Genomic DNA, 139649 nt, shown 5'->3' on the forward strand with positions numbered 1-139649 from the left:
ATGAAGAAGCATGTAACTCAGATACACTCATGCCTCACCTCTTCCCTACCTCCAATCTCCTTTCCCCACACCTAAGACCACCTTGCTTCCTTATCCTGTAAGTATCTCAAGCCCCTTGCCTCTGGGGAGGTGGATTTGATATCATCACTTGGCTGCCTTGCAACCTCGGCATCTAAGCATTTGGCTTGCTGCATGACAAACGAGCCTGGTTCCAAACACCATGAGTCCCAAAGCCTGAAGGCAGGGAAGCGTCTATAAAACACATCCTGCTGAAGTAACTCCCAGAGACAGTTAGGATCAACCATGTGACAAAGTCCAGAAAACAAGGGCTCTGGGCTCGCCGTGGGAAGACAACCATCCCTGCAGAGCCCGCCACGTGCCTCCCCCACCACTCACTCAGGGCTACTGACTGCAGCAGCGGCCTTCTGGCTTTGCCCTCACCACCCCAAACTGTGCTCTAACGTGCTTCCAGAAAAACGGCCTGTTGAAGTAAAAGCAACATGGGCTGTCTGTAATATACTCTGCCACCAGTAAGGGCACCCTCACCCAACCGTGCTGGTACCCTGATCTCAGACTTCCAGCCTCCAGAACTGTGAGAAATACACGTTTATTGTTTACAAGCCACCTAAAATACCCAACTGGTGTTTTGTTACAGCGGCCCGGGTGGATTAAAACAATCAGCAACGGTGTTTAGGAAAAACTGGGATTTTAAATGAAAAAGAAAAGAAAAGCTCATTTACAACAGCGCCTCAGTACTTTTAAGTCTGGACCACGACCCTCTGACCCTTACACTAAATCCTGACCCTGGCCCTGGCCTGACCCCAACGCCAACCCTGAACCCTCATCCTCGCGCACTGCTGCCCCACAAGATATGATGCCATTACCCAATATCTTTTATTTAACATTTTCACGACATGGGGAAATCGTGCCAAAAAACTAACCAGACTCTCTCCAGACGCCTATGCTCTCATGTAGCCAGACTTTGTCTATTCCAACCTCCTGTGTTTAATCACATATCATGCCTCCCCTAGGTGTGCTAGAACGGTACAGAATTCAGCAATAATACAAAGAGTGAAAGAAAGCACATGATTCTAATTTTTGGAAAAAAAATGTAGCCAAGAATTTTAATTCCACACAGGAAACAGAAGCAATGCCAAGAAGGCTAAAGTGTCTTAACTACCTTTATTGGTATCTTTTGTATATCAGTTCATTAAAACCTTTGTTTCATATTTCTTGCATTAATCCCCTGAAAGTTCCAGATGGGCAAAAATATTTTTAAATAACACAGCTGATTTCTACATTATATACTTAATATTTATAAATGTGTTATTTGTTTTGCACATGTCTATGGCTGTACTACTTTCAAGTCGAAAGTCACATATAAAAATACAGACTAATCAAAACATAAAAGTCAGCCATTGTCTAGAATGTGGTTTACAATACAGAGCTTGCAGACAACACAGACTATATATATACAATTCATCTGTCTGAAAACAGAAAGTAGTGTCTCAGACTGACTCTGGAGAAAGATGCTGACACACAGGGAAACTCACTGATGATTCTCCTTTATGTTTATTAGATAGATCAATACCAAATTATTTCACATATATTATATTCAATATCTATATATATACTTTGTAACCAAATTCTGGTTTAAAAGTCACAAACCAACATGTAAATACAAAATGTTAGGAAAGGTTTAACATATATAGGGGAAAACACGTCTTATGCGTTGTAAAGAGTTTTTACAATCTAGCATAAAGACAAATGTGGTTGAAAAAAAAGGAAATCCATATACAATTACAGAAAAAAATTTAGTCAAGCCACCTAATAAAAAATATTTCAGATATCATGTCCAAAAATGTCCACGCGTTGCAGAGGTCTCTACAAATCAATTAGAATAACGTCAACAAGATCTGCAAACTGAAGTCTTAGCAAGTAAACGTGACTCATGCTTTTCTCTCTGAGAGAATGAGGCTTGACTTTCAGTTAAAGGCAGGTAAACACAACTATGAAGAAACCCTTCTTTACAATAGCTTAACTGTACCAATTTAGGGCAATATACACGCTTTCCCAGCTATGTGTGCACACAGTATTCTGTGATAAAATGATTCAGTTACTTAAAAAAAGCATAAATGGCAAAACAAAATAACCAGAACTCAGCGAAGCTGGTAAAACCACAAAGACATTGAAATCCAGCAACACCTGAGAGGCTAAGAGATAAAATTAATCATAAAATCTGGATGATTAATCCTCCATCCGCACTCTGATTTGGGGTTTAGTGTTAACATTTTATACTAGCCTTTGGTTAAAACTGAAAAGTCTGAAAAGAGCCAATGTTTTGGAAGAAGCAGTGTCGCTTGTAAACATCCTGCCACCTAACTAAAAGGACGGCCTCTTCTTCTAGACCCATGACTTGATAAGAGGGGGAAGCTCTCCACACACAGCGCTGGAGAAGACGGATTCCACGAGCCACTCTGAGCGCAACTGTTCAAATGCAATGTACTAAACACACGTTTGTTCTTAGGAAAAATTACAAAACTAACAAATATTTTTCTCCAGAATTATAAAAGATAAAATCTATCAATCAGTACTGTAATGTGATTACAGAAAAATAGCCAACTGGAAAAAAAAAAACAAAAAAACCAACCCACAGGCCGTCTACATCGTCCCCAATCCATTTCCTGCAGCCAGTACTTCCCACCTACTCGGAGGACTGAGCCTTAGACACCGTGACTGTATTTAAAGTTGAGTCAACAGTACTCTCTGTCTCTGGGGCAAAAGTAATGTAGCTCATTACTTAACACACAACACTTGTTTCATTCTTCAGGACTTTCTTTGAGGGGATTACTCAACGTTGGTTCTTTTAAAGGTAACAAAAGGTGTCAGAAAAAAATTCCTTGGAATTCTTTTGCAATTCCACAAAGACATCTGGCAATTTGATACGTTCATTCCTCTCCCCATCACAATTTTTCTTTTTTAAAATTACAATTGACAACTCACGTAAGATGTAATTAATTTACTTAAAATAAGAGAGGGCTTTTCAATCAAGTATCCACGTTCCAGATAACTAAAAGATTTAGTTAAATCTTTTTAATTAATCTTTTAAAAAATCTTTTAATTACTCAGTGCCAGTAATTAAGAGGTTGATACCGTAAAATTCAAACTTGCACATAGGCATGTCCCACTCAGAAAAGATTCTATACACTTACCAACTTGTGCTTTTTGTCTCACCTTTTGTAAGAAACACAGGTTAATTTCAACTTCAGTTCTCCTTTCTGATGCAGACATGTGTACCTTGTATAAGAAACGGTCTCCAGGCCACCTCCACGTGCAGACCTCAGCATTTCCCGAGAGTGTGAAGTCAACCCCTCCTCCAGGAGACACTCGCCCTTTTGAGACAACGTTCTCCCTTGCACCTTATGTTTGTCAGACTGTGTTTACAGAAATCAGACCGCTGGATGAAAGCTCCACAGGACAGTCAAGGACAGACGAGAAGACGAGATGCAGAGCGGGAGCCCCTTCCTCCTGCAGTGCAGCTGCTGCGGGCGGCCCTCCAGGAAGGCTTGGCCTCCCCCCCCCTGGACCACAGGCTTACTTTTCTCTGTAATAAAGCAGGTAGTACTTCAGGGGATCTGGCAGAGGGAGGCTCAGGACCTTCTCACGCAGGAAGTTCACCGGGGGCTCTGGCCTGGTGTCCGGCGGGGTCGTCGCCTCTTCTCCCCGCCGCTCCTCTTCCAGGTCTCCGCAGCTGGTGTCATCAGAGGGGTTGGAGATCCGACTGGCAAACACCTCTTTGTCCAAAAAGACAATCGTTTCCATTCGGCGGCGGCGAACTCTCCTTCGTTTAAACCTGGGAGTGTTCTTCAGTCCGTTCCCGTTTCTGTTCACAGCTTCCTGGTGGATGACCTTCTTAATGGCGCCCCGGATGGCAATGCGCGCCAGGTCCTGGAGGCTGCGAACCGCCAGGGGTGCTGTGCAGAGAGCGAGACCGTCAGCCTCACCCCCGTGACACCACAAGGCCTAGACGCCTGAGAAAATTCCCACCACATTTTCATTCACTGGCGTATTTACAAACACATTACAGGAATAGGACAGTGTTGGAGGCAAATGTTAATTATACTCTAATTTGCATTCATATGGTATTTTTCAAAAGATATTTTCAAACGCGCTGACCTTTAAATCAGATAAGAAAAGGAAGCAGTACTGCTTGGCTAATCAATCAATGGAAGAATAAGAACCAGGGTTACAGCGTTTGGTTCTTTGACAACCGGCTTCATTTCCCTATTTGCCGTGTTCAGTGATGCATTGTCTCATCCACTAGAAATACAGTGACCACATGGCTCTACAATTCTTTTATCTGTTTTAATATTTTCACAGTATTTCAGAAATTTAAGAATTTGTTCCTTTTTTATTAAAGTAGAGAAAAAGCAGTTCCAAAACATTTTTTAAGAACAAAAATCCCGAAGCACATCAAGGAAAAATAAAATCTGGCCATTAAAGCTCAATTTAGGCAAATGTGTAGGCAATGCACACGTGGCAACATCAGGGCTTTTCTGAGGGGAAGAGAGTCATCAGGCGTCATGTGTTTAAAGACATTACCCTGCAAGTCAGCATCACTCTTTACCCCCCGAACCTAACTTCTCCAAAAAATAACAACCCGAACTATACGGAGGGCTCCTCTGCTGCCCGCGTCTCTTACCAGCGTCACAGAGGCCCAAGCAGAATCTGCTCAGCGCCCCGCGCCCTGAAGGCGCCCCAGGCTCGCAGCACCCTCCCCGCCTCTGTCAGGACACGGGGCCCTGCACTCACCCGCTCCTCACGCCCCCACCACGGCGCCCACTTGCTGGTGCCCCCAGGATGCCTTCTCAGACCCCCCACGGCCAGCTCCGGCCTCTCCGGCTCACCCCGAGGTGCCATCAGTGGGGGCCACCTCATCCCCTGGCCCAAGTCTCCCCTGCTGCCTCTTCCTCTTCCACCCAGCCTGGCGAGCTCCTCTACTGCTTAGGCCTATTAATCCTTGCTTTGACATCCATCCCGTGGCTTCAAATAACACAGAGCAGCCAAAGGCTCCCCGGGTTCTAATCCAGTGCTGCTGGGGTCAGAGCCTCCTGCAGACCCGCCTCTATAACATGCCAGCCACCTCAGGCCCACATCCTTCCTCAGAAAGGCCCTACATGCCTCCGAAGCCCCTGCCACTGTAGAGCCCAGCGTCTTAGCTTCAGTCTTTGTCTCTTGCCTGGAAGATCCCAGCGGCCTCCTGACCACCTCCTGCCTGCAGCCTGGTCGCTCGCCCGTCCCCCGAGAGCCGACCCCATCCCCTGTGCAGCACACGGCCACGTGCTCAGGGCCTCGACGTGCACTGCCCTCATCAACATGACTCTACTCGTCTAAGCACCTCCGGTCCAGGAGACAAAATTACAAGTTCACTTCAGGAGCCCTAAATAGCATCGAAATTGTTTATTGTGCCACATTTGCTTTGAAGCCCTGGCCTCAAAACCCACATCTCGGGGTACCCTCCACGTCTTCAAGGTTCTTACCCAGGCATGATCAAGACACTTGTCGTAGATCCCACCTGTGACCTCACCTCCGGAAACTCTGCAGGGGCTCTGGAAGGCAGTGCCCTCCCCGCCCACGGGCAGTGCCTGCCTACCCATTCCGGTGGGATTTTCAGGGAGCACACATTTGACAAATTCATCCTCCCCTGACCACCAGGGAATCCAGAATACAGAGGTGCCACATCTTCTACTTAGAGTTTTTTGGGGGGGGTTTTTGTTTTTTATTTTTTGGCTGCGTTGGGTCTTCGTTGCTGCGCACGGGCTTTCTCTAGTTGCAGCGAGCAGAGAGGCTACTCTTCGTTGCGGTGCAGCGGGCTTCTCATTGCAGTGTCTTCTCTTATTACAGAGCACGGGCTCTAGGCGCGCGGGCTTCAGTAGTTGTGGCTCGCGGGTCCTAGAGTGCAGGCTCAGTAGTTGCGGCGCACGGGCTTAGTCGCTCCGCGGCATGTGGGATCTTCCCGGGCCAGGGCTCGAACCCGTGTCCCCTGCATTGGCAGGTGGATTCTTAACCACTGAGCCACCAGGGAAGTCCCCACATCTTCTATTTAAAACATGGAACGGACTCTACCACCTACATGATAAACTCGGGTCTAACCCACCTGCCCACCTCATGCTCCCACGACCCCCACTCTGGCGAGATCCTCTCCGCTTATGCCTATTAATCCTTGGTTTGACATCCATCCTGTGGCTTCAAATAACACAGAGCAGCCAAAGGCTGCTGACCCTAAGCCTAACCCTGGACGTCCCCGGCGTACGTGCCCCGCGCATCAGGGACGCCAGCTCACGGCCAACGCGCCTCTGCTCCGGCTTCTCTTCCCTTTTCTTTCTTTCTAGGGTCCTTTTCGTCCTTGAACATCAAGCACAAACATCCTAAAATAACCCAAAAGAGGCTAAAAGTAGACTATAATTTTTTGAGTGATTTTTTTTAAAAATCACTTGTAAAACTTTAAAGGCTTCAATGGGTGGAAAAGTGTTCTTTAACATTAAAATGTTTCTGATGAATTTTATTTCTCTTCAAATTCTAACGAGAGTAAAAAGATCTAAAAAGTAAGTAAGAATCTTCATACTTACGTAACTGGACAAGTCTTGATTTTCCCGACTCTGAGTGGCAGGGCTGGATCAGTGGCGCAAAAGAAACAGCCAGAATCTTTTTGGTTTCCCAAGCAGAAGGGCCAGTGCGAGTTATCTTAGTCAACTATCCCAAAGACAAAAACGAGAACATTCAAAAGATGTGACTACTGGTAGTATCTATTGAAATATAATCATTCCTATAAACAACCTAAAAAAACACAGACACTAATAATGAAAAGAACCTGACAATATGGGCCTCTAATGCGATGTGACAAGAATTACACATAACTTAATGATATTCTTGCAAATATACTCAAGCTTCTAGTACAGAAAATATATATAATAGGGAAAGAAGTTAACGGGTAACAAGAGGAAACAATCAGAGAAGGAATGTGGGGATTCTGATGAGACACCTTTCTTGGACTCTACAAAAAAAGTCAGTGTGGCAGGGGAAACGTAAGGAGATGGGGCGATTCTCAAGTACAAGTCGTTAGAGACCCACACAACCAGCTGCGATGCTTCAGCCTGGACTGAGTCCTGGGCTGTGGTTTCTGGAGGGTGGGAACCGGAAAAAGACCATCTTGCCCCCACTGAACAGCAGCAGGAACCTCTCTAAGGCAAATGACCTGATTTCTTCAACAAATAAATTGCAAGAAAGAAGGAAAACTTAAGAGATTAACAACACTGAAGAGATAATCCACCAAGTGCAGTGCACAGCCCTAAATGGAGCCTCATTCAAATAAGCTGTTCAATCTGATTTTGAGACAATCAGGAAAACCTGAACACTAGCTGGACATTTCAAGATATTAAGGAATTACTATTAATATTTTTAGGTTGATAATGGTTTCGTTATGAAGTTTAAAAACACACAGCCCTTATCTTTTGCAGATACAAACTGAAATACTGAAGAATATTTTCTTTTTTTTTTTTATTAAGGACATTCACTACAGTCTTTACATAACAGTAAGTAACAATAAAAACGACATACAACCTAATGTCTGATTATAGGAGCCAGGTAATTAACTGGTCAATGGTTCAACCGGCTACCACATAAGCACTAAAAAATGATGGTGTGGAATACTAAGTAACTTAAAATTATATTCACAAACTCTGTTAAGTAAAACACCTTAGTGTACAATAACCTTTTTGAAAGGATACAAACTAAGAGGAGAGGGCTACAAGAATCACAGGCTAACAGTCATCAGGGACTGGGAACAGTTTTTCTTAATGTTCGTATCTTCCGGATTTTCTAAAATAAATAATTACTTTTCACACAAAATGAATTTAATGCTAATATTTTAAGACTGAAGAAAATTTCACCAAAACGCACCATCTCCTAACATTTATCATTTCTGTTTTTCCTAGTTGTTTGTGACGGAGAGGTTGCTCATTTATTACAATCTGGTTTTCCCAATGAAACACAGTATCTAAAACATACAGAAACATGCATAGCCAAGTAGACTTGGACAAGATTCCCACTAAGCAAGGGATTCTGTAAAGTACCCACCACCATGGAATTTAACAATTAGACTAGCTACCAAAATAGAATTACTCTAATATTTTGTTTTATGTGTACAGTAACTCTAATACTAGAAAAAGCATAAAAGAATAGCTAAGGGTGGGCGGGGGGAGGAGGGGGAGAGGACAGAAAAGAGGAGGAGGAGAGAGAGGGAGGCAGGTCAGCCTTCCAGCGCAGGCTCTGGGGTGCCTGCCCAAGTCAGGACCTGCCCCACCTTGGCCGCCTCTACGGCCTGTCTCCTCATCCGTGGAATGGAGGGCACTGTTACAAGAGTTACGAAGGAAAGTGCATGTCAACTCCCCGGAACCGACCTTGGCAGACAGTTAAGTGTGCAAAACCGTCGGTTACGAGGGGACCTGACCTTCTCTTCCAGCGGCATGACCAGGACGCCCCCGACTTTGAGGAGGCTCTTCATGTACTCCTCGTGCTCTTTCTGCACGCCTGCCCCGCAGTACACCCGGTCATACTGAGAACAAGCTGGAGAAAGCTCCAGGCAATTGCCGGTAACGAAGCAGGGTTCACAGAAGTCAAACCTGAAGCAAAAAATGTTTTCCACAACTCAATATATCACGTTATAACAAGTCTACATGGTACATCTACGCTAAACACGGGTATGTTTTCATTACACAATCCCACAGCAACACAGCAAAATTAGAGGCAGAAGCTGGACGTCAGGCTTCAGAAAGAATTATGCTAGTAATAATCAGAACCCTAGAAATTCGAAACAAAATATTATGAAAGTCAATATCATAAGCGCAATCCAAGCTTAAATCACCCAAGCTCCAAGCATCACTATTTGCTATTTTTATTATCTTATTTTATTATCTTACATCTTTATTATCTCATTCAAGATCTACTAACCGAGTAAAAAGAGGGAAAATTATATTTGGTTTTTCTAAAAATTTTAATCCTTAAAATAAGAACTTTAATGCTTTGTTTTAAAATGCAAGAGCTAGCTACATGGTGCCATTTAAAGACAAATGTGGGACTTCCCTGGTGGTCCAGTGGTTAAGATTCCGTGCTCCCAACGCAGGGGACCCGGGTTTGATCCCTGGTCAGGGAACTAAGGTCCCACATACCGCAACTAAGCCCATGCACCACAACTACTGAGCCTGCGCTCTAAAGCCCGTGAGCCACAACTAATGAGCCCGCGTGCCACAACTTCTGAGCCCACGTGCCACACCTTCTGAAGCCGTGCGCCTAGAGCCCGTGCTCCACAAGAGAAGCCACCACAATGAGAAGCCCGCGCACCGCAACGAAGAGTAGCCCCTGCTCGCCGCAACTAGAGAAAGCCCGCGCACAGCAACGAAGGCCCAATGCAGCCATAAATAAATAAATAAATTTGTAAAAAAATAAAAATTAATGAATAAATAAAAAACTTAAGGCCCTTAAAAACACAAAATATTTTAAGAATAATTAGAACAGATACACACATATCCCTGACTCTCCTGCCACAGTTTAGTCATGTTTCCTGGAACACGAAGAGTAATAAACTGATTTCTTTCCTTTTAATCCAAAGTTTAAGTTATAACTGACACCCAGAACCACGGACAGATTTGATCTTACTTGTCGAAGCTGTCACTTGTCCTGATGAAAAAGTCCAGCTTCTGCTTCGCGTATTCTGTCACATCTGAATGGAGTTCCACCCCGTGGTTCACACCAAAAGGACCTAAAAGGTTTCAGGATAAGGAAACATGTAGAATTAGGGCGAGAACCCCTACTCTTTTATTTCTGTTTCATAGACTACAACACATTTGATTTGGCATGTATAATTACAGAAATACACGTTATTGGGCCTAAATCACCCAACCCAATATTTAAATATGCAGGCTGGCCTCTGCTCACCACATCATCAATACTCTTTCTCACAGCTTCCTAAAGCCTGGACCTCCCTGTCCTCAAACTTCTAAGGAATCATTTGAAAATGTGAAAACGCCAAGGCCTGTAACCAAGAGTTCAAAGTGCCACTAATGAATTAAAGAAGAAACATGTATTTGCAAATGAAAGTGGACACAGGCCTGTTTTCCATCAAAGGTCTCCCCAAACACTCAAATGTGGTGTTTAATTTCACAAAATAGGTTTTAATCATCATCAAAATAAAACTATAATTCCAAAATCAAAATGAAACTTTTTTTAATCAAAAGAAATGTATCAGTAACTGGAAATAAAGCTGTGAGAAAAGTGAGGAGCCCACTTGATGAAAGTGCTTCCCCCACATACAGATGCCTCTGGGTTAAATCTCGGTGAGAACTATTGACACAAACAGCTTCATTAAATCTCTGTGTTGTAAGAATCCATTGGTATGAAGGTCGGACTTCCCTGGTGGCGCAGTGGTTAAGAATCCACCTGCCAACGCAGGCAACACGGGTTCGAGCCCTGGTCCGGGAAGACCCCACGTGTCGCGGAGCAACTAAGCCCGTGCGCCACAACTACTGAGCCTGCGCTCTAGAGCCCACGAGCCACAACTACTTAGCCCGCGTGCATAGAGCCCATGCTCCGCAACAAGAGAAGCCACCGCAATGAGAAACCCGCGCACCCCAATGAAGAGCAGCCCCCGCTCGCCACAACTAGAGAAAGCCACGTGCAGCAACGAAGACCCATTGCAGCCAAAAACTTTAAAAAAATAAAAATAAAATAGGGCTTCCCTGGTGGCGCAGTGGTTGGGAGTCCACCTGCCAGTGCAGGGGACATGGGTTCGAGCCCTGATCCGGGAGGATCCCACATGCTGCAGAGCAGCTGGGCCCGTGTGCCACAGCTGCTGAGCCTGTGCTCTGGAGCCCGCGAGCCACGGGTGCTGAGCCCGCATGTCGCGACTGCTGGGGCCCGCGTGCCTAGAGCCCGTGCTCCGCAGCAGGACAGGCCACCCACCGCAGCTGGAGAGGGCCCTCGCGCAGGGGCGAAGACCCAATGCAGCCAAAAATAAATTTTTAAAAAAAAATGCAAAAAAGAAATTAAAAACTAAAATAAATTAAATTGAATTAAATTAAAATAAAAACATTTGTATGAAGGTCAAAACAGGTAACGCTCATCTGTGTGAGGGAGGTAGCCATCCTCCCCCTCCTGGAGGCGTGGGGTCCTGCTATGGGGCGGTGGCCATGAGAACCTCTGGGGCACAGACCCGACTCTGCATCTTGTTCTGGGTGGTGCTTACATGGAGGTGGATGTAAAAACTCACCAAGGTCCACGCTTCACACTTGTTACTTTACTACGGGTAAGTTATACCTCAATTTAAAAAAATCTGCATGGGAAAATGAACAGGGCACATAGGGCTTTATTTAAAAAGACATACAGGGACTTCCCTGGCGGTCCAGTGGTTAAGACTTCGCCTTCCAATGCAGGGGGTGAGGGTTCGATCCCTAGTTGGGGAGCTAAGATCCCACACGCCTCGTGGCCAAGAAACCAAAACATAGAAGCAATTCTGTAACAAGTTCAATAAAGACTTTAAAAATGGTCCACATCAAAAAAATCTTATAAAAAAAATAAAAGACACACATATAAAGTCATAGTGCAGCATTCAACCCTACAGTCCAACAGAAATACTGGTAAATGCAACCATCTGTGCACCCACAGCTTTGCATTCTGCCACTTGGTTCATCTGGCCCCTTCCTGGTGCAGCAGCCTGGCCCCAGGCCCAGGCCTCCCTGCCTCTGCTGGATGACTCATGCGCTCTCCTTTCTCGACACCTGTCACGTACAGAGCTGCTGCTAAAACATTCTCTCATCAAAACACAGCCTACGGGCGTCCTTGGTGGCTCAGTGGTTAAGAATCCGCCTGCCAATGCAGGTGACACGGGTTCGAGCCCTGGTCCGGGAAGATCCCACATACCGCAGAGCAACTAAGCCCGTGCACCACAACTACTCAGCCTGCGCTCTAGAGCTCGCGAGCCACAACTACTTATTAGCCCACGTGCCACACCTACTGAAGTCCACTCACCTAGAGCCCGTGCTCTGCAACAAGAGAAGCCACCGCAATGAGAAGTCCGCACACCGCAACAAAGAGTAGCCCTCGCTCGCCGCAACTAGAGAAAGCCCGTGCACGGCAAGACCCAACGCAGCCAAAAATAAATAAATAAAATAAATTAAAAATATATCATAAAAAAATAAACATACTTATAAAAAAAAAAACACAGCCTACTTGAGAAGTCACATTTCCAGTATTTATATCACATCCACATCATTCCGTTTCCATCCCCACTGCTCTCTTGGTCACTTGCCAGAGACCAAGAAAACTTGCCTTTTTTCCTCACTCATCATGTTCTCATTAGCCCCTCACCTTTGTTAGACACTTATTGAGGACACACTTCCTATTCCCAAGAAGCTCCACCCCAGAGTAAAAACACATAACCCACCCCAATAAGAAGAAAACTAAAAGGGGAGGGAGTACAGGGGGCAGGGGCGATCAGGATGGTGGCACCAAAGACACGAGCCTGAAACTAGTCCCACAAGGCCCCCCAAGCAGAGCATCAAACGACATCACACGACACTTTCAGGTTAAGCTGACAAGTGCTGCATCCTCCCCACCGCCAACTGGAACCTCCAGAAGGGAGCGCCCTCGGCGAAGGGGTGGAGCCACTGAATGAGCACAGGCATGTGGCAGAAAGGGGGCACGGTTCAGAGCCGGGCAAAAAGGCTGCGGTCAGAGAATAAGAACCCCTAAGTCGGATGAAACACTTCAAGCCTCACGTCTGCAGGCACTGGGAGGCCGGCAAGGTTTCACCTCTGCAGTGATCTGCACGAAGCACCGTCACGGCTGAATGAACCAGACAGGGAGGCCCGGGACACACAGCATCCAGACAGCGAACACGGTCCAGCGCACACAGCGTTCTCCCTGCAGATCCAAGATGTCTACCCGTGAGCGCAACCTCTCAAGTTACCTCCTTCAAATACATAAAAGCAGCACGCAGTGTCCACTGCAGCCGAAAACACAGCTTTCCTTCCTTCAGAACTCTCCTCCCCTAGTATCTAGTGAAATTCCCAAGAAGGAGGGGACTCAGAAAAGACAAACAACAACATCAATTGTAAGTCATTTCTTTATAACTTCTACACAACATCAAGTGCAGCAGGTCAGCTGAGGTTTACTTAAGTCATCTTTTCCTGAGCATTTCATTTCTTTTCAGTAGCATTTCTAATCTAATCAGTTTGATAACCTGACCACCTTATCCTTAGCCCCTCCAATTTTTCAGCTCCAGCAGAGGGAATTACAATTCACTAATTCCAGGATGATGAATAACCCGGGCTCCCTTTGCAAAGCAGTTTCAATCCAAGACAAGGTAAGTTCAAAAAGCATTTAGCTTAAAAAAAAAAGAAAAAAAAAAACCTTCACATTTAATAATCTGAGGGTAGCAATTTATAGCCTAAAGTCAGATGATGAGAATCTCAAAACTTCAGCAAATTCTAAAGTATATGAACTTATAAAGAAACCAAAAGTTTCATTCCATATCCACAAAAAGCAACTGTTGCTGCTAAGATTTTCTTAAGTGCCTGTAACAACCACAAAGAAACAATGTTGTGATGGACCGCTAATGATTTAAACATGACTTTAAAGCCGTTATTACTTGAAATCGCCAATATTCGGAATCTTACACGGACCTGGTAACGATGTTAAGATACTTAAAGCCGAAAGCTTTGATATTTAGCAAACCTGGGGAAACAGGCTAAATGGCTTCCAATGAGATAACTTGTGAAATCCTTCCCATCCCTGGAATATATTTAAAAATAAACAACTTACAAGTATTAACTTTTTTAGTATTAAAACAACAAAAACAAAAACTGCTTGGAAGAACTTTAACTTCCAGGGGACTTTAAAGTTAACTATTCCCAGCTTAGAGACCATGACAGGGCAGGCCGAGTGACTGTATCAATCGAGAAATGACCATAAGGTCCAGATTTACACAACCTCCAGGTCCTCCGTTGTCCAGAAGGAGGGTGTGCCGACCAGACGTTGGGGGTGCAGCTGGGGGGACGGGAAAGCGGCAGGAGGGCCCTTCTGCTCCTTACGGGGATTTCTCCATTGATACCATCACCCCCCACCCAGGCACCGTGTGGACACGACGGCCGGGAAGGCCGAGCGCAGTTACGACTCTGGTCCCCACAAAAGGACACGCTGCCGGCAGGCTCTCCCCCCCACACGCGGGACGGAGCCAGACTCACCGAGGATGAGCCCCACCATGGAGCTGAGGTAGCCAGTGCCGCTGCCCAGGTTCAGGAAGGAGAGGCCAGGCTGCAGGTCCAGGGCCTCCATCACCTCCGAGTAGATGCACGGGGCGGAGAGGTGGATGTTACCGTGCTTCCACGCCAAGTCTTTGTACGCGTTCTCTTTGAACTCCTCGAGGTAATAGTCGGCGCGGTCCACGGCCCGGAAGGCCCGCTCCACCAGCTCGGAGCGGATGTACTGCGCCTCCTTCAGGTTGTCTATCAGCTCGTCGTTGTCTTCACCGGCACTCACGGCGCCGCCCATCTTCGGGGTCACCTACGGAAAGCTGCCGTCTTAAAATGTTTAAGAGAGCAGTTCATACTAAAGGTTAGAGCAGAGCAATAAAAGTTCTAAACACATACCAACTTCAGATTCTGAATTCTGAAAGTAATACAGATGGACTATATTTAGTCAACACCCCACCCTACCTCCCCCACTCCCAAGAACGCCAGATTCGAAACAAAAAAAAGTTAAATTTGAAATTTAATTATATCCATCCAAAAGTAAGTCTGTAATTTATAATATCGACTGAATACAAATGAACATGCAGTACCTAAAACATAGTTGACGACTTAAAAACATCATTAAAGTATGAATTCAAAACTTTACTACAAGTCATCATTCTAGAAAGTCAAGCATTTAGAATTAAAATCATCTTGAATATACATCTATCTCTTTTTTTTTTAAGATTTTTTTTTTTTTTTGGTCGGGTCTTAGTTGCGGCACGCGGGCTTCTCTCTAGTTGTGGCATGTGGGTTTTCTCTCTCTAGTTGTGGCGCGCAGGCTCCGGGGCACGTGGGCTCTGTAGTTTGCAGCACTCAGGCTCTCTAGTTGAGGCACACGAGCTCAGTGGTTATGGTGCCGGGCTTAGTTGCCCCGCTGCATGTGGGATCTTAGTTCCCCGACCAGGGATCAAACCTGCGTGCCTTGCATTGTTAAGGCGGATTCTTTACCACTGGACCACCAGGGAAATCCCGAATATGTATCTATCTTAACAGGTATATATCCATATATGGAAAAATCATTGAATGTAAACATAAAAAGAGAGCAGATATGTCTACTACAAAATCATTCTAATATCAACCTCTCTGAATATTTCAAGTGCTGTAGATCCTTTTTTTTGTACGTAAATCTTCAAAAGCAAAAAAAAATTTTTTTTAATTCAGGTCAACAAATAGTAAAAAGTTATTCATTGTTCATTTGAAATTCAAATTTAACTGCTGTCTTATATTTTATCTAGCAACTCCACTTCCCACATACCCATAAACATCAAGTCAAGCGATCCATTCACTCTCTGATTTGGACGTTCTGATGTACAAATTTCAGGCAAAAACAACATCCACAAAACCCTCTTCCCCACGAAACATATTGTGACAAACACCTCACGGTAACAAACACAGGATCCGCCTCGAGGCTACAGCTCAGGAGCAAGAGGAGCTGCTACTAGAATTCCCTCAGCCCCTCCGAGGTACCAATACCTACCACACAGCCTCCCCAGCTCGTCAACAATGGAAAGTGCACTCTGCTCCCCTCCCGACTGCCTTCAAGAGGACAAAGTAACAGCCCGCGCTCCCCTCTGAGCCAGCTACCGAAGCACAACGGGCCCTCCTCTAGTTCACAGGGAAAACGCTTCTCCACCTGTAGAGGTTCTACTCTTCCTAAACAACTCCAATTTTACACTTACCCTAGGGACTTTTACTTCAAATAAAATGGTAATGTTTACAAAACATTTGATATAAATTGCTGGGAAAAAAGAAAACAGCACTGACTTCCCGGTGGTCCAGCAGGTAAGACTCTGCGCTCCCAACGCAGGGGGCCCGGGTTTGATCCCTGGTCGGGGAACTGGATCCCACATACATCCCGCAACTAAGAGTCCACATGCCACAACTAAGAGTTCCAAACACACACATCCCACACACAAAACTGGCAATTGCGGTGGGAGAGATTTCCCCAGGAATGAAAGCCACCGACCACACAGACTAATCTTCAGGTTCTCACAAGGACACAAAATGTGTGAAAGGTGGGACTTTTAATACAAACACTCTTCTATTTTATGGCGGGAACAGTCCATCTTCATCGTCAAGATTTTAGAGCTGAAGACTTCCCTGGTGGTGCAGTGATTAAGAATCTGCCTGCCAACGCAGGGGACGTGGGTTCGAGCCCTGAGCTGGGAAGATCCCACATGACACAGAGCAACTAAGCAACTACCGAGCCCATGCGCCACAACTACTGAGCCCATGTGCTGCAACTACTGAAGCCCACGCGCCCTAGGGTCCATGCCCCACAACAAGAGAAGCCACCACAATGAGAAGCCCGTGCACCACAACAAAGAGTAGCCCCCACTCACCACAACTAGAGAAAGCCCACGCACAGCAACGAAGACCCAACACAGCCAAAAATAAAAAAATTTTATTTAATTAAAAAAGTTAAAAATATATAAAATAAAAAAAAAAAAAAAAAAATATATAAAATAAAATAAAGATTTTAGAGCTGAATAATAGACTTCCAAATCACTGGGATCTTCCAATTATTAGATTCTCACCCCATTTTAAATGGTTTCAGAGCCCTTGCTGGTTACAGCCCACGGCCAGTTAACTTAGCCAGATGGGATAGAGTGCTAAGGAGGTCAAGTTTAATCCTGGATGAGCCACTTAGTTCTGAGGCTAAAGCTTATACCCCTAGGCGTGGACAGTCATCTTAAAATTTGGGTCACTAGTTAAAAGTTGAGTCATGTTTGCTTGCTTTAGGGAAATGTCTGGCACCCACACATCCTCCAGGGCAGATCTGAAAGCCACCTCTTCACCCAGAAGCCCGCAGAGTATAATGTTCTATCCTCAGAAAGCAAACACGAAGTGTATGTTGGGTATGTTTCGTTGTCTACTAAGTATTTACCCCTTATTTTCAACTTTGCCTCACTCTGAAAGTTTATTCCACGTGCAAAGGCTAGCTTTTTAGTAAAACTAGCAACTAACTACAACCTTTTTACAGGCACCACCTGCCAGTCACGACCTCATTTTGGCTTTACGACATTATTAGGCGTATTGGGACTGAGAAGTTATTTTGCTCATGGTCACACACCAGTGTGTGCCGTTCAGCCCCGGGCCTATGTTCTTTACCCCACACCAAGCACAGCTTTAAAAAATTCTCAAGGGAGCAAAATTCTTTACCAGTGAACACACTGGTAATCTCTATCCAAAATGACAGACTAAACAACTATGTGGTAACCCTATCTGCTGCCACTGGTAGGCTGCACGTGATAACCTGTGGGATCTGATATTTATTATTAACTTTCCCTGGCGATCTAACACTCACTCACACTGGAAACAATCACCGCTTATTACTGACCATCAATGTGACCAGTCCTAACGCCACCAAAAACACCAACAACAGGTCAAGAGATGTCCTTGCCAAACCAAATCTGGACCTACAAGCCACTCAAATTCAATTTTTCAAAGTAATGGCAAGTCATTTTTCGGATGCTGCACTCGATTATCCTCTGCGACCCTGAATTCACCGCTCCACAGTAACTGGGCACCACCCAACAAGAACGCCTTACTCTAATGCTGCTTCTTCCAAAACCAGCCATAAGGGCACAGGGAGGAGACGGCTGAGCAGGAGCCGGCATCGGAAGGTCTCAGACTGACAATCGAGGAGGCCGTGACAGCGGCCAGGTGAACACAGCATGCAGCGCTGATATCCGGGGCCAAGATTCAAGTCGACGCTGGGTTTATCAGGCTACTTATTAAGGGCAACATGGACAAAGTAATTCAGCTGGAAGATGAGCTGGGGAGAAGGAACCAAAACCACACCTCCTGCCGCAGGAATAATGGAAGAAATGGAGACTTTTTTCATTTTGAAAACCAAAACTCTTACAAGGAATGCAGAGGGATTTTTTTTTTCCCAAATACTTGAAAGGCTGCCATATACACACTATACATGAGCCTGATAAAAGCCAGACCAGTGGAACACGTGTTGGATGGAGATAATTTCTACTGAACACACAAGAAAAAGCTTTCTAAAACTGGAACTGAAAATACTGACACGTTGTCAGAACGAGGAGCCTCTCCCCGCCAGGGACGTCCCGTGCCAAGTACAAGCAGGGAGGGGGCCCAGGCGCTGGTCTCAGGAGCCGAAACCCACCATCTCCAAGGGCCCCTCCCACCCTAGCGTATGGCTCTATTTCCCCCAAGCAGAGCCACAAGTTCGGACTTGTTTATATAGGAACCTGCCGGTCTACCCAACACTGAGAATGCAGTTGTTTACTTCAGCCCCTCCTTGGCCAAAAAGAACGAAGAAAACGCTGACAGACACATGAGCAAAGGGGGGAGATAAAGGACTTCTCTGATGTGCAAACATCAACTTGGGAGACACAGGCCCTCGCAAACACAAACAAAACACACGCACCAAAGCCCGGCGAGCTCTCCTTTCCCAACCGAAAACCTCTTTCAGGTCTTGCCTGAAGCTAAGTCCCCAAGGCTTGAAGGGCCAATACTTCCTTAACAGACTCTGTCACCTTCTGAAAAGGTACAACCTGTTTCAAACCTTGGTAACTCTCCACTTGCCGTGCTAATTGCAAATGTTTCCTACTTAGTAAGTCAGGGACAAGCTACGCGTCTGGAGAGTTAAGTCAATGCAAGGGGTGTAAGCAATGCGCACCGGGAGAGACCTCGGGAACCCCCGGAACGCAGGCGGGCGGACACCCGGGGAGGGGGGAGGGGGGACGGGAGACGCCTGGGACGCGGAGGGGTGTTTATGCTTGGGGGCGGGGAACGAGGGGGCAGCGGAAGAGGACAGGAAGACGCGGGCCGGAGAGGGCGGCCCCGGGGGAGGGTCCGGCAGCCCGGGACCAGGGGAAGGGGAGGGGTGGAGAGGAGGGAGAGAGGGGGAGGGAGAGAGGGGGAGGGCGCCGAGGGGCCGCACCGCCCCCCACCCCCCGCTGCAGGCCGGGCCGAGGGCGGCGGCGGCGGCTCAGTACCTCCTGGCTCGGCGGGCCCGCGGGATCGGCCGCTGGGCCGCACCTGCAGTTCTTCTGGCGCCCCTCGCCAGTCCGCCTCCCACTACGCAGCCCCGACCTCCGCCGCCGTAAACATCCACCGCCCCACTGCGCCTGCGCGCCCGAACGCCCTACTGCGCGTGCGCCCGGGTCCAGCGCTTAAAGGGGCAACGGCGCAGCGGTGGGCCCCATCCAGACTTCCCGGCCGGCCATGCGCTCCGCTGGGAGGCGGAAGTCAAAGGGCATCCGCAGGTGAGCGTTGTCTCTTCCGCGCCCCACCGCGAGCCGGGACTCAGCTGTGACCACGACAGGCAGGGCTCACTCCTTGGAAGTGACGTTCCAGGAGGGGACCGACCGGTGAGGAAGAAATGAAAACACAGGGGATAGACAGCAACTGGCGGCGGCGGTGGCTGCGGTGGCTTGGGTGACACGGAAGGGACATGCAAGCGAAGATCTGCAGGACAGGAAGGATCCAGCTGTGCCAAGAGAGGGTCCAGTGGCTTCAGGCCAGGGAGAGCTGAAGTGGGCAGGAGCATGCCCACCCCTGCGAGGGGTCCACGCAGCCCCGACTTGCACGCCCACCCTCCCTGGCTTCACTGCCGCCTCCCACGCCGCATCCTGGTCAGCCCTTCCTGTGAGAGTTGTCGGGGCATCAGTCAGGATCATTCTGCGTCTCAGAAGTGGCCTGCCCCTGCGTCCTGGCCCACTGGCAGATCCTCGGTGTTACTTCCCCAGCCACCCACCGACGCGGGGGGCCTCCTGCCCCCTGATGCCACACATCCCTTGTGGCCCACCTGCCCGGCCTACCCAGTGAACTTTGTGAAATCTGCCCAAACCTCACATAGGTTTTCCAACTGAGTCTTGAGCAGCAGAACCCTTTCTTTAGACATAGTCCTATAAGGAACCCCTTATATTTAACAGCTGCAAGCATTGCTGCCTGGGTCCCTCCTGCCCCCACATTCCTCCCCAGACTTGAGCTCCACTTGGGGGCAGAGATTTCACCACTTTCCATGTTCCAGGGAAGGCTTGCTTCTCTTGGTGGTCCACAGCCCCGAATCAGTGGCCCTGTGGATGCCGCCAACCTAGTGACGGTCACACTGGCTCTCAGAGCCATTCCTACGTGATTGCCTGTGATAGTCTGTGACTGTTTCAAATTACAGAGGCCCTGGAGCCATCCTTGACCCTCTCCCTGCTGTGAGGGGATACGCCCTCCATCCACCCCACCCTGCCTTGGCCTTGCTTCCCTCATCTCTATGGGGCCAGGCTGTAGCCTCGCATCTCACCACCCCTCCCTCTGCTCTGCCGAGTGGTCTTCCTAATATAAATAATAGACAACATACCATCAGTATTGGTCTTTGTAGAGCATCATGCTAAGCACTTTACAGAGATTATTTCCTTGGAGTAGACATTAGCGTGCTCTCCAAGAAGAAGAGCAGCCCTGACGATGGGAGTTGGCCTGGGCTCACAGCAAGGTGGTCCCGTGGTTGTCCTGCTGGACACAGACATCTGGCAGAAGAGCTGCACTGTGACAAAGGCCACATCATAATTGTGTCCAGGCGGAGGCCAAAACCAGGTCTCTGACACCAGCGTGCCCTCTCCCAGCCCACAGCAATGAGGCCTGCTCCTCCGTCAGCACAGCTGAGCCTGCCTCTGCCCTCACAGGCGTCACTCATTTAGATACCCCTGCTTCCTGACTGCATCCAGCCCATGCAGAATTCGTCCATCTGTAAAAGAGATGTCCGTGCCCTGCCAAGGCCACCAGACACACTGTAGTTGGGTGATCTGGGATTATTCCTTGTCCCAGGGAGTGGGGGGCACACCATGGGGAGCTGTGGGGTGTCTCTAACAGGTATTGGGAAAGCTCACTGAAAGATGTAGGCCTGGGTTGGGTGATTTGTGGGCCACTCATCGTTGATGTATCTGGAGGAGGGGTCCCCAGGCACAGGGGTGGTCATGCATAGGCCTGAGGCAGGAGCATACCGGAGGCTGGAGCCACATGCGGGGTTGTGTTGTCATCTTCAAAGAACAGTACTAGGACTTCCCTTTGTTCAGGTAGCCCTTTTTTTTTAAGGTTTTTTTTGTGTGTGGTAATATATAGATAACATAAAATTTACCATTTTAACCATTTTTAAGTGAACAGTTCAGTGGCATCAAGTACATTCTCATTGTTGTGCAACCATCACCACTATCGATCTCCAGAATTTTTTCACAATTCCAAACTGAAACTCTGTACTAAGAAACTCTGAAGCTCTGACCAAGATGCAGTGACAGGAGTTGGACTTGCCCCCATTCATGAAACAACAAAGAAATGGACAAAATATGTGATGCAACAGTTCTCGGGACACTAAACATTATGCAACAAAGCTCAGAGAGATGAAGAACCAATGGGCTGAGCCCTGCAATTGCCCCCATCTTACCACTGTGAGAATCTCCAGGCTGCAGTGCAGAGAAAGGGAACCCAAGCAGAGCCAGAAGGACTCCCTGAGTCGAGGAGATAAAACTGAGAATTCAGGGAAGCCAAGGCAGCTAGAGGCCACAGCTGGTGAGGAGAAAGCAACATTGAGAAGGAACTTGGGGATCTGCAGGAGATCCCCCCACCAAATTTTCAGCAGAGAACTAATCAGCACATGCATGTCAGTAAACAACCCAAGTCTGGGAGAAGAACTGCCCAGAAGGATTCGAGGTAATGCCCCACACCGTAACAAGGCAGGAAGTAGTGCGGGTTCCCACCAGCCAGACTGGAAGACCTCTTGGTTCATTGGACATTGGGTAGAGGACGGAGAAGGCTCTTGCCTCAGTAGTGAGGAATAATTAGCCCCAGACTGGTCACTGCACAGACCCCACCTAACAAATCAAAGAAAGATTTGGAAGAATCAAACTATTTCCTTCTAACTGTATCCCAAAACAAAGCTCAAGAATATTTTTAAGAACAGAAAATATCCAAGCCTCAACAAGGTAAAATTCACAGTGTCTGGCATCCAATCTAAAATTGTCAGGTGCACAAAGGAGGAAAATACAACTCCTAATGAGGAGAAAAATCAAGCAATTGAAACTGGCCCAGAGTTGACATAGATCTTAGTATCAGTAGACAAAGACACTAACACGGGTGCTATAGGTGAATATCAAGTATTGAAAACAGTTAAGTAGAGACATAGAGGTTACAAAAAAAGACTCAAATATAACTTCTAGAAATGAAAATTATAATGTCTGAGTTGAAAAATACACGGATGTTATTAGCAGCAGATTAGACATTGCTGCAGAAAGGTTTGAAGAGATAGCAATAGGAACTGTCCCAAATAAAACATGGAGAGAAATGAGAATAAAAAGTTAACAGCCTCAGTGACAACTGTGGGACAACCTCAAGTGGCCTAATATACATGGAATTAGTGTCCCAGAAAGAAGGAAAGACAGGTTGGGAGAGAAAAAATTATCTGAAAAAACAAAGGCTGAAAATTTTCCAAATTTGATGAAAACTACAAACCTCAATGTACCTCAAGCCCAGAAACATGAAGGAAACTACACCAAGGTATAACACAATCGAGTTGCTCAACCAGTGATAAAGAGAAAAAAATTTTAAACTCCCAGAGAAAAAAACACATTATGTACAAAGGAATAAAAATAAGGCTGACAGCAGATTTCCTGATGGAAACAATACAAGCAAGAAGACAGTGAAGTAACATTTAAAATACCGAGGGCTTCCCTGGTGGCGCAGTGGTTGAGAATCTGCCTGCCAACGCAGGGGACACGGGTTCGAGCCCCGGTCCGGGAAGATCCCATATGCCGCGGAGCAACTAGGCCCGAGAGCCACAATTACTGAGCCTGCGCGTCTGGAGCTTGTGCTCCGCAACAAGACAGGCCACGATAATGAGAGGCCCGCGCACCGCGATGAAGAGTGGCCCCCGCTTGCTGCAACTAGAGAAAGCCCTCGCACAGAAACGAAGACCCAACACACCCATAAATAATAAATAAATAAATTTAAAAAAAAAAAAAATACCGAAAGGGAGAACAAAACCCTGCCACCCTAGAATTCTAACTTTCAAAAACAAAGGGGAGGGGCTTCCCCAGTGGTGCAATGGATAAGAATCCGCCTGCCAATGCAGGGGACACAGGTTTGATCCCTGCTCTGGGAAGATCCCACATGCCACGGAGCAGCTAAGCCCGTGCGCCACAACTGCTGAGCCCACATGCTGCAACTACTGAAGCCCACGCGCCTAGAGCCCATGCTCTGCAACAAGAGAAGCCACCACAAGGAGAAGCCTGCGCACCGCAAGGAAGAGTAGCCCCCACTCGCCACAACTAGAGAAAGCCTGTGCACAGCAACGAAGACCAAACACAGCCAAAAATAAATAAATTAAAAAACAAAAACAAAGGGGAGAAGGGTGTAGTGTAAGTGCCCGGCGTGAAGCTTTGATTACCGAGGCATCCGTGTCAGATGACATGGCTCGTGAATAAACATATCACCAGCTGTATGACACGACTACTAGCAAAACAATCAGGTAGGGAATTCCCCTCCCCCCTTGCATGGAGCTCCCGTTTCAGAAAACCCTGGGAGACCTGGAAAACTGAGCACCTGAATGACCCTGCCTACTCCCTAATTCCTGCCCTTATGCTCCAGGCTTGCCAATAATGCGTGACCCCATGATCCTAGGCACCCCACCCTCAGACCCTAATAAAGGCAAAGCCCCAGGCTCTCTTTCTCCCCCTCTGACCCTGCTGTGTGGCCCTGAGCTGTGCCATGTACCCTCCAGCACCTGTGAGTAATAAATCTTGTTCCTCAGAGTTCCCTCATGGTTTTTGCTAAAGTGCATCCAGTGATCGTAATAAGAACCACAAGGGCCAGTCCAGCCACAACATTGCCCCAGTAGCAGGGTTAGGGGGGATGTCCCCGGGGCTCACTACAAGTAATACAGGCCCAGAAAGTGCCTCAGGCGTTCCTAGCTGAGAGCATCACCATCAATAGGCTGGGACTGACACAGCAAACAGCAAATTACATCCAAAGTGAGCAGAAGAAAAGAAATAATAAAAATTAGAGCAGAAATCAATGAAACAGAAAACAAGAAATCAATAGGGGAAATGCGTGAAACCAGCAGGTGGTTCTCTGAAAAGATTGATAAAACTGATAAACCTCTAGCCAGGCTAACCAAGAAAAAAAGAAGATACAAATTATTAATTATCAGAAATGAAATAAGGGCCATCACTATGGATCCCATGAATATTAAAAGCATAATGAAAGAATATTGTGGGGACTTCCCTGCTGGCGCAGTGGTTAAGAATCCACCTGCCAATGCAGGGGACACAGGTGCGAGCCCTGGTCCTTGAAGATCCCACATGCTGCGGAGCAACGAAGCCTGTGTGCCACAACTACTGAGCCCATGTGCTGCACCTACTGAAGCCCACACGCCAAGAGCCCGTGCTCCACAACAAGAGAAACCACTGCAATGAGAAGCCCGCACACCACAGTGAAGAGTAGCCCGCACTCGCCACAACTAGAGAAAGCCTGCACACAGCAACGAAGACCCAGTGCAGCCAAATAAATAATTAATTTTTTAAAAAAAGAATATCGTGAACAACTCTAGCTCACAAATATGATAATCTAAAAAAATGAACCAGTTCCTTTTAAGACGCAAGTTACCAAACTCATACAAGGATATATAGATCATGTGAATAGTCCTACATCTATGAAAGAAATCAATAATTAATAACCTTCCAAAACAGAAAGCACCAGGCACAGATGGGTTTACTGGTGAATTTACCAAATACTTAAGGAAGAAATGATACCAGTTATCTGATCTCTTCCACGAAACAGAAGCTAGGGAACACTTCCTAACTCATTCTACGAGACCGGAATTTCCCTAATACCAAAACTAGACAAAGACATTACAAGAAAGGGAAAGTATTGGGTTGGCCAAAAGTTTCATTTGTTTTTTTCTGTAAGATTGCTCTAGTAGCACTTAGCTGTCTTTAACTTCATTCGAAGCAATTTTGTTAGATTGTATGTGACAGCTGTCATATCAGCATGCATTTAAAACAAGACATCAAAATCGGTGAATTTTTGTGTAACCATTTTAATATTGAAGATGGAAGGAAAAAAAGCAACATTTTCAGCATATTATGCTTTATTATTTCAAGAAAGGTAAAAATGCAATGAAACGCAAAAACAGATTTGTGCAGTGTATGGAGAAGGTGCTGTGACTAATTGACCATGTCAAAAGTGGTTTGTGAAGTTTCGCGCTGGAGATTTCTCACTGGACGATTCTCCACAGTCAGGTAGAGCAGTTGAAGTTGACAGGGATCAAATAGAGACATTGATTGAGAACAATCAATGTTATATCACGCGAGAGATAGCTGACATACTCAAAACATCCAAATCAAGCATTGAAAATCATTTCCACCAGCTTGGTTATGTTAATTGCTTTGATGTTTGGGTTCCACATAAGTTAAGTGAAAAAAAACCTTCTTGACCGTATTTCCGCATGCAATTCTCTGCTTAAACATAACAAAAACGTTCCATTTTAAAACAAATTGTGACGGGCGATGAAAAGTGGATACTGTACAATAACGTGGAACAGAAGAAACCGTGGGGCAAGCAAAATGAACCACCACCAACCACACGAAAGGCTGGTCTTCATCCAAAGAATGTGATGTTGTTTATATGGTAGGATTAGAAAGGAGTCCTCTATTCTGAGCTCCTTCCAGAAAACCAAACGATTAATTCCAACAAGTATTGCTCCCAATTAGACCAACTGAAAGCAGCACTCAACAAAAAGCGAAAAGCGTCCACAATTAGTCAACAGAAAATGCAAAATCTTCCATCAGGATAATGCAAGACCACATGTTTCTTTGATGACCAGGCAAAACTGTTACAGCTTGGCTGGGAAGTTCTGATTCATCTGCCATATTCCCCAGATATTGCACCTTTGGATTTCCATTTATTTAGGTCTTTACAAAATCTCTTAATGGAAAAAATTTCAATTCCCTGGAAGACTGTAAGAAGCACCTGGAACAGTTCTTTGCTCAAAAAGACAGAAAGTTTTGGGAAGATGGAATGATGAAGTTGCCTGAAAAATGGCAGAAGGTAGTGGAACAAAAGAGTGAATACATTGTTCAATAAAGGTCTTTGTGAAAATGAAAAATCTGTCTTTTATTTTTACTTAAAAACTGAAGGCACTTTTTGGCCAACCCAATACAAACCAATATCTCGCATGAGCATAGACACAAAAATCCAATATGTACAAATTGAATCCAATAATATATAGAATGAATTACACACCATGACCAAGTGCAGTTTATTTCAGGGAAGCATTTAACATTTCAAAGTAATCCATCACATCAACAGGCTAAAAAAATCTTATGATCATATCAATTTTGGATATGAAATTGGATTTTGTCAGATGCAGAAAAAGCTTCTGACAAAATCTAATACCCATTCATTATAAAAACTCTTAGCAAACTAGGATTAGAGGGGAACTTTCTCAATTTAGTAAAGAACATCTACAGAAAACCCACAGCAAACATCATACTGGATGAGAAAACAGATACTTTCCCATAAAATTGGGAATAAGGCAAGAATGTTCTCACCACTTCTCTTCAACATTGTACTAGAAGCTCTAGCTAATCCAATAAGACATGAAAAGGAGAGAAAAGGTATGCAGATTTGGAAGGAAGAAATAACTGTCTTTGTTCACAGATGACAAGATTGTCTACATAGAATATACCCCCAAAATCTATTAAAAATAAACAAACAAAAACCTCCTGAACTAATAAATGATTATAGAAAGGTTTCAGAATACAATGTTAATATACAAAAATCTATTGCTTTCCTATTTACCAGCAATGGACAATTGGAATTTGAAATAAAGAACACAACATTTACATTAGCACCAAAACAAACAAACAAACAAACAAACAAAAAAAAACCTTAGGTATAAATCTAACCCAAAAAAGTACAAGATGGATAAGAGGAAAACTACAATACTCTGATTAAAGAAATCAAAGAAAACCTAAATAAATGAATAGATATTCCATGTTCACAGATAGGAAGACTCAATGTTGTTAAAATGTCAGTTCATCCCACATTGATCTGTAGATTCAATGCAATCCAGTCAAAATCCCAGCAAGCTATTTTGTGGATATCAACAAACTGACTTAAAGTTTATGTGGAAAGGCCAAAAAAAAAAAAAAGAATATCCGACACAATATTGAAGGAGAAGAATAAAATTGGAGACTGACACTACTCGACTTCAAGATTTAATTTAAAGTTACAGTAATGAAGACAGTGTGGTATTGATGAAAGAATAGACGAATAGATCAACAGAACAGAATAGAGGGCCCGTAAAAAGACCTGCACAAATATAGTCAACTGTTCTTTGACAAAGGAGCAAATCAATTCAATGGAGAAAGGATAGTCTTTTCAACAAATGGTGCTAGAACTGGACATACAGATACACAAAAAAGGATCTAGACACAAACCTCACAATTATCACATAAAAGTTCTAGAAGGTGATACAGAGGAAAATCTGGGTGACCTTTGGCTTGGTGATGATGTTTTACATACAACATTAAAGACAGGATTCATGAAAGAAACAATTGGTAAGGTTGATTTCTTTCTTTTTTTTTTTTGGTTGCACTGGATCTTAGTTGAGGCAGGCGGGCTCTTTAGTTGTGTCTCGCCAGCTCCTTAGTTGTGGCATGCGAACTCTTAGTTGTGGCACGCATGTGGGATCTAGTTCCCAGACCAGGGATCAAACCCGGGCCCCCTGCATTGGGAGCGCGGAGTCTTAACCACTGCGCCACCAGGGAAGTCCCAGTAAGGTGGATTTCATTACAATTCAAAACTTCTGCTCTGTGAAAGACACTATTAAGAGAATGAAAGGATAAGCCAAAGACTGAGAGAGACTATTTGCAAAACACATAACTTATAAAGGACTCGTATCCAAAATATATAAAGAACTCTTAAAACTCAACAACAACAGAAGCCAAATAATCCAATTTTAAAATGGGCCAAAGACCTGAATAGATGCCTCAGCAAAAAAGACATACAGATGGCAAATAAGCATATAAAAGGATGTTCAACATCCTATGTCATCAGGGAAATGCAAATTAAAACAACGAGATACACTACACACCTGTTACAAATGGCTAAAACCCAAAACACTGACAACACCAAATGCTGGTAAGAATATGGAGTAACAGGAACTCTCATTCATTGCTTGTAGGAATGCAAAATTGTACAGCCACTTTGGAAAACACTTTGGCAGTTTCTTACAGAGCTAAACAGTCTTATTAGATACAGCAGTCTCCTTGGTATTTACCCAAAGGAGTTGAAAACTTATGTACACACAAAAACCTGCACATGAATGTTTATAGCAGCTTTATTCATAATTGCCAATTTTTGTGCACAACTGTGGTACATCCCAACTATGGAATATTATTTTTCAGCACTAAAAAGAAATGAGCTGTCAAGCCATGAAAAGACAGGGAGGAACCTTATGCTATTTCTAAATAAATGAAAGAAACCAGTCTCAAGAGGCTACAGACTGTGTGATTACGTACATACGGTATGATACGACATTTTGGAAAGGGCGAAACTGTAGAAATAGAAAGATTAGTGGTTGCCAGGGATGGGGTTGGGGGAAGGGGGGGATAAATAAACAAAGCACATGGGTTTTTAGGGCAGTGAAACTATTCTGTGTGATACTGTAATGGTGGCTATATGACATATGCATTGTCAAAACTCACAGAATGTACAACCCCAAGAGTGAACCCTAATGCTTATGGACTTTAATAGTGTGTCAATATTGGTACATCAGTTGTAACAATGTACCACATTAATGCAAGATGTTAATAACAGGGTAAACCGTGTGCAGGGGAGAGAGGGTATATGGGAAGTCTCTGTACTATCCCCTATTTTTCTGTAAACATAAAACTACTCGCAAAAAGTGAAGTATATTAATTTTTTTTAAAAAGGAGATGAAATTTTTTTCAGACATACAAAAGCTAGAAGCAGCAGCAGACCCACACGACATGTGTCAACAATAAATCGTCCCTTGCCATGGGCACTTGCCAGCTACCTCTACAAAGATTAAATCATGTGCTCTCCTGCAGCTGCAGCTGCTGACTTTCAACACCCCCTGGAAGGAGTTCAGGGTGGAGAGCAGAAATGAGGCGCTCTGTGCTCGGGGAAAAAGTGGCAGAACAGGTCTTCAGATAGTTAGATATTTTCAGGAGCCGATTTTATGAGCCCAATTCTTATATCTCCTCATATCTAGAAAAGCACTAAAATCCATCATGATGACAACAGCTCCTCGTGACTAGCAGAAACCTTCTGCAAAAAAATATGTGCTCGGGCTTCCCTGGTGGCGCAGTGGTTGAGAATCCGCCTGCCAATGCAGGGGACACGGGTTCGAGTCCTGGTCTGGGAAGATCCCACATGCCGCAGAGCAACTGGGCCCGTGAGCCACAATTACTGAGCCTGCGCATCTGGAGCCTGTGCTCCGCAAAAAGAGAGGCCGCAATAATGAGAGGCCCGCGCACCGCGATGAAGAGTGGCCCCCACTTGCCACAACTAGAGAAAGCCCTCGCAGAGAAACGAAGACCCAAAACACAGCCATAAATAAAATAAATAAATAAACAAATAAAAAAGGCATTCCTGCTTTACTGTGTTTTAAAAAAAAAAAAAAAATATGTGCTCGATTGCATGTACTCCCCCTTCACCAGAATCACGTATATACTGACCTTCCCCCCCACTTCTTTGGAGCGGTTTCTCAGAGATATCTGGGACACTGTCTCCCAGGCTGCAGTCCTCATTTTGCCCCAAATAAAACTTAACTCGCGGGCTTCCCTGGTGGCGCAGTGGTTGAGAATCCGCCTGCCAATGCAGGGGACACGGGTTCGAGCCCTGGTCTGGGACGATCCCACATGCCGCGGAGCAACTGGGCCCGTGAGCCACAACTGCTGAGCCTGCGCGTCTGGAGCCTGTGCTCCGCAACAAGAGAGGCCGCGACAGTGAGAGGCCCGCGCACCGCGATGAAGAGTGGCCCTCGGGCTTCCCTGATGGCGCAGTGGTTGAGAGTCTGCCTGCCAATGCAGGGGACACGGGTTCGAGCCCTGGTCTGGGAGGATCCCACGTGCCGCGGAGCGACTGGGCCCGTGAGCCACAACTGCTGAGCCTGCGCGTCTGGAGCCTGTGCCCCGCAATAAGAGAGGCTGCGATAGTGAGAGGCCCGCGCACCGCGACGAGGAGTGGCCTCGCGAGGACCCAACACAGCCATAAATAAATAAATAAATAAATAAATTTTAAAAAAAAAAAAAACTTAACTCGCAACTCTCACGTTGTGCATTTTTTTAAGTTGACACATGAAATGATAAAGTGAGTTTTTCATGCAGAAAGCAAATAATAACAGATGGAAATACAGATCTACACAAAAGAATGAAGAGCCCTGGAAATGATAACTCTGTGGGTAAATATATAAGATTATTTCTTAGTGTGCCTCAGTCCTGGACAAGGATGTCACTTCTCACTTTACCTACTTCAGTGCTGTTTTTACAATGGACAAGAATTGCTTTTGCAATTACAGTAACTAAAACATGCCTCCCCCACCCCACCCCACCCCCAGCCCTGCTTCCAACGTCTCCTCCAACGGAGGGGGCAGGGCTCACGTCCACTCTCCGCATCTGGGGCCTCGGAGTGAGATTACTGCCCACAGACGCATCAAACTCCACGGGGGGGTCAAGGAGGGGGCCTCAGCGCAAGTGAACGCTGTTAACACCTGCACCTTCTCTCCTGCCTCTGGCCATCTGTGAAGTGAGGCAGGACGGATCCTCATCCCAGGGCCAGGCCATGGCAATGACGAGACCCGATATTGACCACAAGGCGTCGCCGCTGCACTGCTGTGTTGAGAGCGCCCAAACTAGGTCATCTGAAAAGAGAAAAAAGTTTGTTCTTCTTCATTTTAAGCCATTTGTGGTGGAATTAACCACAGTTTCAGATATGAGTTGAGGCTTCTCTGCTATTTGTACTATATGGTGACTGCAGTTTGATGTTGATCTGAAAATATTGGTGAACTCAAACGTATTCATATAAGTAAAATGATTGGGAAGGGATTCTGAAAAATAACTTCTCATCTTAAAACAAACCACCTTAATAAAAGGTTAGCAATGCCTGGGCACAGGAATCTGCAATGATTACTTTTATGTGTCCACTTGACTAGGTTATGGTGCCCAGATATTTGGTCAAATACCAGTTAGGTGTTGCTGTGAGGGTATTTTTTAAACGTGGTTAACATTTACATCAGTAAACTTTGAATAAAGCAAATTACCCATCAGAATGGAGGAGGGCCTCAGCCATGTAGCTGAGGCCCTAAGAGCAAAGATGGAGATCCCACTCCCCACCCTCTCACCGCCACCCACCTCCAGACATCAACTCTTCCTGGGTCTCCAGGCTGTTGGCCTGCCCTACAGATTGCAGACTTACCCCCCCCACATTGTGTGAGCCAGTTCCAGAAAATAAACCGCTCTCCATATACAGATACAGATGTATGGGTATAGATAGATACACATGATATGGATATAGCTACGGATACGGATATGGATACGGATACAAATACAGATACAGATATAGATATAGATATAGCTGATATAGGTATCTCCTCTTGGTTCTGTTCCTCTGGAGAACCCTGGCTAATACAGGGTCCTGACACAGAAGTGGTGCCAGATCAGGGTCCAGAGGTCTGTCTACAGGACACCTGGGGTGGAAGCCCCGTGAGGGGCTGACATCCGCATTTCTTAGGATGCCGTTCCCGGGATTCGAGGGTCCCCTCCCCCTTAGCCAGCCCCTCAGCCAGCTCCCACTGTGTTTTATGACTTATGAGAGGGAAAGCTTGAGGGGAGAGCATAAGCGGGTAGCAGCCTTGGAGACATGGGGCCAGCCTGGGAAGAGCAAACTCCAGAACCTCTGGCTGCAGCTGTCAGTGGACAAGACCAGTTGCTAGTGCAGGTGGCAGCAGCAGCTGTGTTCACCCTGTGGGCACCAGGTGGGTGGCAGTTAGACTTTGCAGACAGGAGTGCCCTGGGGGGCGCCTCCAAACCCAGGGCTTAGCTGGCAGCTGTGGTCAGACATCAGGTGTCTGGTAACCCACCAGGGGCAGATCTTGGAGCCAGGAGTGATGGCTGGTGCTGATGGGGGCTGCAAGAAGGAGAGGCGGGCTAGAGGGTGTCCCCAGAGTGTCAGGGGTGGTTTGTGACCCCGGGGCCTGGGCTCCTGCTCGCTCCCTCCCACTCTCCTTCAGCAGCATGTGCTGTGGACCCCTTTACAGAGAAGGAAACTGAGGCACAGAGGCTGGAAGCGTCCTGCTCAAGGTTCCCAGGTATGAGACGGGCCTGGACTCAAGCCAGAGAGCTGGCACCTGTGCTAACGTGTCAGAAACCAGGAGCCCCCGTGAGGGGCGCCTCGTCCAGCACCCCTAACTCGGGCCCACTTGCTGCCCCGCACCACTGTCCAGACACACTTCCTGGGCCCTCCTCCAGCCCTACAAATCCCCCACCCTGCTGCGCACGGGTTCTGTGCTTGGCCGCCCACGGCCACACCAGTCTGACCCTCAGCCTCCGCCAGAGCAGCGTGGGGGCTCCAGGTGACGCTCCATCTAAAGGGTTTAGGTGACTGAACAACGTTTGAAGACCGCCAGTCCCGACGCAGGGCTCCAACGTGCAGGGCAGCTGCAGCATCTCTCCCCCACACCACTGGCCACCCAGGGGCGCATAAACCTGTTGGAGGTGCCCTAGGGCCCCTCCAGCATGAGTGCGGGGTGGGTGTGGATGGCCCCTGGGGCCGAGCTCTGTGGACGGGGGCGAGCCTTGAGGCCTGGAGCAGATCGCCACCACCATGAACCCCTCTCACAGATGCCTCTGATCTGGCTTCCCGGGGACATGCGATGGCAGGGGTGGGGCGTCCAGACGTCCCAGGGCAGCCTGGGCCCCACTGCAGTGCACGCACATGTCTCAGCGCGTATGCCCCCTGAACTGATGAGGAAACTGCCGCACAGAGAGGGTCGACCTGCCCAGGGCCTGGACCGCTCTGAGTGTTGTATTCACAGGACACGTGGAGACCGTGAGCTGGGAAGTGTCCCTGCCGCACTAAAGGATTCGGGGCGGGCTGTGGGCCAGGAAAAGATCCCCTCTGAACATGCACACATCGTTTCTCAATTTAAAGTTGTCTGGACTCTAAAAGGCCCCTAGACTCAGCACTTTAAGAAGGAAACGCGCTTGAGGGTCTGGTCGTGATCGCAGGCCCAAGCTTGGCAGGAATCATGTGGGACAGACCTTCCCCCACCCAGGGTCAGCACAGGGGATGAGGCCAGGAGGCTGCTGTAACCTCTGTGAACAGCATCAATGTGGAGGGGCCCCCAGGGAGGGTACAGTGTCGAGGTGGCTCCGGAATGATCAGGAAGGTTCTGGAAAACGTGGTCCCAGGGCAAGGACCATGTCTTACTCCTCTCTGCTTCTGACTGAAAACGTGTGCATCAGAGGAGGCCGCCTTTAGGCATCCAGAGAAGACATCTTGGACGAGCCTGGCCGCCCTTGTGGGACACCCACGGCTGCTCCAGTGGCAGTGAATCCCCACCAGACAACAACTGGAGAGGGGCCGCTCTGACAGCAGGTCTGGGCTGCCTGGTGGCCGCCACCATCCCCGGCTCACAGCGAAGGAGGACCCTCTCCAGGAGGATCCAGAAGGAGGAGATCAGAACACGTGGCTGGTCCGTCCTCCTCCCGTCAGAGGGCATGGACTCTGTGAGCCTGGAAATAAAGCTGAGGAGGGAATCTCCTGGGCCCGGTGGCCCCAGACCCCTTATGTCCAGGTGGGGCCCCCTGCGGCTACGTCACCCGCTTTGTCCAAGACACAGAGGCCAGCGTCCTCCTGGCTCCTCCCACACTGCACTGGGGCGTCAGGTACCTGGGGCCACACTACAGACAAGCTGATCTGCAAAGAGCCTTCTCCTCATTCTGGAAAAAAAAAAGACCCAGTCTGTAATCAGCCCGAGGTGAAGGGAGACAAACACTTTCTCTTTGTAGCCACTCCTTCCCGTTTTAAATCAAAGTTATTTATAAATCAGGAGCACTGATTGCTTTTCTCTCAGGAGCTTAGCGCCCTGGAAGGAGGGACCAGAACTCCTCTGGAGCTCACCGTGGGGCTCACCTGTCAGGAAGGGTTAGGCTCAGGGTCTCTCCCTTGACAGTCCAAGCAGGTCTGGGGACTTCTTAGCTCCTGGGGCTCCTGCCAGGCGTGGCTCCCACCTGTGGGTTGCTCCTAGCCCAGGTGTCCAGGGGCACAACTGGATCTTCCTAATTCACAGCCTGGGCCCTGGGCCCACCTCCTGCCCCGTGGAGCCACCCCTCTCCCCACTCTGGCCTGAGCTAGGGGGCGCCCTGCTCAGCCTTCCTGTGGCAGGTGGGACATCCAAGTGGAGACCCAGAAGGTGCTAGAACTGGGAAAGGCAGGCCTGGGGAACAGTGTGGGCATTCCCTGCACGTGGCACACTCTTGTAGGGATGGTGAGAAAGGGAGGGGAGAGGCCAGGAGGAGACCCAGGGCAGCTTCTGCGGGGCGCAAGGGGGACAGGTTGGAGGAGGGCACAGAGGGGGAGGGATGGAGGGAGTCATAAAAGGCGCTGGGAGGGTAGCGGCCAGGCTTCAGTGGCCCACACAGCCTAGACCAGAGGGGACAGGGAGAGGGGCAAGGCTGGCAGGGGCGGGGTCTGGGGGGCAGAAGGGACCGCAGGGGCCTGTCCCTAGGGTCAGCTGCCAGCACTGGTGGTGTGCCCACAATCGTGGATCCCCTGGCACCCCTGTGTGTTTTAACCTGACGGGCACTTGGCTGAGGTGGGGGCTGGGATTCTCTCGGAGAAGCCACCTCCTATTTCAAGGAGGAGCAAAGAGGAAGGCAGCGCCTATAACCCCTGCAGACCCGTACGGCAAGGTCTGGACCCGTATCGCCCAGTGTTAGGAAACACTCCACATCCACAGCTGTAACAGCCTCTACGGAGCCATGAGCCTCGGGGGTGCAGTGGCTCAGGGGAAAGTCTCTCCTGCAAACACGGGGTGGCGCCAACACAGCCTCCACACACAGCCCGATGCTCACCCACTTGGGGCGTTACCTGTGGGTCCAGGTAAGGAGGGCAGGTAGACACGCCTATCTACACCGGCACCCTCTCAAAACCTGGCTAAAGTGACAGTTTTTAAGGTATAAACTGGCAGGCAACAAACAGGTGAGAGGATGCTCAACATCATTAATCATTAGAGAAACGCAAATCAAAACCACAATGAGGTGTCACCTCACACCAGTCAGAACGGGCGTCATCGGAAAATCTACAAACAATAAATGCTGGGGAGGGTGTGGAGAAGAGGGAACCCTCTTGCCCTGTTGGTGGGAATGTAAATTGATACAGCCACTATGGAGAACAGTATGGAGGTTCCTTAAAAAACTAAAAATAGAACTACCATACGACCCAGCAATCCCACTACTGGGCATATACCCTGAGAAAACCATAATTCAAAAAGAGTCATGTACCACGATGTTCATGGCAGCTCTATTTACAATAGCCAGGACATGGAAGCAACCTAAGTGTCCATCGACAGATGAATGGATAAAGAAGATGTGGCACATATATACAACGGACTATTACTCAGCCATAGAAAGAAACGAAATTGAGTTATTTGTAGTGAGGTGGATGGACCCGGAGACTGTCATACAGAGTGAAGTAAGTCAGAAAGAGAAAAACAAATACCGCATGCTAACACATATATATGGAATCAAAAAATATATATGGTTCTGAAGAACCTAGGGGCAGGACAGGAATAAAGACGCAGACGTAGAGAAGGAACTTGAGGACACAGGGAGGGGGAAGGGTAAGCTTGGACGAAGTGAGAGAGTGGCATGGATATATATACACTACCAAATGTAAAATAGATAGCTAGTGGGAAGCAGCCTCATAGCACAGGGAGATCAGCTCGGTGCTTTGTGACCACCTAGAGGGGTGGGATAGGGAGGGTGGGAGGGAGACTCAAGAGGGAGGAGATATGGGGATATATGTATATGTATAGCTGAGTCACTTTGTTATACAGCAGCAACTAACACACCATTGTAAAGCAATTATATTCCAATAAAGATGTTTTTTAAAAAAAAAAGGTATAAACTGGCAGGAATGGGAAGATGGAAGAGGAGACAACAATGTGATTTAGAAGGCAGAAAAGACACAGATATGCAGTGCATGACTTAGCAGACCCCAAACCTGAATTACGGCCAGAGTGTGGGAAGCTCAGAACCAAGGCCGTCCACACCTCAGAACCCGGGTAACTGGCAGATTCAGGTGATGCTGGAGAAGGAAGGAAGGGCCCGTAACAAAGATGGCTGGTGGCAAGTGTCTCTGAGAGCTGGGGAACGCTCCCCTCCCTGGGGATAAAGCGTTGAGTTTTATTCTCTGCAGGGGGTAAAAGAAGGGTCTGCAGGCTGGGAGAGGAGGCCTGGCTGTGGATGAGGTCCCCACACCAAAAATAAATCCTAAGAGAGCATATGCCAATGACACCGAGACCCTCCCCCAACCCTGGACCCCAGGAGGCTGGTGGCTGGGGCAGACCCTCCAAGCAGGAGGTGGGAGCGGCTTTTGGGGGGTGAACAGCTAATGTCATCAGCAGACTGTGGGACCATGCAACCTTCTAGCATCACGGTGATGCTGCATCTGCTTGAAGCCAGAGGGGCTGCCGTGGTCCCTCTGCCCACAGCAACACCAGCAGGTAAATGCACAGCCCCATTCAAGCCCAGGTCTGCTGACCCCACAGTGGACAAAGCCTCAGAAGCGCAGGATATCATCGTGGATGGAAGCCGAGAGATACTGAGGACCCAGAACCCCGAGGCCAGGCTGCCTAGTACCTCCCAGAATCCTGGAGCCGGAGAACAGTTTGGAAAACCTACAGGTCTTATAGGAGCAAAGCAGCCGCCTCAGTGCTGTGGTTCTTCAACGTCAGGGTCCTATACGCCAGCATCCGTGCCCACGGTGCCCCCTCTCCTCCAATCCACCTGCCACATCCCGCACACGGCCTCTCTGAGAGGTCTTCCGAGATCCCACACTCCAGGGGCACGCCCTCGGCCCACCCGGCCAGCCATGGGCCTGAGCAGCCCTGAGGGCAAGGCTGAGTCCATCTCTGCTGGAGCCCAGGCCCAGGGCCAGTCCAGGGCTGGCTTGGAACTGACCTCTCCCCAGGCTCTCCTTTCGCTATGGCCCACCTGTCCCCCGACTATGCACAGAGGACTTCACTGAGATGCGGCTCATGGAGGGAGCCTCCAGCCTGCCCCTGTCCCCACCCTCCACAGCCCCTCTGTCCCCCCACATCTGCACACTCACCTGCTCTTGAGGCTGACCTCTGGGGCCCTCTTCCCAGCCATGTTGTCTTTGTGGTTCTTTGGACCAACCAGGTTCTGCAGGGCCCACAGGCAGAGCTTACCGCGACGAAGCCAGCTAGAGACCAGTGTGGCAAGTGCGCCGGCACCCAACCGTCATCTCCACGGGCACCAGTTCTTCTCACGTTGCTGGAGGCCTTGGAAATCTGTGCTGAGGCCGTGCCGTGTGGCGCTGGGGAGAGGTTCTGGCTGAACTGGTGCCAGGTGGGGGGGGCGGTAAGTTGGGTCCCCCGAAGCGCAATGTTTCAGAGTCAGGAGGCCAAGAGGCCCGCTAAACCCTCGGCAGGGAGCGGGCGAAGCCCTGGGAGAGGGTGGGAGCAGGATGTCACACGTGGGACGGACGTGGCCCTTCACCCGTTCTTCTGCAGTCCTGGCCTCTGCTCATCTCCTGCCAACTCTCATGCCTCCAGAATGCTGTCACCCCAGCATCTGCGTGCTGACACAGATGAGTACCAACCCGGACCACTGGTCCCCTGTGCCCCCCGGGGAGCCCCTCCTCAAGGCTGCACAGGTTCCATGCACTGCCACATGCTCTGGTCCCCACAGCCAGCAGCTGGAGCCCTCCAGACCCTCAACTGTCCAGCTGGGACAGGTCTTGGAAGTGAGGCCCAGAATTCCTAAGAATCTCCCTTTGTTCTCAAGTCAGGTGGGAGCTCCAGTTTGCCCTCAAGGGCCAGATTCCCAGTGAGGTCAAAGTGTGTTGACAGTTCAGGTTGAATGTGACCAGAAGCCCCAAACCTAAGTCTTACCTGGGAGAGCCCCACCTGACACAAAAGGGTAAAACAGTGAGGAGCCACTACAGCCATCGCCGCCTTCAGGTATGGCTGAATCCAGGAGCTCTGTCTGCCTCCCCCTCCCACCTCCACCTTTCTCTCTCCCCCTCCCAGCTCTGCCTCCCTCCTAAATGTCCAAACTCCCTCCTCTGCAGAGATGGCTCCCTCCTGCAGCCAGGAGAGGTGGCCTGGGGCAGCTCCCATTTCACACCCCGAGTCTAGCAACCCCAGCAGGAAGACTTCCTCTGACCCTAAGAGAAAACTCTGATTTACACATGCGGGTCTGTGACTCAAACCTTGGTGGGGGGGGGGGGCGGTTCCACAAAGGAGATGTGGGTTCCACGTGCAGCATCAAGGAGAGGCCTGAGATGGGACAGCCCACCCACCACCCACTCCCCAGGAAGGTGACCCCAGAGCTCTCGGGACAGAGACGGCACCCTCACCAGACACAGCTCCCACTCACAGTCAGAGTGGACTTTTATTAGGAAATCACCCTGCAGACACACTGAGAAGAGCTGTGCTGTGGGTTCAACGTTTCCTGAGGAAGGAGAATCACAGTATCAGAGCTGTCAGAGGGACGGGAGCCTAGAGCGGGCAGCACCCCTCGCAGCGACAGGACTCAACCATCAAGAACCGGCACACAGACGCGGCACAAGAAACACGCCAGAGCACACACGTCTGCACTACACTGAAATAAACGATAAACACAGAATTCCATCTGCTGTCGTCCGCGCCTGCAACAAAAGGAGCCAAAAGGGATGAAGAAAACCAAAAAGTCGTTCTTTCCATTGGACCGAGGGGGAAATATCCCCAAATTATCAAAATGCCTGTTACAAAATACTTTTTTAAAATTCCATTATTGAAAGAATAAATAACAAAATATATAAAAAATAACTCAGTTGCATTAAAATCATAACTAGGAGTTACAGCAAGATTTTTTGTGTGTGGCCTATCTCATAGTGAAATTGTTAATTTTGCTTTGATTTCATTTATTTCCCTCTCGTGTGTCCTGGTGTGGGGTCTAGGTAAAAGAGTATAAAATTAATAAATAAAAATGTTAAATAAATAGCAAACGTTAACATAAGAGGTTGTGAATATAAATACTTACATTCTGACAAAATTAAATAATTTACAGAATAATTAAACTAACTACTTTCTTATTTCTTCCAGGAAGTGCAATTTCTCTACTTTTAAATACTAACTTGGAATCGCAGTCACACTTGATTTGGACTCTATTTACATGTTAGGAACATTGTGTTTTTAACACAGTAAATCAAGATTTACCTTCTTTCGAATCTCGAATGGATCTAAAAAGAAGTGACACCTTGGTGGTCTCTAGTGAGGAATTTACCCCCTGACCTCGCTGACGCTGTCCCCACCTCGGTAAAGCTCAGCCATGACCCGGGTGATGGGCGGGTCACGGGCCATGTGGGCACACAGAGAGCCAGAGGCCCCGTGGGTCTAAAGGCCGCAGCCTGGAGGGAGCCAAACCCTGAGCGCAGGGTCTGCAGGCCCAGCCGGGGGTGCTTCCACGTGGAGCTGGCGCCGTCTTTCAGGGGGTCCCAGGCCAGCTTCCTCGAGGCTTACTCCTAACCTACCCTCTGGAACGCTGCTCTCGTCCACCCTTAACATACAAACTGAATTAAAGGACAACAGGAGACACACTCGCCACGCGGCCTCACCGCGCAGGCGCACTGGCCACTCCAGGCCGACTCGTCACACGCACCACCGCCCGGCCGGGCTGCCCTCTCGGCCTTGACAGACAAAGGAGTACTGAGGTTGCAGCTCCGAAACTTCCCTGAGAACCTTGTCCTTGAGTTTCCCCTGGAGACGTCGAGCTTTCAGAAGCAAAAATAAATCACTCTGTAACACTTCACGCCCCGCACTCGTGTGGAGAGGTCAAGGCCTCTGGCCCGGCGAGCGCATCGCATCGAGGGAGACACGCATTTCCAGGCACCCCTCTGGGTAAACCCCCCGAGGCCGCCCTGGGCTGCCAACTAGAAGTCACTGTGAGTTGGGAATCTCCACTGGGAGGGCAGGGCAAGGGAGGTAAAAGATGGAGGCAGGTCGGGGTACCCCAGGTGCCCCGGCTCAGCACGATGGCCCCTCGGATGAGGAGGACTACACCTGGATGCCCCTCACGGCCTGCTTGATGCTCTCGAGTAGGTCCTTGTTCTCGGGGTCCTGGTAGCACTCCTGGTTGGAGTACATGTCGGTGAGCGTGCTTACATAGGCATCAAAATTCTGTTCGCATATTGGCTCCTAGAGAACAGAACCAGTTTAGCGAGGCCCATCCGTGCAGGGGGCCCCAGGGTTTCCAGAAGCCAGGGAAATCGATGGGGGAAGTCTCAGACCCACATGCCCACGCCACCAGAGACAAGCCCACGGACCCACCACGGGCAGCACTCGGGCTGAGACAACCACGGCACAGGCTGCTCAGGATGCTACAGCCACCGTGGCCAGCTGTCTGCCCAGGCAGAATCCCCAGGTCGGGGCCCTTCCAGCAAGACCCCAGAGGCAGAGGGGTGCCCGCCCTCCCAAGAGCCCCAGGACGTGGCTGCCAGCTCAGCTGTGGCGGCCGCTACTTACCATGTGCGGAAGGCGGATGTTGGCAAGACTTTGGATGAGGGCTTGGCTCAGGCCGGACAGCTCCAGAAACAGGGCCTCGTTCTGCTCCTCTATGAGCTTGTTCTCCTGCTCGATGTTCTTCAGGCTCTTCTCCATGGACGAGATCTGCGCCAGACAGAGACGGGGGCTGCCTTCTGACGCATCCCCCGGGGAGCACGCGGGGCAGGCCCGCCGGGCCACGCCGCACGTCCCTCCGCGAGAGGGCGAAGAGGCAGGGGCCCTGCCACAAGTGAGGGCTGGCAGCACCCCGGTCCCTGGGCGGAGGAGGGGATGCAGTGACTGAGCCAGGGCGGGGGTGCCGCGGCTTTACGTGCCCCATCTGTCCTACGGGCTGGAGAGGAGCACAGACTGAGGCACCTGGGCTCCAGTCCCAGCCTGCTACTAGCTTCCTGTTCTTCCTCTCTGGTAGGGACACTGTACACACCTTGCGGGAGGTCCGCCTGCCTTTGGGTTTCCCCCACCAGAAAGACCAGCCAAGGGCCTTATTAAAGCTGTGAAGGCAAGCAAAGCAGGCCGCTACAGCTCTCCGCAACTCACGGCTGAGTGGAACCAGCCGATGATCCCTCCAGCACACCAGAGAGCATCCTGGGATTTCTGGCACAAACACTTCTCCTCCTCTGGACCCAGCAGGGCACCAGGAGGGAGGCTGGAAGTTCTCCCCGGGGGCTCTAAGGGTTGCACGTGGAACAGCAGAGGACGGTGATGACAGGGCTGATGGCCACGGGCAGTCTCGCCTGCTCTAGGTGCCACAGGCACCACGTGAGTCTCAGGGTGAGCAGAACCCTGCGCAGAGGGTCACCACCCTGTGGGGAAGGGGGCCGAGAAGCCCACCCCGGGGCCGGGCCCAGAGGAGGCACGCCTGGGAGGGCAGCCCCCGGCCTCACTGCATCTGAAAGGAGCCTCAGGGCAGAGGCAAGCTCGCGCAGCGTGTATGACACACCCAGCCATCGCTCAGGTGCAGGACGGTGGGCCGCCTCTTAGGAGGCTGTGGTTCTGTGACCTGCGGCGGAAGAGCGTCACTCTCTCACCACCTAGTGGCAAGCCTTTGGCTTTAAAAGTTTTGAGTAGAGCTCTGGAGCCTGCCTCCTCTGCCTGAGCCCTCCTGCGGAGCACACAACGCAAAACTCCCTGGACGGGAAAGGGGACTCCAAGTCCTGCCAAAAGGACGATAGTGAATAATCTGTCTATAAATAGGTGGGCATTGGCAAATAAAGAGAAATCAGAGGTGCTTCCCAAGGGTGTTGACACTGGGAGATCCCTTGGACTTTGAGAAGGAAAGGAGCAGGGAGGTATGGGGGGGACAGCCACCCAGTGGGGTGTCTCGGTCCCCAGAGACAGCCCCTGCACCCCTTCTCTGCTTCCACTGCCTGTGAACGTGGAGAAGATGCTGCACAGCAGGACAAAAATCCCTCCTGATCCTCATGAGCTGATGCTATTTTTACACCAGCTTCTGGGTAACAGGAGGTCAGCGTAAAAGCCCGTCTGCCAGGGGAAGGAGGGGCGGCACAGGTCACGTGCACTCCAACATCTCACACTTCCCACCCATCCCCTCTGCCCTCCAGTTCCGCAGGGCCAGGTCACCTCCTCGTCCTTGGGGACATGGCTGTGTGCGGCCTCCCCTTCTGTGCCCCTAGCTCTGCTCCGGCCCCCACTCAGCAGCCAAGGGAAGGGCATGGTCTTCTTTTCAAAATAGACCATCACCGTTCTTTGTGGGTTTTTGTTCTTTTTCTGCTGGTTGCAAATGTTCATTTTGGGGAAATCGGAGAGAGAGGGTGCAGACACCTAAAGTGAGGTGTAGCCCTGCCCCTCAGCACAGCAGTTCATTCTGGGTCAGACACTGTGCTAATCGCTTTTCTCATAGAAGTGCATTCACCTTACAACAAATGAATGCAGTAGATTCTCTTATTATCTCCACACTACCTGGGAGGACATCAGGGTACGGATCAGACAAGAGGTTCACAAGGTCACTGAGCCGGGCTGTGGCAGTGCTGGGCTGGAACCCAGCTCCAGCAGGGCTCTGAGGACCCACACTGTGGCTCTGCTCCTACGAACCAACGGGACCGACAGCCGCCGGCACCTCAGGACTCCTGACGCTGCTGAGCGGAGCACGCGCGGAGCAGAACCGTGACGAGGGGCTGGGCTCCCCTCACACTGCCCAGAAGAGGAGGCCCAGGATGGGACGGACATCCTCGGGGTGGGAGGGCGGGGCGGGGCAGGTAGGCAGCACCACCCACCTGGGACTGCAGCTGCACCATGGCGGCCTCCATCTCGGAGTTGGACTCGTTCAGGTCGCGAATCTCCTGGTTCAGCTGCTTGATCTCCTCGTCGTTGTCCAGCACTGCCCCGGAGAGAAACCTCAGTCGCGGCTCCCGCAAGTGGGGGTCAGCCAAGGCCTGATTTCTAGATGGACCCAGGGACCCCCTTCCCGAGCAGAAGCCCTGGCTCATGGCCCACATCTCAGGCTGGGAAAGGTGGCCTTCAGGACTAGTAGACGTGTGTCAGCTGTTTGCCTCCTGGCCCTGGGTCTTTGTGGGGAAATAGACGCCTCTTGGGCAAGTGTTAATTGCTGAGGTAAAAATGGAAGTTTTTCCAGATGGTGCTGATTTCCTCAGCTTCCCTCTTCATTGAGCCTGAGTGAGTTCGCAGGTCCACACTATGGCTTCCATCGCTGCCAGCAGGGCTCACCAACCCCCAGGTTAGAGCCGTAATGGCCATGCGAGGGCACAGGGCAGCCAGAGGCTCTGAGCCGAGGTCAGGAGGACCAGCGGCTCAGCTCAAGAGCTCGGTCCCCACCGCGACTCGCTCCAGGGCGGCTTTGCTTCCCGACCCACTTCTCGCCAGTGCCACCCGCCCACTCTGGCTGCAAAGGCCACATGCAGGGGTTGCAGGAGGGCAGCCTTACCATCACTCGTCTTGAATTTCGTGCCGAGAAGCTCATCCCCTGAGACTTTTCCCTTCTTTCCAGCAAAGGTCGCTCTGGGACAGCCAGACAAGCTGGAAGCAAAGGTCACACATGAAAAGCCAGTCCAAGCTCACGCACCATGGGCCAGTCTGAGGTCACATGTCACAGTGAGAGCTGGCGGCCTGGTGGGATCCTGGTTGGAGTGTCGTCACGCATCCCCGGCGCCCCTCGCTCCCGACTCCAGCCTCCAGGCTCCCTCAGTCCTCAGCAACCCAGGCCATTCCCAGCTCAAGCCACTGCCCTGAAGTCTTGTCCCTCGGGCGGCTCGGGGCAAGCACCACACCACCTTTTCAGAAAGGACTTCCTACCCCCTCCCTGCTGCTATCTCCCCCCAGTGTGTACCACCCTTCACCAAACTAGGTATTTAACTTATGTGCTGGTTTGCAGGGAGGGCTGGCTGTCCTCTCGTTCTCCAGAGACCACCTATCTCCAGAGACTGATATTTGATGGACTTCCAGTAATGGCTTGTGGAATGAATGGGCTACCAGTTTGGGTCTGTCTTTTTCCTCGAGAAACTACCATGTACACCTGAGCCCTGGCCTGGCCCTCCCCGGGATCCTCGCCCACAGCCCCGCAGCTGGGGCCCTCCTGGGTGACGGAGGGGCAGGGAGGCTGGGACAGTCACCTCCTGTGGGTGAGGAAGCTCCCGTTGGCGTGGCCGGAGCCGTCGCAGCCTGGGGTGGGGCAGGTGGGCCCCTCGTTCTTCAGGGGCTTCCAGGAGGCGGATGAGCCGTTGAGGGAACCCTCTTTCTGCCTTCGGGCGGCCAGAGGGCAGCCCGACGCACTTCTGTGAGAGGCGTATTTGCCGCTGATGTGACCAAGCCCCACGCAGCCTGGAACTGGGCACCTGGGCACAAAGAGGTCAGAGGTGAGCCCCAGGTGCCGGAGCCCAGAGACCCCCCAGGCCAGACCCTAAGACACGCCGGGGTGTCCTGGATGGACTCCAGGCCTTGGAGCAAGAGAAGGACAGAAAGCACAGAAGGACCTGGGCGTCCCCAGCGTAGGGCTCGTGTTCCCCCTCCAGCCTTGGCCTCGCATCCCCTGCACAGCGGGGGGGTCAGTAGCCACCTTCTCGCCCCGTCCCTCAGCAGCAGTGACCCCTGGGGCCTGGGGCTGGCTCTTGGTGGCCTCCGGGTCCACAGCTGGACCTTGTGGCCAGCATCATTTCTGTATCACCCCAGAGGCCACTTGCTGGGAGCCTGCCCTGAGCACTAGCCGTTTGTCACCGCTTTCTACGTGCCACAGACCCAGCAAGCACAGAGGACCCAGTTCACAGAGAGCTCGCTGGGGTGCAGACACGTCAGAGGCAGGAAGCCCCTGGCAGGTGGCAGGGCTGGGGGACAGCGTGCTGCCTCGTGGCCCGCACACTCGGACTCATCTCACCGGCGGCCTCCTCAGCCGGGCCCGTCCTCACACGTCCCCTGTCTCGGCTCTCCTTTCTTACTCATCCCAGCCACGTGGGCCCTAATGTGGGCTGTCCACCGAGCCGGCCCAAGGTCACCTCCGCCGCCGATCCAGAGCGGAGTCACGGCCAGGGGCCCCTGCAGGGGACTTGGGGAGGTCCCCTTCTATGTCCACTCCCAACTGTGGGGTCCCAGGGGGACCACTGGGCCCGGCCCTCTGAGGTACCTGTGAGGTACCTGACGTTACAAGATCAAAAGGCCAAGTGAGAGGCAGCTCTTCAAGTCACCACACACAGTTGAATCTAAGCGCTTTATCCCCCCTCTCTTTGCAAAACCCTTGCCTTCTCCTCAGGAGGGACTGCTGGCGTTTCCCGGAATTGCCTTTATGGTGAGTGCTTCAGATATGTCAACAATAACACTGCTGGTCTTTCCCTCCACACCCCAGGCCCAAATCTTCAGAGCTGTCAGGTGACCTCACGTTAAGACGTGTGGCACACCCAGGGGCCCCCCGGTCAGAGGCACATCTCTTTGGTCAGGTGCCAGGGCAGCCGGGGGCAGCCGAGGCCTCTCCACGGGCAATGGATATGCAGCTCCCGACCCGCCACGCTGGAACCTCCACAGACTTTCCTTCTTTTTTTTTTTATTGGGGTACAGCTGTTTTACAATGTTGTGTTAGTTTCTACTGTACGGCGAGCGAAGTGGAGTTCCCTGTGCTATAGAGCAGGTTCTCGTTAGTTATCAATTTTACACGTATTAACACGTATGTGTCAATCCCAGTCTCCCAAGACATCCCACCCGCCACCTCCACAGACTGTCTAGGTCAGTCATTCAGTCGTGGCCAAAGGGATTTACTGCAACGTGCCGACCGACTCAAACGCTGCAGACACGAGACGCCTAAGACGGAGCTCTTCCTCTACGGGTCCCTCCGCAGCCGCACCAGTGCCTGCCGACCAAGTCACGCCACGCAGCAGGGCCTGGCGCACCGATGGAGGTTTCTGCGGCCACCTGCCTTTGTCTAAGATGCTCGTCAGTTATAAATACGGTTAGTCTATGGCTAGGGAGGAGACCCTATAAAACGGAGGTGCTAAGTGGGCGGCCCCCTCTCCTTGCCACGGAGCCATTAGAAACTTCATCCATCCTGTAAATGCTGAACTGTTTCTACAAGTCACATTCTCCACTTGGCTGCAAAATCTTGTTGTTTGTTTTTAAAGCAAAGTTGACAGCACATCAGGAAGAGGAAAACCATTCTTCCCCGTTAACTTGAAAAACGCTGATCTTGACTTTAATCATTTGCAAGTGCAGCACAATTCACTGCTCATCCCTACCAGCAGGATCCTGGCTAAGCCCATCACAGCAACGCGTCTGTATGATCACAGGCAAATTCCTAGGTTCTCAGAAGAAAAAATATTCTTTGTCCACCCTCTCATTTAGTAGGCAGCGTTCACAATACCAACAACCATGTATTTTGCATTTTTGATTTAGCATTCATTACAGTTTTACTGTATAAATTAAATAAACAAGCCACTGCCTTATTACAGCAAACAGCCGGTGGGGCTGTCCCCTTTGAAGGGCATAATGCTGGTCAATTAGGCCCCTCCTCTGTGGCCAAGCAGATGTTTGGGCGCAGCTGGGGTGAGCTCCCAGGAGGAGCAACGGAACCTCGGGCCAGCTTGATCCCCTCTACAGAGGTGAGTGTCCAGCTGTTCCTGGTCCACTGGGAACACAGTCAGGGCAGACCTGCTTCCCGTGGAACTGCGTGCCCTGCCCCAGCCGAGACCCCCGAGTTCCTGGGCCCAGGGCAGACCTGCTTCCCGTGGAACTGCGTGCCCTGCCCCAGCCGAGCCCCCCGAGTTCCTGGGCCCAGGGCAGACCTGCTTCCCGTGGAACTGTGTGCCCTGCCCCAGCTAAGCCCCCCGAGTTCCTGGGCCCAGGGCAGACCTGCTTCCCGTGGAACTGCGTGCCCTGCCCCAGCCGAGCCCCCCGAGTTCCTGGGCCCAGGGCAGACCTGCTTCCCGTGGAACTGCGTGCCCTGCCCCAGCCGAGCCACCCGAGTTCCTGGGCCCAGGGCAGACCTGCTTCCCGTGGAACTGCGTGCCCTGCCCCAGCTAAGCCCCCCGAGTTCCTGGGCCCAGGGCAGACCTGCTTCCCGTGGAACTGCGTGCCCTGCCCCAGCCGAGCCACCCGAGTTCCTGGGCCCAGGGCAGACCTGCTTCCCGTGGAACTGCGTGCCCTGCCCCAGCTAAGCCCCCCGAGTTCCTGGGCCCAGGGCAGACCTGCTTCCCGTGGAACTGCGTGCCCTGCCCCAGCTAAGCCCCCCGAGTTCCTGGGCCCAGGGCAGACCTGCTTCCCGTGGAACTGCGTGCCCTGCCCCAGCCGAGCCCCCCGAGTTCCTGGGCCACCAGGCAGCCAGACCCATTCTCTTCCAGTCCTCACCCGCCTGGGGGCACCCACTGCCTGCTCTACCTGGTGTCAGCTCTGAAAGTCCTGGGCAAATTGGGTGGTGGGTCACCCTGTTTGCACCTGTGGCACAGCCCTGCCCCCACCTGCAAGTCGGGAGCTCGGGGGGGTCCCTCCTGGAAGGATCAGTTTTCAGCGATACCAGTCCCCACCAGGCGAGTCGGGGTCTGGGTCAGGGTTCATGACATGTCAGGCTCCCCCAGTGAGAAGGTCAGTAGAGGGTTTCAGGCACTCCAATCACTTAAGGCCCAGGATGTCCTCTCTCCTCCCCACAGGTCTGTTGAGGTCCCAGTTCAAGGTGACCCTCCCAGGCTCCCTCACTGCACGTCAGCTCCCTCCAGAGGTGTGGGCGCACGTGTGACTCAAAGCCTTGCTGTCTTTCCAGCCACTCTCTCCCCCTTGACTCTTGCAGCTGACCTTTCCCACCAGGCCGGGAGCCGTGCAGACCTCAATGCCCGTGAGTGCCTGGGGTTGCCAGGCCCTGAGGTCCATGCCCAGGTGCCCAGGTGCGCGGGCAGCAGGGCACTCTGCCTCTCCCGGCCCGTCAAACACCACAAACCTGAGAGGCCCAGACAGGAGCCAGCGCCCGCATGTGCCCCCCACACAATGCACACGGCTCCCGCCTGCAAGGGCATCCCCGTGCACGGTATGAGCACGTCTGTAAAAATGGGCATTGTTAATGGGCTATGTTAATGCAAACAGAATCTAGAAGGAGCTTTTAAAATTATAAAATACAGGGAAACCCCAAGTCTGCACAGCAGCCAAGAGGCCAGCAGGGCCTAGACTCACTTCATCAGCTCAGGGTCTTCCTTGTCATCCTTCGTGGGTGTAGCCTTGGCTCCACTTTTCTTGGCACGAGGGCAGCCTGACAAGCTGGTTTTGAAAGAGGAAACAATGCCACCGTGGTCCAAGGACAGCAAAATCTCACACCCCCCACCTCACCCCTCCCCTTAAGCTCTGTGACAGCAGCCCCGGCGGGTCCCAGCAGCAGGGCCACACGCAGGAAGCGGCACCGTGAGCCCCCAGCTCTGGTCAGAGGGTGCCCTGATCGGGCTCTGGGAACACTGGCGGTTCCGATGAAAGGGACAAAACCGTCTCTGGACGCAGCAACGTTAATGTCTTACTCGGAGCCTGGAACTTCGTCTGAGGAGGAAACCGCCCCCACCCGCTCCGGCCTGGCACCCAGGGCACGGCAGGCTCACCTCCGGTGCGATGCGTAGTTCCCCGTTATGTGGCCGGAGCCGTCGCAGCCGGGTGTGGGGCACCTGCGGAGGAGAGCGGAGCTGGGACCAGAGCCGCGGAAGTCACTTGGCCACAGAAGATGCCTTTGTACTCAGCCCCTACAAGTCCACCCACTAAGGTCTCACACACGGCCACGTGTGTCCCGGCCGGCCTGCTGCCACGACCTCCGGGCCTCAGAGCTTGGCCACCCACTCTCCCCAAGGGGGCCCAGGAGGGCGGAGAGGAGAGCACGTTTCCATTGCGGGATGATGGGCTCCCGACTCAGCCTCCTGCAGAGGACTAGGCTGGACTAGAAGGTTCCAGAACACATGTGGGCCTTTAAACAAGCGCTCAGGATGCAAAGTTCACATCTACGACCGGTTCCTCCTCCGTGAGCTTGCTGGAGGAAGACGGCCTGTTCTCACCGAGGGCCGCCACCGTCGTGAGCACGAACAGACAGCACTGAGCACCCGAGACGCGCCACCCCCAGCAGTGGCGACGTCGGGGCGTGAGTCCTACTGGGTGAGCACCGAGTCCACACGGACGCAGGCTTTCGAGGGATGGCTGGCACCAGCCGAGGGGAGGGAGGGGAGGAACAAAACACAAAAGCCCAGCTGTATACACCCAAAAGGTTTGATGAATATATCACGTAGAAGGTAAAAATTCCCCTCTGATACACCAGCTTGGGTTTTCTTATTTTTTCCCTGAATGTCCACTGGAGAAAAATGAATCCGTTCCTGCTGGCGTCAGTGGGGAGAGCACCCGATCCTGCAGGTGGGTCCTCAGGAGGCCTCCTCCGGGGTGGATCTGCCGCCTGCGCCGTGCCCCTCGTGAGGGCGTGGTTTCGTCCTGTGGGCCCCGGCAGGACCTTGGTGCTTGCATCTGGAGAGCCCGGCACTCACTGGGTGCTTATCTGCCATTCCTGGCTTCATCCTCACACGGAGAGAGAACTGTGGAGCCAAGGCCATTCCTCAGCACAAACGTGGACCCAGAAGGACACAGGGCCGAGCGCCAGCCGGGCAGGACACGGGTGGCCCGTCAATCAACAGAGGGGTCCCTTGCGCCCAGGCTCCGGCAGCGTCCAAGGCCCTTCCTTTGCATCCTCCTCCCAGACGTCAGCGGGCGACACTGCCCGCCCACCTCAGGCTGGCGTGGCGACACGAGGGGCGAGACGCCCAGGAGCCTCCTTCCTGGCCCCTCGGACTTTCTTGGGGCCCCCTCTTCACCCCTGCCCCAAGTGCCACACATCAGCGCCTCCCTGGCCTGGCAACGGCCAACGGGTCACTCTCCCTCCTGTCGGGCTTTGGGGTAACTCAGGCCCCACTGAGGCTGGGACGCCTCCCGCCCGTCACGTGTGGTCGCATTCCAACCCCCGCATCTGGGGCAAAGAGGCTTTTGTGTTTCAAAGGAAACCACCCACCACCTCTGTCCAGGTAAGCGCCACCCTTTCAAATGAGCCCCAGCTGCGGGGACCTCCCGCTCAGACACTGCGTCTCTGCGTGGCCCGCGGTCCCGGGGCGCCAGCTGCTCAGAAAGGCCCTCTGGGCCGCACTGAGGGTACCAGGGTGTCCCTCGCATGGCTCTCTGCGCTGAGGCCCAGGCCTTGTGACACCCTCTGGAAGGACAGAGCTTCTCCTTCCTGCTCCTTCGCAGCTGCGGAACACACAAGCTCGGCGCTGCAGGCAGTGGCCAGGACGGCGGGGGCACAGCAGTCCCAGGCCTCTGTGGCCATAAGCACAGCCCTGGTCTGTGGGTGACACCCCTGCGAGCTGCAGCCTCCGGCGGTGCCTGTGAGTGGGTCTCAGGTCTGGGGGAGGCGACTCGGCGAGGACACGCACGTTGGGGCACTCCTGCTCCAGGAAGGCGGGGGCAGCCCCGCGCTCCTTGCTGGCCTGATGTAACGGCTTTTCCCCAAGAGTCATGTCCAAGAGAGGACGACGTCACCCGGCTGGAGAAGCAGGTGTCTGCACTGGGCGCCGTAGCATCGGCTACTCTTATGGCCCTGGGTAACCCCAGGGCCGGCTTCAGGAACCCTCGCCCCTTCTGTTCTGAGTGCGCTGTCTGGGCAAGACGGGGGATCCATGCAGCTTGGCCCACACCAGACGTCACCCCACCCCCAGCCCTGTCCCGTGGCCGGGGCGGCGTGGCGGGGGGCTGTCCCCCGGCCTGTGCCGCGCTCCCCCTTCACGCCCTTGCAGGCCGCGTGGCTGCACTCTGAACGCCCACACGTGGGGTGGGCTGTGCAGCCCAAGGCAGCCGAGCCCCTGGCTCCTGACCACACTGGGCACGTGGATGGGAAGAGCAGACGCCCTTGGGAGTTGATTAAACACAGAAAACACACCGCCTGCAACTGTCACTGCAAACCAGGTGTTGATGGGGGGGGGCCCCCAAAAGAGCCTCATTTGCAAGGCATGGCGCAGGTGCCTTTGCCCCCCGTGGACAGGTCACCTTCAGCCGACACTGCCACGAGGCTGATCAGGGTGCCAAACCCCAGCGAGCGGGGGAAGGAGAGAGGAGCATGGGGGAACCAGGCCACATCCACCCTGCGGCCTGAGAGAAGCAAGGAGTGGGCCCCACGGAAGGACCCCTGGGGAGAGAAGCACGTCGGGGGGAGTTAGGGAGTGATTTGTCTGCACACAAGGAAAGCTCTCCATTGCTAACTTCCAGACAAGTTTGGGTTGCAGTTCTTCACAGGCTCTCAGTCTTAGAAGGGCGCTGACCCTCCCTGTCGGCCACATTTCTGGACCCAGACCAAGTCTGCGTGTTCCTTCCAGGAGCCCTGACTGACTGCTCTGCAGGAAAAGGGCTACTGAGGGTGTGTGGTCACTTCTAGAATTCCACCACCACTCAGGCAGGCCTGCAAACTGGAAAACCATGAAAACTGATCAGTTAGAAAAGCAAGTCGAATTGGAAAAGATAATAGGAGAAAGGATCGTGAGAAAGATGGTAAAAGAAGAGAGGAAGGAAAGCGGGAAGAGGAGGATGGGGAAGAGTGTTTCGAGCCTACAGGACTGAGGGTCTCACTGCATTTCTGGAGCTGGACGCGGGGTGAGTGAGCACGTGTGTGAATCTGCCATGACGGGCTGGGCCTCAGAACACGCAGGTGTCAAAGCCGATAGTTCCCAGAAAGACGCTTCTGGTCACGAACCCTGCCCAGCCTGGCCTGCGGGAACGGAAGGCCCCATGGTAAAAGAGGCAACGACACGTCTCTCCTGGCTGCTGGGACCAGACAGGCTCCCCAGAGCCACAGAAATGAGGCCGGCAGAGCCGGACACTCCGAGAGACCTGGAGCTTCCTGCGCCGTTTCCAAGTCAGCTCAGGTCGCTGGAAGCCTACGGCAGCCATGGCTCCTCACCTTAGAGGCACCAGAGCCCCAGTTCCTCTCTGGCCCCAGATCGGGATGAGCCGGGGAAACCCGGCCTGGATTCAGGCCCCCCAGCACAGAGGCCCAGGGAGGAACCCCCTGAAGAGGGGGCGACCTGAGGGGCCAAGAGGGGGCCCTCCTTCCACAGCCTCGGTTCAGCCTGGAAACCCAGAGCCAGCGCCATGGGGCTTAGGGCTCAGCTGAGCTGAAGGCATGAAACCAAAGGCACAGTCCCCAGGTCCAGCCCCAAGAGGACGCTGAGAGCCAGGAAACCTCTGGGCGCTCGCTTCTCGCTTGAGCAGGGCTACCAAGCAGCGCGGCTGGTGCCACAGGGCGGCCCTGCCCAGATGTCAGGGCAGGAGGAGCAGAGGTGGAGAGAGGGCGCAGCAGAAAGAAGGGGTGAGCGTCGGGGAGAGGCGCGGGGGGAGGGCACGAGGCGCCAAGACGGAAGCAGCTGGAAGGGGTTGCATGAGGAGGGAGCAGCACAGAGTTTTCTCTGCCATCACCGGCCTCCAGCTCGCTTAGCAAGAGCTGCACAGCCTGTAGCCCTCTGGGCCACGGGGAGACGTACAAGCCAAAGCCAATTCGGGACCTCTCCCGAATCTCCACGGCAGGAGGAAAGCAGGCCCAGACAGCCCGTCAGGGGTCCTCAGGAGAGGGAGAGAACGGGCCGGGCCACCACGAGCCAGAGGCAGGCCCTACCCCTGCTTGGCCCTCCCGGCCCTCGGCCCTCAGAGGGGAGCACGGGAGCCTGTAGCGGCCCTGGGCCCAAGGGGGCAGGCAGACAGCGGCGCTCAGAGCAGGGAGATACAGGCAGCAGTGGCGACAGCCCAGCCAAGCAGAATCAGCCCCTCCGTGGCCCTGCCTCTCGGCCCCGTGGCCCCGTGCCTCTGGCTGGGGCCGGCCTGGGCCAGAGCCCTGGAGAAGGCTGCTTTCGGCCGGAGCCTCACGGAAGGAGCGAGCAGAGCAAGGCAACCACCCGAGAGACGGGAGGCCAGGAGGGCAGACATACTTGAGGTCAGCAGAATGGGCAGCCATGAGGTTTCTGAGGCTCTTGTCAGCAAGAGGGCAACCAGAGAGGCTGAAAGAGAAGAGATGGGACATCGGGGTGAGCCAAGAGGGGAGCAGCGGAGCAGAGGAGGGAGACCCACCGCGCGGCACCCAGGCCGGGCCGGACCCGAGTGGGGACGAACCTGCGGTGGGAAGCATAGTTCCCAGTGATGTGGCCACTGCCGTCACAGCCGGGGGTGGGGCAGCTGGACAAAGGAAACAGAGCGTCAGAACAGAGAGCGCGGCACCCCCGCCAGGCCCGCCCCCCAGGCTGGCCCCTGCCTCCGGCTCGCCCGAGAGCCAAGGAGCGACTCCTCCCCACCAGCCCTCAGAGCCGGGCCCTCGCCTCTCCGACTACAAGTTTCTCCCACACAGCTTAACTCAGGAAGCAAAGGGAACCCACGTGAAGCTCGGCTTAAGGTTGGGGTGCCTCCGAAGCAAACGCGCTGTGCATGCACACGTGTGCGTGCTGGGGGATGGGTGTGCGGGGAGCCCCTTCCTGACGTGGCAGGGCCTTCCCCGAGGACGGGGCCCCAGACCAGAGCCACCCTGGGGCGAGCCAGCTGCAGGGCAGGAGGAAGCTGGCAGCCGGCGGGGCTCGGGCCAGGAAGAGGAACCCCAGGAACAAGCTCTAAGCGTCGGTGGGGGCTGAATCACCTGAGGGGCACGGGCCAGGCCTCTCACGGTCCCCTAGGGGAGGTGGCTCTCAGCGGGGGCTGGCCAGAAGCTGTGGGGTGGCTCACGTCTACCAGTAGCTGCCCCCTCCCCGGTGGCATCTGGGTGAACTGACTCGGCTGCCGGAGCTGAGGACACGGAGCCCAAGGCAGAGCGCACCTCAGGCCTGGGGGCCGAGGGCCAGGAGCGCAGCGGGCGCTCGGGAGAGGTCCGCTCCCCTCAGCCCTGTCTGCTCTGAGGGCCAGACGGGGTCTTGCCCTCACTCTTTATCAGCCTGAAGGAGTGGGTTAGCAGCCAGCGTGGTGCAGGGGCGAGAGGACACCTTCCCCCGCCGCCCGGCCCGGGAGGGTCCTAGCAGCGGAGGCCCAGCCTCTGCCCACCGAGGCAGCCAGGCCGGGAGGACGGTCAGCACGGGGCTGCGCGGGGGCCAGTCCGATCGTCACAGGCTCCCACCAAGGCGCGCTCCTTTCCAGACCGTGGCGGTCCCCTGAGGGGCCCTGCCGTCCAAGGTGGGGACTTACGTGAGCAGCTCCTTCTTTATGTCCTTGGAGAGAAACTTCAGCTTAAAGTTGGCCAGGGTGACCTCCCCGGGGTACTTCCGCTCCTCAAAATTCTCCTCCGACACTTCCTGGTCATCTGCTTCAGAAGAAGCAAAAGAATGGGCTGCTGGCTCTGACTGCAAAAAACCAGCAGGGAGAGGTTTTAACCAGCTGGCGGGGGGCCGGGCGCCCGACCCGGGGGCTGAGGGAGAGGGGCCTTTCAGAGCTACGTCCACAGAGGCGTTTTCCGGAGTCTCCTGTCTTCTGGAAGCAGGAGGAAGACACGGGAAACAGCACCCCGAGGGGCTGGGGTGCTCCCTCACCTCGGCCACTGCTCCTGAGCTGCCCAGGAACGAGGAGACCCGGGCGCTGCCCAGCACCGCCGCTTCTGCGCCCTCCGCGGCCTCAGGCAGGCGGGTCACCTCCAACTACCCGCCCTGGGCTGCAATCTACACACCAGGGTGTACACCGAGTGCGGCTGCTTTGGGGCTCGGCATGCACTCAGTAGACAGTGGCACTAAGGAAGCGTTTGTTGAAATGCTGTGATGATGAGACGGCACGATGTACAAAGTATGATAACAAATCATCACAGCGACCTCGGGACCATGTGGCCCTACCGCCCCCAGCCAGCACGATGACCTGACCGCAGCAGGCACTTCATAAGCACTTTGACCTCAAATGCGGGGCCTGGAAGTGTTCAGTCGCCACCCAAGGGCCGGGTGCTGTGGATGCAGGGGTGAACAAGGCCAGTCCCTCCGTCCAGGCGCAGGGAAGGAGTCCACGAGAGTCAGGGAGGTCAGTGCCCTACAGGTCGGTCTGCAGCAGACCATTAGCCCCCGTGGGGGATCGCAAGTCGGATCTCAGGACTGGTACTCGCTGTTTGCCCCAGGCACGCCGTCCAGCCTCCTGGGCACCACACTTTTAAACTGGGAAAAATAGCAGCCCGTCCCAGGACGTCTGGGGATGGGAGGAGGAAAGGCCCATGGCACCATGTTGTGCTGTTGTCACTGTCGCCACTCTTACTATTACTGAATAAGGCACAGCTGGGTGGACGAAGTGCCTCAACTTAAGCCCAGCCTTCAGGAGAAACGGGGGCCTCCCAGCAGCATAGGGGTAGAGGCTGCTCCAGAAGCAGGGAGCGCGTCCCGGAGGCCCCTAGACACGGGGCCCAGGGGTGCTGGGGTGTTAGGGGGACCTGAGGGGGGGCTGCTGCCAGAGTTGGGTGAGGTAAGGCTAAAGAGTGGGGCAGTAGCCCTACCCACGATGGTCAAGGAGCCTCGGACAGAGCTAGAAGGAGAGTCTGAGCAGGGAATCCAGGGCCATGGGAAGGCCGGATCCAGGAGGTGTTTCTGGGGGTCACCCAATAGGACGTGGGCACCTGTGCCCAGGGCACAGGGGAGGAGAGGAAGGGCCTGGGGGTCAGCTGAGGCTTCCTGCTGGAGAGTGGACCGTCGACCATGGGGCATAGCGGCAGGCTTCTGTGGGCAGGGACCACAGGACCTCTGAGACCAGGGTCATCCGCAGAGGACATGACAGTCCTGGGAGGGGATGAGGAAGAGGGCATGTGAAGCGGGCGGGGGGCAACGTGGCCAGAGAGACCAGCCTGAGCCGGGGGTCAAAGAAAGGGGCAGGGAAAGGGAAGGAGCCAAAGCAGGGGCCGGGGGTGGGGGGAACTGAATAAGGGTGACAGCAGATGTGGGGACACTACACTGGTGGCCCAGAACAGGAACAGGAGGGCCTCACCAGGCTCAGACTGGGGCCCCACCGGCCAGGGAGAAACCCTCCTGCCAGCCCCAGGTGGGCACCCTCAGCCAGCCTCCCTCCCCTGGGGGCTCCCCCTGAGAGAGGTGCCCCTCTTCTGAGGCCAGACATTGAGTTGCAGCCACGTGACTGAGCCAGAAGACCTAGGCCTGGGGCTCAGTCTGCTCCTCTGTAAAGTGGGGCTGCGTGCGAAGCCTGTAGAGAGAGGGACCCTAGCTGGCCCTGAGGGTGGGACTGCAGAGGGGCTGGGCTCTCAGAGAGGGACCCTCACCACCCCCTCCTCCTCCTCCACAGGGACCTGCACCCCTTGCCCTCCTGGGAGTGGGGGCTGGCAAGGAGGGCACCCACAGGCCTGTCCACACCGTGCAGAGGCCACCTGGTTCTGAGCCCTCAGAGCAGGGCTTTGCTGTCCGGGAGGCTCTTCTCCGGGGGGAAAAGCCCTCCAGCGGCCCCCATCTCAGGTGGGTGGAGTAGCTGGGAGGGAAGGTTCCACTGCCCCCGGAGTACAGCTCCTACACCAGCGGCCTGGTTTGCTGCCCCTTACCAGGCAGCGCTGTGCTGAGGCTCTGGCCACTGGCCGCCAAAGGGGCTCCTGAGTCCAGGAGTTTACTCCTGCCCCCGTCCAGGGAGCCAGGCGCCTGAAGTGTCCTGGGGACAGTGAGGAGGGGCCGCTGCCAGAGCTCAGGGTGTCCCTAATCTGGGACACCAGCAGGTTGGTGGGAGGCCCACAAAAACGAGGAATTCGGAGCCACTCCCAAATCCTCCCCCCGTGGGATCTGAACAAAAGCCCTTCTCCTCCCCGTGCTCTCAGAGAACCGCACTGGTGCTGACCACTGATTCTGCCGAGGGGAGAAGCCCACCTCTCTCTCGGAGGGGACAAGGCCACAGACTGGCCCCACGGTGAAAACCCCTCCAAGAAGGTGGGCTTAGCTGCCCGAAGGGTGCAGGACCCTGTGTGGAAAGGGGCAGGACGCATGGAGGCTCTGCCCGGAGCGCAAGTGCGTTCACAGCCGCCCTCGGGGAAGGCACACCGACCACCAGCGCCTGCTCGACCATCTGCCAGCCCAGGACCCCGGGACCCACCTCCTCAGGTTCCTCCTCTCGCTGGCGGCTGGGCTTGGTGTAGTCCAGGGGCCGGTCCCACTCGTCCTGGCGGGAGGCGTGGCTGGACGGGGCCGAGGTCACGGAGCTGCTGGGGGCGCCGGGGACGCTCTGGCCCTGGGAGGCATCAGGTGAGGCCACGCCGGGGCCGCCGCCGCCGCCGCCGCCGGGGAATGCGTTCTCCCGCCTGCGGTGTCTGCGCATGCTCAAGTCCAGGGTTCCGTTCTCATCCACCTCGATGTCCGTGGCCTGCAGGGCCGAGGCAACGTCTGTGTTAGACACGACCCCCTTCCCACGTGCGCCTCCTGGTCCATTACTCAGCTCACCGGAAGCCCAGACAGTGTCTCCCCCCAAAGGAAGCAGAGCCGAACAGGAAGAGAAAAGCCGGTGAGAAGAAAGCGTCCTGAAGCTGATGTGGCCTACACTCTGCCCACTCCCTCAAGGCCTCCAGCGCCGTAACAGCAGACACTCGACACGGCAGCTCGTGTGGGCGCCAGAACACGTGCAGGGCCCTCAGACTCGGAGAGACAAGGGAGCACACGTGTGCATAGCCACTTGGGCCCCCTTAGGCACAGTGCACGGAGTTCTGAGGGGACCCACCCAATGTCTCTGCCCAGCAGGGTCAGCGGTCAGGAGGGAGAAGAGGAAAGAGTGGTAATCACCTAGCAGACCCTGGGTTTGCTGAGCCCCCTTCGTGCAGGCGGCACGTGCTCCTGACTGCAAATCCCAACCCCCTGCTCTGCCTCAGAAGGGGCTCCCGGCGGGGGACACACCAACCTTGCTGGGCAGGTCCTGCGGCTTCGTGCTGAGGTTCTCGGGCATCTCCCAGCAGCGCGTGGAGAGGTTCAGGATGGCCGTGGCGGCCATGTGTGCGGCCTCCGCGTCGTGGGCGTAGTCGAAGCCTGTAGAAGAGGACGAAGTGCAGGGGCTGGGCCTGGGGGGAGAGGCCTTTGGGAAAGGTTTGGCTGCAAAAAGGGAACAACAGCAGGCTGATATACAACCTGAATGGGGGACGGCCACGCAGACACAGGGTGGGGGGTACTTTGGGGTGGCTGGGGGCAAGCACACCGGGCGCAGCGACGTGAAGGTGGGCCCAGGGCTGGGCCCTCCACCCACCGCCTGCACACCCACCCAGCCCCACCCCTGTCGGGTGTGGAGAAGGCCATTTCCATCTTGACCGTAACTTGGGCAGAAAGGGCAAAGCCTCCAAAGACGTTCTAGCGTCCCTGATATTTCAGACAAAACCAGCTGTCTATCGGTGAATGCTTATTGAGAGACTAAAGTCTGCAAATAGGAGGAGTGTCTGGAATATCATTCAAGGAGGAAAATTTTATCACAACATCTCAAAAGGCTGATTTCGGTGTCGCCCCCCGCCCCCCTCCACCAATAGCCACAGCTTTGGTGAATAACATTATTGTTCAAATAAACATGATACATGAAAGCATAAAATGTTATCTTTTCTAGTAACTGTGCTATAACCATAAGACCACTCTCAGGTATGATATCTGAGTAGTCAGGATATCGCCGGCAAATTTCCAGCGCCCCAGCGTAAGTGGGCACCTCGCGGGAAGGCATGAAGCCCCAGTCCCAACAAGTTGGAGAGACGCTCGCACTGCAGGTGGCCATTGTACTGATCAGCGTTTCTATTATTAACCTGTAGGAAACTCATCACTGCCGGTTTTGGGGGCTGACAGCAACCACCAGGGGCTGCCAGGTCCAATCTCATGTACGCTGGGGTGCTTTTCCATTTTATTTGTATTTCCAGGGCTAATAGGCTTGCAACTCACAAATCAGTGCAATAAGTGACCCCGCCCCCCCCAAAAAAAAAAAGACAGGAAAGCTTGTTCTGGAAGGTTTGGCGGAATGAATTTTGTCAGTGCGAGCACCCAGAAAGTTTGTTGCTAATATCACAAATGGCAGGTTGTATCCAGCAAGATGGTCCCCGCGCAGGAAGTATCTGTCGGGTACCCAGGCTCGGCACAGCGGTTGTCTGACCCTCCCAGACCCCCACCCCTCGAGCTAGGATACACTGGCTGGGGAGGGCACGCTCATAGGCGGAACCATGTCAGCGACGTTGTTAAGGCTGCGGACACGCACGGCATGATGGACTTGGGTTTGTGTCACGCGTAGTGAGGAGACACATCCAGTTTGATGGTGAGCGTGTGGGCAGCAACGTGGGTGAGACACGGACTCTGAGAAAGCCGCCGCGGGGATTGGGACGGTTTGGGCCCCAGGCTGGAGAGGACCGACACGCTGCTGCTGAGGGTTCCTCCTCCACTGCCCCTCAGACGCTACACCTCCGGGAGCAGCTTTCCCCGACTTACATTTAAAGGCTTTCGGTGAGGTTTCGCTGGTCTGAATCTTTGGGGCAAGCACGCGCCTGCCAAAAACCTGAGCGTCAAAACTTGCGTAGTCGAAGGTGACCTTGGAGAACTTCTCCAGCTCCTTGGCCAGGTTGGCCCTGGGTGTGGTGGAGGCCACGCTGGGCCGGTGGCTTCCATACGGAGGGACCTCAAGCTGCTTCACGAAGCACATGGGCCTGGGGTGTGAGACGGAGGTGAGAATCACGGAGACAGGACGCAAGGACTCTGTGCCACTCAGCCCAGCGCCCCGTGCCACGGCCTGGCCCAGCCATGCCTCAGACCCCGGCGCGGACAGAGACCCAGGCAGGCCCTCCCGCACGTCCACCACTGCAGGGTGCCTAGGGGCCGATGTGCAGGAAGAACTGCCACAGGGAAGAAGCGCTAGGAGCCTTGAAGAAACAGTGCGTGTCCCCTTGCGGACCGCGTCAACAGAGGAGGGAATGAGGAGAGCAGGTTTCTGAGCCCTTTGCAGGGAGCCCTAGAGGAGCATCCTTAGGGCGGCAGGCAGCCAAGGCAGAACTCTGGTGGTGGAACAACTTACAATTCCCCAGAGGGGAGGGAGTTGGGGTGCCTGGAGGGGACATGGAGGTGTTTCTGAGGATCAGCCTCAGGGCGGGCCGACCCAGCCCTTCGCAGCGAGGGGCCTGGCCCTCCACTGTCTTCTGCTGAAAGTCACTTGAGATGCCCCCGGAGGGGCTGCTGCAGGGGTTAGAGACAGGCAGGAACGGACGCTGCAAGCATTCGGTCGCTGTTACTGAAGCTCTGGAAGAGCTCGCGTTTTTAAGTGCACAAGAGATGGTGCGAAGACACCAGCCCTGACAGCACTGCAGCCGTGGCAGGAGGGGACCAGCCTGGCAGAGAAAGGCCGCAGGCTCTGTACCGTTCTGTGGAGCGGCTTGTGTACCAGTCAGCTCAGAGAGAAGAAGAGCGGAGGAGGCCTGGGAGGGCCAAGCAGTGACTTCGGTCTGGAACAGGTGGGTGGGCGGAATTAAGAAGGAGCCAGAATCTGCCTGCCAATACAGGAGACACGGGTTCGAGCCCTGGTCTGGGAAGATCCCACATGCCGCGGAGCAACTAGGCCCGTGAGCCACGAGTACTGAGCCTGCGCGTCTGGAGCCTGTGCTCCGCAACAAGAGAGGCCGCGACAGTGAGAGGCCCGCGCACCGCGATGAAGAGTGGCCCCCGCTCGCCACAACTAGAGAAAGCCCTGGCACAGAAACGAAGACCCAACACAGCCAAAAATTAATTAATTAATTAATTAATTTTAAAAAAAAAGAAGGAGCCAATGGTGAGGCCCCCAAGGTGCCAGGCACCATAAGAACTTGAGCGTGACCCGAAAATAGGAGCCTGGTGCCAGGAGGGCCGTGCAACCACGATAACTGAGTCACATTCCTGGGACACAACCTCCGCATTTGGCACCTGTTTGGCCCCCACCCTGGCCTCACCAAGCCTTACCTGCCTGGCAGTTTGACATTTTGTCAGTGACTTGGATCAAGGCAAGAAAACCGACAAGAAGCCAGAAGGAATGGAATAAGATGGAGGAGGGAAGCAGTTTCCACCATCGTGAGCGCCCCCTGGTTGAACGAAGCCAACTGGAGTGCAGGGCGCCCCAAGGCCAGGGCCGCAAGGGCTCCCCAGGGCGGGAGGGCGAGGCCCGGCCCGGAGACCGCCTGCACGTGACCCGCTGAGGCCAAGGCAGGAGGCCACGCTCCTCAGGCAGAGGCCCCGCCAGGCACGTGCCAGGGAAGGGACAGGTGGGGGACAGAGGTGGCCCACCCACCTCCAGACCGTGGTCTGTGCCGTCGCCCATGCTCGTGGTTGCCGGGCGCCGGGCCTGGGCAGGGTACAGTGGCCCTGGTCTCCCACACTCTCCTTTGGGAGACAGACGTGGCACAGCAGTCTAGACGGGACGCCCTGTCAGTTCTGGCTCCTCGGAGACGAGGGAGCAGGGAGTCCACTGAGCAAGGACACGGGGGTGAGGGAGGGTCCCCCAGCATGGTGGGCGCCGGAGAACCGGTCCCACTGGGAGGAGATTCTGAAGGCAGGCTGCCGGGGGGGTGAGTGGCCTTGGGAAAGCTCCTCAGCCTCTGGCCTTGTTCGTGGCACCTACGGGGCCTTGCGGGTGAGGTCACACTAAGCAGACTCGTCCTGAATGGTCTTTCAGAAGCCGCCTCATTGATGAGCCACGTCTACACGCACACACGGGTGCACACACACTCACACGTGTGCATATGCACCTAAACACACAGCACCTCAAGGGTCACGGGGAGCGGCACTCCGGAGGGTGCCGCTGGCCCCCACTCCTCTCCCCGGTTCAGGGTCCGTCCTGGGGTGAGCAGCTCCCAGAGCTCCCTAGACAGCGGGGTCCTGGGCTGGGGCAGCCCCCTCTCTCCAAACAGGACCAGCGACTCCACCAACAAATCCCTGAACAATCCCAAGCGGTGACATCAGACACCCCTGGGGAGAGCAAGGCAGGGTCAGCCGTGCGGGTGTCGGTGTCCGCGAAACCACCCTCCAAGTCCACCCTGGGAGACACCAGCACACACGTGCACAGACACACGAGCGTGGACACACACACAACAGCAGAGAGGCGAGAAGCCCCCTGGGCACTTGGGGAGGCAGCCCGTGAAGCCAAGCAGGACCCTGCAGGGCCTTCCCGGGTAAAAAAGCCCCTGCGTGTCCCTGATACTTGTTTGTAGGAAAAAAAAAAAAGTCTTTACATCCCCTAGGCCTTCCCACCCAGTTCCAAAGAGCAGGTTCAATCAGTTAACAGGACAACAGAGTCACAGGGCTCCTAGTTCCTCCTGAAGAGGCAGAGGTAACAATCTGACACGTATCTCTGAGTCATTCTGCAGAAACTAAGACCCCCACCCGGTGGAGGGTGGTGATGGCAGGCCGACCACAAGCACGTGGACCCCAGACTGGCTGGAACCGTAAGGCTGAGATTCCAGAAACGTCACCCAATTACCTCACCATCAGCCGATCCGGAGAGGGTTCACGGGCTCATCACCCATCCTGGACCCTCTCCTCTCACACTGGCTGTCAAGACCCTGCCTGAAAGCCATCGGGGAGTCGAGTCTTCTGCGCACGGGCTGCCTGTTCTCCTTGCTCGGCTCTTGTAATAAACCTTTCTCTGCTCCAAACTCTGACCCAGTTTTGGTTTGTTTGGCCTCACTGCACATCAGGCACATGAACTTGGGTTCGAAAACACCCCTCCCGGTCTGTGATTCATTTCACTCACCTGAGGATCCGATCCGAACTGGAGCTATTCTTGGAAGGATCTCCCGTCTGTGGCTGTTGCTTCTCATGAGATTTGGCTAATTTTTCGGCAGCAGCAATGGGACACCCAGACAAACTAGAGAAAGGACAGGAGGACAGCTGAGCCCTCCTCCAGGCCCCACCCGTCTGAGCCGGAAGCCAGGCGTCAGCAGGAGCTCAGGGAAGGCTGTCTTTCCTATAGAGGCGGCCTTTCCCCCAGGTCTGTCCTCAAGCCCTCAAAGCACCTGCTGCTCAGTCAGCTTCTGTTTTCGGAAATTCTAAGCCAATGACACAGAGACAAAACGCACCCTAAAGTTCTTCAAGGCTCTGAGCAAAGGCACCTCCTCTGGGTGGGTCTGGGGCATGGGCCTGCCTCTCACCTCCCTCCTCTCCCCTCACCACCAACCAGAGCTGCTCACATTCTATCAGCCCACGGGCCACGAACTGCCTGCTGACCCTGGAGGACGTGGACCACCAGGGTCACACGAGGAGGGCACAGGTCCTTCCCAGGAAAGCACCCACGGATGCAGCTTCGACTGTCAGAACTGAGAAACTGCCATCAGCCAGGAGAGGTGACATAATCCCAGCCGTGTTGGGGAATTTAGCCTCTTCTCAGCGATTGGACCTCAAAAACTCTGGCCAATCCTTCCAGCTGAGTGTCACTTGCTGGAACCACTTCACGCCCCGCCACGGCTGCAGCTACCCAGGGCTCGGGGCGAGGGCGGGGGATACGGCGACCTCTCACCAGAGGACAGCAGGCAACTCAAGCACCAGGGTCTCAGCGCCCCTACAGAGCAGCCGGGCTCGGTCCCGGCTGCTGAGGTTCTGCCTGGAGCAAAAGCTAGTGTCCAGAGGTTTCCCGGATCTCAGCAAGACAGGGTCTCTACCTGGCTCTCCCCACAGGCTGCAGGCCTCCCCGCCCTCCGTGCGCCCATTCTTCCAGCCGCCCTCTGGTCTCTCGGGACCCCCACTCACAGTGGCACAGGTGCTGCCCTGCTCCCGCCAAAGGTCTGCCCTGGCCTTGCACTCACCCCCCCAGGGCGGCACACAGGGAGACCGTGTCCCAGGCTGGGGCATGCACTGCAGGCACCCCCTCCGTGGCCCTCACCGTTCCCAGCCCAGCCCAGCCCAGCCGCGTACCTTCTGTGCGTGTTACGGTTGCTGTTCACGTGGCCCTGGCCTGTGCAGCCAGGAGTGGGGCACTTGAGCACGTTCTCATGCATGGCCAATACTGCAAGACAACCGGGGGGAGCCGGTGAGCACCACCTGCCGGGGGTCGGGGGATGCCGGAGCCCCAGGCCCGGCTCAGTCAGGCCACGCCCCCTCCCATGGCGGCCCTGGCCTCCCTGAGGCAGAAACCAGCTCAGCCTTACAACCTCCCTCCTCTGAACTTAATGGTCACGATTACTGCCCCTCGCCTAGAAGCAAGGACAGCGTTTCTCCTCCTGAGGCCTCAGAACGCAGACAGCGGCCGCTCCCCAGCTCCAGGGCCCGGCCTCCCCTCCTGTGTGCCCGTGCCTGTGGCCGGTTTCCAGGGGCCCTGACCCAGGCTGCCGTCTCAGGGTGAATAACGGGGCATGTGCTCCGTGTCGCCACGCTCGTAGGGCCCAAGTCTGGGCTTCCGGACGTGCCAGTCCAGAGGGACAGGGACCTGGGTGGCCACTCCTCCATGTGGACACCATCCAAACACCAGAGGCGGCCTGAGCCGCGCTGAGCTACTCACTCTCCGGGGGGATCCTGTCCTTGTGGGGGCAGCCAGACAGGCTGCGGTGGTGCGGGTACAGCCCAGTGACGTGGCCGGTGCCGTCACAGCCTGGGGTCGGACACTTGATCTCACGCTTCTCAGCTCTTGCGGGATCTAAACACACAAGGCCTCTCAGTCAGGGGGCGGCCAGGAAGCTGGGTGGGAGGTGGTGAGCAGGGCGGCGGCAGGGCAGCTCACAATCCTTCACTCTGGCTGTCCGGAGAGGGGAGTGACCAGACTTCCCAAGAGCCCAGAAGGGACCGTGGCTGGACCGCACGGGGACCCCGGAGAGACCGTCCACGCTGGCTGTCTGGGTGGAAAAGCCCACAGACTGCGGCAAGACACAAACAGCGGGACCTGCAGGGCTTCAGGGAGGACCCCCCGGCTGGCGACTGGCACCTCTGCCCTGTCCTGCTAATGTCATGCGACGGCCACTGGCTTCGGGGGGGGAGCCAGGCCTCTGCACAGAGAGGTAGAGCTATGTGACAAGGTCTCTGCCAGGACACGGCCTTTGTATTTGACAATAACGGGGACAGAGGGGCTAAGTGACTTACCCAAAGCAGCTAATAAAGGCCTGGGCAGAAATTTGACCCCAAATCTCAGTTACTGACCTCGTACAGCCTCTGCAGGCCCAGAGAGGTCACTTTCAGTGTGGGGCAGAGGGACTGCCTCTCAGGACACGCACGGTCCCCAGAGCACAGCCAGTGTCCCAGAGAAACTTCCAATGCAGCCGTCCGTCCCCTTTGGTAGGGAAGCCACAATGCAGAAGTCACAGGCCACGCTCGGAAAGCCCACCCCAGGGAGGGCAGGGCCCTGGCGGGCTCTGTGTGATTTAAATGGGGGGACGTTGTCCTTTGACCACCAGGCAGGCAGGGGCACCCTAAGGGCTCACAAGCCTCTCCCGGGCCCCGCCTTCCTGGGCTCGCTGTCGCCGGCCTCTCTGTCCAGGGCTTGTACGGCGTCTGCACCTCAGCGTCAGTCGGTCCCTGAGAACCAGTCCCACTGTCCTCCGTGGCTCGGGCCTGCTCTGCGCTGCCCAGTGCGCCCAGCCTGGCCACCTGCCTCACCGACCACGGGCTGCTTCTGTCTGGCCCACACCACCTGCCCCCGCCCATGCCCCCCAGCCTGTAAAGGCCTCAGGACTCGTCCCCGGGCCCGGGACTGCGCATCCCTGGGAGGGGGCGGGGCAGGGCCAGGTGCCCAGCCTACCTTTGCTGCAGTAGCTCTTCCGGGTGGCGTCCAGGGGCCTCGCCGCCTTCCCCGGCTCGCCCGGGCCCGGCGGGCCTTGCTCAGCGGGTGGGCAGCCCGGCTCGCGGACGGCCCGCACCTGCTCGGCCTTCAGGGCGATGGCCTGCTCCAGGAGGCCCAGGTTCCCGCGGGTCATCATGTCGTACATCTCCGACTCGTCCGTGACTGTGGACTTCTGGGACCTCGAGTCCTCGTCCTTGCCATCGTCGTCGGAGCGCACTTCCACGAGGACGGAGAACACGGGCTTGGGGCTGGGAGGCGCCGGGCGCCGGGGCTCAGAGGCCTTCGGTGGGGGGGCGTGGGGGGCCCCGTCCTGGCAGATCACGTCAGGAGGGGCCTCGTCCTCGTCCTCGTCCTCGTCCTCGTCCTCATTGCCCAGGGCCACCCTCTGCTTGCTGGACACCTCGCTGGCCATGCCCTCCAGGGACTGGGGACACAGCTCCTGGGAGCGCTCACTGGTGACTTCGATCACCTCCTCTGCGTCCTCCGGCTGGATGAAGACGTCCTTCTCCCCCTCGTCGCTGGTGGCTCCGTCCTCAGCCTCCTCCCGCACCAGGCGCACGATGCCAGCACCTGGCTTGGCCCCCTGGCCCGAGTCTGCCCCGACCAGTGTCTCTTCAGCGATTTGGCCCAAATTTAGGAGAGAAGTTGCAATGATCTCCTGATAGCTGCTGTAGCTGCCCTTGGAGGGGCCCGTGAGGCTGCTGATGGGATTGGATCCGAAACGAGCCTTGACGGGGCTCCTTCCTGCACAAAATCAGAAACTGTGTGGTAGGTACACGGGGAAAGAGGGCAGGTCTCCAGGCGGGGCTCCTCCAGCCTGCCCCACTGCAGCGGGGGGACACCAAACCCCCAGAAATGGGCTCAGGGTGGCCGTTTTTGTCAGCCCCTCTGCCCAGATCTGGAGATCACAGTAAGCTTATGTTGGGAGGTAGATGGAGAAATCACTGCTGTATTTTGAAGCTGAGAATTACTCTGATATTTTTTATTAACGGTCCTCCCTGTTATGTGTACTTTCTTAAATCAGGCAAATCTACATTTCATAAAATGGAGCTTAAAGAATGGATCAGATTTTTAAAAATTGTTTCATAACTGAGAAGCAGCAGAAGTTGTTTTTGAAGTTTGAGTCTTTGAATTGCCGTGGCTAAGAAGTAGTGGGTGCCCCCTGGGATCATCGACAAGGACCCCCGGGCGCAGCAGCCAGCCCACGTGCTCCCGCTCTAGGAGGGGCCGAGCCAGGGCCGATGCCTGAGCGCCAAGCTCCCTCCTGTATAAGAAACCCAGCAAGCGAGGGTCCCTGGCCCTGCGCCCTCTCAGGCAGAGCCGGGTCCCCAGGAGGGAGGCGGGTATGAGGACCCTCCGTGCAGTGGCTCCAAAATGGAATAAAAATCCGCCTCAGGCCCTGAGAGGTGAGAGCGCCAGAAGCTCGGAGGTGCTGGGGGGTTTGGGCCTCAGGCCTCAGCCACATCCCCAGGACCCTACAGCCAGCCAGGGTCTCGGGACGTGGACGTGTCCCACCTTCACACTAGTGTTTGCCAAGGGCTGGGGCCCCCGCAGGGAAGAAGGTGCCAGCAGGGAGACCCCCTCAGTTCCCGCTGCCCGGCCCAGCTTCCCTGAACACCCGCACCATCCCCCCTAATGCCAAGCAGACCCCTTGCCCCCCCTGCAGGTGGCGCTCCTGAGGCCACGTGGGGCGGGTCTACCTGAGACCCCGCCCCACAGACACACAGCCACGTCCATCTGTCTGTCCGTCTCTCACACACACAGACACACACCCAGATGCACAAGGTTCACCCACAGATGAGCCTCTGGGCCCCCCGAGCCCCAAGCGCCAGCCCCTCCCCAGGAGGCCTTGCAAACATCAGACAAGCGGCGCTTGTTCTCAGCAGGGCTTCCTCGCTCGCGGGAGCCCCGCCTGCTCACAGGCTGCGATTCTCCGGGGCCACACTAAGCGCCTTTATTCAGGAGAGAAAGAGCAACAAAGCACCTTCAGCTGGCTCGGGGCGATGAATGTCCTCCTGTCCTGACGCCGCGGCCTCGTCCTCCTCCGCAGTTCCTTCCGACTCACCAGAAACAGAGGCGCCCTTCACCTCGGCGTCCTCGCTGCCGTCGCTCTCCACGCCGTAGCCCTCGTCCAGAGCCAGCTTCAGGGGCTGCGCCTTCCGCCTGGACCCCAGGTGCTCGGCCTCAGCGCCCTCCAGCTTCCTCTTCTTGGCCAGAGGGCAGCTCAGCAAACTGGGAGGGAGGAGGCCGGGCCGCCCTGTCAGCACCGCCCGGGCCCCCGGCCTTCACCCTCTGCAGCGCTTTCCCCGTCCTGAAAATCTCTCTCTGCATCTCGTCACCACCCCTCCGCCAAAGCCCCAGACTCAAGACTGGCAGGTTGACGTGTTCAAAATCTTACAGTAATTGTCCGCGTTAAAAAGGACCTGATTGTGCTTTACATTTCACTTCCTGCTTCTCTGGGAAGGCCTAACCTCAATGGCCCTGTCCACGCCAGAGTCATTCCCCCTGGGATGGCCAGCGGTGGGGGCCGGCCCAGGCTGCCCTGCTCCGTGCCCACCGCCCCCCAGGCAGGTCGTCAGGAGTGCCCAGGCCCTTCTTTCTCCGCCTCCAGACCCTTCGCACCCTCACCCACCCCCTGAACCTGGCACCGCAGTCGGGGGCCCCTGAGGTCCAGCAGACCCCCGGGATGACAGCAGTGAGAATAGCCAGGCCGTGTGTGCCGGCTCTGCTCTGGGCTCTCCCGCACAGACACCTCCGGCCTCACAGCAGCCCCGAAGGGGAGACACCGGAAAGGCACGCCACAGCCGCGCTCGGCCTCCCAGTAACAGGGTCACATGGGAGGCCACCGCAGCTCGGCAGCCAAGAGCAGAGGTGGAAGGTTCTAGACCCACAAAGGGTCCCAGAGCAGGAGAGGAGCTCCAACCCCCCAGCAGCCCAGCCTCTTTCCCAGGAACCTTGCTGAGGGCCCTCCAGCCTCCTTACCTTCGGTGCCTGGAGTACTTGCCCCGGATATGTCCCGAGCCCGTGCATCCGGGAGTGGGACAGCTGGGGGGAGACAAGCAGGAGGGGTCACCTGGGGGCGGGCCCCGTGGGGCATGGGGAGAGGGTCCGAATCTCGGGGCCCAGCCCAGACCCTCACCCTGGGAAGCAGAAGATTGTCTCCAAACAGTTCATCTCAGAATGGCTGCTTGCAGCTTGCAAAAAATTAATGAAATAACTCACCCCCATTTATACAAATGAATGGCTCGTTACAATTTTATGAGAGTGTTTAATTAAAGATCTGTGTGTATGAAATCAAGGCTGGACGACTTCCTTTTTCCACAATGAGTCTTTCCCACTGCAGGCAAACCACCACCAGGCTTCCAGGGGGCTGGGAACAGGGAACCTCCAGGGCGCCCCCAGAACCAGCACCTGAAGCTGGCCCAAGGGCAAAGCACAAACACGGGGATCCTCCATGGCCTTCAAGATGCTGCAAGGCCCTGCCAGGCGTGCCCTTCGCTGGCACACTGAGCCGACGCCCCCAGGCAGGAACAACTCTGCAAAGGTGCAGTTTTGACCCAAGCCACAGGACCCCGGCTGGAGGTGGCAGCAAAGACCCCACTCCAGAACTTGCAGCCTGGTGTGATCCCAGCTTCCCACGAAGGGAGGTGAAGCCAGGAGGGCCGATGACCCAGGAGCTGCCGTGAGACCTCGGTGGGGCGAAGCCTGGCCTCTTACAGCTCCAGGAGTTCCTCTCCCTTCACCATCATCTGTCGCGCCACAGAACCAGATGGTGGGAAGCTCTGGAAACTTCCAGTCACGGGCACAGACCACCCAACCCACTTCCCCAGGAGTCAGCTCCCCAGGGCAGCAAGGGGCCTGTGTGGGGCTTGAGGCCAGGATCCTGTGGGCTTTTGAGACGGAGAACCCGTGGTGGGAACAGGGGGAGCCCGAGCTCCTCCCAGGAGGAATCACCGCAAGGTGCCCCCATCCAAGAAGGGACAACCTTGTCGTCACGGGGTCTGAGTCCCCCTCCGAGCAGGCTCTCCCAGAGCCTGGGAGGAAGGTTGTGCGGCCCCCCCGACACCAGTGGGCTCATGAGGCTCAGAGAGGGGCACCACTCTGGACCTCTGTCCAGACACACTGATGTGTCTAATCTGATCGATCACGGACCTGACTACAGAGGACTGTGGGGTCCCACCGGCCGTCAGGCCACACTCGCTGACGGATCAGCAAGAAACAGAACAGTCCGTGGAGGCAGGGTCACGCCCCCCAGCTCAACGGTGGCCTTAGCGGGAGCCGGGGGTCTCTGAGGGGGACGCACCCTGCAGCCCCCCATGATAAGGCCACCGTGGCTCGTCTCCTGGTGTTTAAAAGAAGAGAGGAAAGGAGAGAGGGAGGAGAGGGAGAGGAAGGGGGAGGATGGGGGGCGAACATGCGAGCTTTACTGTGCGTTTCCTTTCCAGACAGACAGGACTTGCTGCTGTCCAAGGCCTCTCACGCTGAAATCTATGCCCCACACTTGCTGTCACTTTCTCAAGAACTAGCTTTGAGACTCTTCACAAAAGCTCCTTGTTATTAGGGATTTGAAGCTGAGGTCCCAATTAGTCGATTAATCACTGAGTCAGTCAGGCAATTAGGTGCCAGCTGCTGTGGCACTGGCACTGCCCCCAAACACGTCACCTGCTCCGAGCCACACCTCCGCCCACCAGCTCAGAAGCACCTGGCCTCCAGCCCTGAGGGCCAGCCCCTCCAAGGGCAGTGGGCCAGGCATGCACCACATGTGCAGAGCTGCCAAGGGCCACTCTGGGAGAGGAATCTGGAGACCCCCTTCTCCCCATGTGCCAGCAGAGAGAGCACCCGTTGAAAGCGACCTGAGACCCAGCCGGGGCCCCAGGGGTTCAGTGCCAGCAGGTCACCCTATGGGCACCCCCAGGGCTGGTAGGATGCCCTCTGTGTGCTCGGGGCCGGAGGGCAGGGTGAGGCACCAGCTCTGGTTCCAGGCCTCTGGAGCCCCTCCCCAGCATGGGGGAAGAGGGAGACCCGGCCAAGCCCTCCCCCGATGCCCCAGCATGGCGCCGCGTGCGGCAGAGACAGGGAGGTGGGCAGAGGGCCTGCCTGCCGTCAGCCTGAGCGGGGTCCTGGCGATGGCTCGGAGGGATCTGAGGATCTGAACATAAACAGTAGTTCTCAGGCCGTGGCGGAGGCTGGGAGGAGCCATGCCCCAGCGGGAGCCCCTGGAAGGGACCGGCTTCCTTCCGGCCCCGTGGAGGCAGGTAGAGGGCGCCCCACTGCCTTCTGTCGCCTTGGCAGGAGCTGGCTCAAGAGGAGGCCCTCAGGTGAGGACAGGCGGGCTGGGGACTGGGGCGCGGGCGTGGCAGACCGGCGTCCTTCCCAGGACTGGGAGACGCCCCAAGGATGCTCCGAGAGGGGTCCACCCACTCCCTTCTGCAGAGAGGGCGGCGCCCACCTTCCCTGCGTAAGCCACCTCCCACAGCGTGGACAGCAGATGGCCCCATGGAGACCGGGGCGGGGCGGGGCGGGGCGGGGCGGGGCGGTCTGCTGGCTCTTCACTGCGCAAAGGGAAAGGCCCCCAGACCCGCTTGTTTTCTCTCAGGGACTCGGCTTCATGGCAGAGCAAGAGCTGAAGGGGCTCCGGGTGGGAGGAGGCAGCTGGGAGTCCTGCTTGGTCCAGGCCCACTCGCTCCTCAGCTCGTTTCCTAGCAACCGCCCCTCGCCGGCAAGCGGCTCCCGGAGTCTCTGCTTGAGCTGGGGAAAGGGCCGCTGGGGGCGGTGGGCCACAGACTCTGGGTCCACAGGGTGCAAGTCCCTCGTCCACAGCTTCCCTGTGACCCGTCCTCCCGTCAACTGATTCCGAAGGGGTTCCTCTGACACCCCAGCGGCGCGTCTGCCCCAGGGTCGCTCTCCCTGTGCTGGCGCCCACTGCGAAGACCCCGCCGGGACCAACCACAGCCCGCCACGTGCTGGCAGCAGGAGTCGGGCTCGCAGCGCCTGCCCCTTCCCGCGGGGTGAACGCACAATCACAGCGCCCCATGGATCGTGTCCCACGGGTGGTTCGTGGCCAGCAAACAGTTGTGAACTCAGGCGTGAGTGGCACGTTCCACGTGGATTTCCCTCTAAGCACCGATTCTCAGAAGCGGGAAGAATTGCTGAGGACATCGTTGCTAGAACACGTCAGTGCATTTCTCCCCAGTTTCTCCATCAGATTGCATGCGGGTCTCACTATCACCATGTACACAGGGTGAGACCAAGAGATCGATGACGCTGGGCAAAATCCAGATGCTCACACGATCCCCTTACTTACACTGGGCAAGTCCGCTCTTAGAATATTTCAAAACAAATCTACTCTGGGTCATTTTTGCTTCAAAGTTTCAAGAGAAACCTAGCCCTTCGGGTTTGCCTTTCCAATCTCCTCCGTTACTTCATCTGTTGCCAAAATTAACAGCTGTTACCAAAACTCAAGTCCTGTGCCCAGCCTCCTCCCCCTCGTTGTCCCCAGGATGTCCCCAGGTGAACGTCACGTAGCCCAAGGGAAGCAGCACCTCCTCCGGGAGACCTGCTCTCCACCCTGCGGCCCGCGGCCCCTCTGAGCGTCATGTGGGGTCTCCTCCAGTGGTCCACCCGCAGACCCCTACCCTCCAGGGAGCCGACCACTGTGCTCCCTGCAACTCCCAGGGGCCTGGCTTGGCTGCTGTGCCCCCCTCACCCTCCAGCCCTGCGACCAGGACTGGCCTTTGAGCAGGAGGGTGTGTGATTCAGCTATTCTGGCTGCATGAATTCTAACCCTCCGAGCCTCAGTGTCCACACTTCACAAGCGGGGAAACACCACCAGCCGCCAGCGCTTCCATGAGAATCCCTGAGATCGGACGGCACTGTGCAGCCGCTGCAGGGCCCGCCACATGCGTGGGGCTCTGCGCACCGCTCCCACGTCCTTCCCCTCCCGCCTCCAAGTTACAGCCTCAAAGGTTGGAGAGATGCTGGGATGTTTTGGGGTCTCATTCTCCTGACTGGCAAAAGCCATCCACTCAGCCACTATCTGGTGAAGAATAAGATGGTCCCAGCCCCAGATGTGTTCACTGTCTAGTGAGAATCTTCACCCCTAAGAATGTAGTAGTGGCTTATGCCCTGGAACCATGCAATTAGGTGGAGAGAGCTGTTCCAGGCTGGGGCAGAGGGAGCACGGAAGAACAGCACCCACCCTCAGTAACTAGAAAGCTCTGTTTGCCTCCATCCGCGAGTCTGGAAGCCCACAGAAATGTCCATCAGGGAGCGGCCATCACCCCCAAGCCCGCAGCACAGGCGGAGCAGCACCGTGGTGAACGCAGCCCCAGAGCTGCCCCAGGGGCGGGAGGTGGGCTCGGAGCCCCTTCGTCCCTCCGACAAGCCTCAGGCAGGGTACCTTGGCCGCAGTTCAAGTCTGGCCCCATCTCACAGGAAATTTATAAAAATTAGACGGGGCATCCAGAGCCCACCTGGCACATTGGGGGCCTTCCCTTCCTTCTCCAGTGTTCTGAGCCAGATGCATTGGCACTACCCCTCGCCCGAAAAGGGGGGATGCGAGAGGCTGGTTTCCTTGCCAGTCACTGGACACCATTCACTGGAGCTCTGTCTGGGCAAGGTGGCCCAGGGGCCGGCCCTGGGAGCCCCGGGAAGAGCCCAGGCCCACAGAACCTGCAGTCCGAAGGCCACGTGGGGTGGTGCTGGGGCAGTCCAGCACGTAAGCATTGGGGTGGCTTTCTCTCTGGCCTCCCCCCAGTCCCTCCCCTCCACACACACACAAAGGCTTTGGCCAAGCTCAGGACGGAAGCCAGCAGGCGAGGGCAAGTCAACCTCTGGGGAGGAAGCCTGGCCCCTCCTGCTTCAACCCAGCAAATTGCCGTGTGTCTGTCCTCTCTCCTGTTCAGGATGCCCGTCCCTGTGAGGCCAGCCTTGAATCTGGAAAGTCACAGAGCTCAGCCGATACATAAGCCACTGTCTGCCCTCAAGTCAGTGGAAGACTCGGGCGTGGGACAGCCTGTGCCCTCATCTCTGGCCGAGGAGCCACTAAGACAGCACCTTGCTGCTGGCTGAGGACCATGGTGACAGTCATGTCCGAGGGGTGACAAGGTGTGAGCACATCTGTGCCACCGTGCAAGGCTGGCTGCGTGGTGGCGCCAGGACCAGGTGGGAGAGGACGAGGCAGGGCGAAGACAGATGCACACAGGCCAGGCAGAAAGGGGCCTCGTCAGGGAAAGCAGGGGCCCGGGCGCGGTTGCTCAATTCCAAGCACCCAGTGCAACGTTTAGGACGAACGGGGTCACAGGCGTGCACCATGCTGGGTGCGGGCAGGAAACCTTTCTTACCTGAGGTCGGCACCTGTGGGCTCTGGGGGAGCTGAGTGAGAGAAAGAGAAACAGGGAAACTCGTGTGGCAAGCAGAACTGAAAAGGCACGTGTATCTTCACAGCACAAGCGACTGAAGAGCGGGGGCGACCTCCGTCCTGAACCCCGCTTTCCCTGGCCTCCTAGAATGTCCTCCAGGGTCTCACGGAGGGAGCTGCCTCCTCCAAGCCGGTGCTCATGTCAGACCACCCCCCCCCCACCGGTGGCTGCTGGTTTTGCAGAGTCGGACAGAGGCCCCAGCTAAGACAGGCTCCCTGGGACAGCATCTCTTTCTCTAATCTCAGGGAGAAGTCAGCTTCTGGCTGGAAAGAGGACCCAGAGGGTGAAGCTGGCTGGAGAAGAGAACAGGTGGCCCAAGCACCTGGTCCCTCAGTGATGGGGCCTCTGGGACAAGAACTTTCAGGAGTCTGCCTGGCAGACACTTGAGAAGCTCGGGGCGTCTGGCCCCTCCTTGAGGGCCACCCACGCCCAGGAGCAGTGTGTGCCCTGTGGGGTCGGGGTGGCAGGGCTGGCCAGGGTGTCGGGACTTGGTCCTTGCCGAGCAAGCAGGGCCTCACCCCCTCTCCCCACCCCAGTGCCAGCTCGACCCAGCAACATCCCAATGCCCTCAGCGCCAAGACTAACCTCCTGGGAGGCAGAGAGGCTAGTGATGCGAGGCTGGAGGCCTCTCCCTCCCAAACAGAACAGGTCTAACCAGGTTTTGCTTTCCCCACTCTGCAGCGCCGGGGGCTGCCACCTCATCTCCTCCCCAGCAGGTGCATCTGGGCCAAAAGCCCCCCCAGTGGCCGTGGCCCTCAAATGCACCCTGAGGCTGCAGAAGCCTGAGGCCACCAGGTGCCCAGCGTAGGGGAGGAGCGTCCCAGGGGCGAGGCACTGCTGCGGGATTCTGTCCTCCTAAGGACAACTGCTGCGGAAAGTGGCATTTACAGCTTTAGGACCTGGGACTCTTGGCCAGAGACAGGCTGTGGACGGCCCAGGCCAGACTCTGCTGGGAGGGGAGGGTGGAACTCACCTCGGAGGGCCTTGGATCTTGTACGAGCTCTCTTTTCGTCATTTTCTAAGCTCATCTGCAAGTAAAAACAACTGTTCGTCATTTTCTAAGCTCATCTGCAAGTAAAAACAACTGTGCTGTCAACGGGAAGACGGCAGAGCCACCCCTGTGTCTGCAGCGTCACCTCCAGGCGTTTTCTGTCTCAAGCTTCACCGGCGCCTGTGAATCTGACACAGGAGACAAGGACAGGTCACAGGGCAGGAATGGCCTGCGGACCTGCGCGCAGCAGGTGAGGCAGAGGCGCTTCGGGGCGGAGACCGCTGGCCCCGTCGTGTCCCTCGTCTCCTGCTGCCCCCAGGCTCACATCCGAGGAGGAAGCTGCAGCCACCAAGCCTTCATTAACGTCGGGTGTCGTAACACACGGTCCCCTGGCGACACCACCCACCGCAGACTCTGACCCCGACATGCTGAGAGCCCAGCTTCCCCTGGGAGTTGGTGACCCCATCACTCGAGGGTCGTCTTGTCAGAAACAGGTGCCTGGGACCTGAGCGGGGCACTGTCCACCGTGCGTTGTCCCACGGAGAGCCCAGGGGGGCAGCCTGAGCTTGGGGACCTGATCGCCCTCAACATGAGCCGGGCACCCCGAAGCGTGGGCGCTCCCGGCAGCACAGGGGCCTCCAGGCACCACTGCCCAGTGGAAGAGAGTGCAGGCCATCCGCATCGTTGAACATTTTCTAACAGCCACGTCACAAGTGTAAACAGAAGCGGGTGAAATTGATTTTAATACTGAACTTTACTTAGCCCAATCTCTCCGAAACATTATCATTTCAACAGTATCAACAGAAAAAGTTATGAACGGGATTTTGTTTAGTGCTAACTCTTAGAAATCCTGCACATGTCCTGGACTCACGGCCCCTCTGAGTTTGACCAGCCACATGCCAAGGGCCCACGGCCACGGCACTGGCTCTGGAGGCGGGAAGCAGACGGGGGTGAGAGCTGGTAGGAGTGCAGGCCGAGGTGTCACCTGGACCCGACACGCAGGCCACCCTCCCAGAGATGCTGACTCCCCCAGGAGAGAGTGAGCGGAGGCCCTCTAGGGGCACGGGGACCCCGCACTGTCCAGACCCCGCACGTCCTCTGGCCACCCTGCCTGAGCCCATCAGCTCCTGCCCCGCCTTCTCTGCCTCAGACCCACTTCCATGGGGGCTGCTGCCCACGCCCTGTCCTTCCAGGGAACGAGGCAGAGCCCCGCGAGGGCAGGGACGCCCCCGGGGCACGGGTCATCACACGGGATCCTCAGCCGGGTCTGGGCAGGAGCAGGAGACAGAAGGGGCCCTCTTCCCAGCAGGTGTGCCCTGTGGTCAGGGAGGGGAGGGACGCCCCCGGGGCACAGGTCATCACACGGGATCCTCAGCCGGGTCTGGGCAGGAGCAGGAGACAGAAGGGGCCCTCTTCCCAGCAGGTGTGCCCTGTGGTCAGCGAGGGCAGGGAGCAGCCCCACCGCCCAGGCCCCCAAGAGGCCATCAGAGCAAAGCCAGGCGGTGGGAAAGGAGCAGCTGGAGCGGGGCTTCAGTCCCCAGAGGCCAGCACGGGGCAAGCAGCTAAGGTCCCGCTCAGGAAGAAAGACGAGGGACTCCTCCCATTAACTCCCCAGCTCGTAAGCTAGAACTTGCAAAGTGAGCCCCCCACCCCGGGGCAGCACGAACGTACAAAGAGTCATGTGCTGTGTTAAGGACGGAAATCACAACCTGGGGTAATTTATGCAGCCGTCGACTCCAGGCGGTAGAGCTGAGAGCTATGCGTTTACAGCCTCCCGACAGCACGGACGACAATTACTATAATTTCTATTTTTAAAGCAGAGTTCCCCATGGACCAATGGCTCACATTTAAAGTGAAGAGAGGAGCAGGTGTCAAAGGGACTTCATTACATTTATGAGCCTTCAAATGTCGTCTGCGCTGAGCCCAGCACAGCGGCCTCCGATGCAGCGGCACAAAGGGGCCGAGGTGTCTGATTGCCAGGCCGCTCTCAGCTGAAATGCAATCTACAGCTCCTTTTTTTTTTTTTTTTTTTTTTTTTTTTTTGTCAGTTTTCCCAAGGAAATTGGCGATCCTTCTGCTAGGTTAAAGCGTGCCTTGGCAATTTGGATTTCCTGAAGATAAATTATTCAAAGAGCACAGAACAGAGAGGGTTGCAGGATGCGTACGGGCGCTGCTTGCACACTGCAAGCTCCTGTTGACAGAGCTGACAGCCGTGGCATTCATTCTGCCAAGCACCTTTCCATTTGCAATTTATCTGCATCAAATGGTCAATAAGTGAGAAGTTCTCTCCAGTGCACGGAGCTTTGATGTGAAAAGGGAAAAAACTGAACCACGGGAGGAAGAACTAGGGTTAGCGCTTCAATATGAGAATGAGCTTCTAAGAGGCGGATGCCACCATTGACGGGCAAGCAGGGAAGCCTTGATTTCTGAGCCAGCTCCACTGGGCTTTTACTGTCTTCCTTCTCCGAGGGTGGTTCTCTGCACCCTCCCACCCTCAGCACTGGTGCCTCACGTGTGGATGGGTAGCTCAGCCTGCTGGCCACCCCGCCTTCTGCCGCCACCACAGCAAGACAGGCCGAGACAGTGAGACACTTCCCAATTTTTCATTAATTTATTTTTTAAAATTCTTCCCTTGTTCCGAGCACAAACCAGTCAAGTCTGTTTCTGAAAGGCCCACACATAGTTGAGTGACCTCCCACCTGGAGGGTGAAAGGCCCCGTCCCGGCCTAGCCGGCCTCAATGCCCCCACTGTGGGGCTAGTGATCTCTCAAGAACTGGTCCACGCTGCTTCTGTGACGCCAACTGCATTCCGCCACCAGCGGCCTGTCTACGGCTGCCCTGGGCTCCCTAAACCAGCTCTTCGCTCTAATTAATATTTCAGTCGTTCTGTCTTCAGTAGGAAAACTATGGGAGAATAATTTACAAACGCAAACACACCCCGTTTGGCCACATCTCTCTTTTTTTTATTATTTATTTATTTTTTGGCCGCGTTGGGTCTTTGTTGCTGCGCGCAGGCATTTCTCTGTTTGCTGTGAGCGGGGGCTACTCTTCGTTGCGGTGCGTGAGCTTCTCATTGCGGTGGCTTCTCTTGTTGTGGAGCATGGGCTCTAGGCACGCAGGCTTCAGTAGTTGTGGCTCGTGGGCTCTCGAGTACAGCTCAGTAGTTGTGGCGCATGGGCTTAGTTGCTCCGTGGCATGTGGGGTCTTCCCGGACCAGGGCTCGAACCCATGTCCCCTGCACTGGCAGGCAGATTCCCAAGCCCTGCGCCACCAGGGAAACCCCGACCACATCTCTTAACCAGCGAGAACAGTCTCTTCGCCCTTCTTCTGAACCTGCTTTGTTGTGTCACGTGATGGTCTCACTCAAGGGGGTGGCAATGCTTGCTTCTGTTTTGTATTTTTTGGAAAGTCAAGAGTAATCGTGTAAGCTCTTCTTAAATGTAAACGGTTCTCACAATGACTTGTTACAAAAACCAGCCCCTTCCACAAGGCACCCTCGACAAACCTGAGTTCCGAGTTGGATGTTTACAAACCCGGGGAAAAAGAGAGCAAACGTGCCGAGCAACCTTGAAACCAGCAGCTCCTTAGGCTGTGGTTGTGAGAAGGGCTCTCAGAATCCAGACGCACAGCCAGTAACGCAGTTGACGGAGTGGCCTCTCCCCCGGGAATGTCCAGTCAGAGGTCCAACGGGCTTTGTGCCGATCTTCAGCTTTACCCCCAGAACCCAGGTCTGCCCACCCCCTGCCAGGTTCAGGGGCCTGCAGGTGGTTTCCGGAGGGGCGCCTCCCCTGCTTCTCTTTCTTGCTCAGTCATGCTCTCTCTGTCCGTCTGTCTCTCTGTGTCTCTCTGAATCTCCCTCTCCGGCTCTCTCCCTCTGTCCCTGTCTCCCTCTCCCTGACTCTCTATGTCTCTCTCTGTCTCTCTTTCATTCTCTTTTCTTCTTGGTTCTTCCCGGGGCCTTCACAGCTGAAGAGCTCGCCCCCTCTCCACCCTACACCACGTCACCGCCCTCCTGCACCACGGCTAAGGGCTAGACGAAAACCAGACTCCACGCTGCAGCCTGGCCCTGAGCAGCCCTGGACGTCGCCTGACTCTCTGCCCCCGGAAGGCTGTCCTGGCCTGAGTAGCACCAGCTATGGGACCCGAGGCAGCAGGTGCCTCACTCCAGAGAAGGGGAGATGTCAGGGCGTCGGGGGGGGAGCTCAAGAGGAAGGGGCTGCTCAGCCGTGGGAGCCTGGGTGGGAGTGGGGAGGCCCCGTGGATCAGAGAGGACCTGAGGACATTCAGGGAAGAGGGCCTCAGGGGGCGGGTGCCCCTGACCCGTGGAGACGGTGCACCCTTGGGTGGCCAGCACCTCTCAGTGGTCAGGCCTGCGTCCTCCCTCTTTGCAGCCCCTCTCTCACTCTCCCCCTGGGCCTGCTCATCTCCATCTGAAATAAGCTCAACCATTCATGTTTTTGAGGTCAGTGTCTCCCTGCAGAGACCTCATTCACTGCTCGGGGCATATTGTGGAAGGTCAGACAAACAGGCAGATGGACAGACAAACTGGGACAATCTGAAACGTCTCTGAGATCCTGGAGCTGGGGAGGGTGGCCAGGAGCCGTCAGAGCAGAGACCAGAGCCCCGAGCTGCTGGAGAGTCCAGGCCGCCTGGGACCACAGAGGACTCACGCCGGCCCTGGGCTGGAGGAGGAAGTCTGGGAACTCAGGCCAGGGCTCCATTTTACTTAGGATGCGTTCCAACAGCCTGCAAAGCTGGGGATTAGAACGGACTTAGGGCAACTTTTAAAATGCACAAGATTATTTGGGTGATAGGGTCCCTTTTCCTCCTGGAAGACCCAGACGGAGAAGGGGGAGTGTCCGCTGACTCGCAGGACCAGGCAGCCTGCCTAGAAGGAGGGGGTGACGTGGGGAGAGGAGGGCAGAGGAGGGACACGGTCTGGGCTGGTTTTATTCTCTCACCGTGCGCACAGCCTGGGGGCAGAGTGTTGGGACAAATCCATGCTCCTACCTCTGGGGAGACGCTCCCCTGAAGGATTTCAGAGCAGCTTTCAAGTACATTCCTTGCTCCCTCTCCCACCAAGCATTCCAGTGGAACCCTCCCCACCCCCAGCCCAGCCCGCAAGCCGCAGCAGGGGCAGACCCAAGCGCAGCCCTCTGCTTTGAAGATGCTGAAGTCCTGCTGTCTCAGGGACCCTCAGCATACATCCTGCTCTCCATTCTCTGATGGCTGAGGCTAAACCACACACCCGCACCCCTGCACCTCCTGACAGCTGTCACAGCACCCCTGGTTCCTGGCGGTGACGGTTGTGTCCCCCTTGGAGGACGCCTGACTGTGTGTCTGAAAATCTCTGACACTCCACCCATTGTTCAACCGACTGGCGGCTGAATAGACCAACCCTCTCCTTGGGTTGTAGAAATGACACCCCGTGGAGCATTATTTAATACACGTCTTGGGAGGGGCTCTCCTGGCATCTCCAGGCATGGGGTCATGGCTCACTCCAACCCCTACATTAAAATTATAACTACATAATAGACACCCTGATACAGCAGCCATGCCTGGGTCCATCTGTCTAAAACTTTAGCATAAATGGAGTTTCCACCTTCTCAGGGTAGAAATCTAGCCACATCCAAGGAGGCAGGTCAGAGGACACACCCGGCGCCACCTCCTTCCCTCGCCGGGAGCGTCCACTGGGGTGGCAGGAAGGAGGCCCCGCTGAGCATTCGTGCAACCACCCTGCCCTGGGCTGCATATCTCTAGTCATCCACCGAACACCCATGATCTGGGGCCCAAATGCCTCATTCTTCAAGGTCAAGAAGAGGTTTAAGGTCCTACCATCCATACCTACTCCTTTTCTCCTTAAGTTTAAAAAAAAAAAAAAAAGCCCAATGCCCAGCACTTCCCACAAAGCACACAACCACCTAATATTGTCTAACAGCCCCTTCCAAACCCACCTCCGAGCTGTCCACACGCCCGGTGCTGAACTCAGAGGCCGAGGCGGCTGTGAGCACCTCCCACACAGGACTCCTCTGCCCCCACTGCCCTCCAGGCACCGAGCTCCCCAGCCCACCGCCTCCTTCTCGGGCCAGCCCTGCCATTGCGCGTGCTCTGCCCTCTTGTGCCCCCACCCATTCTCGGCCTCCTCAGTCAGAAGGCGCCCCCACGCCAGCCGCATAGTCCCTCCTCCTCTGGCTCACTCTTCTTGGTTTCTCTGCTCAGAGCAGTACCTCTGGCCCTGCCTGCCCAACTAGAGGAAATGACCCTAACGGAGCAGCTGTGAAACAGTCGGCGCTGGGGGAGAAGCTGAGCGTGGCCACGGGCATGTCCCCAGCAGGTCCCACACGCTCCAAGCTTGTCACACCTGAGCCGCGGGGTGACTGCAGCCTTCCTACCTGTCCCTTACACAACGCCAGCCACTGTGAAGACACGGCACCCAGAGCCCCTGGCCTCAAATCAAGTCGCTTCGTGGTCACGTGATCCCTGAGTGCTCAGGGCCAGATGGGTGAGGCGAGTACGGCATTCGGTCAGGTGCAAATTTTAAGGGGGAAACAAAACTAAGTGATCAAATTAAATAATAATTTAATGCAATATTTTAAAACATCTAAATTAATGCAAAAATTCCATGATGAGCAAAATAACAAAACTTTAAATAAAGACCGGGCCAGCATTTGTGTCTTTTCCATTTGCATCAGGCTCAAACGTGGCTCAGCAGAGCACTGACGATCACACAGGAATAAGAGTGTGAGTGGAGGTGCTTGATGAGGTGCTAGGACAGACCCCTTCCATGTGCATTCCAGTCACCAGATTCAAAGAAAAATGCTGGGCTTCAAGAGTAAAATACAAGCACCCTCAAATGAGGTTGCCGCCTAAAACTTCACAGCCCTGCCTGTATATAGCCTGGGCTGCCACTTCTTGGTGGCCATGCTCTGGGTCATGGCTTGGATCCTTGATGGAGAGCGTCTACATGTCAAAGAATATGAGAGATCAGAATCTGAGATCTGGGAAGGGATGCCCACCAAGCCCGTTGTCACCCACACTTCCATCTCTGAGGGTCACCTGAGCCTGGGGACCTGGCCTCACCCAGAGCACATCATGGGGAGTGAGCACATCCAGAATTAGAGGTTTGGTGTGGCTATGAGTGCATGTGATATCTGGGCTTGGAGCATCCCTGTGGAGGTGGAGTGCCCGAGTCACCTCCACCAGCAAGTTCCAGGCAGGTATGAGCAGGGCACCACAGGCCCCCACTTGGGAAGATTGCAATAAACCAGACCAGCGGACCTCAGGAGTCCCTGCAGCAAAGGCTGCCCAGCGAGCAGCGGGGAGAACAGCAAGTACTGAAGTGCACCGGGGAGCCCAGGTGGGACCGGGTCCCAGAGCAGGGACCTGGCAGACGTGGGACCTGCTGTCACATTTTAGTTTTACTCTACTCAGAGTCACTTTTCTTCCTTTAATTTTAAAGTGACAAGATCACTGATGGTCCTAGCCTCCACTTATTCTTTGCCTAATCTAGACTGATAATGACTAGACCAAAAGTCACCTCCATGCTCCACGCCAAGGAGTGAGAAGGACCCTTGCCCGGACCCAGGGGCCCCAGGTTCGGGGCTGTGCTCCAAGTACCTCACCTTGCCGTGCCCGCCCAGGAAGAGTCTCGGGGTCCTGCAGTTGTCGGTCTTGTCTCCGTGCGTCCACCTCTGACTCAGCAGCTCACCCCGGAACTCATTTTCTGAGAGTCAGAAAAAGAAAACCTAATGAACGCCAGCTGTGCCAGCTCAAGGGGAGAAATCGAGAAACTTGGGCCACTCTTGTACACAGCGCTCATACGATCCTTGTTTTCTGGAATCCGCCAGAAAGACACCCAAGGTCATGGCCCCATGACCATCTCAGGAATAAAGGACAGGAGCTCTTGGGGGAAAATCACTCTCTGCTTCGGACAGTCCTCAGGGGCTTCTGGCACCCTCACCCCTGCACCATCATCCCAGCTCCTGCGCTGTTTCATGGAACATGTCAGGAAGTGGGGGTGGATTTCCACTAACAGCCACTCCGACCAGGGGGCTGGCACAGGTCAGGTGAGGTCCAACGCTTTGCCTCCCCTTTGCCAGGGTTCCCGGCATCTTTCCTCTCCCTGTGTTTCTGCCTCTCTCCAGGGCAATACTTCCAGTTAATATTTAATTCCTCACATAAATTCACACGTCAAAGCAGAGGCTAAAGGCATCAGCTGGACCGGACAAAGAAATGCATTGTGTACCTATTCCTTGCACGGCACTCCCTTGTTTCCATGACAACCAGCTTTCTACAACTGCAGCGTTTCAAAGGAAGGTCATGAAGTAACCAACAATAAAAACAGGAAATGAATATTCCTGCATTCTGCTTTCTGCCTCTCCTTGGAAGTGAGTTTGGGTTCTGCTGAAGGCAGGTCAGGCACACTGCTGTACCACCCATCATCCTTCTTTCCTCACGTTTTTGATGTGCATCCCCAATGCTGTTTTGCTGTAATTCCACCACTCCTGCCCCGTGCTCCGGCCACACTGCCCTCTTGTCTGGAAACGTCTCCATCCCATTAAAGAGCCCCAGTAGCACAGGAGGGAAGCAGATTGGTTGTCAAGGAGACGGCCTAATGCACAGTCTTCAAAGGAATGGGTAATACCACCAGAATTTGGCACCTACTGTGTGCACCAACTCTGTGCCTCACCCTCACTGAGCTGCAGGGGGCGCCCCTGAGGACTGGACTCCACGAGAGAGGTGTGAACCGGACATCTCGGGCCAGCTACCCCACGGCCACCAGCAGACTGTAAGGGGAGCCAGGCCCACCCACCCAAACCTATGACAGGGGTCGCCCAGGGCCCCGGACCCCGGAGGAGGAGGAAGCAAACAGCATCTGCAGTGAGGAGGGAGCAGACAGTCTCCTCCAAAGGCGATGGAAGGGAGGATGCTTGGGAGGTGAGTTGACAAGAATGGCTCTGGCCACGGGGTGTGCGTCGCGCTTGAAGACGGGTGGTAGGAATTCTGCATCTAGAGCGACACTGGAGGCTGGGAGACCCCTGGCCACAAATGGGGTTCCCTTTCCACACGTACCTCCCATCAGAGAAGACGCTGCAGGAACCCTCACCCTGGGCTGATTTGCGAGGCTCCAGCGGAGTTTCTTACCATGGTGACATATGTGAATAAGTGGGGTAACTGGGCATATCTCCCTGGCAGCTGGAGGGAAGGACATACCCTGAGATCTGTGCTGCCGTGAGCAGGATGGCTCCCTCCCCCTCGGCGTCCCGGCAGGTGTCCTGGAAGCCCCCCTCCCAGGTCTTCCTGCTCTCGGTCCCACACGCTTCCCAGAGAAGCCCAGCAGGTGAAGGGCGCGGGTCTGTGCCGAGAGGCCTCTGTGTTCTGTGACGGGAGGGAACCAGCTCACAGGGGCCTCGCCGCTCTCTCCTGAAGCGAAGCCCTGTTGAGGGGAATCCTCCCCTCACCTGTATTCCCTGTGCCCCACGCCGGCTCAGGCCACACAAGAGGGCCTTAAGAACATCTACCCCGGACTCCCCTGGTGGCGCAGTGGTTAAGAATCGCCTGCCAATGCAGGGGACACGGGTTCGATCCCTGGTCCGGGAAGATCCCACGTGCCATGGAGCAACTAAGCCCGTGCGCCACAACTACTGAGCCCTCGTGCCACAACTACTGAAGCCCGCGTGCCTGGAGCCCGTGCTCCGCAACAAGAGAAGCCACCGCAATGAGAAGCCCGCGCACCGCAACAAAGAGTAGCCCCCGCTCGCCACCACTAGAGAAAAGCCCGTGCACAGCAACAAGACCCAACGCAGCCAAAAATAAATAAATAAATAAATAAAATAAAGACTATGGTCTGTAAAGCTTAAGAGAAAAGAGTAAAAAGAACAGGTGCCCAGCATCTCCCTCACAACAGCACCCCAGCGATGTCTTCAGCACCAGCCCTGGGAGGCGGAGGGAACTTGCAGGAGTCACACACCCCGAGACCAGAACCACACGACGTGGGTCCGTAATTCACACGACTCCTTCCTTTTCCCAGGAATTTTCTGGTAGCAAACCATAGTCGCCACAGTAAAGTGTGACGGTGCTTCTCCTTCGCTTGGAGATAACCCCGGGGCCCCCTTGGTCCCCGCTGGGACCCGCCTACGTCCCACCGCAGACAAGCCCTCCGCTGTGTGGACGCACTGAGCTGCGGCACCCCGGCTGCCACAGAGGCAGCACTTGACACCCACACACGCCCAAACCACGGCCGCCAGCCGTGGGGCAGGAGGAAGAGCCATCAGAGCCTGAGCGCCTGGCACACGGCGGCCGCGTGAGGGTGGCTCTGCTTCCCTCGCCCGGGATCCGACGTGGGGAGGGCTTTCCTCAACACCGGCCCTTTGCCTGGGCTCTCAGGTCTCTAGTGAGCTCGTCTGAAGCCCTGCTCCCAGACACACAGAACAAAGAGGCCGCCTGGGAGCCGGTGGCCCTGGCCGTGGCCTCGCTTCGGGACGGCCTGCTCCATGTCGCCCCAGCGCCTGACCCCACGGAGGCCCCAAACTCACTTTGGCAGGACTCTGGCCGGCAGACAAGCTCAGAAAAGCAACCAGGCCTGTTAACAGCCGCACTCGGGCCCGCAGGGCAGGGAGTCTCCTGGGAGCTCAACTGGCATCGCCCTCCTGGGGCCAGAGTCAGGTCTGTCCCTCTCCTAATGACGCCAGTGTTCAAGGTCAGATCAGGCCTCCCCAGCACAAGCCACTTTGGCATGTGGATTGTTTAGCTCTGAAGGCAGTAGAGGCCCTGTGGACTCAAGAGAAACTCCCGTCAAAATGTTTTCAGTCTTCACTGGATTGTGTGTCTCCGGTGACCTGCCTGTGGAACCAAGAGCTGTCACTACCGGCCTTCCACCCAGCAAGCAAAGGAGGAGGGTCTTCACTTAGAGGGAGCCCCCATCTTGGCTCTCCCATGGCCCCACCCGGTAGGACCTGTCAGCCCCTGATGCCCCGCCTTCCTCTGTCCCCGCTCTGTCCCATCCTGGCTGAGCCCACCTCTTCCCCCGGGGCTTGTCAGGCCCTTCTTCCCAATGCCAATTAAAGTGTCCTCGGAGAAGCAACCATAGACCGTCTTCCTCTCAACTGTTTGCTCACCTGCCCTAACTGGACCCTTCCTGGGGCTTCTCGACTCTACAGCAAGCTTGAGGCGTCCGTATTCACAAAACACAATCTGTCTGGACTCCGCACCCCAGCCCCGGGGCTCCACATCTCCACCCGCTTCACAGCCCGATTTCTTCAGGGACCCCGAGAAGCTGACTCCGTCCCTGCTCCCAGGCCAGCTCCCAGCCCTCCACCAAAGCAGCAGCCCTTGAAGGGTCACCGGTGACATCCTGGCCGCCCGCCCATCCTGCACCGATACTCGCTCCCTCCCTCCTCGCCTGGGGTACTCCGGCCGCCAGCAGCCTCTCCTCCTCCTTCTCCGCTGGCCGTCCTACCGCAGCCTCCTCTGACTTCTCCCTGCCCTGCTCCCAGCCCGTCCTGCACCCCGAATCCTGCCTGTTATTTTCTGAATCTCACCAGCATCTGAGCACTTTTGACCTCTCCAGCTGTTCTGTTTTGTTTGCAAAAATTGATAAACTGATTCTAAAACTGATATGGCAGATCAAGGAACATAGAATAACCAAAACAATAAAGGTGGACCCGCCTCACACCATACGTAAAAATTCACACAGTGGATCAGAGATCTAAATCTGCGTTAATACTCCTAGAAAACGCAGGAGTAAATCATCCTGACTTTTTGAGTTAGGCAGTGGTTTCTTTGACAGGACTCCTAAAACACAAGCGACAAAAGAAGAAATGGATGAACTGGACATTATCAAAGTTTAACACTTTGGGAAGTCAAATAACACCACCAGTCAAGTGAAGAGACAACCCACAGACCGGGAGAAAACATTTGCAAGATCACATATCGGATAAGGGACTTGTATTCAGAGTATAGAAAGACCTCTTACAACTCCAGAATAAAACAAATAACCCAATTTTAAAGCAGGCAAAGGGGAATTCCCTGGTGGTCCAGTGGTTAGCACTCGGTGCTTTCACTGCCGGGGCCCGGGTTCGATCCCTGGTCGGGGAACTAAGATCCTGCAAGCCGCATGGCATGGGCAAAGGACTTGAATAGGGATTCCTCCAAAGATAACATACAAAAGATGCTCATCATCTAGTCATCAGGGAAATGCAAGTCAAAATCACAATATGATCCCACTGCACACCCACTAAAATGGCTATAATTTTTTTTTTAAAAAACAGACAATAACAAGTGTTGGGGAGAATGTGGAGACCCTGGAGCCCTCATACGTTGCTGATGGGAGTGTAAAATGGCACTACTTTGGAAAACATTCTGGTGGTTCATCAAAATATTAAACATAGACATACCATAGGCCCCAGCAATTCTACTCCCAGGTACAGATCTAAGAGAAGTGAAAATATATGTCCACACAAAGCCTTGTACCCAACTCTTTATCACAGGTTTATTTATACTAGCCAAAAAGTGGGAAAAACCCGAATGTCCATCAATTGCTGAACGGACGACGCAAGATATGACGGAATAGTATTTGGCAATAAAAAGGGTTAAAGTGTCCGTCCAGGGTCCAGTGTGGGTGAACCTCAAAAGCATCAGGGGAAGAAGCTCAGTGGAAGAAGTCAGACAAAAGAAAGATCCCAGACTGTACAGTTCCTTAGTTACAGAATGTCCAAAAATGGCAAACACATAGAGACAGAAAGTAGATTAGTGGTGCCGGGGCTCAGGGGAGGGGCAGCGGGCACGCCTGTTCACGGGCACAGGGTCTCTTTCTGTGGGGACGAGAACGTTCTGAGGTTAGACTGTGGTGATCGATGCCTAACCCTAGAAATATGCTAAGACCACTGAACTGTGTACTTCTAATGGGTGAATTTTGTGACGAGTAAGTTATATTTCAGTAAAGCTGTTTTTTAAAAGTCAACGGCACACACGAGGGAGCATAATGGTGAGAGCCCCACAGGCAAGGTCTTGACACACGGAACTCCCACCCGGACACGGTTACCATGACCGACTTTAAAGAGGGAGGAGGCCCGCGGGTCGGCCCAAGCGAGCAAACCTGAGGAAACAAGCAGGGCAGGGGCTCCCGTCCACGCCAGGAGCACAGGGCGGGCGAGGCATGTTCCGACTGCCAGGGCCGTCCAGCCACAGGAGGGCTCGGTGTGCTCTGGGCGCTGCAGGAGATCCATGTAGTGGAGGCTCACATCAAAAATAAATTTCTGACAACAGTAGCTGCAAGACCAGAGGTGAACTGCGTCCTCCGTGATGTGTGAGCCGCTGGCCCGGAGGCCTGGGGCTGGTCAGTGAGGCCCCCCCACAACCCAAGACCCTCGTACGGGGCAGCAGGTGCGAGCAGGCTGCCTTTGGCTCCCCCAGCCTGGCTTCTGTGGGCCTGTGTCCCGGGCCCACCTGGAGATGAGGTAGGGCTGGGCCCAGGGGTGCAGGAAGAGGACGGCTAACGGCAGCGGTGTGGGACGGGCCTTGGGGGGCAGGGCGAGGCGTCTCAGACCCCACCCCGCAGCAGCTCTGGGGACACAGGCCAGGAGAAGACAAGCGCTTCTGTGTAGCAGGGACACCGTGACCCCGAGCAGCGCACGCAGCCCTACTCTGCCACGTCAGGACCGTCGGCAGCTCACGGCTGAGCCAGGGCTGTAGCCGATCTCTCCTTCCCTCACCCCCACGACTGACCACGTGGCCCCGTGCCCGGCCTGTGCGTCAGTGGGGCTGCCACGCCGGGGCCCCCGCTGCCCTGGAGAGGGCAGGCCTCCTCAGCCTTCAGAACCGATCCCCAGCAGAGACCCAAGGACGACTATATAAACACATCTTCCATTTAAAAGGAAAAATTCTCTCCTCCTTTCATCTCAATCCTCATTCGCCCTCTCCTTCCTGCTATTCAGGTTTAAGGCAAAGCCCAGAAAGGCAGGAAGAAAAGGGTTAGAATAAAATTGTAGCAACAATTTAAGGCCCACACAAAACTGACCACAGGTCACAGTAGACACTGGGCCGGGGAGCGGGGGCTGTGGAGCCACAGCCCAGAATTCTACCCTCTGAAGCCAGAGGACCTCTGACCCCAAAGCCCTGAGGCGCAGATGGTGCTCCCACACACGGGAAGCCCTTGGAGGCCCTTGGAGGGCCCAGGCCACATTGCACAGCTCCCAGGGCTGCAGGACGACGTTTAGCATCCCTCCAGCATCAAAGGGAGTTCCCAGGACCTTCCTGAGACCTGTGGGCCAGAACCCTGGACAGGGTGGGGTGTGGAATGCATCTGGGAACCTTCAGTGGATGAGTGAGGAAGCATCGTAGGAAGCGCCCCTCCTCTGCAGCGTGGATGGCGGCTAGGAGCAGGAGGCAGGACAGAGCCAGGGACGGCGGGACAGAGTGGAGGTGGCCTGGCCCCGGCAGTAGCAGGTAGAGATTGGTATGGGAGGTTTTTTTAGAAGGCTTCACACCATCACATCTGTCTTCCCCAGTTGGGAAATAAAATGCAAAACCAAAATGAAATATCCAGTAGAAGAGTTGGGAGAGAGAGTCAAAGAAACATGCTAGAAAAGTAAATGAAAGAAAAAGACAGAGAGGAACTTCCCTGGCGGTCCAGTGGTTAAGACTCCGCGCCTCCACTGCAGGGGGCGCGGGCTCGGTCCCTGGCTGGGGAACTAAGATCCTGCATACTGTGCGGGGCAGCCAAAAAAAGAAAGAAAGAAAAAGACAGAGAGATGGGGGAAAAGGAGGAAAAGCCGCACAGGACCTAATGGCCAACCCCCGAGTTCCAGAGAGAACCAAGAAAATGAGAGGGAAACATGTACTAAATAATAACAAATAATTTCCCAAAACTAAAGGAAATTCTATTTTTAGATTGAAAGGCCCATCAAGTGCCCAACACAGTGAATGAAAAAAAGACCTGCTCCAACCAAGCCAAGCACTGTGAAATTCTAAAACACCGGGAGAAACGAGAGGGCCTGAAAGCTCCCACAGCGGGAAGGTCACACACGGAAGATATCCTTGGGATGGCCTTCCAACAGCAAAGCCAGACCTGCAAACTGTAAGGTTGAAAATCAACTCCTTCTGCCCTCTGGCCCCAGACAAAATATCAATCAAGGAAAATAGTGGAATGAAAACACCTCCAGAGACAGTCTCAAAAGCATGCTCCCCACTGGACACTAAGGAAGTTGGTAGAGGGGACAGGGAAAGTTATCTACAAGAGAAGCAAAACTTGTATGAGAAATAATCTTGGTGTGTGTGACTGCTCGCAGCAGTGAAAATGAATGAATGAAGAGGACACTCAGCATTACGCAGGGGGAGCCAGCCGGGGGCTGGGGTGGGGAGTGGCAGAAGACTCTGGTCCTGAGGCCGTAGGTCCTGCAGGGTCTGTCCTGCCCCACATCCTGTGAACCCACAGTCCCGGGCGAATGGGGCCCATGAAGGCCCGGCCCGGAGTGGAGGGTGGGGCGTCCCCCGGGGGTGGGTGTCAAGAGCCCACAGGCCAGGCGAGCGCGTGTGGAAGGGCGAGGGGGGGCCTGGCGCAGACACGTGGTTGATCAAGTGAGCATACGAAGGAGACTGGGCCCCTCACTGCTGCAGGAAGAAGCCGCTCACGTGGGAAGGGAGAGATCTAGAATGCATTCCCGGGGGACTGGAGTCAGAGGCGTCCGTGTGAACGTGTGGTTCTCAGCAAGAAACAAAGCCAGGTGCGTGCGTGTCCACGCATGCGTCCGCTGAAAGGCTGGCAGCACATCCACGCTAGGTGCAGGGGTGGCTCCAGGCCCAGGGCACAGAGCACTCAGACAGTCACAGACGCATCAGAAGGACACAGAGGCCAGCACTGCCGGGCTGCCCCCGGCCGGCAGGATGATCTGAGCATCAAAATAATGACTATAATCCACCGGATAAAATAAACTGTGCGTCTACTCAGAGGTCAATCACAATGAATACATTGGTAGTGTGAAGAGGAATGTGGTATTTCCCCCCAAATAACTTATTCATCGCAAAGGGGAAAGTGTCACTGCAGCAAGAGACGCTGGGATGACAGCCCCCAACCCGGGGACAGGGCTACCCCTGGCATCACCAAGCAGCCCACGTCCAGGCCCCAGGACAACTCACCCGGCACCCGGCGCCCTCCGAGGGGGAGGTCACGCCTGACCAAGACCAGCACCCCGTGTGGTTCCGAGCCCCGCCTTGAGACGCTGTTGAGGGCCAGGCAACCCTGGGTGACAGTGGTTCTAGAGAACATCTCCGTGGGAAACCCCTCTGGGTGACGGGCACAGAGTGGCAAACGCACCCTCAAGTGGTCAGGAGAAACACCCTTTGAAAAGTTTCTGTGAGTTTGAGATTGCTTCAAAAAATATTTTTAAAAATGGCATGGTGTGGGGTGTGATTTCAGTAACAAGTAGTCAGGGGAGGCCTCTGCGAAGAGAGCTTGCAGCCGGGGCCCGGGGACTTCTCAGGCCCCTCCAGCGGCCCGTCTCCCGCTTCCTAAGTCCCAGGACTGTTCCTCGAAGATCACGAGGCAAAAATGTCCTGGGTCAAGGCTGGCTTCCCAGGGACCTCCTGGAGAGGCGGGGACAGCGGCGGCAGGGCGTGCCCCGGAGAGAGTCTGACAGCCTGGAAAATCCAAACGGGAGTGGCACCCATGCCCTGGACACTGTGGGTCCCAGGCCGGGCACAGGACAGGTGGGGCACCTTGAGCCCCCAGGAGTGCTGACCTGGGTGGCCTCTCCCCCTCCAGGCCTGTTTGTGACCTGGATTCCAGGGTCTGGAGGCAGCACTGGTGTCCCACCCACTGCACCAGCTTTTGGCAGGAAATGCAAACAGGGCCGATGGGGAAATGAGGGCAAGGTTTGCTCTTTTTCTTTCCTTTTTTTTTTTCTTTCTTGCTGGAATTCAGAGAGAAGTAAAATGAAGACTTGCTGAGTGGAGCAAAGACAGACCTGCTTTTGCTGAGTTTAGGTGAAAATGAGAGAAGAGAGCTGGGGGCAGGGGAGCCGGCAGTTCCATCGCTCTGCACGATTCTCATTATTTTGCTTCTAAATCAGCCTCGCTGGTGCTTTCTCTATTCAATAAAAGCCAAACGCAAGCCACGTCCCCTAATCTCTCCAACAGCAGCTCACTGCTGAGAAAATAATACAGATGTAACTTCCAGCATCGTACACTTTCTTTTCCATTTATATGCAAATAGTGACCTTTCACCCAGGCTGTCTCAAAGAAGTGATTCCTTAAAAATGCAAATAGCATGTTGCAGGCAGTTACAGTGGCTCAGCCTTTCTTATATGATTATTATTATTTCTTTTAACCTTACCCACGCTGTAACAACAACAGCTCCACGGCCGGGCAGTAATGAAGACTTTCCGAACCCAATCGCAGGACTGGCTCCCCAGGCGGCCTGTCAGGGAGCCGGCCAGCAGGGGAGGGGCCCCGGATGACGAGGGGTGGGGGGCCTCGCGTCCCGGGGAGGCACAATGGCGTGGAGCCGGGCCTCCGACACCCAGGCAGGTGCGGGGATCGCGGGCCGCGGGCAGTGTCTGCTCCAGGCAGATGCACAGGATTTCACAGAGGGCCTTCGCACCCCAAATGGAGTTCAGCACTAGGGGTCAACACGGGTGACCCCGACCTCCACCCCCACCCAGGCACACGTGCTTCACCCCCAGACGAGGAGTCGGGGCGGTGGGGGGAGGCCCTCCCTCAACCCCCCAGGCCAGCAGGAAAGGCCTGGACGGGAGACTGGAGAAGGGGCCTGGGAAATGGACACGGCTACTGGGTGCACAGGAGGCTCTGGGCTGGGGGCGTCCACTGCCCTGACCCACCCGACTGACCGAGTCCTCGCCGTGCCCCCCACACCCCGCAGGGTCCCCGGGATTTCCCCTGCAGGGGGCAGAGCTGTCCGGCCCGAGGAGAGGGAAGACGGCCTCTTCCTTCTGCCTTGAAACCGCACTTTACTTAGGCTCTTGCAGTTAACCCGACTAGAACGGGCTCCCTCTTGCACAAACAGGATAAATCCAAGCTGCTCGCGGCTCCCTTAAGGTCTGTCCATGCCCTGGCTCGTGTCCTGTCCAGAAGGACAGGGAGCCGGCAGGAGGGTAGGAGGTCCGGGCAGCTCTGGGGCCTCGAAGCCCGGGGGACGGGCTCGACAACAGTCCCGCTCTCCTTCTCCCACCCCAGTCCCTCTAACTCCAGGACGTGGAAGCACTCCTGTCTGGGGGAGGAGAGCGAGCCCGGGGGGCTGACACTGGAGCCCCAGCCCCAGGGCTCAGAACGGCCCCCACGTGGCGGCTGATTTTCGGGGGAGGCGTGGCCAGCAGAGACACCCACCTGTCAGCCTCCTACACCGCCCACTCGGCTGCCTTTCAAGTGAGAAATACTGGGGGGCTGCGCACGCGAATTTCCCAGTCTGGACGGGCGTGCGCGACACGCAGAGCGCGACACGCGGAACAGAATTTGCAGAGAACACAAACCATACAGCCCAGAAGCAGCTGGCCTCCAAACGGCTCTGGGCAGTAAGGGGTCCATCGCCGGGAGGGGGCATGGCGCGGCGGGGAGAGCCCCTCCAGGTCCTGTGCCCCCCACCGCCTCCCCCACGCTGACACGCGCGCTCGGGAGCTGTCAGAATGCTCTCCGGGATGGCATCACAGCAAGAGTGGGACTCTCTCACATCAGGGCCCATTTGGGGTCCCCCGCATGCCAGAGGCACAGGCTGCGGCTGAGCTTGAGAGCTCAGACCCTGGGGCATGCAGGGCCTAAACCACACCAGGCAGCAGGTTCTGAACCCAGAAGCTGAACATGTGATTTGCAGCTGACCCAGCAAAGCCTGGGCCCAGAAGTCTGCAGCTGGTCCCATGACACACCCGTTTGTAGCCTTCAAGGGGGCTACAAAGTTTGCTAATGCAATTCAATATCAAATACAACCCGCCTTTCCTCTCCCTTTGGGCTGATGCACTGACTTCGGGGTCTCCACGGGTTTCTCTGATGGCTTCAGTGGCATTTCCAGAAGCATCAGAGCTGCAGGGTGAAGGAAGGCGGCAAGCTCACGGCTCCTCACAACCCTCACACAGCGTGAAAAGTGCTGCTTTATGTGTGTGGGGGAGGGGAAACCTCACAGCTAACATGCTTTGGTGCAAAATGAGACCCCATGGGACTTCCCTGGCGGTCCAGTGGTTAAGACCTCGTGCTTCCAATGCAGAGGGCGTGCGTTCGATCCCTGGTCAGGGGGCTAAGATCCCACCTGCCGCGCGCGGTGCGGCCAAAGAAAAAAACACTGAGACCCCAGGAAGCCAGGGCTGGGGCGTGGGCTTCATGAAATAAAAGGAGATCCACCAAAATCTAAGTAATTTAGCCAGAACCTAATCAGACCACTCAAAGGTAATAACAGAAACGCCCCTCAGTCTGGACAACAGAGTCTAACTTTACACCCAGGCCAACAGGGTCTTAACTCACAGATGGTGGAGAGAAAACTCAGAACTGAACACTTCAGGACTCTCTTCCCACCTTGATTCAGAACCTTCCCTGGCTGTCTCCAGCCCAGCACTGGCAGCTCAGTGCCCGTGTTTACAAGGGCACCCAGGCCAGCACCTGCGTATGGACCAGAACAGAACGCTGGGGCACTGCCCGCCAGGCGGCCCCGACCTGGTGGCCTGCAGGTCCTCCTGCAAGGCAAGTGGGGACACCCACAAGGCTGATCCAATACGATAGCTGAGATGTTTCAACTACTGGACACCTAAGGGTGTGATTGTGACGCCTGGGAGGGTCCGCCAAGGGGCCCGGGCGGCGTCTGTTAGAGGCCGTGGAAGAGGAGCTGGAGGTGAAAGGAGACAGGAGATGGGTCAGGGATCTTGGGGTGGCCCAGATGGGGGATGGAGAATCAGGTTGGAAGACAGGCTGGAGACAGACCAAGGACGGCTCCCACGCAGCGGGAAGGCAGCCAGGAGGGCAGTGAGGGTCAGCGTGGTCCGAGGATGACCTCCTGGGCGGTCTGGGGTGCTGGGCAGTCAGGCCGTGCAGGTCTGGGACTTGAGTGAGAAGTTGCATAATTACACATGCATACTGATGGTTAACAAACCAATTCACTGCTCAGTTAGCAGTCTGGTAACCAAGTAGGCCGTTTTGAACCACTGAGCCTGGGAGTCCTAGTACAGTTACAGACTCGGAGCACCTTAGTTATGTCACAGGTGCAGCTCTGAGTCTGTGAAACGCCTTGTGCCGCCCCTTCACTCAGGAACCACCGGGCTGCCCGTAGGGGACAACGGGGGCCAAGCCGTTTTATACCCTGTAGGTGTGAAGAGTGAAGGGACACCGCCTGGCATGCAGGAAGTTAGGGACGCGCCCCAGACCTGCGACCCGAGGTGTCTAACCCTCTAGGACCGAGTAAAGCAGGCCCGGGGATAAAGAAGAACGGAGAAGCCAGACCCCCCTCACTCCCAGGCAGGGGCAGGTGGGCCCTGGGTCCGGAGTCTGAGCCGAGAGAGCTCGGGGGTTGCAGGCCGCGGGGAGGGCAGCCGTCCAGCCTGGAGCCCCGGGGAGCTCTCTCTCACGCTGCTGCTTTAATGTGGAGTTTTTAGGCAACAAAACGGGGGAAAAGGAGAGGCCCCAGATGGCTTCCGCAGGAGCCCTCAGACCGACATCGAGCGGGATCAAGGTGTGAAGCCAGGCGTGAGGGCTTGTCTGGCGGCAGCTCGGCCAGATGGCGCGTCCGGATGGACACACGCCTGCGCCCTGCCCGCCGCCCTGCGCCACGCGGTACCTCGGGCCTGTCCCCGGCGCACCCTCCATGCGGGCCCCGCTCCCAGGCTGCAGTCCCGAATAACCCCTCACACACCACACGTGTCCGCACAACCCCACACGGCCCCTCCAGGTGCCTGAGCGGCAGAAGGGGGGCCCGGGGACGCAGAGCGGCCAGCACTGGGCAAGGGCTCTGCCCCCTCCAGCCAGGACTAATCCTGGACAGAGGCAGGTTAAACCGTCCTTGGAGTTACTTTCATTGCATCTGATTAAAATAACACTGCATTTTTTAAAGTGTAAATTGAAAAATGAAAAAAGGAGGGGGTATGGACCCCAGGCTCCCAACAGACGGAGGCCAACCGCGAGCCGTGCTTCCTGCTGGCGAGCATTCACTACTCCGTCCCCCTGGAGCCAGCCCAAACACGTCTGAGAGCAAAGCACTTTAAGTCAGGTGGAAAACATCCCTCGTTTTGTTTTGAGGGTTTTTCAAGCAACATTTGGGGGAATTCAGCCATCTGTGAAGGACGGGACGCATGCCGGGGACCTCGAGGCATTCCACCCGGAAGCCCTGCAAGCAGCCGGGAGGGGTCCCGAGAGGGTGGCCCCAGGGTCTTCAGGGAGCAGAAAGCCCACGCGGGGGCAGCACCGGTGGCAGCTGCTCTCATTCCTTCCGGGAAACAGCATTTTCCTGGCTGAGTAATCTCCTTGTGATGCCGGCTCCCAAAGACTGTCTTCCTGTAAACTCACACCACAAAATTCCTGTTAAAATTACCTCTGTAGACAGCTAACTTCTGAGTGAATTCACAAGGAAGGAGCAGGCGGGAGGGTTAGGAGCTGGTGGGGGTGGAGGGAGGGCCCCCAGCCAGGCCCCTCTCGGCTCCCCAGCCCAGCTTTCCACAAGATAAACGCCAGCGAGAAGAGGATCTGGACGGGTCTTCCAGGCCTGGGACCGGCGTTTATCTCTCCAACGCGCAAGGCTGACCGGTTGCCCAGTGCCCTGCCTGCCTGGGGGGGTCAGGTGACAAGGCAGCCCCTGCCCACCCGGCAGACACCCTCGCCCCTGCCACCTCGTCCACTCCGGGCCCAGGGCTGAGCAAGGTGCTCTGGGTGCTCCTGGCCCCCCTCCCCAGCCCAGGCAGTGAGCAGGGGAGGGGGGGGGGTGAGCAGCCCCTCCCCCGCCTTCTCTTCACACGAGTGGAAGTGCCTCGTGCACCAGGGGGAGCTCGGCCCCAGCCAGCCATCAGAGCAGCGGCCCAAGGCCCAGGGACACTTCTCACACATCCTGTCTGCAGGCCCCTTGTGCTGCCGTCTCTGCCAGCGCTGGGCCATGCAAAGCAGCATTCCAAACCGTGCAACCATCGCCCGGGCTGGGCACCACCAGCAGGGGCTGGACGGCACACACACCCCAGGCTCCCGGACCAGCTCCCAGAGTTGGCTCAGATCCCCTCTGCCCCCACCCCAAATGCCCCACCCCCATCACACAGAGTCACCCAGGTCCTCGCGGGCATGTTCAGCGACCCCAGGCCAGAGGAGGACAGCAGGGCCCAGAGACGAAGGGCCTTGGCTCTGGGCAGCACCGGGGAGCGCGCCCACCCCGGCCAAGGCCAGGGCACAGGCCAAGCTCCAGCCAGAACGGGCAGCTGCGGGTCAGCTGCCTGGGGGTCTGAGGGCCCAGAGCGCTGTCCCGTGCCAGCACACTCTCTGCAGCCTCTCCCGAACGCCTCTGGGCACTGGCAGGGCTTTCCAGGACAACCTTCTGTGGCCCCAGGAGCAGAGCCACTTTGCAGACCCAAAGCCTCTGCCTGCTGTGTGGGGACATCTCAGGGCGGGTCCTACTCCCTCAGGCATCAGGAGTGTTCGGGGCAACAGGCAACCACTGCCTTTGCCAGAATCTTCCAAGAGGCTCTGGAGCATTGGCTCCGAATATTTGGGTCTGCCTCCAGACCTGTGGGAATTGCCTGAGGGTCGCACAGGCTCCCCACCCCGGGTTACCCTTTAAACAGAAGCAGCCCCCTGCCCTCAGTGAGTTCCCAGGCCCGTATCTGGGGCCATGGTCCAAAAGGGTCAGAGCCCGGGGGTTCCAGAATTAAAGGCCTCAAAGTCCAACTCTCTGAGGACACTGGTCAGCCCCCTGGATCAGCGGACACCCCTGTGAGTGCCCAGGAGGTAGGGGCACCTTGTAGGGGCCTCATTCTCCAGCTCTGCAGGGCAGAGGGTTCATGAAGCTACTTCCTTCTCTTTGCAAACAAATTGCCCTGAAGTCCTCAGCCAGCCTTCTCTCCCCGCTGGCACCACAAACTCCAATCCCTGCTCTCCCATTCTTTTGTTTACCATTAATTAACAGGGCCATATGGAAGGAGGTGAGAATCACAGCCATGGGCCAGTGGGAGGGGAGCCCTGGTGGTGAGGAGCCTGGACCTCTCCCCAGCGCCCATCCAGCCTCCCTGGGCCAGAAGGGCAAAGTCCAAGCACACCCTCTCACACCGAGGCGGAGGGCTCGCTTCCTCTGGTTCGCCCCAACACTCTCCTGCCTTTTGTTCACTCAGCCGCTAGCCTCAGAGATGCCCTCAAGTCTCTCTGATTTTTTTTTAACCACTGGGGCAAAAGTCCTCATCTCGCTCTCCCGAAAGGATAATGATAATTATCGCTGTCTTTATCGCCATTACAGTGACACAGTCTGATGGCCCAAGACAGAGCCCACATCCTGCTACCAGACCCACCTCTCAGAGGTTTTGTTTCAGAAATTAAAGCCCAACTTTACCAGCCAATGATGTCCACGGATGCAAAGGTGGTGCCGAGAGCGGAGAAGCCCTCGGTGACTCCGAGCAGCTCTCACAACAAGGACCCGCCACACCACAGCCCAGGAGCCGCTGGCAGCTTGTTTATCTTCCTGATTCACAAAGAGGAAAGTGAATCCAGCAGACAAAGTCCACGGCCCAGAACACATCACCCTACAGGCAACGGCATCACATCATTCAAGGCTCACACGGACTTCTTGCCTAAACCTGATTTCTAGTTTTAAATATAAAAATCCAGTTACGCTAACGCTATAAACAACCACGCTTGTGACCCCGATCACACAGTGAGAAAAGGAGCCGAGGGGACAGCGATATTTACTGCAGGGCATCTATCCTGCAGACACACGCACCCTAGTTGTTGTTCCTTAAGTTTAGAAATACGTGACACGCAAAGACAGGACGCTCACATGACCATCTCTGCTCTGTCTTGGGTGGGAGCACACATGAGGTCCCGACGGCGTCCCCCTCGAGAGAGAGGTCTTCTGCTTAAGGAGCCAGCGTTCTCCCAGGGAACTTAGCTCCTGGGTCCCACGGCTGCAGATACATCTGTGTTTCTCTTTCAGAAAAGCACACAAAGTTTCTCGTCTCGACACAAGGTCCCCCAATGTCTTTTCTGTCAGACGCACAATGTGTCCCCTAGATTCTCAGAGTGGCCAAGCGCATGAGCAAGCCAAGGAGGGACAGAGAACTCGGAGGAAAACGGCCGCGGGCAGACCCAGGAGGAGAAGAAAGACTCGGTCCAACAGAGCAGCTTTAAAAAGCCATCCCCAGACCTGCTTTTCCAGCAAAGAAAGGCTTCACGTCAGAAATTAACTCTGCGCACCCTCTCCCCGTCTCCACCCGAGGGGAAAAGCCAAGCACTGGGTATCTGCCTTTGTCAGCGAAAGAACGTAACATTGACTTACCTTTCCCCACAGCTATTGTCTGTCCTCTTTCAAAATGACATCACGGAAAGCAATCATGAAATTTACATGGGGGTGCGGGTGTTCGGGGAGGAGAGGCAAGGCAGCTGCCTCCCTTCCGGTGGTCGCATGTGGGGAAGCCTGTGTGCGGGTTTCAATTAAATATCCTCTCCCTTTAGTGTGCGAACTCCTAAGCCAGCTAAAGGCGACGTCTCATTTACTTAATGACCGCTCTCATTAGCAGCGGTGGCACGGGCTGGCGGAGAGGCTCCTTTGTAAATACGCTACCCATGAACCCTTGGGGCTCCAATATATCTGTTTACTCTCTGAGGTGAAATAAATTTACAGTATAGCGTCAGAAAGATGGATCTGCTGACGGGGAGCGAGAGGTGCCCAGGCCGGCAGAGCCCCTGTCTCCCGCTCCAAGCCTCAGCCAACAGAAGGTGCCCACGCTGGCCCACACTGAGTCATAATTAATATGCAGCACGATTTGGGTTTTTTTAATGCAAAACACACAAAAGGGCAGGGAGCGTCACAGTCACCAGGCTCACCCCCCTCTGCTTTCTCCACCAGTGGTTCAGTCCAATAATTCCTAATAGCAGCCACCGGAATGACAGATGCCCTAGGTCAGCACGGCTGCAGCGAAAGTACTTTACAATATTTATTGGTGGTTAGGAAGATGACCTACCATCATAAAGAACGAACTGCAGAATTTATTACTCAGATGAGCCAGGAGGGTTACATATTGGCTCATCTGCATATTCAAGTATCAGTGACTTAAATGGATATGTATATGTTGTTAAAGTGCATAAAAGGTTCCTGTGGCCACAGACCAAAACATAGTCACATACACAAAGAGTAGATCAGGAAAAGGTACTTTGCTTTTATCACACACTCCCTTTTTGTTTCAAGTCTAAAAATAATAAAACCCTCTCACAGAAAGCTTGAGCACTCCCGAAGCCACAAGTATCCTACACCCTGAAACCACTAAGTTTATCCCAGCCAGAGGGAAGCACACCACTCAAGTTCTATCTTTTTGAGTCTTTTTCAAACTGCCTGCAAGGAGCCAGCCAATGAAAATCAGGAGAGAAAAAAATTCATAACACGCACAATGGAAGTGCCCACCCACTCTTTAAGCAACTCAACTGTCTGCTTTTTTAGGTACTGGGTTTGTGATTTGTTTTCCACATTCGAGGATAAGTGTAGGACTTTCCTCAGTAGGAGTACCCAGGAGCCAGGGTATTCCTGCTTGCTATCCAGAGGCCCTTTCCTTACAGATAAAGCTAGCAAACAATTGTCCTTTATCACAATCAGGTTGTCAGAAACTGTACTGTGAAACACGACACAAGCTGAATTTCAGACACCTGCACAGAATGCACTGTCACAGGCCAGCCCGAGGGCCAGCGAGACCCGTGGCCCAGAAGTTCGGTGCAGAGATTGCGACAGACAGTAAATATCAGTTCTTGGTAAGTTATGCGGGCACACAACGCCCCTACGTTCATTAGCACTGAAGCGCTCAGGCCACCAAAAGCGTGAATGAGACAGAACTAAAACATTTAGCTTTCTCTAAGAGAACATTATTGAAGGTCAGCTAAAACCCTTCCACAAGCAATTATTTTCGACTTGCAGAGCTGCTTCCACATTACATGTAAACCAACAAGCTTCATCCGAAAAGCAAGTATGTTCAGTTCTTATACACACACATTATTCTCAACAAATAAAATGTACTCAGAGTGATCTTTTAGTTCGAGCAAAAGGAAATAAAGGCAAGCCCTCACTGGTCAAACTGAGGATGAAATATTAATCAGCCAAATGAGAACAGCTTGAGGCCCCTGCCATGATAGCCGAACATTGTTTTTATTCTTTTCTAAGCTCACACCCATTAGCATAGAAGGACACGTTCAGTTAAGAGCTCTCCTGAAAAGCCATTTTCTGTCTCCTCTGGACACGCTGTGAGTGCTGGGATATTTTACATCCCAAACCTTTGGCATTCAGAAATTCTATTAAACTCTTATCGGCAGGTTGCAGGCTCAGACAGCCCTGCACGCCGTTGTTCCAGGATGGAGATGGAATCAAGGGAGGGCTGGTGCTGAATCAGCCAATTCCCCAGCAATACCCAGGGTTTCATGAAAGCATTTAATTCAGATACAGAGCAGTCAAACTCAGGAAACAACAGCAAGCAGAGGTAACAGCTAGAAGAGATCAGTATGTGCAACAAAAAGACCTGGAATGACATAGCTGTTTCTGCAGGCAGCAACTTACATTTGCTCACACCCTCGGGTGCCTGCAGCTCTCACGCCTCCCCGCAGAATAACCAGGCTTCCCAAGGCGTGCAGCCCGGTGGTCCGGAGTGGGGCCTCTGGACTCCACGTGAGGCTGCTCAGGGAGCATTCGAACGAGCTCAGCAACTGCAAATTGGTGCCTGTTCCAAGAACCTGGGGAGAAGCCCTGGGAGCCCCGCGCCAAGGAGGTCATAGTTGCAAGAGCCGGTTCAGAGGACAGGTTTTGATGTGTAAGGGTTCAAAATCTTCCTCCCACTCCATCAAGAGAACAAGGAGAAGTTACAGGAAGGGAGCAGGGAAGGGCCTTAGCCGGCGACTTTTAAGGTTTGGTGGCTTCCTTCAGCATGAGTGGTGGGATCCGGACGAGCCTGGATCTGATCAGCACGTTGGACAGCGCTCCCTCGCCCGAGGGCCCTTTGTTCCCGGCACAGTCGGGACCTGCACTCCGTGATCGCTGAGCCCCAGCGGCGGTGGCGGAAGAGGCGATTCCAAACCAAGGTTCCCAGCCTTGCTTGTAAGTGACAGCAGCAAGGTGTCACTAAAAACCTTCTTTCTTACACAGGGGGAGACTGTCAGGATTATTTTAAATCATAAAATCTTTTCTTTTCCATAACTAAGCAAGGAGCACATTGTTCCTCTAAGCTTTATTTCATGAACGATCTGTGGGGAGGACGCTCGTGACTCTTAAGTTTGGAAGATCCACAGGGAAACACCCTCTGCCTGATTGGCGGGTCCTCAAACGCCACACGGGAGAAAATGGGGAGATGTGCAAAACCAAACTTGCAGCACTTGCTTAGGAAGTGTTTTGTGGGAGCTGGGCAGGCAGGCTCAAGGATCGCTTAGCTGGTAAGATCATTTCAAATAAAGTGTAATTACTTGTGCAAATCTGCACACAGACATTCCAAGTGTCAGTTCATTTGTTTCATAAAAACTCTTTCAAGTAATTTTGGTCTAAACTTTCTGCATCTGTAATTGGCACCACCTTCTCCGGTGACCAGCTGGGGGTGAGGGTTTTCTTCTTTCCCTCTGAAAGCTTCCCTGCAGATGGGCGCCCGCCTTAAAGCTGCAGACGACAATTAGGGCCGTTGTGTGTGGAGCCGCAATGGTCAGCATTAATATTGTATACGAACAGCTGAGGGCGAGGGGGGGGGCCCTGCCCCAGGCAGGCTCTGGCAGATGGAGCAAACAAAACCGAGGGCCACTCTCTCCAGCACCCTGGGCTGACTCACACACACTCACACACTCACACACACACTCTGGCTATATTGTGAGACTGTTTCGTGAGGAGACATCAAACACACCAACCCTTTGACACTGTGTACACACTTACACACACAAACACACATATGACTGGGAGAGTACTGCACTGTGTTAAAGTCTCTCACACACACAGAGTAACTTTGCCTGTGATGGACACACAAGCAGCAGCAGCCCCGGCATTTTACTACAGCGAGTCCTGGGTGGACACGTTGGTCACACACACCCCACCCGCGGCCCCCCCGCCTCCCAAAGACAGGGTAGGCTTCACAGGGCCCTGCCAGCCCCGCCATCAGTTTCCAAGGGCCCTGGCCTTGCTCAGGAGGGAGCATGTGTCTGTCACCTCCTCGGCTGCCCAGAAAAGAGCACTGAGAGCTGATGGGGACACACATCTAATTAGCCCCTTTGGCGTCTTGGCAGAAACCTGTGAACAAGGCGGGGGGGGGGGGGTGCCGGGGGGGCGCTCAGTGTGGGGAGGGGGGAGGTACGCACCCAGGAAGGTCCCGCAGAGTGTCATCCTGGCTGGGCAGACACACCTCCACTCCGAAGCTTGTACACACGGTCACTTCATGCTGCAAAAAGTTGTGACACTAACTTCTGTGTCCCAGGGCCCTGGAGAGCTCCCTTCTCATGCAGCCAATCAGGGCCAGGGAGCAGATAATCACAAATCGATGCCCTGCCAATGAGGTTCCCTGGCCCACACAAAAGGGCCCTGGGCCCCAGACAATGAGCCCCGCCTGCAGGTGGGGGGAGCAAAGACACAGCCCCTTCACACTAAGGGACCAACAAGTGAGGGATGGGAGGGGCCCTTCCCGAAGATGCTCCTCCCCCCACTTCCCCCTCCCCTTCTTCCTCCTACTTCTCCCCTTCCCTCCCCCTTCCCCTCTCCTCCCCTCCCCCTCCCTTTCTCTCTCCCTGTCCCCCTTCCCCGCCCCTCTTCTTCCTCCCACTTTCCTCTCTCCCCACTTAACCCCAGACCAAGTTAGGCTAGAAACCTAGTCAAAGACCAGTCACGATACGTAGGGTGGGATCAGGCCTGGATAGCCTGGACCTGCCTACAACACAGACACTGACTACCAAGGGGGCAGGCCCTTGTGGCCCCCGACAACGGACTCCCCACCACCCAGGTGTGAAGCTTGGGGCGAGGCGGGAAGGTGAGGAGAGGACCAACTCCCTCAGGGATGCGGGGCTAGGAGGGGGACCCACAGGGGCAGGGGAGGGGCACGTGTCGGTGTGGGATGTATTAGGCCTTTCTGGGGTGACCCCTCCTGCCCTACCCCATGTCCGTGAACCTTTGCCGCACACCAGGGCCTTTGGAGCAATCAGGTCGGCCATCGCCAGACCTGGCTGAACCCTCCCAGCTTTTCCCTGGTGCTGGGAGGAAGCTCCCACTCACCCCGAGGTAACTCAGGTGTCACCTTCCTCGCGTCTCCATCGCACCCTCAGCTTGGGTACGCCCCTGCCTATGTGCAGGTGTCTGCCCCCGACAGGTGAGGCCCATGCAGCCCGCGGCAGCTAAAGCCCACGGCAAGAACCCCACACTCACCGTTTCTAGGGGAGACCTGCGAGATGGGGCTGGGTGGGCTCTCTTAGGCCCTGAAGGGGCCTGAGGATGACCCCTGGGAGGTGGGAAGGGGCAGATGAGCCCCGAGGGCCCCCCTCCGACATTCCTCTAGAGCAGAAGGCCTCAGATCTGGCCCCTGGGGGGGGTGGGCTGGTCCCGTCCTCACAGACCCGCCCCTTAAATAAAGCCTGAGGGTGGTGAGGACGCGGCACTCAGGCCAGCGGGAGTCGCGGCACCCCCGGCTGCTTCGCAAGCTAGAGGGATGCGTGCTGGGGGGGCGGGCTTCACTGTCCTGGAGCCAGGAGGAGGGAAAGCTGGACAGAACCCGGGCTGTCCCCTGTCCCCTCACAGCCCCGTGACTGCCAGCAGTTGACTGTACCCACGCCTCTTGGAGGCCTCCAGTGAGGGCAGCTGGGCAGGAAACGGGCAAGCGGGTGGTCCCAGGGGGAAGCTGCCCGGGTTAGGAGACAGGCAGGGGGAAGGGCCAGGCTGCGGAGGGTCTGTGGGGGCCAATCAAGGGACACATGGGACTCCAGGGTTTGGCCTGAGCCATCGGAGGGGCAATGAAAGGGGCTGACGGGGGAGAGCAGGTCTGTGGGGACTGACAGCCCTGTTGACCCCAGGACATGGGTTCCGGTCGGAGGCTCAGGGGCAAGATGAGGCTAGAAATAAAGGTGAGCCACCTGGTCAAAGGGCAGCAAGGTGGGGGGCAAATGTGCGGAGAGGCTGGTGAGGGAACGGGGAGAGAGGGGAGGGCAGGGGCAGATGGGGGGCGGACCAGAGGCGGATCAGGACAGATCGGGGGCAGATCAAGGGCAGCTGTGGGGTGGATCAGGGGCAGCTGGGGGGCTGTACAGGGAAAGATGGGGGGAATTTGGGGCAGATTGATGGGAAACAGGGGTGAACGGGGAAGGGATGCTGAAGCTGGGCAGGAGGTCCCTTCCATGTCTGTCACGGTCCCTCATCTGAAGGGACAGATATGCTTACCTCCATCGCATTAGCCAACCCTCCTTGACTCGTCTGCAAAGCGAGGGCATCAGGGACATTGCCCTGCGGGTGCCCAGATGGGGCCGCACCAGTCGGCCTGCACTGAGTCATTGCTGACCGCTTCCCATCACCTCCCACACCGGCCTCCCAAACCTGGAGACACCAGCTTCCTGCAGTGAGTGATTCTGAGTCCACCAGGTTCCCAAACCCTGGGGAAATGTGTCCTTGGATGCAGTTAATTAAGGAGTTAATTACCGAGAGGAACAACGGGGGCAACCTCGGAACACTTGTGCTGTTTCCCTTAATGAAACCAAATGGCCTTATAATCCAGCACATGATAAAAGCCCTTGGACAAGTTCAGAGTCCAGTGAGACAAAGTCAGTGTCTTCTCTGAAGGCCTGGGGGCCTCGGGGGGTCCTCAGGCGCCTCCATCCCCCTCCCCCCACTCAGTGCGCTCAGGGATTGGGGGTCCAGCACAAGAGTCCAAAGATGGGACAAGAGCTTGGACAGCTGAGTCAGAATCCTCATTCCAACAAGACCCCAGGTGACCTGCGGGCCCCTTAGAGTCTGAGGAGCGTTCACCTCTGGCCAGCAGCCCCGGGAGGGCTCCCCACCTGCAGGGCTGTCGAGGGTGGTGGTCACACCAGCCTCTCTTGGGCTCTGGGCACCTGTGGCCCCTCCCTCCCCTTGACCAGAAGCCAGGTCAGCTGAGCACAGCCAGCCCGCGCCAGGAAAGCCCTCAGGACCCTCAGCCATATTCCCAGCTGAGACTCACACAGGCCCCAGCCCTGCAGGACCAAAGTGACACAGGAGCAGGATACGCTCCAGGGGCTGGTGGTGAGCTCCTGGGGAGATGAGGCGCGCGGGCTGGGAGGGCAGTTTGGTCTGGCACCAGTTTCTGCTGGTGCTTTAGTAGAGCCCCACGTGTGCCCCACACGCCCCGTGGGGTCTGCCCGGTGGCTCCCCTACTGCCGGCTCTGCCGCCAGCCGGCACTGCAGAGGTCCAGGCACCCCGCCTTCCTCAGGCAGGAGGGGCCCCGGAAGTGATGACTCGAGCCACGAACAGGCCTGCCCGCTGCTCAGAAGAGGGGGGGCAGCACCACGGCAGGAGCCGTCTCCTGGGAACACGGCACTGCGGCTGGGCTCTGCGCACACTGACCCCAAGGGTGGCAGCCACTGCCAGATTCCAGGTTGCAGGACCCTCAGGGCTCGAGATGGAGGCTGGAGCCCAGGGGTCCTGGGGTCTGCAGGCAGCTCTCAGCAGATTCAGCTAAGGGCCGGGGTCAGCCGGGGTAGGGCGAGCACAGCCCAGCTCAGCACTCGGGTCCAGATGGACCCAGAGAAACCACATATCTCCTCCCTGCAGGCTGGCATCAGAGGGCTGATGGCCCAGAGTCAGGGGCCCAGAGAGCGAGGGGCCCAGAGTCAGGGGCCCAGAGAGTGAGGGGCCCAGAGAGCGAGGGGCTCAGAGAGTGAGGGGCTCAGAGAGTGAGGGGCCCAGAGAGTGAGAGGCCCAGAGAGCGAGGGGCTCAGAGAGTGAGGGGCCCAGAGAGTGAGGGGCTCAGAGAGTGAGGGGCCCAGAGAGCGAGGGGCCCAGAGAGCGAGGGGCCCAGAGAGCGAGGGGCTCAGAGAGCGAGGGGCCCAGAGAGTGAGGGGCCCAGAGAGTGAGGGGCCCAGAGAGTGAGGGGCCCAGAGTAAGGGGCCCAGAGAGTGAGGGGCCCAGAGAGTGAGGGGCCCAGAGAGTGAGGGGCCCAGAGAGTGAGGGGCTCAGAGAGTGAGGGGCCCAGAGAGTGAGGGGCTCAGAGAGTAAGGGGCCCAGAGTAAGGGGCCCAGAGAGTGAGGGGCCCAGAGAGCGAGGGGCCCAGAGTCAGGGGCCCAGAGAGCGAGGGGCCCAGAGAGCGAGGGGCCCAGAGAGTGAGGGGCTCAGAGAGTCAGGGGCCCAGAGAGCGAGGGGCCCAGAGAGTGAGGGGCCCAGAGAGTGAGGGGCTCAGAGAGTGAGGGGCCCAGAGAGTGAGGGGCCCAGAGAGTGAGGGGCCCAGAGAGTGAGGGGCTCAGAGAGTGAGGGGCCCAGAGAGTGAGGGGCCCAGAGAGTGAGGGGCCCAGAGAGCGAGGGGCCCAGAGAGTGAGGGGCTCAGAGAGTGAGAGGCCAGAGAGTGAGGGGCCCAGAGAGTGAGGGGCCCAGAGAGTGAGGGGCCCAGAGATTGAGGGACCGTAGTTCCAGCTGAGAGGCCACACCCCAAGCGTGGGGCCCCAGGAAGCTGACAGCAGGTCTGGTGGCCCCTCGTCCCGCCCTGGCCATTGGGAGGAGGGGAGGAAGGAAGAGAGGGGACAGAGGGACCCAGACCAAGGCGGGATTGAGCAGCCGGCCCTGTGACTCTGCAGGACGTCCAGCCTGCGGGGACCAGAGCCTCCCGTGGGCTCGGTGCCGCCCGGACCGAGGGGGCGAGAGGAAGAGCGCGCAACCGACCGGGTGGGAAGAGGGGCGGGCGGCAGTGGGTTGGAGGCCAGGGTTAGGGATGAGCACAGTGGTGGGAGACACAGGGAGAAGCGGCAGAGAGGGGAGGCGGGAAGCAGACGGGCCCAGACAGACAGACAGAGAGGGGAGGCGGGAAGCAGACGGGCTCAGACAGACAGACAGAGGTGAGGGAGCAAGAAGGCCACAGGCCCCGGGGCTCGGGGACGGCAGCTGTCCTCACTTCGAGGTCTGGCTGGGAGCCTCCCCTGATTTTGTCCTTTTCGAGCCCTTGCACCCTGCAGGGGTCACACCTCATCTGCATGTGCGTGTGCACGTGTGTGTGTGTGTGTGTGTGTGTGTGTGTGTGCGCGCGCGCACAAGAGCAGGGGGACAGAGGGCTCCAGGCTCTGTTTAAATGGCTTTGGAATTCTCTCCCGGAACAGATGGCCTCAGAGATAAAGCCGCGCAGGAGCCCGGGCGAGAGCGAGGCCGCAGCGGTTGCCATGGCAGGCTGGGCCGGTGCCCTCTGCCTATTAGCTGCCACGAGAGCACAGCCCACCAATGTCAACACGGGCTCAGGGGAGGGGGCCCCCAGCAGAGCCCCAGCGGGGAGACACCCTCACCTGGACGCCCAGCCCCCATGGCCACAAGGACGGAGCTTGGTGGAGCTGGTGGGCGCAGGCTGAGACATGAGGACGACAGCCCAGCCACATTGGGCGAAGCACTCCCTCCCCAGACTCAATCCCGAGACAGCCGGGCTGGAGCCCAGGACATGCTGGTGCTGGGGTGGTTCCAGCCGCGCCCAGCACCGGAGACCAAAGCCAGCCTGGGGCCAGCGCCACACTCTGGGGATAATGGGGCAGCTTCCCTGGTGAGTCGAGGAGCGCCCTGGGGTAAGGGCTGGGGTCCTGGAGCCCAGAGCGAGAAGGGGCAGCTGGAGCCCTGGACGGAGCTGCTCTCGGGGGACAGATCCTGGTGTCAGCTCCCCCCGGCCCCTGTCACCCCAACAAGCACAGGAATCCCACCGAGGGAGCCAGGGAGGGTGCCCCGAGGAGGGGGAGCGGGGCGCCACGCACCTCCACACAGAGGGCCCCCGGCGGGGTAGACAGCGGGGGGGCCCCCTTGCAGACGTGGCTGCGGGACGCGAGGGCCCAAAGTCCCCAGGGCAGAGTCTGGGCCTTCGGCCCCACAAGGAGAGACCTCGGGGGCCCGCTTCCCCAAGGTGGGGCGCTGGGGAAAGTCTCTGGGTGAGGAAGGTCTCACCCCAGGCTTCAAAGGGAGAACGGGGCAGGGGGAGGGTGGGCAAAGGGGGTGGTCTTGAGGCCTCACTCTAGTCCCTGCCTGGAGTGAGCAGGAGGCATCTGAAGGGAACGTGAGAAGAGCCAGAAGGTGGGAGAGAGCAGAGATGGCCGAGGGGCCTCAGGGCAGGCGCCTGAAGCCCACCACGACGACCACAAGGAAGACAGACCACGGGGCCTCCAGGACCTAGGACTGCAGGCCAGGCCTAGCAGCTCTGCCCAGTGCCCCAGGGCCACAGCGTCCCCTGGTCCCCAACCAAATTCACGCTCTGGATATCCCAGCCTTCACCGGTTAGAGCAGCTTAGAACCATCCAAACCCTGTGCACACAAAGGCAGAGCCCCGAACCTACTGGATGAGACCGCGATTGGCCCATCAATAGCCCTGAGCTTTCCATGCCCCAACTCTGCCATGAGTACATGAATGGATGCATGGGTGAGTGGGCGGGTGGATGGATGGATGGATGGGTAGGTGGGTGGGTGGGTGAGTGGGTGGATGGAGCTCAGGTGGGTGGACAGATGGGGGACAGCAGATGGACAGACGAATGGATGGATAAGCACACGGTTTGCTGGAGAAGATCAGCACAGGTGGGAAGGGCTCCATCCAGGCTTGGGCACAGGGGACATGGCTCACCGGGGGCCACAGTGTGACAATCCACAAGGCCCCGGAGCCCAGAACCCTGTGTGCCCCTACCTGCCTGACCCCCACCAGAGACACACCTCCAGAGCCCCAGACACATCCAGGCAAGGCCGCCCACTGCCCAGCCAGAGGCCCGTGTGACAACATCGGCCCCAACCCCACACGCCAGGCAACCCTGAGTCGGGAAGGCGAGAGGCACAGGCCTGCAAGCATGGGCACCCCAGCCCCAGGAGCGCAGGCTGGGATACGAGACGCAGGAGAGGCTGCTGGGAAAGGGCCCAGAGCCAGCTGGGAGGGGTGCGTGAGCCCGGAACCCCCTTCCCAGCTCTTCACCACGGCGGTAACCAGGCGGCGGGAGACCTCTGATGCAGGGGGCCTCCAGGCTGTTCGAAGCTGTGTGACGGAACTTGGGGTGCGTGCCCAGCGTCCGCCTTCACAGCTCATCCCTTTCACGGTCGGCTTTCTCACAGGCGGGTGTTGGGTTAACACACATTTCAGACAACAGCACCGTCGCAGCCGTCCACGGACCGCCCAGCTCGCCAGCCTGCCCGGCCGAGCACCACCCCATTTGGGAGAAAGTCTTCACGGGGAGGCTCTGGGAACGTGCAGCCTGGGCTGAGGGTCCTCCTGCAACGGCAGGGACCCCCGAGCCGTCCATCTACAGCAGACGCGGGTCCTCAGCTCACACAAGCCCGTGCAGGCCGTGCCCCGTTCCCCGGTCCCCAGGCTCGGACGGTGGCCGGCACAACAAGGCCGCAGAGGGACCTGACGGCACTGCAGGGGCTCCCAGAGGCCCCGAACACCAGAGCCCACCCGCTCCCGCAGCACCGGAGCCCGGCTGCGGCTCTGCGGAGGCGGCAAGGGAACAAAACCCGCTTTCCGAGGGGCCACTGTCCTGCCACCTGTGTTCCGGCGCTGCTGGCCTCCCGGCCTGGCTGCTGGCTCCGCCCCCAACCCCTCAGCTGCACAGGCAGGGGCACCTGTATGCAAATCCCACAGACACAGGGGGAGGGAGGGCTGAGGAACCCAACGTGCACAAGGTGTCGGGGAGGAGGGCGGCCTCAGGGGAGCCCTGGCGACCTGGGGTGACATCCACGTGCTCGGAGCGGCCAAAGGCGCCGCCCCAGAAGGGATGAGCAGGACCACAGGAGCGAGGGCTCTGGCCCCCACCCGGGGCCTGGGGGCCTCAGGGCCGAGGAACAGGACGCTCGGACTGTGGGCCTGCAGTGACCTTGGCACGGCAGTCCCTGCGTGGCCTTGAAGCTACTTGCGCGGAAACGCAGCGATGGGCCAGTCTGAGTTCACGTCCGGCAGGGGCAGGAGGAAGGGCGGCGGCCAGTAACTGCCCCCCAGCAGGTGCCCACACAGTTACCCCAGTGAAACGTCACTGTGTTTCAGGTAAGACTGATCTGACCTGTTTTATGGGCTCAGAGAAGTTAGAGGGCTTCTCCGAGGGCCACGGAATCAAGCCACAGCAGAGCCACGGCCCAGTGCGCCATCCTGCTTCAGCCGAGGTGGACCTGCTGGAAGGTCAAAACCCAGGCCAGCGTCCCCTAGGGTCACCCACGCGGCACGGGAGCGCAGGACAGGCGCGCGTGTGCACCGTGTACACGCGGGGCTTGGGTGGTGGGGGCCAGGCGCACGGAGTCCCGAGACCAGGCAAAGCCCTGGGGTCAGGCTCAAGGGGGCTGAGGCTCAGCTGGAAACGCAAGGCGCACGGAAGGGCTCCACACACCTTGCCCCGCGCCCTCGCTGCTTGCCTCGCCCCCCAGCCTGACCCTGAGGGGGACCGAGAAACACAGGACATACGCTGCCACTTGTATCTAAGTCAAAGACGACTCCAGACACCACATTAGGCTCCAAATTAACAAGGCAGCCTGCAGTGTCCCGGCAATGCCGTTGCCCTTTGCAAGACCGAGCACTCATGATCACGTCTGTAAAAAGCTGAGCTCTCCCCATGCCAGGGAGAAGGCAGACACACATGGAAAGCCAGAGCGGGAGGCTTACCTGGGAATCAGCGCCTCTACCTCCACCTTCACCCTGGAAGGATGGGTGGGCAGCTCCTGGCAGCCAAGCAGCGTCCTGTGAACAGAGGAGCCGGGGTTGGACGACACAGGAATGAGCCCAGACCCACCCCGCGTGCAGGGGAGGGGCTGTCACGGCCTGACCCCAAAGCCCATTCTGGGCTCGACCTCAGCCCAGGCCCGTCACCCTGAGGCCCTCACAGCCTGCTGAGCCCGCCGTCCCTGCAGCCACACCGGGGTGTTCCCGGGCTCCCAACGGGGCTGACTCTCACCAACCCAAGCACCTTGGACGCCCTGGCCATGCCACGCTTCCCACCCTCGAACGTAGCGGAAGCCTGGAGGGTTCGTGCGTGGCTGGCTCTCCCCAAGAGACACAAGCCCCTCAGGAGGGTGCCAGGGCACGGACCCAGGTTCCCCAAGCTGCTCCTGCCACCTGGGGCACTTGTTCAATGCCTGTCAAATGAACAAACAGACGCCGATTGGCCCAACTGGTCCCGCGAGCTTCCTCAGGGCAGCTCACTCCGTCCTTCTCAGGCCCCGCGGCGGCCGCCCATGGGGACCCCACTCCCCCCTGCCCCCGTGGCCGAGGCCCTGATGTCCTGCCGTGGCTCCGAGGCTCTCCCCTGCGAGCCCCAGCCGGTCCTGTGCTGGTGTTCTCCCCTCAACCACAGCCAGCTCCCCAGGGGTCCCCCCAGAGGCCTCCCTGCCACTGGTCCCGTCACCCCAGCCCCGTGGCCTCAGCCGTGACCAAGCTCCGTGGCACGCCCCCGCCGTCCTCCGGCACCTCCTCGGGAAGGGCCTGGCAGCCTCGGTGCCCCTCATGCCTAGACGGGCGCTCACTCAGTCTCCACACCAGGGGCCTGTGTGCTCCTGAAGGCCCAGGGCTCCCCTGGGCAGGTCGGCCTGGAACCCACTGTGAGCGTCTGGGCCTCTGTGCGCCTCACGGAGCCTAGAGCAGGGGTGAGGAAGCCACGACCAGACACGGGAAACTCAGTGGCCCAAACCATGAGGCGGCCCTCACCACTGTCCCCAACCACCGCGAGGTCTGCGGACCCCTATGCTCGGGGTCACCCGTGTCTCAGTTCGCAACTCCTACCCAGGGTGGCCACAAAGCCACGTCCACGTTCCTGTAGCTGGAAGCAGGAGCCCCACAGCAGTGAGTCCTGCCCCCACCCCCAAGCCCCTGGGGCACAGGGCCTGCAAGAGGCCACTGCACCCAGTGGGCTGGGGTGGGAGCTCCAGCTACCGTGTCCGCCGTGGGAGCGGCGGGGCCGAACCCCTGAGCAGTTCAACCCTCCAGGATTGACTGCTGGCCTGACCCCGCGGTGGCCTCATGCAGACCACCCCGCAAGGGTGCAGTGAACTAGCCCTCTCGGGGGCTTGGTGGGCAGGCTCCCGGAGCCCAGCCAAGAGTGCTGGAGCCCCCACCCCCAGCCAGACCTCCAAGGGGCCGTAGATCTGGTTCTTGAGCCAGGGTTCAGAGGTGAAAGTTCTCAGCTCCCAGGGACCCTCCTAACCCTGACCCGGACCCAGCGCCCAGGCCAGCCCCTCGCCTGCACTCTTGCACCAAATCCCTCCTGCAACCTGTGAGCCAAGCTCCAGCGTCCCCGGCCACAGACCAGGGCGCCAAGGCCCAGAGAAGAGTCCAGGCCTTCTGCCTCAGGAGCTCGCTCTCCGCCCTCAGCTCCGCTGTCCTGGGGCAAGAGCCCAGGACAGGGAGAAGTGACAGCCGGCGGCAGAAGCAGGGCTGCGCAGAGGGGACGTTTGTGAGTGTGCTGTGCGCGTCCACGTGTGTTTACATCTGGATGGGCGCATCTGTGGTCATATGTCAGTGTGCACGTCTTGCACAAGAGTACGTGCACATTTATGTGTGTGTGCACACTTACGTGTGTGCCTGTCTGTTGTGTGCTCACTGTGTGCACATCTGTTCATGTGTGCGTGTGCATACCGGTGTTTGCATATCTGTGTGTGTGTGTGTGTGTGTGTGCTTGTGCATGCACATCTGCGTGCACACACCGTTCCTGCCCCCACGAAGGGGCGTGGGGCTGGAAAAAAGCCCAGAAGCTACAGGTCTAGCCAGTCACCCGCAGGAGGGCCCCTGTGGACCCACCCCCATCAGCTGCCATCTGGTGGGTGTGCGCCCAGACTCAGGCCAAGGTCCACTGGTGCCCACGTCCCTCTCAACTCAGGGCCCATTGTGTTGCCTACATCCCCCTCCCCAGATTATGAGGCCTTCCTCTACATGGGCCATGTGCTTCCCCCAGACCAAGGTCTCTTGGGTCTCAGCTCCCGTGGGCCTTTGCACCTGCTGGCCACAGCAGGGACGCTGTCCAACTGCCCACACGAGGGAACAGGCTGCATCTCGAGGTCTCCGTTCAAGCATCCCTCCTCCAGCGGCCTGCAACCCTGCAGCCAGCCCGTCAGAGCCCCCTGCCCCGCACCTGCCCCGCACCTACCCCGGGGCGTGGCCCCTGCACTGCCTCTCTGTGCCTCTCCCACTGAGCTAGGGGCCACGCGAGGCAGGCGTCTGGTCTGCTCTGCTCAGGGTGGGTGCCTGTCGGTGCCTGCGGGGTCCCTCCCCCAGACCTGAGCAGAGGCCGTGCAAGGGCCCCGCCACGAGCTGCCTGCAGCCGGACTGCCTTCCACGGATCTGAGCGTCGCATCTGCTTGCCTCCCCTTAGCGGCTCCTCACGTTTATCCTGCAACGTGGGGCCATTTTGCGGGAAACTGCTTCATCGGGAAGTGAGACGCTTGTAATGGGCACAGCGAGCACCGGGAGAGGACGTGCTGGCCATTAGGCACCCGCCAAGGCCCCTCCGCCTCCCCGTGTTTGTGCAGGAGCCTCGGCAGAGTGGAGAGGGGGGCAGGAAGCAGCCCCTCCCCACCGGGAGGCCCTCAAGCCCACAACAGGCGCAGCAGGTCAGAAAGGAGCTGCTTCTATTTTGAGCTGATCATAGCTCCATGGGTGGTCCCACCCTTCCTAATAGAACTTCACTGGGTTGTGAGATCCGCTCCCCTGTACCTCTCAGCATACTTTCCTCGGGGAGCCCTCCCCTCGGGTTCACGCATCTGCTCAGCGGCAGCTGTGGAGACACAGGGCGTGTGCCCCAGCCCAGTGCGATGGGGCCCAGTGAAGGCTGCTGGCAGGTGTGGGCGTGGACGGCCAGAGCAGGGCGGGGTGGCTGGACACAGGTGTGAGGCTAAGAGTTGGCGGTGGCCAGTCCCCTTCGTTTCCAGACCATTTCAGCTGTCCACAGGGAAGCCTATCAGCCCCTCCCTTGGCTGGAGAACAGGAAGGGCCCACCCCTCCCCAGGCCCACTACCGGCACCTCCCTGCACCCACCTGACCGCCCGCCACCGCCCATCAGGCCCTTCGGCTTCAGAACAAAGCACAAGCCTCCACCTGCCCTCAGGCCTCAGCCCGGGCCCCCTCCCCGGAGCCGGGCCACACTCAGGAGCGTGGCTCCCGCCCGCCTCCCAGGGTTTGCCCCACCCAGCTCCTTCCTGGGAGCTTCCAGACTAGGTCAGGGCACCCTCAGAGTTCCCCCAGGCCGGGCCCCCTCCTCCTGGTGGCCTTTGTCACAGATGGACCAAGTATTGTGTCACCATTTGTTCAGAATCCAACTCCTGGGGGAGGAGGGGGCAGCGGGGGCCTGTCTCACCCGGCGCCCAGCTCAGGGCCCACCCAGTCTTGGGCCAGTGTAGACAGGTGAAGGAGGAAAGGACGTGGTAGACTGCTGAGTCCACACACATCTAAGGGAGGCCGCGCTGGCCGGGGGTCTCCCAGAGGAGGCTCCCAGCACAGGCTTCCTTTGAGAGGCTGGGGGAGTGTGGAGGGGCAGGGCCGGAAGGCTTGGGGGGGGCGGGGGTCCCGACACAAAGGGCTCTGTCTGCAGTCAGACCCTGCACCTGCCCCGCCCCGCCAAGCCCCACACCTGGAGGGGAGGCCCAGGCCTCCGAGCAGGGTGTCCGCAGCTCGAGGGGTCGCCTCCGCCAGGCGGCCATGGAGCTGGCCCAGAAGGCCTTTGCCGCGTGCGGGGGCACAGGGCCAGGCACCCACTTGCCCTGGTGTTCAGAGTGCAGAGCCCTAAACAGAGGCCACCCCGCCAAGGGGCCCCTGGAGGCCATGGAGTGAGGTCAGAGGCTGGTACACTTCCCCCTCCTCAGAAAACTGCTGCAGGCTCCTTCCCTGCAGCCAGAGACCACAGAATCTGAGCGGCTGTGACAGCCAGGAATGTCACAGACTCTGCAGCCTCAACACCAGAGAGCAGAGGTTTAATCCTCCTCCTCCTCCTCCCTCCCAAAGGGACTGAGGGAGAGGAGGAGGGGAGGGAGAAGCAGGGAGGGGGAGGGGAAGAGGGAGGGGGAGGGAGGGGAAGAGGGAGGGGAAGTTGATTGGAGGGGGGGGCCCTGAATTTGCACCCAGCACCCTGGCTCAGGGGCTGAGCTTCTAACCAGCACCCTCACTTTGTCTCCTCTGCAAGCAAGCCCAGCCCCGGGGTCCCAGGGGACACGGATTTCTGTTCCTTGTCCCTCCCCACTCACCCACTTCCAGTCCCAGCCGTGTCGGGGTCTCTCCCCTGGGTTGCCCACCCTCCCCTCTGCAGACCCTCCAGGCTGCCAGGCTGGGGGACAAGGAGGGGGCAGGAGTGCACTCAACATGGCCCGCAGCGCGGCCTGACTGCCATTCTCCCTAATTGCTTTAAAGCTGTACTAATTGAACTGACTGAAAACAGAGCCCGGGAGGGCGAAGGAAGGGGAGGATGGTGTTGAGAAGTCAGTGGCCCATCCCCCAGGCCAAGCTGAAGCCCCTCAGCTGCCCAGGGCCTCAGCCAGGGCGGCTCTTTGTTTCCTGACCCCCGGCCTAGCCCGAGCCCCTGCCAGGTTTGAAGGGGCCAGACTCAAACCCAGGGAGTGCCCGACCCCAGAACAGGACACAGGCCGGGGCTGACTGGACAGGACCAGACCCAGTCTCCTTACACGTGCAGGATCCACGAGGGGGGTTGAGGCGCCACACCAGGCCCCGGGGCCGCACACAGCCCAACCCCTGGTCCACCAACACCCCTGACAAGCATCAGTCCTCACCCATCAGTCACTGGACCTGACGCCACAGCCCTCTGTTCACCGCAGCACTTTGGTGTGGTGGTGACAGCTCTGTCCCCTCACCCAGCCAAGGGACTCAAAAAGCAGCTTGCACCAGATCGTCCCCTGGACCCCAAGGGGAGGGACCAGGAAACGCGGGAAGGGGAGTGGGTAGGAGATGACCCTTCACCAGCTCAAAGCACAGAGGCAGGCATGGGGGTTTGTTTCCCAGTGAGCGTGCGTGCCTCCAGGCCCTCGGTTAGCACGCAGTCTACGATTCCCTTCCTAAGCCTCTCCTCAGACACGCGCACCCAACTGCCCAAAACTGCGGTGGGCCTGCCCAGTGCTGCCCCAGCCCAGGTGGCGCTGCTCCAGTCGCGGCCACCGGGCGTCACTGTGGACTCGGGACCTGCACAGCCCTGTGGACTGGCTCCTGGTCCGCAAACCAGCAGCCTCAGCCCCAGGCTGCTGCGGGGCCGGGGGTCACGACGGATCAGCTTCAGCCTGGCACGGAGCCAAAGCCTGGGGGCTCCCCACGTGACCCCACCGTGTACCACCCACTGGCCTCCAGGCCCTGTCTTGAACCTGGTCTTTCCCTTTTCCTGGCGTGAGCCCCTGGGGGGAGGGGCCCTGGAGTCCTTTCCCACCAGCCAGCTTCAGTCTGGACACTCCCAACTCATCCAGGTGGCTCTAACCATGTTGGATCTAAGAAATGAAGGGGGGCTTCCCTGGTGGCGCAGTGGTTGAGAATCTGCCTGCCAATGCAGGGGACACGGGTTCGAGCCCTGGTCTGGGAAGATCCCACATGCCACGGAGCAACTGGGCCCGTGAGCCACAACTACTGAGCCTGCGCATCTGGAGCCTGTGCTCCGCAACAAGAGAGGCCGCGATGGTGAGAGGCCCGTGCACCGCGATGAAGAGTGGTCCCCACTTGCCGCAACTAGAGAAAGCCCTCGCACAGAAACGAAGACTCAACACAGTCATAAATAAATAAAAATAAAAGAACGTGAATTTCTTTAAAAAAAAAAAAAGAAAAGAAAAGAAATGAAGGGGCTGGTGGGATGGGAATGGTCTCACTCCCTTTCCTCCCAAGAGCCTCCAGAGCAAATATGCCCTCCCGAGCTTGGCCTTGCAACATGGCTGGGCCGCCGGCATGGAGGGGAGGCCCTCGGGGGAAGGTTTTGGAGGATCTGCACACAGGATGTACCCAGCCAATGTCCCTGTCCTGAGGTGCCTGGAGAGGACTCTAGAAATCCCACTCAGAAGGTCACTCAGAGCGTTCAGACACCAAGGCCCAGCGGCTGTCTGGCGGGGGCAGGCGTCAGCGTGTCTGCGTGATGGCAGGGAGGCCCGTTCCACCCAGAGGGGTCTACCAGCTCTGGCTTCACTCTGCTTCAGCACCACACGGCTCGCCCCAGGGCCAGCCTGCCGAGAAGCCGTGGGACGGAGGGGACCAGAGCCCCTGAGGGGCCCAGCCTAGAGAAGGGTTCTCACCACGCCCAGGACACAGGCGGTGGTCAGGACGGGACAAAGGTATGAAGAGATGTGAGACCTACCTCTGCTCTCTAGGAGCACCTCCTGGGGGGATGAAGGCGGGGGCTGAGCACCAGGATCACTGCCTAAGGAAGGGGTGAACGCTGGGGACCCAGGGGTCAGGTTTATGTAATTCCCGGTCTTGTGGAGAGATGGGTGGGGAGACCCCGACAAGAGGAGGGGCTGCGATAAAGACGGGCAGAGAGAGGAGGCGAGGCCTGCTGGGCTCTGAGGCTGGGAAACCGGAGGAGGGGGAACGTAGGGACAGCTCGGCAGGGCCATCCTGCAGGGCCTCCACCGCTGTGCCTGGTCACGAGAGACTCTCAGGGCAGGGACGGCAGGTCAGAAAGGGCTCGGGGGCTGAGAGGGGGTGCCCACCAGCGGGTGGGCGGGCATGGCCCTGGGCCGGTGGGCCTGGAGGACAGCTGCAGGGAGACATTTCAAGCAGCGGGATTTGGAAGTGGGAATATTGGGAGCACGGGGAGAGAGAGCCAGATAACGAGCTGATTGGCAAGTGAGTAAACAGCAATTGCTTGACGAAAAAACGTTTATGGTGCAATTAGCAGCTGTGCCATAAATAAAAGTTTAACTGTGTTTATTATAAACTTGTTGAGCCACAGGAAACAGCTCTCCATGACTGAGCCAGTCTTTAAAACTCTGCTTACTTGGTGAAACGTCTTGTGTGCGACGCATAATTAAGCGCGCTCTCAGCCTTGGAAGGTGATCTTTCTTCCGCTCTCCAGCCCTCTCTACCCCATCTCTCTGTACCCAGCCCTATTGTGAGCAGTACCAGTCCCCTGAAGCCTGGACGGAGAGGAACTGACCCCTCCCAGGACCCCCTACAGCCTCTGCTCCTAGAAGCCGGGCTGTGACGCAGGTGACGTCCCCCCTGGGCTCCAGGTTCCCAAAGTGTCCTTCCAACTGGGCCGGTGGGCCTGGAGGACAGGGTGTGACCAGCTCAGCAACAGTCCGCCTGGCCCTCGCGACCTTCCCCAGAGGCCTTGGCCCGGTACCCTTCCCTTCTCTGTAGCTCTCCCTCCTCCTGAACGCTGCCTGGAACCCTCAAAGCCCTCCCTCCGTCCAGCTCCTGCTGCCCGCTCACTCCCTCCGCCAGCCGGGGGTCAACTTCCTTCCGCATGCTGGCTCCTCATGCCATCCCCCATGCCATCAACACGTAGAGGACGATACACGCTCGGGACTCTGCCATCCTCCCCAGAGGGGCATCTCTGAAATTGGTTTGTATCATCTCTCCGCATGCCTTCATTGGTTTACCACCTACATACATATCCAAGACCAACGCGTAACACTCTTTGCAGATTAGTTAATGTGATCACACGGAACAAAACCCTTTGCAACTTGCCTTTACCGATCAGTATTGCTGTTGAGGTCTATCAGAGCTGATCTGGTTGATCTTAACCCCTGTGTGGCGTTGTACAGCATGAATAACACACACCTCTGTGTTTTCCTGCTGAGGGACACCCAGGTCCACTTTTTTGTCATGACAAATCCATTTTTAATGACCCTGTCTCCTTGCTGCTGGGTGCAGCCGATGACCCTGGGTGCCTCAGGTAGCCCTGGTGCACAGACAAGGCTCTGCAGGGCTCGAGCTGGATGTGGTCCCCATGCCGCAGCAATCACTCACATCTACCCACTCACGCTTATCTGAGTATCTGAGTTGTCCCTTTTGCCAACCTCATGTGTTTCCCAGGTGACCAGTGAGGCAGGAGCTGTAGAGACAGCCTCAGGGACTGGCGGGAGGGACCCACACTCAAGTTTCCGATTGGGCGGCCAAGGGCCCAGGACTTCAGGACAGTAAGGAGGGCAGGAGAGGCCTGTCCTGTGCCTGGAACGTTCTGCACGCCAAACCCGCCCTTTCACACCCACTGACGTTGCTGCCCCCGCCCCCCAGGAGGGTTGCAAGGATCACTCAGCACCCGTAGGGCCGCTTCTTCATCTGGGGAGAGACGGAGGCAGCAGGCAGGTCCCCAAAAGCAGCTTTCCGCTGCCAGTCTCTCTGGAAAGCTCATCTCTGCACAGCCTGTGTTGCCTTTTTTTCTATTCAGTGGTGATTTTCTTGTTGATCTGTAAGTATTTCCCCATACTGGGGGAGTAACCCTTGCTGGGTAAACAAATTCCACATCCAGCTGGGGCTCCCCTCTTTCCTTCGGTCACAACACTTTACACCCTAACCCCTGGACCTGCTCCCCACGTGGTCCCCCTGCCTGCAGCACGGGCTCCCTGGGCCTCCTCTGGGAAGAGTTGCCCCTCGGCACTCTGTGCTGCACACGTTCTGGGTGTTTTTTAGAACTTGTCGTCATAGAAGGAAAGGGGCGACGTTGCCACCCCAGAAAGCAGGAAAGAGAATCACTTTTTGGTGTCCTGAGGCAGGCTCTGCATGTTTGTGTCTCTCCCCCCAGGCAGGGGTGCCTGGAGGAGGGTGGAGCGTGGGGAGGGCTGGCCAGAGACCTGGGAGTTGAGCGTGTCTGAGGGCCCCAGGGCAGGACTCAGCTCACGGGGAGAGAAGGAATCTGCTCGCAGCCAAGCCACCCCCTCTCCGGCCCCTGCCCCTGTCCTGCCCACCCCAGATGGACCTTCCGAGCTCCCCAGCAGCCCTGCACTGCAATCCGCTGTCTGGGCATTGACACCTATTCTGGACACGTCTGTCCCCCCAGACTGTGGGCTCTGCGAGTGCAGGGCTCGCACCTGTTTATAAGTAAATGCGTTTATCTCCAGCCACAAGTGGCTACACCGGCCCACAGGTGCACCCGCCTTCCCCTCTGCGCGGAGGGTCTGAGGAAGGCCCCCAGCATCCGGTCAGAGGGCCACCAAGCACAGCACTCATCAAGCCTGAGAATGACGGCAGAAAGGTGAGCTGCCCCTTTAATTGCTTCCCAGGCAAAGCCTCCAGACTACAGAAACATTTTCATTTAAATTCTCCTTCCACATTCATTCACAGAGCAGCTCTGAGCAGGGATTTCATTAAAGGCTTTAATAGATTTTATAGGACTTGTCACATCCGGAAGGTGATGGAGCAAATGCATTTTCTCTGCTTCCAGAATTTCAACAGCGACTCAGAAAACAAATTTACCGTGAAAATGCAGAGCAATCAGCCTCGTACCAACAAGGAGGAAGGAGCCTCGCTCCAGGTAAACAGCGCACGGGTGACCCGCCCTCACTGCCCCGGACACCAGGGCCACGGCCACCGTGGAAATCAGATGACGGGCGAGGCCCAGGGTGTGCAGAGGATTTTGTCTGGAACAAGGGAACAAGGGGGGTCCCCTGTGGCAGCACGCCCGACAGGACGGAGCCAGACACCTCGCCTGGGAGCCGGCGGCATGGTGGGCAGGGCTGCCCTCTGTGTCCACAGGTCCCTTGGTCTGAGGCAGGGGAAGCAGCTTGAACTTTGACCTTTCCCGCAGGACCCCGGGTCCTCAGACGGGGGGCGGGGGGCGGGGGGCGGTTGTGGGACAGCTGCCACTTAGCTCACCCACGTCAGAACAAAGATACACAAGGGGGGCAGTCAGCTCATAAAGATTTGTCCGGACTGTCCTGCTGTTAAAACTGAGAGCCTGGAAACACCCCATCCAGGCAAACCAGGCTCAGCCCCTCAGCCCACCGTCTGGGTCCCCGAATTCTGCTGTCACCAGCAGAACCAGTCTCTGTCCTTGGATGCCCCTCCCCTGCCAGGGCACTGGTAGCCTGCAGGGTGGGCCTCCTGTGGTCCTGGACCCTCCCCACAGCCACCCCAGGGAACCTTCTCCTTCAACCCGGCCAGGAGCTGTGCGGCACCCCTCTGCACACCGCCTCCCACGCTGCCCCCACGCTGCTCCGCGCCACCCTCGGTGGCCCCAGGTCCCCTGCTCCCCGCACACCAGGGCGCCGCCATCAGCAGCTCCTACAGGATGACGGTCAAGCCCCTCTCTGGGTCTGCAGCAGACCCAGGCTCCTTCTCCCATCCCCGCATCTGCACGTCAGGGCCCCGCCCACGAGGACCTCACCCACCTGGACCCTGAATTTCCAACAGCTAGGCCCGGTGTTCAGGGCATTATCAAAGCAGGGTGCCAAAAACAATTGTTTTAATAATTGGGCTTTTTCTCCCAGAAGTTTCCAAATTGTCATCCTGGGGCAAATCGTCAATGCTTAGGACTTTGTTACACCAACTAATGGCTTAACGTTGTTTTAATGTTGAATTTTACATCAAGGAGCATCCTAACTTTCTGGGTGTGCTGAACGAGTGAACGAACAAATGAGTGAAGGACGGAGGGGGCAGCAAGGGGCCCTCATTCTGGTCCCCCCTTTGGGAGGAGGGGGGACCCCTCCCCAGCCCCACAGACCCTGCTCTGTTCATCTCCACACGCCAGCCTCAAGCCCCACTGCCCCAGGGACCAGATTACTGGGCAGTCCCGGGCAGGAAAGGCCATCACAGACGGGTCCAGCTCGCGGTCAGCTCATTTCACACGGGCCCTTCCCCTCGGCCTCCAAGCCCTCTAGCCCCTCACCCAACCCTGCACCCTGGGGGGCTCTGTCCAAGTCCCCTGGGGAGTCCTCAAACCACCCATTCCTAAGTCAGTGTGTTGGCATAATACCTGGTTCCCCATCCTGTGCTGACGTGTCTGGCATCCAGCCAGGCCCACCCTGCCCAGAGCCGGAGGTGACCTGCAGGTGTGCCAGTGGACCACCTGCCTCTGGGCTGCTGGTGGGATCTGTCCAACGGGGAGCCCCCAGGAGATCAGGGCGCCGCCCTCCCTGCACGGGCCTCAATCCCAGGTCTCAGCTCCTGTTGGGCAGGTTCTCGGGTCCCCTCAGCTCTAAGGGTGGACCCCACTTCTCACTAGTGGTTTCTCTACCCCCTGCCCACACCTTAATCCCTTTATTCAGCTCTCCTCAAATTTCCCAATTTCAGGATGACGTCTGTCTGCTACTGGACCCTACCTGACACAGATTCCTAACTCGGATCTTATACCAAAATAAGTTCTAAATGGGTCAAAGATGTAAATGTTTAAAAATAGCCATAAAAGTACCGGAAGGAAGAATGCAGAGCATATTATGAGCTCACAAAACCAAACTGTAAAATTACATGATTTAAAATTTTCTACATGGCACAACTACTTTAAACAAAGCAAAAGTCAAATAACAGACGAGGAAAAATATTTGCAAATATCTAAGGATAAAGCCTTACTATGTAAAGAGCCTGTCCAATCAATAAGACAAGGTCCGACAATCCAATAAAAAAAACTGGGTCAAGGCTGTTTACAGAACAAGGGAAACTATAACTTTAAAATAAATTAAAAGTTGTTCAACCTGACTCACGGTACGAGAAATGAAATTCTGAACAGCAGAGATGCTCTTAGATTGCAAAGATCCAAAGGTTTCCTAACACAGCTATGCTGGGAGGCTATGGGGGACAAACCACTTGACTCACTGACGTGGGCAGGTATGGGGCGAGCTCTGCGGAAGGCAATGTGGCAGCAGATCTTTCAAAGTGAAGACTGCCCGGCACGTGCAGGAGTCTATCCTAAAGCCTGCCCGCCGCTTGCAAAGGCACAGGTCCAGGGACATCGTCGGCGACACTGTCCATGAAAAAAAGACCACCTAAATGTCCATCAGCAAGGGCTAAGCAACACTGTGGACGGGACTGCCCTGCCCCGTGTGGACAGGCCCGTGGGAGTGAGCTGTCTGTGGTGCTCAGAACGGCCTGCAGGCCCGCAGGCCACTGACGGAGGGACCACAGGTCCCCGGGGCTGGGAAGCGGGGGAGAGGGGTTCTTTTTCACCACGTCCCTCCTTGTTGGGCCATTTTCCTCTTGAATCATCTGCATGTACGGCCTATTCCCCCTCCCAAAAAAATAAAAATAAAATATATTAAAATATTTAAATACACATTGTTTAATTCCCAATCCTCTAGCTTATCCACTCAGGATAAGAGGCTCTGACCCTGGGGCCTGGGGATGGGGACCCCCCAGTAATTCTGAAGTGTTGGTGGCCGGGGCTGGGGGCAGCCTCTCTGAGAGTCTAGCGGGGGGCGTGTTCCGCCCACCCCACAGAGGGGCCCCAAGAACGCTGGCAGCTGTCCTGAGGGTGAACGCGGCGAGACGCTGCCCCCCTCTGGAGGGTGAGGGAGGGGACTTGGTCTGGGGACCCAGGGGGGTCCCCAGGACCCTGTTGAAATGGGGTTAGGGTTCGGGTTAGGGTCACCTGGGCCCAGTTCTGTGTGGTCGGGCTCACTGTGAGGGACCTTTCTAGAATGGCCGTGGACCCCGCGGAGGAAGTGTGGCCTGACGCCCCCCACCAGCCCCCGGGGCTCCAGCGGCACAGAGCTCAGGCCGGGGGATCATGAGCACGGGCAAGGAGGAGGGTCCCCGCAGGATGTGAGAGAGGGGCCAGGGCAGGCCTGGCTGGGGAGGACATGGGCTGCCCGTGCCCCCCTGGCCCACAGCCCCTGCTCTGCCCGGGGCGCAGGCCCAGCCAGAGGCCTCAGAGAGGCCGTGAGTAGACACGGGAGACATGCTTCTACACAGCGGGGTCTGCACCGCAGCCAGTGTGTCTATACTGCAGAGGGTCCTCCCTGCACCTCACCCAATGAATCCACCTTGCAGCGCGCACACAGTGACGCAGCTACACTGCAGCGCACTCGTCCTCCAGCGCGTCTAACCGCGGGGGCATCCGCCTCGTGATCTGTCTCCAAACACACGTGTGTCCGTACAGGCACACATCTAAGCCACCCTCAACGCCCAGCCTTCTTCCACACGGCCTCCCCTGGCCTCCCTGCAGGAGCCTCCGCACAGACACCCACCCTGCTCTCGGCCCGGGAGTTAGCACACAGCGAGTGAAATAATAGCTTTTGACACGAGGGCCAAGATTTTACCTTCAAAAATTTATCCTTTAACATCTTCTAGAATTAGTTGGTTTTTGGTTTTGTTTCAAAAGCCTCATGCTGCCTTCAGGGAAAATGTCCAAACTCCTCCCAGTGACACACCCCCACCTCCCCCTCCATCCCGGGCCAGGCTGCACCTCCCACCAGGCTCCGCCTTTCCTGCAGGCCCCGCACTGCCTTCTTCCCTGTCTGGAGCACCCTGGTGCGTGCACTGTTCGTGTTTCCTGGCCCCCCTACCAGCCCTAGCAGAAGCCCACAGACTGGGGGGCTTAAAACAACAGAGATTTATTCTCTCACAGTCTAGAAGGCAGATTTCCAAAATCAAGGTGTGGGCAGGGCCACCCTCTCTCCGGAGGCTATAGCTGAGGCTCCTTCCTCACCTCTTCCAGCTTCTGATGACCCCAGATGTTCCTTGACTTACAGACACATCACCCCAATCTCTGCCTCTGTCATCACCTGGCGTTCTTCCTGTGTCTTCTGTGTCTGTGTCCAAATTTCCCTCTTTTAATAAGGACTTGACTGCAACTAGTCACATCTGCAAAGACCTGACTTCCAAATGAGGTCGCCTTCACAGGGACTGGGGGTCAGGACTTCAACATGTCTTTCTAGGGACACAATTCACCCCACAGCAATCATTAATGAAGAAACCAGTAACATTTTACAACCCAGATCAAAGAAGAATCCAAACCACAGACACATCCACGGGCAACCCAGAATCCTGAAATGAATTTGTAAGTACAAGCAAGACCAGTCAGTACCCAAAGGGCAATCATCAATTGTTTTCCACTGGACAAAATTAATTTGCATTTCTATGAACAAGAATTGTTTGCATTACTATCAATTTTCTGCCATTGTAGAGCTATAAAACAGTTCAAAGATAATGAAAGACAAAAAATCTGGAAGAGTGAGCCAACAGGACACCCAATACATTTTTTGACATTTCAAAGTCTTTTGCAATTTATCCTGACAAAATTTCAAACACACACAAAAATAGAGAGAAGAACACCAGTACCGCCCACGTGGGCATTGCCAAACTCTAAGATCAGCTCCGGCCACCTTTGTTTCGTCTATTCTACACCCACATCCGCAAGATCATCTTGACGCAAATCCCAAACACGATCACATCATTTCATTCATGAGTATTTCCATGAGCAGTCTGCAAAGGCTTTCAGAGAGAGACAGGACATGATCCTACCGGCCTTTAGAAAAACCACTCTCGTTACCAAGTAGAGAAGGGACTAAAGGAAGAGACTAGGAGGAGGCAGGAGGGAGGACTCCACCACACCACACACACACGCACACGTGCGTGCACACAAAACATGCAGTGTGTGCACGTGTGTGGATACACCGCACACGCGCGCGCGCACACAGGTCCACACGCAGGCATGCACACAGCACGTGCACGCACACCACAGGTGCCTCTGCATACTTGCGTGCCCACCACACGAGCCCCCCTTCTTGGATGACACCTTCACACAGAAATATCAGGTCCCCAGAGCCCCTCAAGCTATGCAGGCCTGAGCCCTGCGGCTGCCCTCAGCTCCTGCCTCATCTGTCTAACCTCTTGGCTCCAAGCAGCCTCCGGCTACCCAGACTTCTCTCCAGCCTCCAAAGACCCCCGGCTCCTCTCCTCTGCTATCTGGAAATGTAGGATTTGACCACACAGCGTTGCCCTCCAAGCTCCCCGCTGCCCCTGCGCAGCTGAGCAGGAAGCCAACTGAGGCTTCAGGCAGGGACCGAGTCCAGGCCCCCCCACAGGGGCCCAGGTTAGTTTAGACACTTGAGACCCATTAAGCCCCTCCCCACAGACCTCTGCACCTCCCCCATCACCATGTCAGCTGGCAGCTGAGAGTCCGGCCTAGGTCTCCCAGCACCAGGGCTCCCCTTCTTCCTGCCCTCAGGGCTGCTGGCACCCACAACTGCCCTCCAAGCCACACCCCCACATTCAGCCAGTCCGTCCCCAGGCCCTGCCTGCCAGGGCTCTCCTCCCCACCAGGCTGGCGTCTTAGCAGCTCCGTTTCCCACCAGCCACCTACTGCCAGCCTCGACCCTTCCGTCCACCTTCTGTTCAGCAGCCATTGAAACGCAATGTGACCGTGTCACTGCTCTGCCTAAAACCCTCTTTGGCCCCAGGTCTCCTCCCAGTGCAGCCCTGCCTGCCCTGCCGCCTCACCCCTCCCCAACTCCAGCCACGCACCCCAGCCTCTCCCGCTCCCCCTCATGCTCCTCCATCCCTCCCTGAACCCTAGGAGCACAGCTCAGAGGCCACCTCTCAGGGCTGGCCCGTCCAGACAAGCCTCTAGCATGACGAAGACCAACTCCAGATGGGGCTTCCCTGAATCCCTGGGTCACGCCCCTCAACAGGAGCGCACACCTGGGTTGAATGAAGCCCTGCCACCAAGCCTGGGGTTCCACCATGGGGCCTTCGTTGGGTGTGTCCAGGCTAGACTTTGGGAAGGGCGGTGAGGCTCCTGGGCTAGGTCACAGGACATCCCCCTGGGTCACCCCCCCAGGCCATCGGTCCCAAATCCTCGGCAGCAGTGCTCAGAATTGGCCACTGGGGGTCAGGGTTGAGCTGCACGATGAGAACCCGGCTCCGCTGGAAATGGAGAGACCCCACCCACCCACCCAGCCCTGGGGAAAATGGCTACCCCTGCGTGGTCAGGCAGAGCTGATCCGGGAGGGCCTCTTGGAAGAGGGGGGCTTCGAGGTGCTTCCCTCACGACAGAGCTCCACACCTCGGGCGAGCGGCTGGCCACCAGGTTTCCCAGCTCCCTGCGCACGCTGGTGACCCCCTCACACGCCTCCTCCCGGAATTTCTTTCTGCCTGCAGGTCTCGACCTCTCAGCGGCCTCCTGTCCCACTCACGGCGGACGTGAGGCCAGAGTTCACTCCAAGCCCCCATCTAGCTGCCGGAGCCCAAGGCTGAAACCCCGGACCAGGCCCAGAGCAGCACGGGCAGGTGGGACCGGGGCGGGGCTCCTTCCAGCATCAAAGGCACCGAGTGGGGCAGAGCCCTTGCCCACATCATCTCAACTTAACCTCTCCACACCGTGAGGCAGGAGAAGTATGACCCCCATTGGACAGGTGAGGAAATGGAGGCTCAGAGGTGTTGAGTACCTCACCCTGGGTACTCAACAGCAAGGACAGAGCTGGCTCTAGACCTGCACTCCCGACCGTCGCCTGGAGGTGTGGACAGACCTCAGGTGAGACCTGTCTCCACAGCACAAGTGCCAGCTCTGCTCAAGCCCACACTCCTCCACCCTGGGAAGGAAGCTGGGCCTCGGAGTTTCCAGCCGCTCTAGCATCTGCCAGGCTCCTGAGAGCACCACGGGGCCAGCCCCTGGGCGTCCGCCCATGGACACTGCTGACGGCGGCAGCTCCCTCGGGAGCTACACCTGCCTGTTGCTCAAGGATGGCACCTGCCAGGGGACCCCCTACCAGAGCCTCCTGCTCTCGCCTGTGAAGTGGGGCCAGAGCAGTCCTGCCTCCTGGGTCACCGTGGGATGGAGAAGGCATGGATGTGCCAGGGCTCCGCCAGTGCCTGGCACACAGCAGGCATTTAAACCAGAGGAGACAGACCAAGGGGATCAGCAGAGGGGCCTCGGGCCTGGGTGGCGACGGGGGGACAGGGGCTGTCTTCTGGCCGAGCCCAGGCCTGGCCACACCAGGCAGCCTCCCCTGGGGGCAGCATCCTCTCACGTCCCCCCCGACAGGCCCCCCGGGTAAGTGGTTTGTCCAGGACCAAGGGGTTTCCTGGAATGTGGACGTTCAGGCCTGAAACGTGGACAGTCACAGGTAAACGGGGGGGGGCCGGCCACCCGCCATCCCAAAACGGGGACATTGGCGGTGACAGGGTCACGGGCAGAGAGGCCCTCGAGAGGACACAAGGTGGACACCGGGAAATGTCCCTGAACGAGACCTGTTGGGACGGGGTTGCCATGGTGACAGGAGCACCCACACATGGGCAGGGGCGGGTGGGAACTGGCCCTGCTGCTGACTCAGCAGGGCTGGGTGGGGGGGCCCACAGCCTCCTCCGGACCCGGCAGTGCCTGGAGCACCAAGAAGAGGCCCGGGAAGGAAAGACACCCAGGTCCTGGGCTCCAGACGCAGTTCTGAGGACACAGCGGCCACGCTCCGGGCCTCAGTCCAGCAAGAACATAGAGAAGAAGCCCCTGAATTACCTGCAGGGCCTCTGGGCACAAGAAGGTGGCCCTGATCGGGGCAACAGGCCACCACACAGCCGGGTCCCGGCTGACACTGCCACGCGTCAACCAGCTCCTCCGTGCCCAGGCTGGGCTGGGCTCTGCTCTGCTCCAAGGTGGAGCCATGAACTCCATGCCCACAGCCCCTGCGGACCCTGATCTCCCCTCAGGGGCCCTCCCAGACCACGTTGGCCCCTCCCAAGACACCCTCGCCCAGCCCAGCCTCTGACCTCCTCTCTACCACTGCCAAGTCCACCACCACGGCACGAAGGAGCTGTCTGCACAGGCAACGTCCCCACGCACACGTGCTGCCTTCCCACCCTCCCGAGTTCCCGGCTGATGCCAACGGAAGCTAAAATTGTGGTGGGCGAGGTGAGGGGAGCTGCCCTGTCTGGATTCAAACCTCTGTCCTCCCCCAGCGCCAAAAAAACCGGTGCCCAGGGCCTATGCAGCTGGACTCTCCCCACAGATGCTGTAGGACCCAGCAGGCCAGGCCAACCGGGTCAGCGGGGCTGTCCCTCCCTCCCCACTGCGACCCACAATTTGGAGCCAGATGGGGGCTGAGGTCCCAGGCAAGGAAATCTGAGCTCCGCCCAGGCCCCAGGCCTCACCTGGGCCCCGGCACCAGCCGAAGTCGAGTCGCCCTCGCGACCTCCACACCCACAGCTGCGGGAGGCCTGCTGTGCAAGCTCCAGACGTTGAAAATCCGCTCCTGCCAGGTCTTCCTCTCCTGCTGGAAGCTCCCACCACCTGCCATCCCTGAGGACGGAGGAAGGGAGCCTCCCTAGAGCCCAGGGCTGAGCGCACCGTGGTGGTGACAGGGTGGTCCCAGACCCCAGCCCAGGGCTCTGTGGAGGGTCGGGCAGAGAGGAGAGATGTGTGTCCCACGGGACACACGACCAAAAGGGCCAGGGCAAAGGGCTTCTAGACCTGAGTCATCACTCACAGTTCCAGCCAGCTCAGACCCTCAGCCAGAAGCCCCTCCCCCACCCCAAGCCGAAGGCTCTAGGCTGGGTAGAGCCGCAGTCCTCAGCTGGGCCGGTGGGTCCAGCCCCCTCTCCTGACCGCTGCCAGGGTGACAACAGAATGGTCCTCCCACGAGCCCTGGAAAGAGGCTCCCCACCCCGGGCCGGGCACACAGAGAGGCAACACTGTCTGTTATGTGGCCCAGCAGAGCACATGCGAGCACAGGGCCAAGGGCTAGGGGGGCGTCCAGGGCAGCCCCACCGTTAGGAGACCCGGGTCCCCGAGCTGCGGGTGCCTCCCTCTGGTCCCGGTGGCACCCCTCCCTCAGGTACTCGTTTGTGCAGCCAACGCCCAGCCCTGCTCAGAGCCCAGGATGCCGCCTCCCTGGGCCCCCTGCCCGGCCGAGCCCTGCCCCCTCCCCGGCACTGCCCCCCTGTACCGTCTCCCCAGCCCTAGGCGTGGCCCCTCGCAGACCCCCACGTGCTGATCGGCACTCCTGCCGCAGAAGCCCTCCCAGCATCGGGTCCTGCAGGGCCCTCAGAGCCCTGCGGACACCAGGCCTCCCCAGGGGTCGCCCACAGCAGGACCCCAGAGGCCACGGAGAAGGCCTGGCGGTGGACAGTGCCCTGGCAGAGGCCCCTCCCGGGGTTCTGAGCCTTGTGGGAGAGCCTCGAGCGCGTAGACGAGACACAGCAGGGCGGCGGGGTGCTGCCCCGTGCAGACCTGAGGGGGCCCAGAGGTGCGTTAACAAGCCACGTGTGCACGTGTCAGCCTGAGGGGGAGCACGCTGAAACACACACGTGTTCACCACACGTGTGCATCAAGCATGTGACCACGGGGCTCCCGGCCTGCCCTGGCCACCTCCCCCATCACAGATCCCCCAGCAAGTGACGGCCCCTCACCTGAGCCCAGCCTTCCCCTGCGGAGGCCCAGTCTCTCAGTGACCGGGCCGGGCAGCGCCCACTCCAACCCAAATGGATCTAAAGGCAGCAGGCAGGACACCACCGTGCGCAATCTGGAACGAACCGGGAGGTTCATGTGAACGTCGGGGAGGGAGGGCGGAGCACCAGGACCTGCGGGGGGCGGGCGGGGAGGGGGGGGCATCGCGTGCTGTCCTCGGCTTCTGCCGCAGGCTCAGGCCAGGCTGCACCCTCTGAGCTTGGGGTTGGCGCCAGGCAGGTGGGAAGGGGGAGGGAACAAGCAAGACCAGAGGCCCCTGGCCCAGCAGGACCCATCACCCTGGCCCTACCAGCTGCCGGCTTGGTCTGTCCTCCCCGTCCCACAGACAGAGAGCTTGGTCCAAGGTCAGCGAATCTGGCCTCTGGAGCATCCCAGACCCACTGGGCCCAGAAAGCAGCTGAGCTGTGTGGCCATGAGGCCACGTGGAGGGACAAGCACTGCCCCCCTCCAGGGTCATGGGGAGGCCTGGTCTCCTGTCTGACTCAGGATTCCGCAGGAGTTGACTCGAGCATGAACCAGCCTTGCCTGCCCACCAACCTTCAGTAAGAATTCACGGACAGGGACTTCCCTGGTGGCGCAGTGGTTAAGAATCCATCTGCCAATGCCTGCCAATGCAGGGGACACGGGTTCGAGCCCTGGTCCGGGAAGATCCCACACGCCACGGAGCAACTAAGCCCCTGCGCCATAACTACTGAGCCTGCGCTCCAGAGCCCGCGAGCCACAACTACTGAGCCTGCGCTCCAGAGCCCGTGCTCTGCGACAAGAGAAGCCACCGCAACGAGAAGCCTGCGCACCGCAATGAAGAGTAGCCCCCCGCTCGCCGCAACTAGAGAAAGCCCGTTCACAGCAACGAACACCCAACACAGCCAAAAATTAATTAATTAATTTTAAAGAAAAAAAAGAATTCATGGACAGACCCGGAAGCCAGGCTCACGGATGCTTCCTTCCTGGGTCCGTGTCTGAGCACTCTGCCGCCCGCATACACACTCCCGCCACCCACGTGCTTGTCCAAGGGCCCAGTCGCACCTGTGACCCCCTCCCGCCCGAGACACGGAGGCACCTGCTCCCTCCCTCCCACTCCTGCCTGCGCTCTGAGTGACCGGGGGACCAGTCCATAGACACTCCGTGGGCACTAAGCCCTCCCAGGAGACAGGCCCCAAGCTCGCGCAGGGCAGGGGGCCCCCGTGAAGCCCCCCGCCGGGCCCAGTAGGCCTGATCGTGGTGGCTGGCGTCTGGGCAGGAAGGAGGGGACAGGGCCTTACCGCCCCCGCCCCTCCTCTTGCTGGGGAGGGGAGAGGGAGCCCTCTGGTAACCGACTTAACAACCCCCCCCCAGGCTGAGAAGGGCTGGTGCCCAGGGGAGCCGCACGCCTCCTCCGTGCTTCCTGCTTCTCAGCACGGGGAGGGGGCGTGCGGGCAGGGCAGGCCAGGGGGCCTCAGGGCACCCGGCCTCCAGCCCAGGCTGCCCCTCCAAACCCCACATCCCGAAGGCCTCGGACGGGTTTGGACTCTGCACTCCATCCTGACCTCCAACCTTCCCGCCCCTCCCAACCCCCAGGCCAGGGCTCCTGCCAAGGCGCCCTGCTCCCCGCACCCCACACCCCTCGGACCCTCTTGGCCTAAGGACCTGGCCGACCCATCCTCCCCTCCTCAAAACTCTCAGGAAGGCCAGAGCCCGTGTCCCTAGAAGGGCGGACCAAGCTCCTCCCTCTCCCGTGGCCGTGCCCCACACACGCCTGCCAGGCCTCTCCCGTCTCCTTGGTTTCAGCACGAGCATCACCTTCTCTACAGGACCACCCTGTTGATGGACAGGTGTCTCTCTGCTTTCTTCCTCCTAGAGCCCCTGCCCTCCAGCTAAACCTTGCGATGCACTTGGCACTTCCCGATGTTGTTTCCTGCCTCCCCCAGTAGAGCGGCGGCCCTAGGAAAGCAGGAGTTTCCCCCTCTTTGTTCACTGCTCTTTTCCTAGACGAATACTTGCAGAGCCGACAAATGACTCTGGGCCCAGGGCTGGGATATTTCGGAGCTGGCTGAGCAGGAGCCCCCGTGGGACCCCAGTCTGGCTGCCCCAGGCCTCTCCCACCGGCCCTGAGCCCAGGGTCTCCCTCCTGGCCTAGCCCAAGGAGATCAGGAACCGTCAAGAACCCCCAAGCCATGACCTGCCCCTGGGGACGGCTCAGTGCCACTAGTGCTGAAGGAGAGAGAGGCAGCTGGGCGCCGGGTGGCAGGGCCAGGGGTCCGAATGGCTAGGTTTGAAACGGGCCCTCTCAGTTTTGCAGAGTTCTCTCTCTGCTTCCCTGGAATGCGCTCTGAATCACCTGTCTCTTCTCAGTGAGCTAAGCCTCCCAGCTACCTACTCAGAGTCAGCACTTACCGTTCAGGGCTATCTTCTGAGCCCTCAGTAGGAGAGCAAGAGAGGGGACGGGCCTGTGGCCAAAGCACACACAGAGGCACGCAGGGGCGCACGCATCCACCCGCGCCTGCGCGTGTACGCGTGTCTGCGTAAGTGCGTGCGTCTGCCGCGTGCATCTGTGTGATGTGTGCACGTGTGTGTGTGTGTGAGACGACCATCAGGTTCAGGTGGAAGGTGGTTGCCACACCAGGTGAATCACACACAGCTGTGAAAGCCGCTCGACTGAGCTTGCCCGTGACTCGACGCTGTCTCTGGTCTCCGGGCCCACCAGCCACACTGGGCTGGGTCAGGGCGGCTGCACCCCCCTCCCTTCTCCCTCCTCCCTGCGCAGGGGTGGGGAGGGAGGCTCACCGCCAGGACCTGCTTCCCCCCCCCCACCCCCACCCAACAGCAGGCGGCTGCACAGAGCGCGCACACACACTCACACTCACACCGCGCAGACTCCCACGGGCTCCCATTGCGCAGGCCCCAGCCCCCAGAGACCAGGCAGAGGCCTCGCCCCTCCCCTGCGGCCCCCACCTCTCTCTCCACAGCCTGAAAGCCCTCACAGGCTGGTTGGAAACAGCCGATTCATTTCTGAAAATGGAACTCATCTCCCCAGGATGACACGCACACAATGCCCCACCCACGTGCAGACAAAGCCCCCTGCTGCCCCGAGGGCCAGAGAGCAGAGGCTGAGGCGCCCCCCACCGCTGGGCCGGCGTGAGGGGCACCTGGTGGGTCACCACACCTGCAGGCCTGGTGCCCCCTCCTCAGCACCCCCAACCCCTGCTGCCCCGGGGCCCCCATCCTCTCAGCTTCCACCCCCGGCCCCCTCAGACGTGACGGGCCGGGAGGGGAGCCAGCAGCCCCCAGGACAGACTCAGGAGAGCAGAGAGCAGGCTGAGAGGGGCTCGGAGCCCCAGACCCTGGCAGACACTGGTTGGGTGAGCAGGGACCCCAGACTCCCGGTTTGCCTCAGAGGAAGCCAGGGCCATGCTGGGAAACCGCCGGGAAGGTTCTTGTAGTTCCGGCACCGTCTCCTGGGGCTTGAGGGGAGACCTGCCTAGAGCAGCCCGGCCCCGGGCAAGTCTGGGGTGGCATTTGGCATCCTGCTGAGCTGGGGCAAGAGCAGGAGGGGCAGGAGGGTGAAGAGCCCCCGTCACAGGCCCACGCTCGGGGGGCACCAGTCGGCCATGTGCTGGCTGGCAGGCAGACAGAGCCCCGGGCCCCCCCAACACACTCAGGAAATAGGGACCCCCAGCACCCATCCCGCGGGACACCCACAACCAGGCCCAGAGGGGTGAGCCCTGCCCCACCCCCAGGACAGCCGCTGAGCGACAGGAGGCCTGGGCCACTCCCTACAGGCCCAGCACCAGGGCAGTGTCAGCCATTCACCCCCCAGGCCAGCCCGCACGCCGGCTCACACATAGGCCACACGGTCAAGGGGAACGGGCGGCCCATACGCCAGGCCTGAGCCTCTCTCCGTCCTGTCTCTGGTGTCCAGGAGCTGTGACCTGACCCAGCACCCCTCCCCACGCACGAACCCCCCCAAATCACGAAAGTCAGCCCCAGATGCAGGGGCCTCTCCTCACGCTCACCCATCCCCTGGCCTCGGTGGGTCTCAGGCTGGGGCACCAACGACCAGTCCAGAACTTGCCCCACCCAGACCAGAGGGCAGCTCCCTCCCTCCCAGGCCCAGCTGGTCACCTTCTCTCTGCTTCTCAAAGAGAATCTCCTCGTCCAAAGCTGTGAAGCTCGTGTAGCCCACGTGGGACCGTGAGTATCCCGAGGAAAGTTCTAGCCCCGGCGCCCCCGTCCCCACCTCACACCAGAAACAAAAGCCTGTGTGTAGAGGCCGCTTGGAAGCACAGGGTTCTTGGGGGACCGGGGGACTAGGGGTCCCACCTGGGGGCAGCCCACTGGACGAAGGCTCGGCCCTGCTGGACAGCTGGAGCCCCTGGCCAAGGCTCGCAGCCCTCGGTCTCCCAGAGCCTGCAGCGCTCGCAGCCCAGGGCTCCGCGACAGCCGGGGGACCCCCTGCCCCCCGCCTCCTGGCACGTAGCGGCGCTGCCACGAGGCTGGAGACTCTTCGGGAAGCCAGCTCCCTCCGAGGCTGCCAGCGAGCAGGTCCTAAAAGCCCCCCAGGTGGTTAAGGACGGACTGGGACGCTGGCAGGGGGCCCATCGGTGGGGGCCACACCTCCCCCCTCCACCCCTGAGGCCGCCTGAGCTGGCCACCACCACATGTCACCCAGGCCACCAACTTCTGGCCATGTGTCTCCAGACAGGTCAGTGAGGAAAAGTGCTGGTGGCCACACACAGAGGGTCTGCAGCTTGACTGGGAGGGCACCGCTGCAGGACTCCCGATTCGAAGGGGGCCAGGAATATGATGGGAGGTGCATTTTCGGAGGGACTGTCTTGACTTATGTAGCTTGTGCTTTGGGGTGTGGCCGGGACAGGGGCTGGGGTCGGGGTGGGGGGGCAGATCCAAGCCCTCCCTTCCCAGAAGGGTGGTTGGCAGCTGCTCTCTGCAAGAGGAGGGGGCCTTGGGGGAGGAACCCAACCAGCCGAAAGTGCTGCCCAGGAGGAGGTGCCCACGCACTCTGCCAGGCTCTCTCTTGCCACTGGAAAGGGGTGGATGGAGAGAGACGCCATGAATCCTTGACCCCGGCAAAGTGGCCACGGCTTCTGCCAGAGAACTTGAGGCAGCTACCATTCTAAGCTGACAGCCAGATCCCAGAGTTTCTGGTTGTTTCTTTCTCAGAATCCAGCCCAAGGAGGCCCCTGCCCAGATTCCCAGCTCAGAAGCACCTCCCACCTGCCCAGGGCACAAACCATTATCGGTCCTGCCTCACGATGGAGGCCACAGGGCCGGAGGGCCTGGACAGCCGAGGCTCCCCCTTGCCAGGCACAACGGGCGCCGGCCTCTCTTGGGACAACGGCACCAGACACAGCGTCGCGTTCCCTGAGCCGCTGCCGGCTCTCCACGAGCTCCTGTCAGTGGTGTACTCTGTCATCTGCGCCGTGGGGCTAACGGGCAACGCGGCCGTCATCTGTGTGATCCCCGAGCGCCCAAGGTGAAGACGGTGACCCACGCGGTCATCCTGAACCTGGCCACCGCCGACGGACTCTTCACACTGGTGCTGCCCACCAACATCGCCGAGCACGTGCTGCAGCGCTGGCCCCTTGGGGAGCTGCTCTGCAAGCTGGTGCTGGCAATCGACCGCTGCAACATCTTCTCCAGCGTCTGCTTCCTGGCCGCCGCGAGCATGGACCGCTGCCTGGTGGTGCTGGCCACGGCGCGGTCCCGCCGCATGCCCCGGCACACTGTCCGCGGGGCTAAGATCGCCAGCCTGTGCATCTGGCTGGCTGTCACTGTCGCAGTGCTGCCCTTCTTCACCTTCGCCGGAGTCTACAGCCATGAGCTGCAGGTCACAAGCTGCGGGCTGAGCTTCCCACGGCCTGAGTGGGCCTGGTTCCAGGCGAGCCGCATCTACACGCTGGTGCTGGGCTTCGCGGTGCCCATGTGCACCCTCTGTGTTCTCTACGCGGACCTGCCGCGGAGGCTGCAGGCCCTGCGGCTCCACTCCGGAGCCAAGGCTCTGGGCAAGGCCAAGCGGAAGGTGAGTCTCCAGGTCCTGGCTGTGCTGGCCGTGGGCCTGCTCTGCTGGACGCCCTTCCACCTGGCCTGTCGTGGCCCTGACCACAGACCTGCCCCAGACGCCACTGGTCACCATCATCTCCTATGTCGTCACCAGCCTCAGCTACACCAGCTCCTGCCTCAACCCCTTCCTCTAGGCCTTCCTGGACCACAGCTTGTGGAAGAGCCTCCGCCCCACGTTCCGGTGCCCGGGGGCACGAGCGCCCCTCCCTCGCGGCCCGCGCAACCGTAGAAAAGCTCTGTTCCTTTAGAGCAACACCCCACCTGTTCACATCCCATCACTATTTTCTCCAGACAGAAAGAGAAAGACCCACGAAGGCTGGCCACTGAGCCCGCAGAGGTGGCCATGGACCCACCCCTGTCTCTGCCTCCTAGACAGCCCTTGGGTGGCCAGCTGCAGGGATTCAGGTCCTGGCACAATAGACATCCTGGGGGGCACCTGGGGCAGCAAAGCCAGGTGTTGCTGTAAAAGCCAAAGGTGCACATCAAAGGAGGCCATGAAGCACACTCTCACAGCCCGAAACTCAGGTGACATTTCACCAGGAGGCCTGTGCCCGTGTCCCCTCCTGGCTCCCTCCTCCCAGCTGCTTCCAGGCCTGGAGCTCCAGCCTTGCCGTTCCGTAAGTCACCTGCCTGGCACCCAATAACCCTTCGAAGCTTATGGGGCCCCAGGTCGGTTTTAGTGCTGTGACACAGCTCTGGCCAGTCTGTCCAGCTGGCAAGCAGGACACACCTTTCGCCACGCGGTGAGGTGGCCCCCAGGCTGCATGGCCGCCTCCCCCCCACCCAGTCACGTGGAAGAGCTCGGGCCCACACCCCTCTCCCCTTCCCTCTCTCAGCCTGAAACAACTCAGAGGCTACCTGCGTCCTGTTATCTTTCTGACCACATGGTATTAGTAAGCCATTACTGTATAAAAAATTCCCCCCAAATTAGCAGCTCAGAACAACATTTACTAGTTCACAACTCTTGTGGGTCAGGAACCTTCCAGCAGCTCTCAGCTGGCTCCAGCTCAGGGTCTCTCACGACATTTCAGGCAGGACTTCAGCCGCGGCCCCAGTCACCCGAAGGTCGCACTGGGGCTGGAGGCGGCTCCCTCTCGTGGCCGCTGGCAGGAGGCCTCGGTTCCTGGCCCTGCGGGCCGTCCACAGGCTGCTTGGGCATCCTCCAGGGGTGGCAGCAAGCCCCCAGGGCAGCGTCCGAGAGAGAGCCAGGCGGAAACCTCCACACCTTTAAGGCCTATCTGGGAAGCCATTCTGCTACTTTCTATTCCTTAGAAGTGAGTCCCCA

The 139649-nt window shown here is 56.8% G+C and overlaps 3 protein-coding genes across 14 annotated transcripts; 1 reads left to right on the plus strand and 2 right to left on the minus strand.

Moving 5' to 3' along the window:
* Positions 1 to 2405: 2405 nt before the first annotated feature.
* Positions 2406 to 19442, minus strand: PCMTD2 (protein-L-isoaspartate (D-aspartate) O-methyltransferase domain containing 2). Of its 3 annotated transcripts, XM_036826327.1 has the most exons (7): positions 19316 to 19431; positions 18797 to 18856; positions 14298 to 14616; positions 9715 to 9817; positions 8510 to 8681; positions 6630 to 6753; positions 2406 to 3974 (listed from the first exon to the last, which is right to left on the minus strand). In XM_036826327.1, exons 3-7 carry the CDS (start codon positions 14602 to 14604, stop codon positions 3595 to 3597), a joined length of 1086 nt encoding a protein of 361 aa, XP_036682222.1. In that variant the 5' UTR covers positions 14605 to 14616; positions 18797 to 18856; positions 19316 to 19431; the 3' UTR covers positions 2406 to 3594. The 3 variants fall into 3 exon arrangements, with proteins under 3 accessions (XP_036682222.1, XP_036682221.1, XP_036682220.1); XM_036826326.1 differs by lacking the exon at positions 18797 to 18856 and having other exon boundaries at positions 14298 to 14633; positions 19316 to 19442; XM_036826325.1 differs by lacking the exon at positions 18797 to 18856.
* A 9997-nt stretch (positions 19443 to 29439) lies between these two features.
* On the minus strand, positions 29440 to 104238 carry MYT1 (myelin transcription factor 1). 10 transcript variants are annotated; one of them, XM_036827317.1, is made up of 24 exons: positions 84814 to 84895; positions 83364 to 83464; positions 75724 to 75778; positions 74673 to 74703; positions 69313 to 69375; positions 68315 to 68562; positions 66289 to 67074; positions 65059 to 65193; positions 64476 to 64566; positions 63319 to 63432; positions 60039 to 60253; positions 58492 to 58679; positions 57697 to 57963; positions 54835 to 54989; positions 53782 to 53844; positions 53601 to 53669; positions 49206 to 49268; positions 48793 to 48876; positions 44769 to 44990; positions 44084 to 44175; positions 43416 to 43519; positions 41143 to 41286; positions 39133 to 40815; positions 29440 to 29450 (listed from the first exon to the last, which is right to left on the minus strand). In XM_036827317.1, the coding sequence occupies exons 1-23, from the start codon at positions 84818 to 84820 to the stop codon at positions 40675 to 40677; spliced, it is 3438 nt and encodes a 1145-aa protein (XP_036683212.1). In that variant the 5' UTR covers positions 84821 to 84895; the 3' UTR covers positions 29440 to 29450; positions 39133 to 40674. The 10 variants fall into 10 exon arrangements, with proteins under 10 accessions (XP_036683212.1, XP_036683220.1, XP_036683213.1 ...); XM_036827325.1 differs by lacking the exons at positions 29440 to 29450; positions 84814 to 84895 and adding exons at positions 33384 to 33394; positions 104215 to 104232; XM_036827318.1 differs by lacking the exon at positions 29440 to 29450 and adding an exon at positions 33384 to 33394 and having other exon boundaries at positions 58492 to 58616.
* Positions 104239 to 137556: 33318 nt separating this feature from the next.
* Positions 137557 to 138612, plus strand: NPBWR2 (neuropeptides B and W receptor 2). Its single transcript, XM_036825116.1, is given in 3 exon segments — positions 137557 to 137761; positions 137764 to 138388; positions 138390 to 138612. Coding segments are annotated over 3 exon segments (1053 nt in total).
* Positions 138613 to 139649: the final 1037 nt, after the last annotated feature.

This window comes from Balaenoptera musculus, chromosome 15 (genome assembly GCF_009873245.2).
Source record: "Balaenoptera musculus isolate JJ_BM4_2016_0621 chromosome 15, mBalMus1.pri.v3, whole genome shotgun sequence".
In the NCBI taxonomy this organism is placed as follows: domain Eukaryota; kingdom Metazoa; phylum Chordata; class Mammalia; order Artiodactyla; family Balaenopteridae; genus Balaenoptera; species Balaenoptera musculus.

What these genes read in the sequence shown, in the direction of transcription:
- MYT1 (XM_036827317.1), bottom strand. An exon ending in TGGTGCAGCTGCAGTCCCAG is followed by an intron (nt 41,287 to 43,415) that starts GTGGGTGGTGCT and finishes TGTCTGGCGCAG; the next exon opens with ATCTCGTCCATGGAGAAGAG. An exon ending in ACATCCGCCTTCCGCACATG is followed by an intron (nt 40,816 to 41,142) that starts GTAAGTAGCGGC and finishes TCTGTTCTCTAG; the next exon opens with GAGCCAATATGCGAACAGAA.
- PCMTD2 (XM_036826326.1), bottom strand. Translation starts at nt 14,604, where the DNA reads ATGGGCGGCGCCGTGAGTGCCGGTGAAGACAACGACGAGCTGATAGAC. An exon ending in CATGGTGGGGCTCATCCTCG is followed by an intron (nt 9,818 to 14,297) that starts GTGAGTCTGGCT and finishes GAAACCTTTTAG; the next exon opens with GTCCTTTTGGTGTGAACCAC. An exon ending in ATCAAGACTTGTCCAGTTAC is followed by an intron (nt 3,975 to 6,629) that starts GTAAGTATGAAG and finishes CTCTCTGCACAG; the next exon opens with CACCCCTGGCGGTTCGCAGC.